We start from the raw sequence: 123556 nt of genomic DNA, 5'->3' as shown, positions 1-123556 counted from the left end.
GACTGCAGTGCAGAGGGGTATCGACTTAAATGTTGTTGGTTGGTGATCGAAGGGTAGGCAGCTACAGCTAATGGCTTTGATGATTTTACGGCCTCATCATCAGTCCTGACTATATCCCGTTTCTTGTTTGTTTTCCTGCTAATTCCTTTAATAAGTCATGGAGCTCCATCTACATGCTTGTTTTTAGGCATTAACTAAATGGTCCTAAGGTAAAGATAGCATCTATTAGTTCCACAATAAGATAATCACAGCAATATTTTTGTTTAAAAAAACGATTGTTAGAAGTTGGCTTTAGTTGAAGAATGCCTCAAATAAGTAACACTCTTATTGGGTCACTTTGTATTCTATTTCAATGATCCGAATTATTTATCTTTTAAGCATTCCTTTCAAGATTTTTCTGCAAAAAATCACTTTGAATCCAAAACCATTTGATCACTCAATTAATAATGTTTGTCGTTTAGTATTTTACCGTATTAGTTGATTTTATTGGTCCTAATTAGATGACTTAATTTGTCTAATCTTTTGCAAGAAAAACCTATAAATAAAAACTTAAAAAATAGGCGGTTCAGATCGTTAAATTCAAATACGTAATTTGTTTAACTTTCAATCAAATACTATCTTTGCTTTTTTCTTTTTCTTTTTCTTTTAAATGGCCTCCGTTTGAACAAGCCTAGTAATTTGTAATTAAGAATTATGTGTTACAATTTTGTTGGAAATTGTAAGAGGACCGTTTCATTATTAATCATACGTTATCGTCGAAATTAAACTAAAAATCTTGACCAATAAAGTTAAGTACGGCTATTGATCTAGTTGCTTTCTCCTTGTGTGAGTCTCAAAGAATAACTCCACAGAACAGGCAGAAGGAAGAAGCGTCATTGCCCCTCATCCCCTCCTCTCTCCTCACCTTTTTCTTTTGGGGTAGTGAATAAATCCACAAGGGTCTTCCCTTTAGGTCTACATCATCTTTAACGGAGATTGCGTTAAATCACCCAATTGTTCTTTTTCAAAGTAGTTGTTTTTTGCTTATTTGTTCAGTCGAGGCCACCCACCACCCTCTAGTAAATTTGACAAAGACAACTCACAATGCCTAGGGCCAATGGCGGAGCCAGAATTTTGCATTAGTGGGGGCCCTTCACAAAATTTTATAAAACCATTCGAATAGGAGAGCTCAAGCGCTAACCAGTTAATAAGTTAATACAATACTAACTACTCAGTTTAGCCAACTTCATAATATCATTTCATATTTATTAATAATTTATCCATTCATTACAATCAAAATTGTCCTTAATTTTATATTATAAAATGGTTGAATATTAATCTCATCATCTACACTATTAAAGACTCCAAAGTTGATAATTTATATTCCAACGGAGAGGAAACACACAAAAAATTCATAAATCCCTCGTTTGTAAACAAGGGACCAATTCATGCATCCAATGAATATTTATGTAAACCCCTCATTTATACTAAAAAAAACTAATAACCCTAAACATAATATATTGTAGACCTTTAAATGTATATGAGTGCTCTAATACCACATCATGTGGGACAAAAACTAAGGTTTATCATGTTCATGATTTGATTATGTTGTAGACCTTTAAATGTATATGAGTGCTCTACCACATGTAATAGACTAAAACAGAATGAAAAAAAGAAGGCTAAACTTGAATTGAAAATGTTTGGTGAGAATATTTAAAGCTTGGTCTGAGTTCAGGCTAACCATTAATAAACTGGTCCAAATAATCGTAAACACATCCTCTGTACCATAAATACATGTTCTCTGTACGTATCATAAACACGTGAACAGGGACGGATCATAGGCATGGCTAACCTGGGCTATAGCCCAGGTGGCTTTTTTTTTCCTAGCTCATAAAAAAATTATAGCCCAGTCAGTGGCGGATTTATTAAGGTGCTATCTTATTTCCATTTTCAGCATTTAAGTAAATGTCTTTCTCCTTTTACTTTCATTTATTTTTATATTACTCCATTTATTTAAGTTTACAATGTAAATAAGGAAGTACCCCCATTTGGATTCAAATAAAAATACTAGAAAATCAAATTATCACCGAATCAAAATATGAAAAATCGGTTTTAGTGCAAAATAAGATTTATGCTAAAAATGATGGCTCATTAAGTTAATATATACTTCATACTAAAATCCCATAAAATCAAGTTTTCTTATTTGATGTGTAAGGAATAAAAGCCGCCAAAAATTATCTTGAAAAAATGATTATTCAGAAAAATTATTTTTCATACTTAGCCAATATTTTTACATAAAACCATTTTTCATGTATAATATGAATGCATGAAGGGACCTAATGTCAATCTAGTTAAAAGCCGCCACAAAGAGTTTTACAAGAATAATCTAACTCTTATGTATTGAAGAAATAAAAGCCGTCACTGGAGCACGCTTGTTTTTTTTTTTTAAATAAATAAATCCTGGTCAAAATTGCACCTTCGCTAAAAAAATCATGGGTCTACCAGTGAGTCCAACCAATTGAATAAGCTACCATCCTAAGTAATTTCTTGCAGTGCACTGGAGAATAAAAAGGAGAAAAGGAAATATGCACATCTCTACACATAGGGAAAAAAAAAAGAGCACAGTGAGCGGAAAAAAAAGAAAGAAAAGTAGAAGAAATTGTTTATGTCCCCCTTTGATTAGTGGTATTATTATTTATTGTTATCAATGAAATTACATCATACGGTCGAATTTTCTATCTACTTAGTATGTTTATATGTAAGTTAAATTTAGCCTAGTCAAGTTTGAAATTCTGAGTCCGTCTCTGCACGTGAAGTTACATATACCTTGTGAAGTCATTAATGAACTCAGCAAAAACCAAAAGCAAAAGTTCTAAGATAGTGTTTACCCCCAATCTTCAAGCCTCAGAACCACCGGAATAGCCTTAAAAGGTCTGGAAGATGTGGTAACAATTGGAAAAGAGCGTCAGAACCTGCACTGCAAATGAGAACACCACCTTCAAAATGATAAGGATCAATTGGACATTGACACTAGTGTCGGAACTTGCAGAGCTGTTATCAAACCTCGAAGATTCAAGCCACGGAAGGCTCAGAGTCTAAGAAATCAAGCAAAGGATTCTAATGTACGCCTTGAATTCCTTGGAAAACCTATATGTCTTGAGAAAGGAATTAGGGTTTGTGTAAGGTTGTTTGTTGAAAAAGATTGTCGGCCCTTGCTCAAATGAACAATTTCCCTTTTATACTGTCTCTGTCCTTTGTCGGCCCAGGCCAACTGATTGACCCAATTCTTTTATTAATTGCCATGGATTAAAATCCTTATACTCTCAAGTCAACATAGTTATAGTTAATTGGATATTGTGATTGTTGCGTTGTGTAAACTCATCTTTGTCTTGTTGTTATGCCACCAGTCACAAATTTGCATGATTTAAGAGCATTATTCTAAAGCCTATTTCATGTCAGATGATATTAGAGCTTTTGTTCTGATCCACAACATGCTACAATCAAGGTCGGCTGGACTTTTGGGTGGCCTAGGGGCATAAATTAAAATGAGACCTCTTTTTCTTTGTATATAGTTTGACAAGAAAGAAAAAAAATTATATATTACAAAAAAGTCATCTAACTAGAAGAACTAAACATTTTCTTGAAGGGAGTAAACGATCTCCACATGATGTTGTGGTTTTTGCTCAACAATATGTGCATGAATTTATTACGGTAAATGACACTCTATTCAAAGTAACTAATCGCGTGCGGGATGCTATTAGATAGGCAACACCACCATCAAGCCACCTCGAACTCAACCTTGATGGAGCGTTTGATCCTACTTCGGGTAGAGGGGTTGTTGGGGTTGTTGCTAGAGACACAGATGGAGGTTTTGTGGCTGCAATGGCAAAATCAATTGGGGAAGTGATGTCGGCTGAACATGCATGCGGCTCATGAAGGGGTGGCGCTTGCTCTCTCACTTGGGATTGCATCTCCCATCTTTGAAGGAGACTTTGCTGTGGTGGTTGCAACCGTAAAGCGAGCAGGACAAGATTATTCAAATGTTGGTACCATTGTTGAAGATGTAAAGCATCTACATAAACATATTTCTGGCTCTCTTTTTCGATTTACTCATAGGGAAGCAGATGGTGTTGTATACCGACTTACTCGATTTGGTCTACATAATGTGGACAACTTTATTTGGTTTGAGGTGCCCCTTGATCTTATTCAGAACACCCTATTATGTGATTCTTTGAGTCAGGATCAGGCGTTTTGTCCACCAATTGTAATTCTTCGTTTTATCAATAAAGCTTCCCTGGTTCCGTTAAGGTTCTCTCTTAAAAAAAAAATTTCTTGAAAGAAGTGTTTGGATTAATTGGATGTTTGTTGTTTTAAAACAAAAATAATAATTTTATAATGTTTAAATTATAAATATGGGCCTTATATTGTTAAAGATTTAAAGTGATTGTCATTTGGGGCTTTAAACACTCAAATCCATTTAATATGAGCTTGCACTATATATATATATAATAGTATACAAAGAGCTTCCATTGAGGGATCCCTCAAATAAGCTTATTTAAGGGACACCTCTTGTAGGCCCCACTTCGGATTGTATTTCACTAATCCAAACCGTCTATTTTGTAGATACTCATTCAAAGATCATCCCTACAAAAAATCACTTGAATCCGATATCATTTGACCACTCAATTAAGTTATTGAAATTTTAGCATTTTCTTGAAGTACCGTGTTCATTGATTTTGTAAGACACAATTGGATGTCGAAAAGGTTTCCGATTTGTCTAATTTTTTGTTAGGATGATCTATGAATGAAGACCTAAAAAATAGATGGTTTGGATCATTGGGAAAAAAATTGTAGGGTACCCTAAAGGACGTCCCTCAATAGAAGGGGACTGGTATAGTATATATATTATTTACAATATATATAATATTATATATATTATTATGTTGCGGCCCAGGCCCAGGGCCGGCCCTTACAACAACAATATGTTAATAAAGTGATATTGTTTTGGATATAGCCAGAGAAATTTTGATCCTAAGACCTGCTTCAAGTTGGCTTTTTCCAATGGAAAAGAAATTAAAAAAACATAAGGGAAAAACAAGGACTTGTAACTGAAGTGATTAAAAACATTCACTCTTGCACTTAAGGTTCTAGGTTCGATTCCTCCCTCCTTAGTATCGCTTGTATAAAAAAAAAAGCCAGTATATAGCATTGAGTTGAGGCAAGGTATCATATGACAAAATAAGCAAGCCTTTTGGGCTGTCACTAGTTGGGGATTCACTCTCTTCCACACGTATTCTTTCCTTAGTTCACTTCAAATACACTTGTACTGTCAGTGTCAGTGAGCTAACCAAAGAGGAACTAAAAGATGGCTTACCATCCCAATGCCCTTCTTGGATCCTTGTTCGTCACCATTCTAATAGCATGCGGTAATGTATATATCCCTTCTCTTGCCTAGTTTAGTTTAGTTTTTTCTTTTGAGTTATTGGTCTTGCTGTATGTTTCAAAATTCACATTTAACTTTGCACTTGCATCATAATAGCATGCAGCATTCTTATGCTTACATTTCAAAAACAAAATTACAAAAAAGGAAAAATCTTGAGTTGTAATTTTTCAAATGGCAAATTATTGAACTTTTAGGCTTACAAAACTTGTTGCCCATTTTGTTGCATTGTGGGTTAGGGGCTAAGTTATATGCAAGTGCAAAGACCTTCACCATAGTAAATGAGTGCAAGGAGACAATATGGCCTGGCATAACACACAGTGAAAACTTCAGTGGCAGTGGTTTTACATTGAAGCAAGGCCAGTCTACAGTTTATACAGCTCCAGGTGACTGGAATGGTCGAATATGGGCTCGAACCGGCTGCAGTTTTGACAAGAATGGCAATGGCAAATGCCAAACAGGTAGCTGCGGCACCACCATCAACTGTACAGGCCCCGGCAGCCCACCTGCCTCAATTGCCGAATTTACACTCGGCCAGGAGATTGATTACTATGATGTTAGCCTGGTGGATGGATTTAATTTGCCCGTAATTGTTAAACCTACTAACAATGGTAAAGGCAATTGCAGCACTGCTGGTTGTGATAGGGACTTGAGGCAGAGCTGCCCGTCAGAGCTCGCAGCTAAGGCCGAAGGAAAAGTCATTGCTTGCCGGAGTGCATGCAACGTGTTCAACACCGATGAATACTGCTGTAGAGGGACATTTGGAAACCCTCAGACATGTCTACCTACTAATTATTCAAGGAGTTTTAAACAAGCTTGCCCTGCAGCATATAGTTTTGCATATGATGACCCTACCAGTATTATAACATGCTCTGGTGCAGACTTCATTGTCACCTTCTGCGCATCAAGGTATGATCACATTTAAACCAAATGAACTTTTGGGTTTTCTTTGACAGTGACCTTAATGCACTTACCGAATTCTAATCCGGATGAAAATCTAACGGTCAATAGGATATATCAGATGCATTAACAATTAACTTGTCAAAATTGGGCTTAGGAACCAAACGGTGTGCTCTTATCATGATAAGCAGCTTGTTTGCAATGGATCAAAGGAATTAAAAGCACTCTCTCAAAGATGGTGGCCATTGATGCTCGCATTCCCCTTGATTCTCAGTTTCCAGTCTATGTTTTAGCAGATTCTTCACAGCGCTACACACTTTTTCCACGTTCGTACTTTGTAGCTGTATTTATTTCGCATTATTTCCTCCTCCAGTATTTTCTATTGAGCTTACTTCACCAGTGCAAGGAGAATACAAAGTTTTCCAAGTGCATGTATTTTACCTTGTTATATTGCTACAACAAATTGGTATACATAACTTGTCAACACAATGAGCATAAACAAATAGACCAAAATCCGACTGGATTTCAGAGTTTCCATGGCAAACCCTAAACAACCAAAATGTTCCAAAATTGAAACTAGCAACAACTAACCATGATTGGGTCCTGATGCCTGAAAATAAATTATGCTCATGCAAATGCCCTTCCCACTAATTTACACACTATCCCACTAGTATGATTTTGTATTATCATGAACTTACCTTGCAGCCTGCATAAATCTAATTTACCAAAAGCTTTGCTTACTATGACATTTGCAACCACATTATGTGAATAAAAACAGTTGCAGCCATGCCAAACATTTTAAGCATTATCTACCCCGAAAAAAAAAAAAAGGTTTCCAATTTAAATGGCAAAACTATGCAAAATGCTTGTGATTTTAGTGGAACCATTCAATTATATGGAAAACCCAGATTCAGTCATGCTGGCAGGGTGCAAAGGTACACACATGTTGCTACATAGGTCGCTCTTTCTCCAACCATGAACGTGTGTTTGTACATACGCATATGCATGTATGCATGAGAAGGCAAATGCATGATGCACCTCTCTGAACATAACCACATTGCAACTTACCAAACTGGAAACGGAAACAGTGCAAAACAAAATACCTTATAGAGGTTTCACCTGGATGAGATCCAAACAAGCTAGAATCTGGCAGTTCTCTTAACCTGTATGTACTGGAGCAAACAACCTAAATCCTCCTCAGTGCATTAAGTGCACTCTCTTGTTTCTTTCTTGAATAGGTTCTGGATTGACTTAGTCAGAGCCATTAAGTAATCAAATCAAACAATCCAGTTGAATGAAGAAGGATTACATTGACACTTAATGTGTTTCCAATTTCTGTACAAATAATGGAATCAGAACATTCTGGTCATGTTTTCTTTCTCCATAACTGAGGTATTACTAAATTTCAACCTATGAAACTGCCACATATATGCCAATAAGAATCTATACAGCACTGCTGCTGCTTTGACTTCTTTCTGACTTTGATGCGTCCTTGTTTTCCTTTCTAACAGGTTCTGGTATGGGCGCACCACTTCCAAAAGGTAATACAACTACAGGGGCAGCAGGCACTGTGTCCCAGCGCTCCTTCAAGAAATTCATAAACCTTGTAACCATTTCCCTCCTGAACTCAAGCTCCCGTGTGAACAGATCGAAGATAAGAAACGCAAGAACATATTTGAATGGGAATATGAGGAGAATCGTTGCAGAAGATAACAACACCAGTGCAACCTCAGTGGTTATCTGATAAATGTTTAAATCAATATGATTGTTACCGATACGCCTGAAGTAAAACTGAAAACTGAACTAATTTCATTATTTTATGTCCCAAACACAATTTATACATGTATCAGTCCGACTCTGTGCAGGAGGGGTTGAGAAAACCTCACTTCTACTCTTTTTGCTTCAACTTTGATCACATTTATTGACATGGCGGATTATTTAGGCTGTAAAATCATCATTTACACTAGACTTGAGGTTTCTAGTCTCGGATTGGTTAATCGCTTCGAGTTTAGGTTTTAAGTATCAAGCACAAAATTTGATACTTAAAACCTAAAGTCGAAGCTCTTAACGACCATTCTATACCCTAAATACTGTGTCAATAAATGGGACCGAATTCGAAGAAATTTGAGTAGAAGACGGGAACTCCTGCACGGGGAACTTCTGATATGTTTATATATATATTGGGTGATAATATGCTTTGTTGAAAGGTCACACTAAACAACATCAAAGCAGCAGAGAGAGATTTAAGGAAACAGGTTATGAGTTTCATAATTGCATGAATGTAAATAATCAAAACATACCTGAGGCTGGCCAGAAAGGATAATTGTATGTATTTTCAAAAGAGTGACATTCAGATTCTGTAAATAACTTTCCACATCACGCATGCCATCTTTTACGGCTATAATTTTTTCAATGGTATTTGAAGGAGGCTGATCACGGATGGTAACTTTTCCAAATGATCGTCCAAGGCGGCCTTGCTCCTTTAGCCCCTTCAGTGTCAGCATTACAGCTGCCAAAATCATCAATGCTATTGGGAATGCATATGAGAGTAAATTCCTGGCAAAGCATCTCAAGAGATTAGCTCAAAGTAAAATCAGTGTAGAAATTCAGAGGTACCACTTAGAATGCATACAAAACAAGTTGATTTGAGTACTCTAATAGTTGGTTAGGGTGAAGGAAGAAAGATAAGAGGTAGACTTTAAAAAATACGTTTAGGGTTTTATCAAAGACTGCCCCTTCACCCATACAATGAATTTAAGAGATACTACACGATACCAAGTCAAAATTAGAGTAGCAAACTCAAAACTAATTGGCAATGGATGAAGGGATTCAAAACTTATATCTGAGAGGCAAGATTTAGAATGAGTGATGTGGAATTTTACATACTCGAGACGTCTCCTGAAGTGTGGCCACACTAAGCACAACACATGGATCAATTATATTAGGTGACATGGAGCAAGTGTAGCTAAATTGGGCAACACATTAATGAATTGCCCAGCTCAAAAGAGAGAGCTCTTAGATAGAGAAGACTGCCCTATACAAGAAAACTCTTAGCGAGAAACTCCACACGATATAGTAATATAAATTGTAATAACCATTACCCAAAAACATGCATAGTTGCATAAAGAAAAGGAAAGGGAGACAAAAACATTGCCTTCATATTTCCTAGTATGAGGAATATATGAACAAATTGGTAGTGATCACATCACCGCTAGAAACAGGTCCAGTTCTCAAACATATTTAGAAATAAGCAATTGATCAGTTATATCAATTGTCAGAGGGGATATATGAACTTGGGCCCCATTTAGAAGAAAACACTTAAAAAGTTCAAACTGCAATCAAAACCAAATGAAAAGCTCTGAATATCCAAGACACGAGGATATATTTAAGGAAAATTTTACAAAACCATAGTCATCAGACATCCCTTTGCCAAAGGTCATGTAAAGAATATATATCACTCTCTTTTAAAAGCAAGAAAACCATATCCATTTCTCAGCTTTTTAGGGGAAGCATATACCGTAGCTGAAGGAATTAGAACTTCCAACCAAAAACCAATTGGCAAAGACATTATATATTGCAATGCAAGACTTTACAATCCTGATGTGGGATATACTCTCAAGTTCTCAACACACCCCTAACGTGTGGCATGAGTTGAGCCATACACTTAAGACAACTTATATTGGGTATGTGGGAACACGTGTGTCTGATGGGCCTAAACGTGGATTGCATGCTCTGATAGAGCATCTAACACAAAACCCATTGGTAATGAGTTGAAAGGCCTAGGACATCATAAATTGCAACACAAGGATTTACATTCCCAGAGAGGGATCTCTTCTCAACAATAACTCTTCCAGAATTGGACCTACCTGAAAATGACTGTATACACAAATGCAAGAAAAGAAACAGTCAAGTGCGGCTCCTCCCAGCGCCTAAGTTTTTCAAAATTTGTTGCAGTTATTGTCAGAGGAAACAAAAGTTCCTGCACAAAAGAAAAGGCAGCACCAACATTGTTTATTTAGTTGTTCACTATGCTTCAAACATAAGAATAAGAAACCAAAGGAAATGTCAAGTGAAAGCAAAGCCATTGAACATAAAATATGTTACAGCTTCACAATGTCAATTATCTAATCATCAAGTGAACATAGTTTCCAGCATACTGTTTCCTGTAACTAATGAAACCATGTTAACGAGTTACAATGCAACAATCTTTTGTTAGAGAGGACGCCCTCAAAACAATTAGTTGAACGAAATCACATTATAATTCAGACTGTGACATATATGATGAGATAATTAGTAAACATGGTAGTCTTTGAGTAACAACAAAAGTTCTGTATTCATGTAAATACATGGGAGAGATATACGTCACAAATGCTTATTATTTTGGGTTTCATTTATGAACCCAATTCTTGGATTTCAATTAATATTGTATACAGGAGTTAATGTCAAGTTAGTCGTTTATCGTACTGAGTTACTAGTTTTACTGAAAATGATATTGAATAATATGAGCTCAAAAATGGAAAACTCTAGTTTTCCAAACAAAAAATGGAAAATGAAAGGCACGTTAACTGCGCTCATGAATGTTCTCAGATATCTTCATCTTCAAATTAATCCCATCAAGGTCCTTGCAATCAAGCTTATCTGATAGAGAGAATTACTACTCATTAATCCATAAAAAAGCAGCGAATGGCTAATTCAAGTGGAAACAAATAACTAGCACTAAGAGCGTTCATATCAACTTTAGTCATTGTGAATGGGGAGAACACTACTTCAATTCGTATTTGGTTACTCAAAGAAGATAAATCAGTTTACAATGGGTGGAGAAAAATGTTTGGAACAAACTAGAAGATATTTCAAAAGACAAGATCATTGCAAATTATATAAAAACTACAGTGTGACTACATTGAAACACCAGCACAAAAACAAAATGCTAAGGGGAAAAAGCGAACCCCGGAAGACTTCAGAACAAGAGGAGTCTGACGATTCAAAAGCAAAACAAAACTGCTTCGAGCAAGATGTCCAGAAAAAATGATGTTCATTATGCAGTGAATAAAGTAATGGCAAGTAAAGGGTGCAGCCATGGAGATGAATCTAAGAACCAACCTTGAATAGATCTATGTTACTGGGTATTCCCTTAAGGGTTGCAGCATCAATTGTGGCTTGAGTGGTTTCAGCTGCCTGCCATTTTTGTTTGCATGTTCTTGTTGCCCTTTCTACAAGAGCCGCATCAGCAACAACAAGATTTTTACTTAATACTAGCCCCTGTCTTGTTGAAGTACTCTTCCAAAAGCTAGCAGAAGCACTTGAAGCCCAACATGGAGATCTCTTCCACTTCTGCAAGTAAACACTGCCATCTATATCAAACACATGATTACTGCTCTCAATCATTTCATTAGATGCCCTTGCTCCTTGAGCTGGTGGGTTGTCCACCTCTAAAAACTTTGATATAAGTGGCCCACCCCAATAGTTCACTGCTAGAGTCTGAGAAACAATATCACCATAGGGTGCATACTGTAAATATGTAAACTGAACGAGTTTGGTGGGATCATCTAGTAACTTCCTCATAAATTGAAGAGCCTGTAGTCTAGCTATACTATTAATGGCACTGTTCATAGCTCTTTCCTTCCCTTTGTGAGCACCATAAACATGAGATAATGATTCATCAACTTCCTCCGGTCCATAGTCACGGATAAACTTGTGTAAAGCAATAATTTCACTAATAAAAGCATGCCACACATCTCGCCTCATTTCTCCACCCAAGTCAACAAACTCAAGCACCCATGCTTCTGATCTGTATTTAAATATTTAGCAAATAAAGAGATAGTTTTTTAAGAATACATTGGCTGAACAAAAAAGCATTTGTGGAGAAATTACAAAGAGCTTTTTCTGTAATTGCTTACACAATTACATAAAGTATGAAAGGATCTAACAGGAATTCAAACCTTAAAAGATTCAGAAGGAACCATATCAAATAGTTTATTTAGTAGATGACTTTTACGATGTCTGCTAATGAAACTAGACTTTTTTATATCATTCAGTATACATTTCCTTTCTTTCTAACAATAGCATGGTCTCACATTCCAACATAAAGTAGTTAATTTCTTGTGAGTACCAATGTGTATTTTCATTTTTATGTCGTTTATAGTTTAACTAATTTTGTTTATAAGCTTAAAAATATAAGTATCTATTCAAATTTTTTTTGCCACAAGTATACTTTCAATTAATTTTCAACTGAACGTTTAAAACAAATATTTATAAACAAAAGCATTCAGAAATGTTTTCATATTTTATACAAAACTGTTGACAAGATAGCTAAATGTAACTATAGGTAATTACGCACTTTGTAGAATAGAAAAACAAGAATGCTGAGTCCCACTCTAAAGAAGCTTACTCACTTGGGACCATATGATATAGAGACCGCAGAGTCGAATAGATCAGAACCAAAAGGTCCAACTTTTGCTTTCTCAACCCGTAATCCATGTTTAGTAAGATCCAATCTTATAGAATCCTTTTGCCCAGATATGCCAACTGCCTGCAACACAGGTGTGTGAAGACCTGTTGATATTTCTGTATCTTAAAAAATCTATAAGGCTTTTTAAGTTTTTATTTTTTGTAAATCAAAACTAATAATGAGAAATCAATACATAGTTTCAAACTTAAAGCATAGAAATTTAATTCCAAGTGTGTGCTGTAGTGTTGATTCCTAGAAAGCCCTTGCAAAATTTACAATAGCTGTTTACAGTGATGAATGTTGATTGATTATAGAGTTTAGATTTACCAATAACTTAATGGACTTATATGGAAGTGGACATAAAGTAGTCCCTCAATTTCCAATTCAAGAATTTCAGATTAATTGGAAATATAGAATATGGAACTCATAGAAAGATTAATTACCTCAAAATAAATTGCTTTATCAGTTAAAGTAACTTTTCCCGGCCATGCCATATTGTTCTCCCATTTTAGGACAGGCCGCTTCCTGCTAGATCCAATGCATAAGATTCTCTCCTCAGAAAGGTCGGGACTTTGTCGAGTCTGATACGATTTTCTACCTTCATGAACCCTGCATAAATAAAACTAGTTCAAGGTGAGCTTCCTAGAACCTATCGAGGAGAATTACTCTACATATTTAACAGGAAAGCACATAAACATATTATGAAAATGTAATACATGAGACATCCCTACACATGTATGGAAGTTACAAGTATAAAAAAGAAAAATTAGGAAATTAGGAAATTCATGAACAAATTTGTCTTGATTGAGCCATACCTGTGGCCATGGCCAAGAACACCAATTGTATTTCTGATTCCCTTGACCAAACAATTAGGCCACTCCCCAGGGCTTCTAGATTATGACTAAGAAGAGTACTAGGGAATCTTCACCACTGACAGGGCTAGAGTGATTGGAGGACACAAATTCTCATGGCAAACTAGGTTGTTCATTATATACATTGTTAGTGATGGGAGGCCACAATCATGGAGTCATGAGCTAGAACCTATTCTAAAGCCCAAGTTACAAATCGGTAAAGGAACCTACAACTACAAATCAGTAAAGAATCAACAACTTTCAACTCTTTCTATCGATTTCATTAAGGCATAGAAGAAAATTGATTCCAAAATCCTAATTGAGGTATAATTCATAGAAGCCAGGTGCTTTTGTTCAAGACCTGTTCTAATGAGAGAAAAGAGACCCCCTATGTTCTTTCAGCCAACTCTTATAGATTCAGGAAAAAACCTAAAGTCATTTTATAAATTAACTGAAAGATTTTACAATGGTTATACACATAAAATTATATTTATCTGCAGTTCATGATCGTGAATACGAACTGGTATCAATTGCTTAAGTTGTCATAGTTATCAGAAGACTTAATTTAAATAAATAAGGTTAGTAAAAAACAAAAAAATGAAACTTACTTGATAAGTTCATCAACATAAGTCAACCACAAGCTCAAAGAGATGCCCTGTTCATCACCAGCAAGAGCCTTAAATAGGTTATGTGCTGTTGACCTATCAGCCACACCAGAAATAGCAGGAGCCACACGAACAAAAGCCTCTTCTCTCACAAGCTTGCTCTGTAGTGCAGAAGGAAATAAATCTACTTCAACTGACCACTTTCAAAAATGCAATCTAAGAAAATAGAAAGGAAAAAAAATTGTTCAACAAAAAGTCATTATGTATACATGCGGTAGAGGAACAAGAAATCTGTCCTTGGAGGGGCCAAACAAAAGTCATTAGGTTCCTTATCGCCAATACATCCTACTTTCCTGAGTATAACTCAAGACCCACTAAATCCTTCATATTGTTACTCAAGATGTGGAAACAGTAAGAGGTAGTTATAAAAATTTGTAACGTTATGGCTATTTCACAACATGCAGTATGTACCTTCTCATTGCAACTCAATCTTGTAACATAAGTTTGATGAGTTTTAGTTCAATTGGAGCAGGGCTTTTTGGTATGTACCATTTGAAAATACATCTAGCAAAGGAAAAAGACAAACATGGAACTGAGCATCAGTTCCACAGAAACCACCTATAAATGAAAAGACAGGGCAGAGGGAAGGTGGTCCCTAGAATCATGATTTCAAAACAATTTGTAAGGCCCAAGAGAACACCGTTTAGTCTTTTTAGCCAAAGTGCTAACCATCTGTAGACTGCATGACTTAGTCCATGCCTACATACCGTAGTTACTGAACGTCACATAGGCCCAAAAATTATGACTCACCTTAAGAGTTGAGATTAAGATATATCAAAAGACAAAAGAAAAATAAATTGACTGAATTGTTATACAAGACTGATTACCATGCTCATATAGGTTGGGACAAAACAGACCTTAAAAGGCTTGCATAAATTTCTCAACAGAAGGGAATCTTGTTGTGGTTACGAGGAACAATGTGTAGTACAACCAAAGGAATTACAGTAAGAATTTTAAGGATAAAATAGATCATAGGGGACAGCTGTCAGTGTTATAGAGTTTGTATAGCAAGATGGAAATCAGAGAGAGAGAGAGAGAGAGAGAGAGAGAGAAGACAAAAATATGAAGCCTTCACAAAGAAACCTTGGCATTTAAAGCCCACCTAGAAGAAATTTAATGGACCTCATCATTGAAGTCTTCGACAGAAAATATCATCAGTTGCATTGTCTTTCTACGGTTTTGCTTATATAGAAGCAAGATGTAAAACAGTCGGGAAATACTAAAAACCTAATTATAACAGGGAAGACATGTAACATTGCCAGCAACATAATTAAACCCAAAAAGGAATACAGTAAGAAAAGAGTGATAATTGTAAATGTCTAGCTTCTAGTATAAAACAAGAGATTATGGAATCACCAAAACCCCCAATGCCGTACTATGCAGTGTTCTTATATACAAGATGAGGTAGAACCATATCGGGCCCCTGGAGTACATTCGGTACATGTCACATAGATTTTGAAACTATTGCACCATCAACTTCTACTTCATCAGATAAACTGCTCTCTAAGCCTCCAAGCAGGTTGATGAACTTTGAAAATGTCATATCCCTCTTGACCTATCCTATCTCATAGAGCATGATATCATTCACATTTTCCATAATCTAAACAAGGAATGCTAACAAAAGACATATGCAGAATTTTCTCCATACAGAAATTGGCCCAAGCCCACTATTGCCCCCTAACTCCTGACAGTAATACAAAACTCACTATGTTCCAAAGGTTGGTTTAAAAAATTTAAATAGATGATCCGAAGAATGAACCTGAAAGGAAGCTTTCTCTGAACCATTAGCAAGATCTTCTTGATATGGATTCTCCCAAGCAAGCATTGTTATAAATATCAGTCTTTGGAACGCAGGTTCCTATGGATGCACCAACATTGGCCAGAAAGAAGAACCAAATTACAAGTTAAGCTAGATACTAATCTTAGAACTGAAATTTTACTGAAGAGAAAAAGAAACTTTTTTGGCTCAACTCAAAATCACTGAACTGAAAAAGTTCAGAAGCACTAAGGACAACATCAGGTTTTAGGTTCAAGACAGATACAAAAAATAAAAACAAATACACAGATGTTTACTATTAGCACATTTCTTACAACCAAAGACCAAAGATTTGGCCAACATGGTACTCAATAGATAACTATCAGGAAATACTCTACACACAGAAAAATCCAGTTTACACATAACTATAGTACAATCCACGAATTTTGCTTACAGGAAGAAATATGTTCATGGACTGCTTAGACTGCAAGAGTGTTGCCTACAGATTTGCTAAAAAGTTGAAACAAGGGGGCAAAAAATAAAAACAAAGGAAAGCAAGTACAATGCACATAGATAATATTAGTCAAGACCACACTATTTCATAACAAAAATTGTAATTTTTTGAAAAGGTTAGAGAATCATAAGCAACTCTTCTGAGCAAGAACCCACTAACAAAGAACACAAATCATCCCGTTCACCCTCTACAGACTGAAAAGTGTCTCAAAGTTTGCAGCAATATAGGAAAATCCACATCTCATATGAGATATTCAAGAAACCACCTTATGGGTAAACCAATTCTTATTTAGTGCACAAATATATCATGAGATATGAGTTTCACTTGCACTAAGTACTACGCACCTTGAGGGAAGGATGAATATCAGAATTATCTCTTGACAAAAACCTAAAGCAGCAATACTCAACCAAATTGCGGGCATCATTATATGTAGACTCAGAAACTAGTGCTTTAAATATTCTCTGCATTTTCTGCCCAGTCAATCCATTCATCCTGCAGAGCTTAACTTCAAAGAGTCAAATGATAATTCTTATGTCAGTTGGATAAGTATATAAAACCAAGGAAGCTCTTGCATAGTAATGAAAATTCCAAACAAATGGAATGTTATCCAGCTGCGCGTTAAAAACCTACCTCATTCAGGGCAAGATGTGAATAAACCCTATTAGAGTAAATAGAGGCAGGAAAATTGAAAGTACAACTGTGGCTGGCACATATACAAAGTAGAGGCCAGTTAAATGAAGTTTTATGGCTTGATGATGCATTGCAACAGGATATTTCTTGTTCCTTTTTAATTATCTATTCCTTTTCTTGAATAAAAAAATTTCATAATGAGGACAGAAAAAGTTAGTGGTAATATCAAAATAGTTCATCTCAAAGGATAAAATTCATATTGCAACAAGTCACATGGGACAAGAGACAGACGCATAACTCTAAGCCAAAATAACTTAACTGACAAATGGACTCACCTGCTAAATTGCTCTATAGATACAATAGCAGCTAAAGAGAGAACTCCATTTGGTGTTCTGTTATTAATAGTCTGTTCAGCCATAAATATGTCCTCCATATCCTGCGTCTCAAAAGCATCTCTGGTGACAGGCTTTCTAGTCTGACTAGTTCTTACCAGTGGAGAAGTCACTTCATTTAAAAAGTTTTGAGTCTTCAGTAGCCATGAGTTCAACTTTTCTTGCACTGCATCTGTCAAAATGCAATAGTTATAGATAGCCAACACTAGAAACAATTTTAAAGAGACTATTTTTTGGCACGTGTTTCATAAAATCTAGAGACTGTTATGTAAGCATTAAAAAGTAGTGGTGCACCCAGCTTAGCCAACAAAGAAAGTAATGGTGCATCTCATTCTTATACTTTCATTTTTTCCATATTCTAGACATGTTCTTGTTCCTTTTTTCTTTTCTTTTTTCATACCCTAACATTGTCTAAATTAGCAGATTCTGAGATGATTCGGGAGTCTTATATATTCTGTATTGTATTTTCCAAAACAGAACAATGATAAAGAGTTACCACTCACTAGAATATACTTTTTGAAACCAGAAGGTTCACAAAGCCTTTGACTCCTGAGAGACATGCTCGATAGAGCGTCAAAAACACCAAGAACACAATTTTTTAATTCCAGTACATAAAAGGACTGGGAATGCATCAAGTTTTCTTCCAATGTCAGCAGGAAAGTGACAGGTTGACGTTAAGTAACAGCATAGGCATGCCACAGCTCCACCACAAAAATGAGGACAAATGTTGCATACTCCACTCGAAAAGGTGAGAAATCCTATGGCTAAGCTTCATGCGACATTAATCACTCTTCATAGAAAGTTAGAAATTAAGATACTGATGCAGGACAATGAGGATAAATGCGTGAAAAACGCTACTGTTCATTTAATTTGGAATTCACAGCAATTGATGATTGCAGTAAATTTTTGGTAAGGAAATAACAGAAGCAAAGTTAAAGGACAAGAAGAGAACAAGAAAATGGTACAAACTACTAGCATCACACCTGTGGGCTTCTAGGCATCACTCCTAGAGACCGAACGCATCATGCTTACACTTGGATTGCATCACAAAATCCTATGGAGAAGCAAATGTGCGGGAAAACTTTAAGTTCATTCATGTCCAGAAAGAAGTGTATCTATTAACTCCCAGACATACATTGAACTAATATTAATTACCATAGGATTATGCATTTTCTCAAGTTTGAACTAATGTTTATATACAACTATGTGTTTACCCAATACATGAAACCTGAACATAAAAGACTCTTGGCCACATAAGAGCAGTGTGTCATTGACTTAACTTAACTATGCCCAATTAAGCACGGTCCCTAGTTGGCCAAACATCATCCAACATATACCAAATTAAGGCTTGGAGCCCTCCTTTCCATGAATATCTGGTAAGAAGGCCAAAACCTCAAATATCTGTTTCATTCTTTCATTCATGGAAGTTGTAATTGCATAAATAAATAATAATAAAAAAGCTTAGCAAACTCATATCCTCAACAACTAGCAAAAGAATGATTTGAAAAAGAGGAAACGAGAAAGGCTTCAGTGAGATACTAACCAAACAAAGATAGATATTTCCAGTATGTGCCAATATAACTCTTATTTATTACTCTACTCTTCTTGTTCTAAGCTTGGGATCCTTCCGTCCCCAGGTACTCAAATAAGAATGGAAATTTTTCTGTAAATCCCCATTCAAATCATCATCCTCTACTTATTTTTCAAAATATAAACATATAGAACACCAAAATTCATTCTACTTATCTGGTTGGCTTAGACTCAGAAGATTCTGATTGAATCCAAGCTATAATTTATTGAAGATATCTAAATTCTTGTAAAAGATACATATTTTGGAATTTGCAAGAATAGGAGAACAAAAGATTAAGATGGAGCTTCGCCACAGTGTGATGCAATCCCAATAGAAACCAGGAAAGGAATTGCCCATCATTACGAACCACAAAAAATTAAGATAGCTACCTTTTGCAAGTTTAAGACTTTAGCTTGAAAATACAAACTATAAATTTGAGCATTCGAAGACACAGAAAACCCATAATATTGGAAAGGTTGTTCCAGAAAATAAAGAGAAATGTTACTTTTTTTAATGAAAAATGTATTGCACAACAAATAAATGCAAACAAAGTTAAACTTCGGCTATCCCCAAAACAAAGAAAATTCTTATATATAAAAGCAAATAAACCAAAAAGGCACTCACTTGCATCAATTTCGTTTAGCTTCCATCTATCTCCCAAAGACTTCCCCACAATCTTGAACCGAGGCTTATTAAACTGTGAAGAATTCCTTGCACAATATCCAAACCTACGCTGATTCCCATGCCATGAAAATCCAGAAGTGGATGCAGATGGGGATGCTTTCAAGTGGGTAACTGAGATTTTCGAGAGCATTTCTTCCTTTCTTCCTTTCTTCCTTTCTTCTTTTCTGAACTGGGTCTTGGTTTTCAAGATTGGAGCTTTGAGATCGTGGGTCTGTTAATCTTTGCAGAACTTGGAAAGTAGCAGAAACTTTTTCGGCCCAAAAAGGGACTTCGGTTTTTACACCAGTGAGACTGTATGAGAGCAAAACTTATTTGGCAAGTGGGATAGACAGAGAGAGATAGAAAGTGAGGACGCGCATACCCAGCCGACTTGGTTGCTGCGTTCATGGCCTCTTAAAAGCATAAACAATAAGCTCCACGTGCAAAAGATTTGTATGGCTGAATGTGACTGATTATACTAGCAGATAGCTCCAAGCTTCTCATAGCTCCAAGCTACAACTTCCAACACAGGACTGGCAATTACGTTAGGTAACTCCCAAAAACCAAACCCAATTGGTTATTTTTCTTGGATTTTTTATGGGTGGTTTTTGGAATAAGATTTGGCAATCTCTTAGCGTTCTTCGTTTTTCTTGTAGATGTCTTGCTTTGTGTGTGTGTGTATATATATATATATATATATCAATATATATAAAGTAAAAATAAGAGAATTGTGAAATATTCAAAATATTAAAAAATGTCATTGGTTAATTTAAACATTAAGAATTGAAATTATTAATTAAATGAGAATATTATAGTAAAATCATATTTTTTTATATTAAAAAAAATTAAAAGAAAAATCATATAATAAATCATATTTTTATAGAACACAACTATCCATTATCTTTTTTAATTCTAAAATAAATTTAAAATTTTCTAAAAAAAACCTCCTGCAGGCGTGGAAGCGCCTGCGGATAGGTTAGTCTATATATATAAAGCAAAATGTAGAGAATAGTGAAATATTCAAAATACCAAAAAATGCCCTTAGTTAATTCAAACATTAAGAATTGAAACTATTAATTAAATAAGAATAATATGGTAAATTCACATTTTTTTCATATTAAAAAAATTAAAAATAAAAATAAAATTAGATAATAGGTCCTACTTTTATGGAACATAATTACCTATGTTATCTATTCTTAATTCTAAAAAGAAAATAAAAATGAAAACCAATTGGCACATATTGTCTATATATATAAAGCAAAAGGCAGAGAATGGTGAAACATTCAAAATACCAGAAAATGCCCTTAGTAATTCAAAAATTATTAATTAAATGAGGATAATATGGTAAATTCATATTTTTTCATATTTAAAAAAATTAAAAGAAAAATCATATAATATATCCTATTTTTGTGGAATACAACTACCCATTATTTTTTTTAATTCCAAACCATCATAGTGCTTTGTTTATAAAATCATGTAATTACAATCTGGTGATTTGCCCATGTTCTCAAGATCATCGCGGCCTCCTTGTTCTTAATAAGAAACCATAAATTAATATCTACATATCTATATATATAAAGCAAAAGGCAGAGAATGGTGAAACATTCAAAATACCAAAAAATGCCATTGGTTAATTTAAAAACTAAGAATTGAAATTATTAATTAAATGAGGATAATATGGTAAATTCATATTTTTTTCATATTAAAAAAATTAAAATTAAAAACAAAATCAAATAATAAGTCCTACTTTTATGGAACACTAGACTCTCTGCACGCGCTTCCGCGCATGCGAGAGGTTTTTTTTAAAAAAAATGTAAATTTATTTTAAAATTAAAAAAGATAATGGATATTTGTGTTCCATAAAAATAGGATCCATTATCTGAATTTTCTTTTAATTTTAATTTTTTTAATACGAAAAATTGTGAATTTACCATATTATCCTCATTTAATTAATAATTTCAATTCTTAATGTTTGCATTAACCAAGGGCATTGTCTGGTATTTTAAATGTTTCACCATTCTCTGCCTTTTGCTTTATATATACTAGCCTCTCTGCACGCGCTTCCGCGCTTGCGAGAGGTTTTTTAAAAAAAATAAGTAAATTTATTTTAGAATTAGAAAAGATAATGGGTAATCGTGTTCCATAAAAATAGGATCCATTATCTGCTTTTTCTTTTTTTTTTAATTTTTTTAAATATGAAAAAGTGTGAATTTACCATATTATCCTCATTTAATTAATAATTTGAATTCTTAATATTTGCATTAACCAAGGGCATTTTCTGGTATTGTGAATGTTTCACCATTCTCTGCCTTTTGCTTTATATATACTAGCCTCTCTGCACGCGCTTCCGCGTTTGTGAGAGGTTTTTTAAAAAAAATAAGTAAATTTATTTTAGAATTAAAAAAGATAATGGGTAGTCGTGTTCCATAAAAATAGGATCCATTATCTGCTTTTTTTTTTTTAATTTTTTTTAAATATGAAAAAGTGTGAATTTACCATATTATCCTCATTTAATTAATAATTTGATTTCTTAATATTTGCATTAACCAAGGGCATTTTCTGGTATTGTGAATGTTTCACCATTCTCTGCCTTTTGCTTTATATGTACTAGCCTCTCTGCACGCGCTTCCGCGCTTGCGAGAGGTTTTTTTTAAAAAATAAGTAAATTTATTTTAGAATTAAAAAAGATAATAGGTAGTTATGTTCCATAAAAATAGGATCCATTATCTGCTTTTTCTTTTTCTTTTAATTTTTTTAAATATGAAAAATTGTGAATTTACCATATTATCCTCATTTAATTAATAATTTGAATTCTTAATGTTTGCATTAATCAAGGGCATTTTCTGGTATTTTGAATGTTTCACCATTCTCTGCCTTTTGCTTTATATATATAGATAGATAGATAACTACCCATGTTATATTTTTTTAATACTAAAAATAAAAGAAAATAAATAAATAAATTGGCAAGTATAGAAAAAGGAAACCATATGTTTGTTTCAATTACGCAAGATTAATAACTATTAATCACAAGGGATACCACCTATTCTGCAAGAAAAAGTACACGAATTTTGAAAATGGCTAATTTCTTTCTTCCTCAAAGTTGCTTTCAGTTTTTTTTTTTTTTTTTTGGGTACAGAAGTTGCTTTCAGTTTTTAATTATGCTCTTACCTTCTGTATTCGATGTCGACTATTCCAAGGGACAGCAGAGAAACAGCTGCATCAGTAGTTTGAACCATCCGGCCAAAGGCTCGTTTGCTAAGGATGAAGTCTGTGCGGTCACTAGAGCCTTGCCATGTTATAACTACAGTTACTCCTTTGTCTGAGCAATAGAGGCTGTTGGTGCACTTCACCTAGTGATTAATATTGAAGCGAAAAAATTAATCATCATCACAAGCACATATTTTCATGCTTTAGGTGTGGATGCTCACCTGGTAACAAGCACTGCATTCGACACCACCATTGAGGCAGCTCAGACATCCCCTCCATTGATGGTTGCTCCAAATGAACCAAACCCAAAAGCACCTACTGCAGTTCATCAAATATTTGTTAGTACTAACACTAAGCATGCACATGAATTCACTGGCACATGCACATAGCATGCCTGCAACGCAGAAATCTTCTGTTCCTTGTTTTTTCTTTAATTAAAAGTCTCTATCTGTTCCTCGCGCTTCAGAACTCGGATAACTGAGAATGAACAAAACAGTCACTGCATGTTGCACTTCAGAATTCGGATAATACGCTGCCCGGAAAGGGAAAGTTGCGACCACAGAGAGAAGCCATTTTAGGTCCTCACAAGCAAAATGACATGAGAGCTAGTTTGCTTGTTAGAATATTATTGCAAGTTGGTGGTACTGCATGAAGCTATAGCTAAATGGTTATTGTATTTGCAGTAAATTTTGAAGTCCAACTTCAATTTGGTAAACCTTACCAACTTTGACATTCTTCTGAATTTTTTTTTTTTCTGAATAAGTGGAGAATTCTGTTACTTGCGTTTGTCGGCTACCTTCCTAGCCAGATTTATGTACTTGATTTAGAATATTATTGTGGAAAGCTGGCTTCTTTCTCACATTTCAAATGTGATTGTGATTTTTGTTTCTTTGTCTTAAAAATTAGAGCATATGTCATTTACGTGATTCAAACTGACAGAAAATGTCACGATGTGATTAATTTGCCCCAAAATAGAGAGTTAGAGTATCATTTGAGCAAATAATTTAATTAGATGACTGAAATGTAACTCTGGGGACAAATTCAGAGACAATTCAATCAAAAACACTCAAAATAAATGTAATTCAGCCTTCTATTTACCTTCATACTTCCTTTTTCCATCTTATACACGACTTCTTTTTACCTCCTTGGCCAAAGTTAGAAAGGGAATAAGAGTTTTTTATGAGGGTTCGAACTTGAGACTACCGATCTACAAGTAAAGTCCCTTTTCACTAACCTAAATGGCTTTTCTATAGAAGTTTTGTCACGTGGTTCATTATTTACTAGAAAAAGCGAAAGAAAAAAGTTTTTAATTTAGTTTTTATTAAACAAATTAGATAAAATAAGGATGCATTAAGAAATGCAAATTTTGTCCAATGTGATAAGGCAGGGATGTGAATAGAACTACAAATTTGAGTGGAGTGACTGCCTGCTGCCGACTGATTGAACATAGAAAATCCCAGTCCATAAGCAGTTTTCCGGCTTTACCCTTTTGCAAACCTTTAAAATGTTTTTGAGCAGAGTGAGGAGTTGAAAAGACAAAGGAAGCTTATGACCCAAAAAAAGAGAGAAAAGACCAAGGAAGCATTAGCGGCATGGCCTTATCTTCTTCTCCTCTGTCACCTACGCTCCTCACAACCACCCAATCCTCCTCTTCACCTTCAACCCCAAAACTACTCCCTTCTCATTCTCCACTCACCTCCTTCAGCTTTCCAACCAAACCCACGACCACCCACACCATTCACTTTCACAGACTCTCGAGCACTTCAGCCTCTGACAAATGGAGAGCCAAAGTTTCATTCTTTCCTGCTTTTTCGAGCAAAGGCAAAGATGCTAAAACTCTCAAGGAGGAGCTTCTTGATGCCATTGCATCGCTTGATCGAGGCGCTGATGCCACTCCAGAGGACCAGCAAACAGTTGATCAGGTTGGTTTGCCGTTTTTGCATTCCCTTGTTTACTTTTTAGCTTTGATTTGTTTTCTGGGCTCTTGTTTTTCTTTGTCTTAAATGCAATCTGAAACTGAAATATCTGTTGGGAATTTATTAAAACATTGTTTGGGGTTTGAAAATTTAAAAAACCCAGGTTGTTAAGGAAGAAATGTAGCAAACAGTGTGAAATAATGCTCTAGTATCCTGCACTGGTTAAGGCTCTTACTATAAGATCCTATGCCCTATTTAGCAATTTTAGGAAAATTGTCATTGCAGATGAACAAATACATCAAACCAATCCAGAAAAAAGTTGAGCACCGGAAAAAAAGAAGATGATTGGGATTGGGTATATTTGCAACTTCATAACCTTGAAAGTTTGTAAGTCCATGACGCTTTTGGATGATCCTGTATTAGCACGTGCTTTTTGGCTGTGGTTATTTCTAATATGTCATTTTTGTCTCAGTAGAGGGTTGTGAGACATTAGTTTCTGATGTCTATGTGCATCTTTCCATTTTGTTTCTTGCAATTCATTTCTAAATAGATTGCACGCAAACTTGAAGCAGTTAATCCAACGAAGGAGCCACTCAAATCTGATTTACTGAATGGAAAATGGGAGCTTATATACACTACTTCAAAGTCTATTCTGCAAACTCAGGTATAGTGGTTTTTTATATTACTTTCGCCAATTAAAGTTTCCACTTCCGTTGATATTTGATTGTTTATGTCTTTCCAAGACTAGAAGTCTGTCCAAAAGACTAGAAACATATGACAGTGTAAAAAAAAAAATTAGAAAAAAAAAAAAATCATCCATTTCACAATGGGCTTTGTTAGAACCCTTGATATCACAATGAGAAATATTAATATAGTTTTGTACCTTAAACAAGTGCCTTCGTTTTGATTAGTACTCGTGCTTCTAAATGCGACTGAGACTGAGAGTTTCCTTTTATTAATAAGAAATGTCCAAACTAACTGGATTGGGTTCATTTTGTTTAGCACTGCAATATATGATGCGATGTTTCTTTCCTTGTTTTTCTAACTTTTTTTAGAAAAAATTTTAATTTTTAAAATCTTAGTAATGTCTTGTATGTATGCAAGATACTTTGCTTGCTCTTTTATCATGATATATCTCTATTTTCTCTTTCATTTTATAAGATGTGAAAAATGTATACTTGAGATTTTTTTACAGCTCCTAGAAATTGCACTCAGTTGACAAATGTATATCATGACAGAGACCCAAATTTTTGAGATCAAGGGTAAATTACCAAGCAATCAATGCTGACACACTTAGGGCCCAAAATATGGAATCATGGCCAACTTTCAATCAGGTAATATTCAATTCATTCCTTCATTGTTTGTTTAACTACGTCTGTAAATTTATCATTTACCAAATTTCTGATAGAGAGATTAACTTGTTATGAATATCACTTTGTTGCTTTATTATTATTATTTTTTTGGCAAAAGAAAAAGAAATTGTGGCTTTAACTAAAAAAATTGTTAGAATTATGAACCTCTGTACTCCTGCTACCCCTATCCATCCTTATGCCTTTCCAAAACAATACTAGAACCAAAATTCTTGAAAGGGATTCATGACAAAATATATCACATATAAAAGAAACATTAATCTACCACAATAGCTATTACATACCTTGTCAAGTAGGCTCTAATTAAACATAGGGTCAATTGGCCTTACCCTAATAGGGCTGAGACAAGAAGTATGATCCTTCGATTAGAACGCCATATTTTTTCCTTGATCTTTTAATGTGATCAAGTTTCAACCCTAACATTATACATTGTAGTAATGATAACCCTGCATTTACTTTCTACATTAATGCAGACGATTTAGTTACCACAGGGCTATCATTTGCACTAATTTCAAGGTAGAGAGAATGAAAAATGCATTTCCCTAAAACATACATAAATCAGCTAGAAACAGGGGATGCAGCAAATATGGGTAATATTCCTCCATGTTTGATCATGCAGCTACTGTGTGCTTTAGGCAGGAATACTTTTTGCATTCCTTTTTCTACCCGTAAGGTTAAATGGTTGCAATGTTGTCACCACCAATCCGTCTTTGTGTGGAAGTTATACTGAAGGTTCACATTGCTATAATGTGCAAATGTTACGGTATAAATTAATCAAATTGAAACTTCAGGACCGAAAGATTTTTACTCTCAAACTACAAGGGTGTAGAGTTTAATTGATCCTTCAAAATATGTTCTATGTACAATAAATTTGAATTTCAAGAGGAAACATGGTAATATGTACTAACAGCTTTGAAGGTTCATTTCTAATTGGATGGAAGCACTTGTGCTTATTTGTTTTATATCACTAAAATCCATTTAGATGTCAGATCAATAATTTATTCTTTTCACGTTAAGAAACAGTGAGTATGTTGTTAAAACCAGACCTGTTATTTTACTGACTTTTTATTATCAATGCTCTGTAGGTAACAGCTGATTTGACGCCTTTGAATGCAAGAAAAGTGGCTGTAAAATTTGATTATTTCAAAATTGCAGGTCTGGTAAGTATTCTTGATGTTAAAATTTGATCATTAAGCCGAAGGTTAAATTCTGATGTTTCTGATTGTGTTATATTAAACCTCTTTTGGATGATTTAAATTGTGCAGTTTTCCCCTTTTGTTGGAACCTTGGACCTTGTCTGTGTTATATAGAAACTGTTCTCATAATTGGTAGAATAATGAAAGTATCAAAGAAATATTTTTACCTGAAAAAATATTAGACTTGTAATTAACAAAACTACTAACAGTAAAGGGTAGATAAAGTAAGTCTCGGAGATTTTATGACTGTGGTCAGATATAGGGTTGGAGTTGTGTCGCATGTGTTCTTGGTTGGTGCAACCATGTAGGAGAAAATTGCCCTCTATATCTATTAGGTTAGAAGGATGAAAAGTATACCTCACTGCAACTCACACATTACGATCTAGGCTCCATGATGGAGTATTTAGGTTTTTCTTTATTCTGAAGGCTTGAATCTCTTATCTCAACCAAGGATGAAGAAATTTGTTATTGTGACATTGAATAAATAGACTCAGATTTACCATAACAGAAATATTAAAGATCAGCTAGTGATCAGATGGTGCACAAACCGTTGCTCTAATATAATAACCTAAAGAAATTTTGGATCACCTTTCAGCAACTAGTTATAGCAAATTTCAGCATAACAATACCTTTCTTTGTCTTGTAGCCCCCAGGAAAGATTTAAAAAGAGGGGAAAATGCATTGTTGTGAGCATTTCTGACAGTCTACGTTTTCAATTTTTTAAAATATTTTATAATCTAGTCTGATGCTATTCTATTAGAGGAGGAAAAGGTAGATATGCCACATATGCTTCACTGAATTATCCAAACTTCTTATGAAGCATAGTGATGATGCAGTCTCTTATAGAAAAATGAAAAATAAAATAATTATTTTCCCTTAATAAGTTTTATATTTCAGATACCTGTTAAGGCACCTGGAAGAGCACGCGGAGAACTGGAAATTACATATTTGGATGAAGAACTTCGGTGAGTGTTTGAGAACCTTATTTTTTGTCTGAATATTTAGGACTACAGACAGAGCTAAACTTGTTGATACGGTTCTCTCTCTCTACTGAAGGAAATAATGCATTTATGTTAAGTATATAAGAATGCATGCAATATTGGAGAAACATGTCCGACCCCCAACTGCCTTGGATCGTGGAAAAGGTTGATAAACTTTGGAGGTTGGATAAACCCACTTGTGATTTGTATTAGTCTCATGGAAGCTGTAATTTACATTTGTTATTGAGGGAGTTGATTCTTCATATCCCTTGAAACATAGAAAGCATAAAGCTAGTTGAAATTTTGAAAAAAGTGAATATGAGACCTGCCCCAGGATTTTTTCTTCAAAATTTAACTCACCACGAGTTGAATTTGTTACTAGGTTTTCTTTCTCCGTTTCTTAATTTTACCCTGTCCAAAGGCTAATACGTATATCAGATGCTGTGGTGGATATTATTTAAATTGCTACATTTTCTTGAGGGTTAATTTCATCTACATCTAATAACAACTGTTTCGGTCATTGAACGGGCAATTCATAACATTCATGTTTCGTTTCTATTGGCAGTGTCTCAAGGGGTGACAAAGGAAACTTGTTCATCTTGAAAATGGTTGATCCGTCTTATCGAGTTCCTGTCTGATGTGCAATCATATTGCAGAGCATGTAACTATCTGAGCATCACCTTATTTCTTCTGTTTCTTCATGACTATGGACATGCAAGTTTTGCCTGGACACGGCTTCCCCTCGTATTTCTCGTCATATAGGTGTTTTATGAAAGATTGTACATGTCACAGTTGCCTTGCCTGCCGTCCTGCATGCTAAAGGCGTTTCGTGACCTTTACTTTATAGTTTGTTTTTCTGGAAATATATTGTAAAATGCTTAGTTAACACCATGCGTTTGATAGGTGATTATATTGTGTTGTGTTGTGACGAATCATATCCGCAACAGAGGTTTCAACGAATCTTAGTACAGATTGTATTATACAGCATAGACATTTCTAAGTTACTTATTTTCAATTTATCCCTTACTCTGAATGTTACATTTCTCCCTTTTCTTTCAAGAACTCCTACGCTGAAGTGATTGCTGTTTGGAAATGGTTGGCCAAGCTAATGAAAATTAAAATGTTTGATTTCTTCTATTCCCACGTTGGAGGGAGCCATTTTCTATGAAAATGTCATTTATGGTTTTTTTTTCTTCCTTTTCATATAAGCAATAGTCTAAACTATTCTAAATTAATCTAATTTATGCAAAAAGGGATTCGAACTTGCTCCACGCACTTGGTGAATGTCAATAATATTTTTCATGGGGTGCTCTATTAGAGGTTTTGGTTCCTTCTCACTGCTTTGATGGAAATAATGTAGACTATTTGGTTAATTCGACGACCAAACAATTATGTATAGATGTGATCGCCTAATCTTCTCAGCTATTGTATATTTCTTTCTTTTTTTCACCCTCTTCTCAATAATTTTATCGCTAATTTAAAAATAAATAAAAACTATGAGAAAATTGAGTTTTTATTTCTTATTTCTTTATACAAGCTAGAGTCCAAAAATTACACTAAATTAAAGTGTAGAGAAAATCCAAGCACAACCGCACACCGTGTTGACTTAAGTGAGGTCTGAATACGGAAAATCGTGAACGACCGCACGATGTAACGAACGGTCCAGATGGCTTCGATGTTTTAAGTGGCAAGCGTTCTCAATTTACCCGCTAGAAAAGATATTATACCCGATTGTGATAACGAGACAACCCGTTAGAAATTTCTATTGGATTTTCAATTCCGAGTTTTTAGGGGTTTTTGAGACCCAACTGCGTTTTTGGCTTCGGCTGCAATCTCAGAAAAAGCTTCACTTTGGAATTCTTGGTCCTTCCTTCAAGCTCCTTAGGGTAAGGTTCTCAAGACTCTGCATTTCTGCTCTTTTGGCTTTGGTTTTTTGGGATTTTGATAACCTCTCTCTCTCTCTCTCTCTCTCTCTCTCTCTCATTGATTAAGGGCTGTAATTTTTGTGTAAATATTTGACTTAGTATTGGATGCAGAATTGCTCCAACTGCGTTTAATTTAGGCCTTTGGGTTTCAATTTTGATTACCCAGACTTTATCATTAGCTAAAGTTTACGTTTTTGGCAGAACTGAAGGGAGCGTAAGGACCAAAAGAAAAGGGTAAATGATGATGACAATGGAAGGAGTAGCTGTAAAACTTCCATCCTATTCCTTCCCAATCATACGAAGCCCTGCCCGCTGCGTTACTCGGAACTTCCGACCCTTTTCCATATCCGCTTCAACTCTTAAAGAAGGTCACCCGGCGGCCCCGTCTGCTCCACCTGCATCCCTTTCGCTCGGTCACTTGACCCGACCCGATTTCCCCATCCTCCATCAGGTCTGTTCATATATAACTGTATTTATTATAATAAAAAATTTGTGTCTGTAATTCTTAGATATTAATTTATTATTTGTTACTTACTAGTACTCATGGCCCCATGAACATGGCAGGAAGTAAATGGGTCTAGGCTTGTTTACTTGGACAATGCTGCAACTTCCCAAAAGCCTACTGCTGTGATAGGAGCTTTGCAGAATTACTATGAGTCTTACAATTCAAACGTGCATCGTGGGATTCATTACTTAAGGTACAGACTAGAGACTAGAGTAACAGTAAAATACCAAACATAACTAATTCTGTTTGAGTCAATATCACTCTGATTCACTTATTAATTAATTCCTTGACAAATTTGAAGTTAGAGTTAGTTATGCTTTTAGCCTGCCTATATCTTATTATTTCCTCTTGTTGTCAACTTAGTGCAAGGGCAACAGAAGAATATGAACTGGCGAGAAAGAAGGTTTCCAACTTTATCAATGCATCGGACTCCCGAGAAATTGTTTTTACTAGGAATGCTACTGAAGCCATCAATCTGGTTGCTTACACATGGGGACTCCAAAATATAAAACCAGATGATGAGGTAGATACAACTTCACTATATTTTTTTCCATTTTGTCTTTCATTTATTCATCAGAATTACTTCATGCCACAACCGTTCATAAAGGAATAAACAATTGCAGTGTTCTTGGTGATGGTGTCTCTTATTTCGTTATCTGAGTTTAGCATTTAATATCTCCACATACTTCCATGATTTGTTTCAAATAGCTGCACATGATTTTATGACAACATCTTTCTGTTCCGTAGATTGCTCTTGATTGAATCTTAAACGCAACTACCGTTCCTGCTCAATAATTTTTATTTTTATTTTTTTCCAGATCTTACTTACAGTTGCTGAACATCACAGTGCAATCGTTCCTTGGCAACTTGTAGCTCAAAAGACCGGCGCTGTTTTGAAATTTGTGGAATTAAATGGGGATGAAATTCCAGATGTGGACAATTTAAAAGATATGCTTTCAAGGAAAACAAAGCTTGTAGTTGTTCATCATGTCTCAAATGTGCTTGGTAAGTTTCTTTGTTTTAAGCCATTTGTATTGTTGAATTTCTTCCCTTATTTTTCCATCAGTGGGTTTTTCTTCCTCTTTACACATTATGTTCACAATTAGTTTGTATTGGTGATTAAAAACTTGTTGCCAATTATTGAGCATGCTGAACTGGAAATAAACCTGCAATGCCAAGTATTATTTAGTGGCATTACCGTTTACTGAAGCTATTGTGATCCAATTGATTACTGAAGCTATTCTGTTTCAATTGATAAAGAAAAGGTTTTCTGCTTGCCACTTTCAATAGTTCTCTATTTGGAAAAGTCCCATTCTGGTATTCTAGTGTTATCTATGTATACTGGCAGCTTCACTAGTAAGAATAAGAAGGATGTGGTTAAACATAGAGACGTCTGATTTGGGTTATACAATTCTGAACGCAGATAGGTAAGCTTGGTGTTTATTGATGCTGTGACCTAGCTCTCGTCATATTGATATGCTCCAATGTGTGTAAATGTAATAAAAGTATGTTGGTTTGGTTTTTACATGGGCACCTTATCTGTATATGCATTGAAAAGTAAAGTTTCTCTTGTGGTTAGCAAAATATTCTGTGATTGACTTTTGAATGTTGTCTGGGTTGTGCTTCTCTATTTATGTAATACAATAGGTGTCCCTTTATGGATTTTTCGAATTATACTAAAATAAACATGACAAAAAGTCCTTGATTCTGTGGTTTACATTTCAACCTGATTTTTTATAGAGCCTATAGCTTATGTTCCACAATCTTTCCCTGAGGAACATAAGCTATGAACTGTAGAAAAAGTATAGATTTGTAGTCCTTTCCTCCCCCTATTTGTATATTCGTTCTTTATCTAGATTTCATTGATGGGAAGTGCTGCAAGTCAATTCTAGGTTTGCCATACTAGATGATTCATGAAACTTTCATGTGCATGTGATTCATCCCTGTGCTGCTGTGGTATCAACTTTGCTCAGGCCACACTTATCTGGTGGAGACAAGTTCCATAGGTCCAGATATATATATATATATATATATATATTAATAATGTTTTCAAATGCATCAAACTGTTACTTGAGTAAATTTCTTTTGTTTTGCTGTTGATTGAATACCGTAGATTTTGTGTCAAAGAAACACATAATAAATAGCATGACCGTACTGATGCATTTATATTATTTTCATGCAGGTTCTGTTCTTCCTATCAAAGATATCGTGCTTTGTGCTCATGATGTTGGTGCAAAAGTTCTTGTAGATGCTTGTCAGAGTGTTCCACATATGGTGGTTGATGTACAGAATCTGAATGCTGACTTTCTTGTTGCTTCTTCTCACAAGGTTAGGATACTGCCTTATGTACTAAAATATCCTTATAGGCAAGTATATGAAGTAAAGAATAAACATGCCTCAGATGTGTGGGCCCACAGGCGTTGGATTCTTGTATGGAAAGAGTGATCTCTTGTCTGCCATGCCTCCATTTTTAGGTAATTTCTTATTTATAAGTTGTGTTTTGAAAGTTCATTTCGTTTTGTATATCTATATCTAAAAGGGCAATGACTTGCTGGTATAATGTTTTACCTCTTTTTTCTAGGTGGTGGAGAAATGATATCTGATGTATTCCTAGATCATTCCACCTATGCAGAACCTCCATCTAGGTTGGTGAATTCGCTTGTCTTTTGGTAGATATGTCCTTATCCTGTTTCACGTCCTTGATCGAATTTCAGCTTTTCCTTATCCTGTGTAATTTTTAGCTTTTCGTTGAAGCAGATCACCCTTTATGAGTGTGGTTGGACTTAGCCAGAGCATTTTATTTGTGCTCTTATTTTCTCAGGCTTGATTGGTTTTTCCACATTAATTATACACTACTTATCTGCTGATGTCTTTTTGTAATTGTCCTCCTTTAACTGAACTAGGTTTGAGGCTGGAACACCAGCAATTGGGGAAGCAATTGGGTTAGGAGCAGCTATTGATTATTTGTCAGGACTTGGTATGCAAAAGATACATGATTATGAGGTAAGTTGAACTCTTCTGCCTTTTGCATTTGTTATTCTTTAGAACTTTCTGTTGGATGAGCTTTTATTTTGGTTTATTGTAGCAAGTACATAGTTGAAGAGAAAAGCTATAAGAGAGTGGAAAAGATATTTGTATTGCATGACTGATCAGTAGAAGACTTGGCTATTTGTCTAGGACACCAATGCATAAATCTGATCTGTAGGTTAGCCTTGAATTAATCATACAAGAGTTAAGCTAATCATACAATAGGCCTGAAATTAAGCTAATTAAACAATTAGACCTTCGAATAACAGTCTTAATTTTGGCCAAATGGCTAATATCAGCCATTGAAATTAAGGTTTTTCATTTGAGGTCAATATATATTTTTAAAGGAATGTGGTTTGGAAATGAAGCTTTGCTTGGGAACTGGCTTTGGAGATTCCCGACAGAAAAATTCCCTTTGGTATGCTGTAATCAGAAGTAAAGCTTATCTTAGAATGGCTGGGATCTCAAGATTGTGGCTAGAGGTTTGACTCAATGCCCGTGGACAGATATTTTGAAAGGGATTGCTTGGTTTGCACCTTGTCGTTTTGGGGTGGGTAATGGAAATAGTGAGGTTTTGGGAAGAGAGTGGGGCAGGAGAGAAACAGATTTTCGTTCATTGTATTATCCAAATTTCACAACTATTCATTTGCACGAATGTGTGCATAAACACGTGATCTCTATTTTAAGCCACGATCACGTGTTTATGTAGTCCTTACACAGTAATCGTTCTTGTTTGCAATTTTTATTTTATTTTATTTTTGCAGATATTTCTTGCTAAATACCTATACGATAGCCTTAGTTCAGTCCCCAATATTCACATTTATGGTCCTGCCCCCTCAAATCATGTCACCCGTGCTGCTCTTTGTTCTTTCAACATCGACAATATTCACCCTACAGATCTAGCAACTTATCTTGACCAACAGGTATGAAAACAAACAAGGCTTTATTTCCTTTGTGATAGAAGTGATAATGAATAAAATAGCTGATGCATTGCCAACTTATGCAATTCCAGCACGGAGTGGCTATCCGATCTGGTCACCATTGTGCCCAACCTCTTCATCGACATTTAGGAGTCAGTGCAAGCGCCCGTGCGAGTCTTCACTTCTACAACACCGTAGAGGATATTGACGACTTTATCCAGGCCCTTAATGACACAGTCAGCTTCTTTAATTCTTTCAAGTAGTGAGCCTTGCTAGCCTCCTGTAAATTGTATAAACTATTCTACTGACTCCGTAAGCTTATATGAATTGAGCATCGTTTGTGCGATTCTTTGTTAAAGACTGGAGACGATTCTTATTGTCTGATTAGAAACATAACACGGTAGTTGCTAGACTAATAGCTTATCAAGGTTAAATAACACAGTACTTTACAAAGGCGGCAAGCACCTTGCAAAGATGACTTAAGCTTTTGAGGACCAATAATTCTGTCTCGTATTTGAACCTTCTGGAATCTGAAATGATATATGGGACAGGAGAGATGCTGTGTTGCATAAATACCGTCAGACATAACAAACTCAAGTGTATCTTGCAATTAGGTACTTATAATTTTAAAAGATAAACAAACATTATTTACCAAATAGGCTTAATTGTGCCTGTTCTCCAGTATGAGAAAACTTATAAAAACCTGTTTCCTGAAACGGGCGTCCCACATGTGGTCCATGTGCCACTCACGTGATATACCAGGTATGAGATTGTTTCATTAACGGGCATAGGCAAGCTTCTCTCTCTTGCAGGAGGTAATTCTTAAGTCCTTTAAATAGAACCGTTTTAACCCTTCTAGTATTATTTTTTGTATTAGTTTTGACCCTGGAGTTGTAACCAGAGGGGTGTTTTAACGGTTCAACATGAAAAGTACTACACGAAAACAGAAAATTACACCTTCCACTGCTCTTGTTGAAAAATACAAATAATTAGCATCTACTAATCTAAACCAGAGTTAATTAATCTGCGTACATGTGTGTATGACAAATGGGATTTTGGTATCAAAACAAAGTTGTAAGCAATCAAGAATTTCACAACAGGATTGCCAAAAAAGTACATTGACCAATGGAACCTTCCCACTTCTGAGAACTCTAACGCACAACTACTTTCCTCAACCTAAGAGCCAGGGCTGAAGAATGCAAAGCTTGGCATTGAGGGTACGGGCGAGGAGAATTACAAACCATTAGAATCACCATTGCCGCAGAATGAACTACATTGTCCTACTAAGAAAAATTGTCTTTCCAAAGAATACTACTTGAACTATATTTTTCTTCGGAGTGAAGGCAACTGAATGAATCTTTTTCTTCAGCGTCCTTTCCCGGGCACAACAAGAAGATATTTGATCAGTACATTATGTTTTCCATATTGAATTTCCCCTTCAAATCAACTATGTCCAAAATCCAAACCAGGCAACCCATATGAACCTGAACAACTTAGAAAGTCCTCGAGTATTTCCTAATTTCATACATGATTGAAGATATCGACACTAGATCCTTGTTAAGTGCAGACCCACCAACAATCCTCTTTATGGAATCTGAGAGCCTAGTATAATAAAGCAACAGCTGAGTCAATGCCGCCCTCAAGATCTCCATACCACACAAGAAGTTGCTGAAAGAAGTTATGACATCTTTGTGCATCAGTTCGATTGCAGCTTTCCATCTACTTCCAAAGTCCTTCACAAGCGGCTCAACCTCCGCAACAGTTATAGGCTTCTCAGAACTAGCACTTGGATCCTCCGCTGATAAGTAAATTGCAAATAATTACATTAATCTAAATAACTAGAAGAAAATAAGATGCCACAGCATTATTTATCAATATACTTACAGGCTCGGGTTTTAACAAACTTGATTAAATCACTGAAGTGCTCTAGTAGTAGTTCTTCCTGCAAGGAGAGAGGTAAAAACTTAAAACAAAAGAAGCAAATCAAAGCTAAATATACCGAAAGGGCAGAAAGGACAGAAGACCCTATACAACCCAGATTGCATTATTTGTCCCGTTCTCCTTATACTGAGTAGTGTGCTGGTAATAGATCGCAATTTTAGCACTTCTTATTTAGCAAGCTGCACTCCGAATTGAATATTTAACAATTCTTTGTGCACTCACAGGTAGGGGTCCAGGACAAGTGTTAAAATCACTAGCCTAAAACCAAAATCATTTGATTGTCTGCTTAATTTACTAAACCCTATAGACCACAACTAATTAACTTGTCCCCTTAAAGCATATAGTCAAGGAAAGACTGCTGCAAATCATCAACCCGCCCAGTCCAAGTTATGCCAAAATCAATGACAACTTCTCTGAAAATAATAATTTTCATTACTAAACAAGTCAAGCCAATGGTTGGAAGGAGATGGCGTCAGTCTTCCTATCATTGGAAAGAGGACAATCACTAAATAAGCACATTTGACTTTTTAATCAACCTAATTCTTTTAGTTCATATGATTCCATTTATGTTCTTTTTAAAAGCTTATAAAGAATATAAAAGCAGACTGAAAAAAAATATCAGAAATGAATTAGGAAAGCATAAAATGTTTAGCTGAAATCCGAACTTCATTTGCAGAATTCCAAGATTAACAAGCACTCTTCAGTTTTCACCAAAACATTTTCTGGAAGACAGGTAGCAGGACCAGGCACTTACAACAAATAATGCTGTGTTGCTTTTGAGAAGCTCCTCAAAGTGCATTTGAATTTTACCACCTTCTGGATCAGCCTCCTATATTCAAATGCCAAAAATTACAAAATATACGACTGAGCATGTCCAAGAAATTTAGCCATACCCTTAAATTTCACCTTAGTGCTGATAAAGATCATTAATGTTTTTTTTTTTCTTTCAATTTTTTAAAAAGAAACAAGAAACTGATTTTACCTTCAATACAGCAATCGTCATATCATAGTTGTTTATCAGAAACACGGTTTGTAGCTTTGGCCTTGGAAATGATTTAGCAAGCTTGATAAGCAAGTCGTCAATAGCCATTCTCAGTCGTTCCAAATTTAATTCAAGCTGCACATCATGGAAGGATATTTAAGTCCATGAAGTGATCAAGAATCTTAATGAGCAAAAAGTTTTTTTAAGTTTCTATATCTAACCTGCCCATCTCCATATTCCACATTCAGGTGGATAAGTGAAGCTGTGAATTCAGCATAACGCCTCATGACATAGTGAGGATGAACATCATCTTCCCACAATGTCTTTACATTTGCAGTACGCAAGCTGTTTAAATGCAGGTCAAACACCATCTTAAAACGAGGCCATAGAGCGATATTGACCTGTTAATATTTCAAAATCAGACTGCATTGTATTTTCATGTGTTTATGGTATAAAAGACCAAGACAAACTGCAACAAGCTTTGAATATGACCCATTTTGCTAAAACATAAACCAAAAGTACCCTAGATAAAAATCAAAAGTTCCATCAGAATTTATTTCCTTAGTTAAAATTCCAGTCAACAGTTACATATCATCAATTGTCTACGAATACAAGAAAATACATGCAGATAATAAGATAAGCAAACAGACAATCACCTTGTCCAAGTATGAATCCAAGCATGGAATACGCCGCCGAGACATAATAAGCTGCAAAGGATGTTAAAAATAAAATATCAGTAATAGATTATCTTCTAGCAAAGGCACCATATGACACAAGTTAACGGTATCATTAAAATGATAAACTGTCTAACGCTTGCCGTGCAATATCTACAGCCAAGTGACATATGCCACACAGTACATGCACAAGAGGACAATATCATGGGTCTATCTTAAGAACTAATAACAATCGCATCAGAAAGAAACCAAGAGAAATAGAAGAGAAACTGAAAATCCAAACTACTTATAAAAAATAATAGCAAATGTCAAACTATACAAGCAATAGGCAAGAAGTCCATTTCTATTGTACATATCAAAACAAAACAAAACAAAACAAAAACTGATCAGCCTCATAATTAGACGAGAGAACGATCTAATTGGTAGCTGCCTTCCAATCTAACAAAATGGAAAATAATTCACTGCTCTCAGAAAACTAATTAGATTCAAGTATTCAACTTGATATGAAAGTCATAGTAAATGTTTTCCCCAAAAACAATTGAGTTCTGTCTTTTAGATCTGGTGCAAGAATAAATACATAATCATATATTGTAAAGTCCCCTTCTTAAATGGGATCTCACCCTTGTTGTTTGAACAGCCAGCCTAAAGGTGTGGCAAATATGGCTAAAACGGTTCTGTTTAGGGCTTAGGATACATTTCCACTACTACCAGTGGTATAGAAATAACATTGCACTGACATGATATCGGCATGGTTGACATTAATTTTGGAACCCATGTGATTCTTTTGAATATGCTTCTAACTTAGAATCCTCATTAAAAATTGTCACTGCAGAGCAGGATATGCATGTCACACAATATGGAGGTCATGAAACTGTTGACTAGAACATGAGTAAATTGAATACATAAAATACAATCTTAGACGACTGGAATGCTACCTGGTGCTGGTGTATTATACGAATCATAAGCATCACACCAATAGCATCATAACAATTTGGAAGTATTGAGTTGAAGTGTTCATCAATTACAGAAAATGGGCCTGGCATCAAAAAGCATTCAGGAAGTCATCAAAATGAGCCATTTGTTTTTCTTCAAAACAAAGCACAATGAGAATCTTCAAAGGAGCAAAAGTGACCATCAGAATCTAACAGTCACCAGTAGAATGCCGTAAAAATTTGCTGCAGACCACAGAAATGAACTTTCTGCTCTTTGTATTTGCAATAAGTACGCAATTAGGAATAAGTTAACCATAAGCTAATGGATCATATAAAAAAAATGTCAGATTTACCCGCAAAAATGTCATAAAATATGGATTCTTCACCAAAGAAATCATCACAGAAATGATACCTGCAGGTAAGAGGGGGAAATTGTGAAAACAAGTTTCCGTATGGTCAATCTTTCACTAGAGTCTAGAAAACAATATCAAGGAGCAGAGCAAACTCTATTACTCAGAAGTAGCAGTATCCATAAGCAGCTTGTGCAAGCTCCTGAAGAGGACCTCATACGGATACTTCATGGAGCTTGCTTCAGCTATATGTGGAATCAATGCAGGTTCCTCAATTTCCTGATAAAAAGAAAATTTTCAAAAATGACATGTTACAAGATAAATAAACAAGATGCCATTATGAGAAAACCAACACTAGTTTCCCATTAGTAAAGCATTTTCTATTACATTTATACTAAATCAATGATCTAAAAGTGGTGTTTAAGACAAAGTATAACAATCCTTATCGAAATGTTTTAGACAGTTGATTTTAGAAAGGAAAACCTCCGAGATGATATAACAACCAGAACCAGAAAAACAATTAAAATCAAATTCCAAGCAGTCAAAAGCTATAAAAGATATGCTCATTCGAAGCTCCCAACAAATTAATATCAAAGACATTCAATATCAATAGTACCCCAAGGCCCAAACAATTTAAAGATGAAGATATCCTCAATTTCATTATGACAACAGATTTCAACATAGCAGAGCACCTCTTTTGCTTCCCTCCCACCTTGCACTTCTTTTTTTCAACATAGCAGGCTGTTCTAAAATCTAATGTTTCATCAAAAAGTGAGTAGTAGCAAAATTCATCCAAAACGTTCAGCATTATAAATTACAATGCCATCATGGTTGGAGATAGTTTTACCACGGGCACCAATAAAAATTTGATTAACAGATAAGTTGCAGAGACAACCTTTAAAATTTTTCTCCTCTCTCCAAGAGCAAAGACAGCAGACCGGTTCTTCAGTGGTTCCCTTCCTCTTGAAAAGAGACTAGTGTTTCTTGTCTCAACACCAATTAAATCACTAGACGTTGCAATATCCAACTGTAGTTTCTCAAGTGCCTGAATATAAGCGCGGAAATGTGCACTTAGGACCTGCAAAAACATATAACTTATCTTCAATATACTATATGGTTTATCCTTTATTTTTATTTTTTTGTTCTTTTTTATCAATGAGGGAAGGGGCATTCGAACCTTGGGACCTCTTCCTTTGGGAAGACAAGTTCCAATGGACTATATGAATTACGCTCATTTTAACAATAGTATGCCTAGATAAATTGTCCTACTCCTCTATGAAGGCTACAATAATTGTTAAAAATGAGGTACTTCCTTAGTGCAAGGAATTAAGGGTTTAGGCAACTTTCATGGTGTTTTCAACCGGCTTGTTTATCAACCTTAGAATGATACAGGAAGGGCCAATTCTGCATCTTAACTAACAGTGGGAAAAGACCTTAAACAGTTTATAAAAAGGTAATGTATAAGCATGCAGAAGCAGAACAAAACAAAATATCAGGTTTGAAGTCCGCAAAGGCACTAAGGAACTACTTTGAAGTATCTACAGTGCATTATCTCTATGTCAAAGCCAGATGTTCTAACATTATATCTATCAACTAAGAATGTAGTTTGTGTTCGCTATTTAGGAAAGATCTACATGAGAGTTTGTTCTCTAATAAGTTCTCTCACAATTATTTGGATGCAGATTCCATCAGTCAACATCCAAACAAACAAATCTGTCTTCTTGCTAGGATGTGCAAAAACAATAAGTTCACAATAAAAACAATAAGTATCTACAGTGCATTATCTCTATGTCAAAGCCAGATGTTCTAACATTATATCTATCAACTAAGGATGTAGTTTGTGTTCGTCATTTAGGAAAGATCTACATGAGAGTTTGTTCTCTAATAAGTTCTCTCACAATTATTTGGATGCAGATTCCATCAGTCAACATCCAAACAAACAAATCTGTCTTCTTGCTAGGATGTGCAAAAACAGTAAGTTCACAGTAAACGGATCTTTAGTTGGAGGCATGCATGATTCAGTTGCATATTCTTTCTAAATTTCACATATGGTGAATTTAATATAGCTAATATTATCATCTCATTTAGTGGGAGCCTAAATTCAACATTTAAGGTTACAAAGTTTTTATTTTATACTTGGTTAATTATATGCAAAACCAAAAAAGATGAGAAATCCTGAGAATATTTTGTTTTCTTATCATTCTTTAGTATTTTTCATATCCTTGCTGAGTGTACACTTTTTTGTAATTTCCAAGGGCCGTATTCTGCACATAGTTTTGCTTTTGAGTATTTTTCCCAGGTTACCTAGTTTCTGGTCCCTTAACCCTACTTTTACCTAACACATACTTCCCTTCATTCTCCCACACCTTCCTTTGGATCGCATATCATGGTACTGAGTTTCACAGGGCTGCTAAGTGTCAAGTGATATTATCTATCAAACTCTAACCAGAATGAGTTTCACATCCCATGTAAGTAGTTTATTGGAATTTTTGTCCAATGAATTAAAGAAAGAAAGGCAATGAGTAATTTAAATGTTGGATGAAGCAATGAGAAAGGTCTTTTAATATTTCTTGGCTTCCACTTATAAAAAGAAAATTTTAAGGTCTACAAAGCTTGTAACCAGTACCCAAACAAAAATAAATAAAAAGTGAATAAAGCTTTTTTGATGAAGCAAGATAGAACCTGCAAGTAAAAGGCTCTAAAGCTTGTAACCAGTGCCCACCCTAGCACTAGGGCTTTTCTATTAACAAAGTATTATAAATTAATAAAATAAAAAAGTAAAAATCACCTAATCCATAAATGAGTTAAATCAGAACAGAAGAAAACAGAGAGCATGTGACGCTGCCTATTTATATATGGTAATAGCAATATTCCAGTTCTTCTATATCATAATTCAAAGATAGGTCATCAGTTTTACAGTGTTGACCTTGTTCATTGTGTCAATGTATGCTCCACGAACCTCAATATATATCTCCTTGCCATGTTCCTTCAGGAAGGAAACAACATACCTACATTGCCACACTGGAATCAATTAAATAAATAAATAAAAGAACCAAACGCAAAAACACAAAACCACAGCAGTAAGCATGGGTGTAACTGCTAGAGTCCGAAAATAATATCTATACACATCTCGTGGAAGAAAAAAAAAAAAAATTATGAAGAGATGTCCATCTAATAGATGCACGTACCCCAAATTAATGGCACTGGCACCCCAAACTAACTTGATGTTTAGTTAGTGGCATAAATTACGATACATGACTGAATGCTATATTTATATAAGAAACAATGTGATCATTGAGCTTTTTCTCTTAACAGCTCAAGGATGGCTACAGTCTACAATCATTTAGCACTACACATGATCCAGGAAGACGGGTGCACATAAAAGTGACACTTCAAATGTATGATTCAGTTTCTCCTACTCTCAAACACATAAGACAATCAAACAGTTTCAGAGATCCATGGTCAATTTTCTCAAACCATAAAACTCATAAGTTAATCAGATTGTTTCCCAGAAACACCTTTTTCTTTCCAAATAACATTATTTTTTATACAAACAATAATCTACTTTAATCTAATCTAAACTACAGGAAGGGGGATTCCAACTTGGCTAAGCCCATGTCTGCGCCAAATAACATAGTTGTGGATAAAAGAAAATAATAAGCAACACAACTTTTTCCCAAGCAAATCCTCTAATAGCCTGTCTAAATAGACTTCAAATCCTGAATTGTTGCAGCTACCCTGAATTTCTGCAACAGGGCTGTATTGGCTCAGTGATCTGAATCCAACTTCAATTTGACTCATTTAAGTTTCAACTACCACACAAAGCAGATCCATCCCATTAATTGGATGGAAATCAAGATCAGCTATATTCCATCTGATTAAGATGGAGATCCAATTCTAAGTTCTAATCATCACAAACTTATATTTGTTTAGTAAACAAAAAATGAATACATTTCAAATTATGTATTTAGTTCTAAACCTGTGCTAGGTAAGACAGCAAGCAACTTCCTAGTCAGATGTGAAACATAAGACATACACACTCCAGTGGACCATTTTTAAATTAATCTCGCATACACTCCAATTATTGACGCACAGCTAAGGTAATGGATGAATTTGTATGGAAAAAACCCAACACAAATGATTGTCAATCATTTGCCTAAAATGTGGACTATGCATATTATGATATTAACGAAAACCATTTACAGAAAATTGAGAATGCTATTCAGACTACTCACTTGTACTTCAAAAGAACATTCTGTTGAAGGATCTGGATATTTGTTTTTGGTTTTCTCAACGCATAAAGCTTCTGAACAACGAAGTCAAACACCTGCAAAAAGATATATACAGACAGAAGTACTTTATTAAATATTCAATGGTTCAAAGCTAGTTCTAACCAAAAAAAGACGGAGTTTTAAGACTTCGCAACTTATTAAAATCACATAAGAAATCAACATTGTTCAAGACACTGTTACTTAAGACAATACCAACAAAGATGAGTATCTTCTCTTTTAAAAGCACAATAGTCAGTATCTGCTATATGTTATCAGTGTGTGTCTGGACTGGACAAACCAACGAACTAAGCACATACATTTTCAGCATACAGTCTGTCAGTATTATGACAGTAATTTTGTTATTTTCCTCTGTCCAGATGTTAACAGTTAATAACTAAGTGACAAGCAATGACTTGTATACATCCTATATTTCTATGAATATCCTGGAATGCAATATGGGTTAAACTTAAAAACCTTGAAACAAAACCTAGTGGCCCTGAGACTACGAAATCCCTCCATTAAAATAGTTACAAGTTAGTAAACAAACTACTTATTTACAGATTCCTATCCATATAGAAGTGGCAAACTCACATGTGCAAATGTTTAACTGGCTAGGATTACCTTTTTTTGTCCCAGTACCACCAGATTTTACTCCTATATAGCATATGTTAAAGGGCATTTACTGCACTGCTGGCATAGATCAGGTATGATGTACGATATGAAAACATGCAACAAGCAATTAGGTGATCAACATCATCAAGTTTAAGTGGCAACTTTAATAACAACCTTGGAAACTGCTTTCTGTCTAAGTTTTTCAAGCTCGGGCTGAACATCTTTTAGAGCTTTTGAAGTTTTAACCATAAGATCCACTTCTACGAACTTGAGCTTCTTACTAAGAATCTCTAAAGTTCTCATATATTCATCATTCACCTGCATAACAATTACACATTGAACATGTTAACAACAATGGGAGAAAGAGAAAACAAAAATAAAATATTAAATTCAATACGCCAACTAGAGAGCAACATATTACTGGCCATTAAGTTTCACTTAAGAACATATGATACAGCTGAGATTCTGATAAAACATTCTTATCTAAAAAATTATAACGGAACTTCTTATCAAATGCAAAAAGAAACAACCAAACTTAACCATGGACAAAAGAGGAAATACAACAAAAGAAATTATATGTAATTAACATTGTTACAACTTAAATACATTTTTTCTAGTCAAGCCAGTATAATGAATTAAAAAGTGAACTAGTGAGGCATCTTCTTCTTCTTTTTTCTGAAAACAAGGGTTTCAACTTCATCCAACAAGAAACAACTCACTTGCAAAATCAGAACATTATAAAAAATGAATTCAATTTGGGTTGATTCATGTAACTAGTACTGTGCGCTGGTTCTAAGTCCAAATTTATAGAACCAACATCAATAACATTGCTAAAGTGATGGTTAATGATGGAAGGAAAAAAAAATTGCAAATCACATTTACAAGGAGAAATGAAGTACTAAAAAGAAAAGGATAAAGATATACCTCGCCATCGACAATTATGTCTACCATCTTTGGAGGGACTATAATGTCTTCAACAAACTTTGCCAATTTTGACTCTGTCATCTGTTAAATTAACATAAACTGATCATTACAAGAAAAATGGATAAGAATTGTTTTCTATAAAAGAACCAAGAACTTTTATGCATAAGAATCAGAAGAAATATTTTTTAAATGCGTCTTCGTATGCATAATGTAATAGAAAGCCAAGGAGCCTAATGGACTTGGAAACTATATCACATTTCTGTCGTCAAAGTCATTGCAAATGTTGGAATCAGCAATGATTGACATTGAAACAGATTTCAAAAGCCCTTGGAAATCCTTAATGTTGTTCAATTCACTAAAACCCAAAATGAAATAGTTATAGTTAATTAAGCATGCTGTAATGGCACGCTACATTGTAATAGAAGTGTAAATAACAATAAGGACGAAGATAAGAAAGAGTGGAGTGTGGGATGAAGCAGTAAACCATAGGGAAAAAACAAAGAGTTATCAGGTCATCATACTACATAAGGATGAAGATACCAAATGATACCTTGCGATTCTTCAGCTTCAAACCCATATCCATAGACTTCTCCTGGAGAATTTTGATGTCTGAACTTATTGAACCAATCTCTGCCTGGACAACAATTCTTGAAGTATTAATGGCATTTATATTTTATAGATAGGCACAATCTGAAAATGGAACATTCCATTCGAAGTGGGCAAGAAATCCCCTCACAATTCTACGGTTTTGCTGTATCTATTTTAGATAGAGTGTGGTTGCAGGTTTTGTGTATCGTTTAGACATGTACCCCTTGTTCTCTATTCTTGTACTTTGTTTTAAAATAAATGAAAGTTCTTGTTTCATATAAAAAAATAAAAAAATAATTTAAAAAAAGAAAGAAAAGCCCGATGCAAGAAACTGGAATTAACAAACCAAAGTAAAAGAAACTAGGAAAGAGAATGAATATCATTCGGAAGCATCTATTTACTTCAAAATAAATACAAAATATATTGATCCAAAAAAAATTGGGAAAAATAAACAAGTACAAGTGGTTATGTAGGTATCTGAGGGAAACTAGTTTGTTATGGCATAAGGTGACTAGAAGTAAAAGCACGTAAATTGTGATGATGATGAAACAACGAAGCAGGGACTAATATACCTGAAATCCACTGAGAAGAGTTTCCATCTGTGACAAGATGCTGTCACAATCACGAATTTGATCATGAAGAGAAACTAGATTATCACTTTCTTTAATATAATCCTGCAGTAATGAAGAAGCAAGATCCCTAACCATCAAACTTATGATTCCCAGAACCCTTGCCATTATCTATATAAAATTAATGCTGGAAACGAGAAGTAATTATTAAACAAGACGTATTGAGAAAGTTATAGATCCTTTTTTCCAATCTCTATCATAAAACAATCAGCTTTACATAGACCACTACAGGTACAGCATCCAAGAAAATATTCCAGCGTAGAAAAAATAGTAACTTCGGAGACTCAAACCAGACATAGTAATTTTGTTGGAAACTAAAAAGGAGACTGTGGACAGACAATTGGTCGCAGGTGTTTGGGGGTCAAGATTCAAGGAGTGGGTCTTCTCGCCCTCTTTGGGAAGATCTGGCGGCATAGCAGTTTTGTGGAATTCCCAATCCGTTTCGGTAATCGATTCTATGGTTGGCGAATTTTCTGTGTCTATTAGAATTGTAGAGAATATTGGGACAGATTGGTGGCTGTCCGGGATTTATGGCCCATGCAGACAGAGGGAAAGAAATAGTTTCTGGGAAGAATTGGCTGATCTGTACGGGTATTGCGGTGATAAGTGGTGTCTTGGTGGGGACTTTAACGTTGTCCGCTTTTCAGCTGAAAAGTCGAACGAAGGAAGAGTGACTAAAAGCATGAGAGATTTTAATGATTTTATCCAAGAAACAAATTTACGGGATCCCAATCTCCTAAACGCTTCTTTCACTTGGTCTAATCTAAGAGAAAATGCTGTTTGTAGAAGACTGGACAGATTTCTGGTGTCGGGCAGCTGGGAAGATCACTTCCCTCATTATCGCCACAAAGCCTTGCCGCGAATCACCTCTGATCATTGCCCTATAGAGCTGGACACCTCTAGGGTAAAGTGGGGTCCTTCACCATTCCGGTTTGAAAATATGTGGCTGAATCACCCGGATTTTAAGAGGAAGATCAAGCTGTGGTGGGGTGAGGACCAGATTCTGGGATGGGAGGGATACAAATTCATGACGAGGTTAAAAATGCTAAATCGAAATTGAAAGTATGGAGCAAGGAGGTATTCGGGGATGTTGAGCGTGATTTACGGGAGGCAGAAGCTAGATTGCTGGTTTTGGATCAACGTGAAGGAACTGAAGGTTTGGATCACCTTTTGAGGTCTGAGAGAGATAATCTTCTTCTAAAGATTGGAGATTTGGCCCAGAAGGAGGAAGTCAAATGGCGCCAAAGAGGAAAGGTAAAATGGGCAAGAGAAGGAGATGGGAATACCAAGTTCTTTCACAGAGTGGCAAGCGGAGCTAGGAAAAGAAATTACATAGAAAAATTAGAAGTGGAGGATTTGGGAGTTATAGAAGTAGACGCTAACATTGAAAGGGAGGTGATTAGATTCTTTAAAGGGTTATATAGCAGCAATAAAAATGTAGGCTGGGGAGTTGAAGGGCTAAATTGGTGTCCCATTAGCCAAGTGGAGGCGGATTGGCTTGAACGTCCTTTTGATTTGGAGGAAGTTCAGAAAGCAGTTTTCGAGTGTGGCAAGGACAAATCCCCGGGACCAGATGGTTTCTCCATGAGTTTTTTCCAATCTTGCTGGGAGGTTGTCAAGGGAGATCTCATGAAGGTTATGCAAGATTTTTTTCAAAGTGGAATCGTTAATGGGGTTACAAATGAAACTTTCATTTGTCTCATTCCTAAAAAGGCGAATTCTGTGAAGGTTACTGATTACAGACCGATTAGTCTTGTTACGAGCCTTTATAAAGTGATATCCAAGGTCTTGGTTTCAAGATTGAGGGAGGTTCTTGGAAATACTATCTCCCAATCTCAGGGAGCCTTTGTCCAAAAGCGACAGATTCTAGATGCTGTGTTAGTTGCAAATGAAGTTGTTGAGGAAGTCAGAAAACAGAAAAGAAAAGGGCTGGTTTTCAAAATTGATTTCGAGAAAGCTTACGACCATGTGGAATGGAATTTCGTAGATGATGTGCTGGTAAGGAAAGGCTTTGGTGCCAAATGGAGAGGCTGGATTATTGGCTGCTTGGAATCTGTCAACTTTTCCATTATGATTAATGGAAAACCAAGAGGAAAGTTCAGAGCCTCTAGGGGATTGAGACAAGGGGACCCGTTATCCCCTTTCCTATTTACTTTGGTTAGCGACGTTTTAAGCAGAATAATAGAAAGGGCTCAAGATGTTAACCTAGTTCATGGAATTGTTTCTGGTCATGATCAAGTGGAAGTTTCTCACCTCCAATTTGCAGATGATACCATTTTCCTTTTGGATGGCAAGGAAGAGTATTGGTTAAATCTGTTGCAACTGTTGAAGTTGTTTTGTGAGGTGTCTGGAATGAAGATTAATAAGGCTAAAAGTTGCATTCTGGGGATCAATTTTAGTACTGATGCTCTGAATAACATGGCGGGCAGTTGGGGATGCGAGGTTGGTTGCTGGCCTATGGTTTACTTGGGTCTGCCTCTCGGGGGAAACCCAAGAGCTCTTAATTTCTGGAATCCAGTAATGGATAAGGTGGAGAAAAGACTTCAAAAATGGAAGAGGGCTTGCTTATCCAAAGGTGGAAGGTTAACGCTAATCCAAGCGGTTTTGAGCAGCATTCCTTCTTACTATATGTCACTGTTTAAGATGCCTATAGGAGTGGCCGCCAAAGTAGAACAACTTATGCGTAACTTTTTATGGGAAGGTCTAGAAGATGGCAAGAATTGTCACTTGGTCAGGTGGGAAAGGGTGACTAAATCGAAAGAGGAAGGTGGTCTTGGAATTGGCTCTTTAAGAGAAAGAAATGAAGCCCTCAGAGCTAAATGGTTGTGGAGATTTCCACTTGAACCCAATTCGCTATGGCATAGGATCATTAAGAGCAAGTACGGAATTGACTCAAATGGGTGGGATACTAAACAGATTGATAAGGTGTCTTGCAGGAATCCTTGGCGAGAAATTTCGAAAGGGTATAACTCGTTTCTTCAATGCTGCAGATTTTCTGTTGGAAATGGGGAGAAAATTAGATTTTGGGAGGATTTTTGGCTGAAAGAAGGGATTCTTAAAGATCTGTTTCCTAGACTCTCTTCCTTGTCTAGGAGAAAAAAATCAAAGTATAGCCTGTTTTGCTAACAATCATGTGATGCCTCTCAATTGGGATTTTGATTTCAGAAGGAATTTGTCCGAGGCCGAAATAGCAGAAGTGGTAATACTTTTGGATATATTGGGGAACGTGAGATTATACGGTTCTAGACCGGATCGGAGATCTTGGGAGGTCGAGGAGCAGGGTTCTTTTTCCTGCAAGTCTTTCAGGTCTTTTCTTCTCTCTACCACTAGGGATGTCTTTCCCCCTTTCAGCTCAATCTGGAAGGCAAAGACCCCGCCGAAAATTCAATTTTTCGTATGGCTGGCAGCAAATGGTAGGATTAATACTTGTGATTGCATTCAAAGGAGGCAACCAAAGATGTGCTTATCCCCCTCTTGGTGTGTTCTTTGCAAAGAGAATGCAGAAAACATTGATCACTTGTTCATTCATTGTTCGTATTCCCTAAGATTATGGTGGAGGATGTTGGGTGCTCTCGGAGTGGAGTGGGTGATTCCTAAAGGGTGTTTTGAGCTCCTTAGTATCAATCTGAGGATTTCAGGGAAGGGGAAGAGAGCTGGAATCCTTCGTGATTGTCTAGTTCATGCTATTTTCTGGAATATCTGGATGGAGCGAAATCAAAGAATTTTTCAGGGTTATATAGGAGTTAGGGTTGAGGAATTATGGGACAGAATTAAATTTTGGGCATCCCTTTGGGCTTCGGTTTCGGGGCAGTTCAAGGATTATCACTACTCTACCATCATGAGAGACATGATGGCAGTCTTAAGATGATTTTACTGAAGTTTTTTTGTGTTTTTTCGTGTTTTTTATACAGTTTGTTTTTCATTCTTAGTAGGTCAGACTCTTTTTTTGGTCTTCTTGTTTGATCGAGGATTTTTCCTCTTGATTATCAATACAATGTTTCTATTCAAAAAAAAAAAAAAAAATAGTACATCTTGAAAGCATAGAACTCGTAACAACCAAAGAGAACAGTTAAATACTGCAATCACAAAGCTCAAGGCAGTACATTTCCAACAGGAAGAATACAAACATATTTTAAGTTTCGCACAATAAGCACACAAAAACGGCTACTCAAGTAAAAAAAAAATCCTAATTATCACAAAATAAAAACTTCAAAGGATGTGCTTTTACAAGTATAGATCTTTGAGACACGAAACAAAGAACTAGAGCACAAGAAAGGTAAAGAGGCTCTCATTGATGAAGAATCTAACCTGAATCGAGTCCAATTCAACTTGCCGTATGTTGTTCTCAACCCCCTTTGTATACTCCCGAAGTTTCGTACCTTTAGACAATATGTTCGCAACTACCTAAAATAGATGATAGATAGTAGAAAGAATATTGTATTTCAGTGATGGCCTCTAGAAGATATATCCAAAACTACACAAATTAGATGATAGATGGGAAAATATTAATGTATTTGAGTAATTCTTTCACAAGTTGGTTAGCAAACTTATAGGCCTAGAATCATCCACACTTGCCTAATCATTTATTTTTAGAAAGAAAGAAAAAGAAAAAAGTAAACGTCTCATTGGTTATTGCAATTATCACCCATTTTAAGGTACTCCTGAAACCCAAATCTCACTTCATGACATCCCAGCATTGTCAAAACAAAGCCATGAGAAACCCATTGGGCCAAAGAGCCTTCTTACTAAGTAGAAAAACAGCCCTCTTCACCTCCTCATCAGAAGAGCGCTCTCCAATTTGCCTTTCCCTCCTCACTAATTGGACGTCATTCAATAAATAAATAAATCTTGAATAGAAATATTTTATTTCATGATTTACGGAGATCATGGAATAAAAGTATATCACATTGAATTTGGGTACTGTCATTTAAAAAGGTGACGAACTCTATATATCAATCTCTATTATGTTTCTCCTTTGTACCATGCAACCAATAATGAATTTTAGCACATTTGAAGAACAAACTTCTTTCAGGACTAGTATTTTCAAAACCTCAAAGCAAAGAGAAGAACCTTTCTTTCTTAGCACAACAAACAAAAAACCAAATAAAAAGAAAAACGACATGACCAAGAATTGAAGTATTAAAGAGCATAGAACTTAAACATACTACTTACATCATCATTTTTACATTCTTCCAGTTCTTGTTGTAGTCCTTCTAACGATACATCATCACTGGGATGAAGAAAAAGTTACACTGGAATCACTTGCCAAGATGATAATTCAGACTAATGCAATGCTAGAAAACTTATTCTATTTTCCATCAACATACTCAGCATACCATGTTGAGTTGCACAAGAATTTGAAGTATGCAATTTAATTCGCATCTGCATACCTCTCCTCCTAATATCCACACACAAGTTATAGAAATACACAATTGCTGTGCAGGCTTCTTTATCACAGAAAATGAAAACACAGCTCTGCCTACATGCATATTGTGCAGAGAGTACACCACCACATGATTGTCTATGTCATGGTGCATATTTTTCTTCTTCTTTTTTTTTTTTTTCTTTTTTTATATATTATAAAATGTAGAAATGAGAAAGAAACATACCTGCTTGCATCCTCCTCAACAGTCAAGTCCCCAACAAACGCACCCAAATCAAAAACCATTTTCTGAACATCATTATTCTCATCATAAGAGTGACCCTGAAAGCAGCCACCAGAGTATTGAATGATTTAACAAGTACACAACCTGCCAAGTTGTACTTAACACAATACTTAAATTCGGAAGCAGATCCTAGGCTCTTGTTTCATTATATTGACCAAGGTTACCTCTTTATTGGTTGCAACATGAGCCATGTTGATCAACAGTTCCAAGTGGTTGGCAGATCCAGATCCACCACCTACACCGAAAATTCAATGTGATCTTTGGAATCAGTGGAGATACCAAGATTTCAAATTGAACCTGCATAATCTTTTTTTTTTTCCCCAAATTCAACAATATCATCGAAATTTTGGCAGAGTCATGTTTGTTTATTTAGGATTTCACAGTTCATAGGCCCATTGGGCACCGAATAAAGATGAAGATTGAAAAATTATCAACGCATTTCACAACCCATACCCAATGTCAACGATCCCCAAATATGACAGCTCTAATTTCAACAAAATCGCCAAATCACAGCCCTAATTTCAACTTTAAGCAAACCCTCAATCATCAGAACCAAGCCTTCTTTATTAGTTGAATAAAAGACTGGAGCTAGAGGAAAGAGCACCTGGGAGATTGTGCTAATTGAAAAGGTCCATGGACATTCGCAGGTCGACTCGTAAGCAGCAGGAGGGGAGAGAAAAGAAGGGAAGAGAAAAGTGGTTTTCTAACGTGGGAGAGAAGTGTTTTTGATCCGCAGTTTTTTTTTTTTTTGACCTTTGTTATTGAGAGGGATATGCTAAACTCATACTTACTATACAGATATTATGACTCGAATCCAAAACTTTACGTAAATGCGTAAATATTCAACCACAACCGTAGTGGTCTTTTACTATCCGCAGTTCTGTATACACGGAAGATGTAAAAAAAAATTGCATAAAATTTTCATGTCTTTTTTTTAAAAAAATTTATTTTTTGTTTTTCTTTTTGTAGATGTATACGCAAATTAATACCATTAAAGTGGTAAATGAAAAAAAAAAAAACTATATAATATTGTCCTCCTTTTGGAGATCTCATTGAGATTTTTTTTATTTTCACAATTATAAAATTATACATTTGAAACCATATCAAATTAACTTTGACAACAATAAAAACTATATCAAATTAACTAGTATTAGATAAAAGAAAATATTTTTACCCACCATTTTAACTAAAGGTGTATCCTCACTCCCTACATATGTCCATGTCCATAATCATAGTTACCTATTTGCTTTGTATTTGTAAAACCATAGTTATGTTTATGGACACGCGTATTTCCTTTCATGTTGTTTTTTCATTTTATGTTTAAAGTGGTGGGCAAAAATGTTCCCTTACATAAAATGAAAAAACAACACGAAAGGAAATACGTGTTTGATTTTTGACAAACAATAGGATATATATAAGATACTTTTGTAACACGCTAAATTGTCAATGCACCCACAACAAAGCTACACCACACCCAAATACATGTTCTTTTTGTGTCCTTAAACTGGGCCTTTCTCACAAGGAGTTTGTAGTTCAAGTAGTTAAAAGTATTCACCCCTACATCCGAGTACCTAAGTTCGATTCCCGCGCTCTCTCAATATTGCTTTATATAAAAATAAAAACAAAAACATGGGCCTTTTTCCTTTCCACTTTTGCTTTGTTGTGGCAGTTGTCTCATTTGTATTCCTTTTGTCAACTGGAGCCTACTAAAGTAAATGCATATGTAAAGTTAGATTGTTATAAAATGAACGGAATATGTGTGAATATTGAGCTGCACGTAAAGTAGATGAGACACAGTATTTAACGAGGTTCGGCTATGCCTACGTCCTCGGAGAGCAGCAACAGTAACTTTTCACTATGTAAAATAATAGGACTACAACTTTAGTGTTTACAATATGTATGGCTCACTCAATTTTCTCTCTTGGAGAATTTCTCTCTTGCTCTCTTTCCTCTCAACTCTCTCACCCTCTTTCTTCCTTCTCTTTCTCTTCTCTATGTGTGTACTTCTCTTGATGGAAGTATCTATTTATAGGCCTAAGACATTGGTTGTTCACCTCACAATATAAGTGGTAGACAACATCATTAATATTCTTCAATCAACAACATCATTAATATTCTTCAATCAACAACATCATTAATATTCTTCAATCAATTGGGTAGTGGTTTGGTTTGGTGGGTGTGTGGTTAGGTTTAGTGGATGTTAGTTGGCTATGTGGGCTTCACCTATTCTTCTTTACTTATTCTTCTTTTACAACATAGATGTATATGTACAACTTTTTAGCATTTTTCACCCAAATGGAGATTTTCCATATCCAAATGGATAGCCATTGGAACTTGTGGTATAAACACTCTACATCTCTGGTGGGTTTACTTCTCCTCCCACTGGAGACACTCTTACCCCCAACTAGCTCTTGGTATTTCTCTTTCAATGGTGGCAGAAAATCTTAAGCTCTTGATTGAACTTTTTGTCATTTTTGAACTGTCATTATATAGAAGAGGAATAATACTAGTCTTACCATATTTTTTATACCACAATTTTATACCATATGATGTGGCAACTGATGTGTACATACCACATCATGTAAAATACTAGTTTATATTTTTCTTATTTTATTTATTCAAACACACTTTATTATTTAATTGATGTGGCATATGATATGGATATGTTACATCATGTGTTATAAAAATATGGGATAATAATGTAATAAGTGTAGCATTACTCGTAGAAGAGTAGCTTAAAATACAGAAACATTGATTGGTGGAGTTGTTTTAGGACTTCGCCTCTCCTCCTCTGCCTCTCTCCTGGCGGCAAATCCACATATCAAACAAGACGATGGTTCCAAAGAAACAGAGTGAAAATAAATTTTATCTTTTTTAATTTTGCAATAATTGATTAAAAAAAGAAAGAAAAAATTTAAAAAAACAATTTGTTACCAGACAAAACGAAACGTGAAAATGATGATGCTTTTCAACAGGAAGCCAAGAGGAGCCTCTCCTTCATCTTCTCCAGTCATGGCTTCTTTCTCGGCTCTCTTCCAACCCCAACTCCACCCCTTCCCTAACCCTAATCTCATCCACAGGTACACCATTCCTCTGCGCACCCAAACCCTAACCACCTCCTCCGTCCCTCACTCAACCCCCAACTCCGAGACCAACCAAACTTCCTCCCCCTCCTCGGCCCCGCCTCCTCAATCTCCAGAACCTCCTTCTCCTAAGAAGTCCTTCGCTGTGGCCACGGGCGAGCTCTTCTTGGGTTTGGCGTCTAGGATTATCAAGCGGCCCAATGGAGGCCCAGACGGCAAGGCGGCCTCGTCGGTCGCCATGTTTGAGAGCTCTGGGAAGAATTACTTGGACGAGAGAATTGGCAAGGTGATGGAGGATGAGATTGAGCCAGATGTTGTTTGGGAGCAGCGCGTTAAGGATGTGGAGGCTGAGAAAGAACGGCGTGTGGTTACTAGTCCCGGCTTTAGTTTTTCTGCTGCGGGGCTTCTTTTCCCTTATCATCTAGGCGCTGCTCAGTTCCTTATTCAAAATGGTTATATCAAGGTCAGCTGTTTCTCTATTGTTCTTCTTTCCAATTTAATGTTCCCTTTTCAGTTATACCTATTTGTATGTTACTCACTTTAATAAAAGGAAGATTTCAATTTGTATATGTGTTGATGTGTATGTTTATGTATTGCATGCACGTAGTTTTGAGTGAACATGTTTAAGACTCTAAATTGATACTTACAGTTCAAATTTTGGGTTATGATTGGTGTTCTCAAGCTGTGTGCTTTATTGCCCAAGACTGAATTTGGTATCTAATTGGAATTAGGGTGTCTGAGTTTTATTGAGAATTTGGTAGGAAGATATAGATATTTACATGACACATATACAGTTGCCAATGTTCATTGATGCGAGAAGGATACATTTGTTACTTGTTCAATGAGGGGTCGAAGAAGCATATTTGATTTACTACAAATAAAGGACCCTTGTTTGTGCTTGCTAAATTTAAAGGTAACTTTGATTCTTTTGTAATATTCTTGGATTGAGGTAAGTTTTATTGGGTTTGGAGTGGTTGCTTTGGTTGCATATGCACTAATTGTGGTAATGAATCGTAAAAGTTTGCTTCTTTTATGGTTGTTTTTATTTTGCAAATATTCCGTTTGTCTTTTGCTTGCCTTTAAGTTGCCTGTTATTCCCTTATGAAGGTGTACAGTCATTATCTTTGGTTCTAGGTCTGTATTCAGAAGTAGAATGTGTGTGATTTGTGCAGGAAACCACACCATTAGCCGGTTCCTCTGCAGGTGCCATTGTCTGTGCTGTGATTGCCTCTGGAGCCAGCATGGAAGAGGCCTTACAAGCTACCAAAATACTGGCTGAAGATTGCCGGAACAGAGGGACTGCATTTCGACTTGGGGTATTTCTTTACTCTTGTATCTCAACTCAGTAGTAGTGCATTTTCTTCAGTTGCAGACTTGTGATGCTTCTCGATCAAGTAAATTTAATTTCTTTATTTTTGTGGGTATCAGTGAACTTAAAGAAAAGATTATCCCTAATTGCAACCATATGTCAGGAGCTCATCCTGATAATCTTGATTATGAAGTTCATTGATTTCATTTTTCTGAAGTCATATTGAGATTAAGCATCCAGTTCATACTTTCATTGCCATTTGAAGGATGAGCCATTGCACTTACATATGTTGTGTCTTACTAAGTTACTATGGATGGGCCCCCTAGCACATATATACACCAAGACTTAAAATAATTAACGAATCATGCCCGATTAATAGTTTCATAACCACGTCATGAGTTTTAAGATTTAAAGAAAAACCCTTAATCATCAACATAGTTAAAGTGTATACTGGCTGGAGTTGTAGTTTTACATTGATGCCATTCATTTGTATATTAACCTTAACCATGTGAAATTAATTTAAGAAATCTTGGAATAGAGGAAAGGGGGAAGGGGGAAATTGAAATTTGAATCAATGTTGACTTATAAACGGTTTTGGGTTATATTTTATTTTTTTCATTATTCTGGTAGAACATTATTGTTATATTGCCTATGTACATATATGTCTGGTAATCGGATCTTATTTTGGAATATAGATCTTTCCCTCTTGTTCTATTTATCCTCCTCTCTCTTTCTATTTCTTCCATCTCCTTTCTCTCATTTTCTCCATTTTTCTTTGTTGAAATATTTATGTTTACAGTCTCAGACTGACTCTGATTGAGGATTTGACTTCCTTATTTGTCTTATTGTTGATTGATTTACTCAATTCCTTAAAACTTAGGATAATTTGTACTGCAGAATTTGTGTCTTGGAGTTCTATATGAACACCTATGAACTCTAGTCACTAGTAATGCAATGTATGTTTTATTTCAACATTCTTCTATTTCTTTCTGTTTATCATCTTCTTTAATTTTCCCTGTCATGCATTTAGATTATCCAATTTTTATTTGTACAGGCTGTTCTCCGAGATGTTCTTCAAAAGTTTTTGCCCGATGATGCTCATATTAGGTCTAATGGGAGGGTTCGAGGTAAGTGGTTTTTTTGTTCCCTACTCAAAAAGAATGTTTTCTAATTGAGAAATGTATGGATTATTTATTTATTTTTCTTCTTTAGAGTTTGGTTTAATTTTTCAAGTCCATATGCAATAAATATTGTTTGTGTAGATGAATAGACAATTTGTAAGTACATGTATTTAGATGTGTATCAATGGGGATCTTTCAAATGTGTGACTATTTGGTGCTGCTTATGATTGGGTAGGATCGGTTCCTGTGATGTTTGGGTAGCATCAGTCCTGTGATCTTTTGCTTGTGGAAAAAGTAGGTATGTTTTTTTTTTTTAATTGTTGGAATTTGAACTACCACTTTTGAGGTGTTCGAACCGTGGATGTCCTGCCCTATTGAGTTACCACAAATACAAGTGGCTGCCATCTCTCTTCACCCGCTAAATCCGAACAAGAACATAAAGTGATCCAAAAAACAGCAATGAATCAAGATATTTTCTTGCACTCCCACCACCCACCCTTCTCTTCCCAAACTGTAAAATCTTACTTTACCGCCTAACATGAACATTTTGCCCCAAAGTTTGTGTAATGACTGACAGATGTAAGGAGTTTGAAAAAGGTATCTGGAGTATAGAAACCCCCCAAAGTTTGAGTTCAGTATTCTCTCACAATGAATATATCTAACTCCTCACATGTGAGCCTCTATCCTCAGCTTATGTTGAAAGGTTGCAGTCTTAGGAATTTAAACCCAGGATCTCCAGCTTAGTTAGCATGATAATATTAGTTGGTTTGCTGCCATTCGCAGTAGTTGTAATAAGATGCGGGTCAATAATTATTTTATACTCTCGATTCATTCGTGTTTATATTTTTTTGAATCTCATGGAATACCTTTCTTTTATAACATATCGCAATGATCCATTTCACCACTTGGTTATTTCTGTATCTTCTGAAAGAGATTCTTTTGTGTCTGCCAAAAAAAAGAAATTATTCCAAGCTTATAGACTTCTGGATATTTTAGCTATTGAAATTAATATTTTTTAATAAAAAAGAAAAACAGGAATTTTATGCATGTCCGTTGTATTATCAACTGGGTTTTCATTTGAATTCTGCATGCAGCTTCTTTTTTATTTCCCTTTTTTTCCCCCACAGTTGCAGTAACACAGCTTCTATGGAGACCGAGGGGTTTATTGGTGGATCAGTTTGACTCTAAGGAGGATCTCATTGATGCAGTTTTTACTTCTTCCTTTATTCCAGGGTGATTATTGTATATTCCATTTTGTCTTGCAGTTGCTTCTGTGTTGATTAATGTATGAAGTTTGAACTAAAAGTAGACTGCAGTACAGATATCTTGCACCAAGACCAGCAACGATGTTCCGGAATCGGCTTTGCATTGATGGGGGCTTGACATTATTTATGCCACCAACATCTGCAGCACAGACGGTATTAACTGTTTCTCTTTCCTATGTCTTATTAGCTAGATAACAGGAATGTAATTCAAAACCTAAGTTATTTTAGTATTTTTCCTACCAATGGTTTTTTACCAAATATGTTGCAATTTGTTTGAGGTTTCTGCTAATCCGGGTCCTAGTTACTCTCATGACTATGTGAAGTAAACATGCATTTTAATGGGGCTTCAAACTTTTCCTACATATTCCTGTGAAACCTCTCCCACATTTATGAGGTCATGTTGTCTATTATGCCCTCCAATTCCCGTTTCTTTACCATTTTTGATTCTTGAATCGACTCTACTAATGTAGAAGTAAGAATATCTTTTGTTTCCACTTCCCTTCCCCAACCCAAAAAAAAAAAAAAAAAAACCATGATGATCTAGCCTCATTTACTTTGTTATCAATATATGGCAGCCTCCTATTGGTACTTTTGTGGTATGGTTCTGCCTTCCTTAAATATTCTAAATTCTCAGATGAGATACTTTTGTATACCCCTAATATTGTTGCTTTGCAGGTACGTGTTTGTGCTTTCCCTGCCAGTCGATTAGGATTGCAAGGAATTGGGATCAGTCCAGACTGTAATCCTGATGATAGGGCTACCCCTCGACAGGTAAATTGGTACCTCCACATTTGAAAGATAACCTTTCCCTTGAGGATAAGATGACGAACTATTTGTTTCCTTCTATTTCAGCTTTTCAATTGGGCACTTGAGCCAGGAGAAGATGATGTTCTTGATCGGCTCTTTGAGCTCGGATATCAAGATGCAGCTGTATGGGCTAAGGACAACCCGGTTGGTGAAATAGTTGAAGACGACACTTCCTTGGTTGGTAGTGGCATAGATCAGTAGGCTGTCATTAGAGTCTCTCTTTGACCTTGAAGATGCATAAGGTTCTTGGTTACTGTCAATTACTGAGAATCCTGTTATGTCATTTTCACATACAAGTCAGATAGACTAGCTTTCCTATAGCATATACAGCCCTTGATTATAAAAGGGTGGAACCACATTCTCTTGCAATTGTATAGCAAGCTGTAAAATTTGTTGTAAGACCGTATGTGGAATAGGGAAAAGAAAAAAAAATAAATAAGGTCATTGAAAATGCATTTACCAATAATGAGATTAGGTCCAGTGTTAGAAACCTTCTATCTCCAGACTTATTCCTTTTGGTTTTAGTTTCAATTTCATTAGGCGGTACTTGGTACTTTTTAAAATTCTGTGGCTGGTATTGGATTTCTTGATGGTGTCGTAGATTTGGGTGTTGTTTATGATTGTAATCTTTCCAATAGAGATGAATATAATCTTTGAGGTTAGGTATATAACTCACAAGAAAGAAGCTGGATCTGAGAACATTTGATTTGATGGATATTTCTTAGTTACCCAAATCAGTTCCTGGGATACAAGGCCCATTGCCTTATCCGTATTCTTAAATATAGTTGGAACAAGGAAAAGCATGGGGTTATTACATGCTTGTAAATGAACTTTTCTTTTAAATTACATTGATACGAACATGACAAACATGACTCGTTTGCCAGGAGCTCTAACGTTACCTAAGGTCACTAAAAATTACAGTATTCAATATTATCATGTAACTTTTTCCCCTTCAACTAGTGACAGCTAGTATTTCCCTAACTTTTGATGATGATCCGTTAATGATCAAACCTCAGAATATGGGAAATTTGTTTAACTTTCAATTAATCAGTACGGTCCAAAACGAAATGGAACATTTGAACTTGTCTTGGTCCCACAAACATGCATGCCCTTAAAGAAGTATTATTAGTGATCTTGATGAAACTATTTGACCCTGTTTTCAGCCATCTCTCAATCCCAAATTTCCTACCAAACTCTACTTTACCAGTACCTAATTATAAAGTTGTATAAACATGATTCTTAATAAACACAAGTTTGAACCCATGAGTTGGTTGACCAAAGTAACTAGAACCAAAGTGGGAGACAAGGACAGCCCATTTTGCATCCTTTTTTTACTGCAAAAGTCAAAAAAAGCATACGAGAAGCAAGCGCATGAGACCTCCATAGTAAAAATAAAGTCATACAGATACAGATACTACTTTTTCACAGTGTAAGATTAAACAGAAAACACATACTTAAGCTTTGCATGGTTGCACCACAACATAGCCTGTACAGTAAAATGAAAGGTAGTCTTGTCATAAAGGTACAACCATAAACATCAGAGAGATCATAAAGCAAGCACTTGTTGCATTCAATTCCAATTGAAAAATAGATCCAAGGAAGAAGAAAAGAAAAGAAACGCCTACATTATGTATGTGTCCACACAGGTCATACAACACCATGCACGCTCATGCACCCCCTTTCTAGAAAAAGCCAATCGCATTTCAAAAAAAGTCCTGACCAAAATATATATATACAAAAAGAGTCATTATGTAAATTCCACAACTGATCACCCTCTGATACCTATTTCTTCTTCTCTCTCTCTCTCTCTCTCTCTCTCTCTCTCTCTCTCTAGGGTTTCTCAGGGGCCTTGTTGCAGAGGCAATTTGGCATTCTGTCCACCTCCATATTCACTAGTACACATAGAAGAAGTTTCTTTCTTTTATTTTACAAGCTCTGGAGGTGGTCAGCATGTCAAACTGGCTCTGTAAATTTCTCTCTGAGAAACTCACATAGAACACGGGAAAACCTTGGTAATATTCATGTTCAAAAACCCTTGACTTGTGTTGCTCTTGGTGTTTTTATTTTTTACTCTTCTCATGGATTTCTCCTCCCATATTTTGCATGGCACAGGTGAGTTTTGAATAGATCATAACCATTCAGCAAGTCTTCCTCTACATATACATTATTTGTGGTTGGAAAATTAGTAATCATAATGAACTCTTGAATCATATTCCTGATTCACAGCTCTTGGCAGGTTGATCAGACTCGACCTCCTCATCGTATACATTGTTCTGCCAAGCTCATTGATTTTTCTTATTATCAGTGTTTGTTAATTTTTTGCTTTTATAAATTAAGGCTTAATTTAAAGTAATTAAGGTTTAGTTAGCTTACCATGTACACAAGTTTTTGGTTTTGTTCTGTTGGTTTTGACAAACTTCTTTTCTTTTTTTTCACTTATTCGAAATATATTTTGGTAAACAACATATATTACGTGTTCTACTAGAGAATATACTAACATAATGATCTTCTTCTACCAGATTTTAAAAAAATGGTTCCAATTGAGAGCTATGGAGTCAAGTGTATGTCGATGGGACTTCTTGTGGCCAAGGATGCCTCACTTGTTTGGAGAGGCCCTATGGTATAATCTTTAAGTCTTTTCTTGCTTAAAGTAGTTTTTTTAATTTTATACAAAGCAATATTAAGGGTAAGGGAAGGGTAGGAGAATCGAACTAGAGAGCTCAATATATGGATAAATGCTTTCAACCACTTGAAATACAAATAGGTTGCGTATTGTTTTTGTTTGGACATACACCTGTTGTATTAATTTTCTTGTGATTTATATCCTTTGTGCAAGTCAACCATTGACATGAAATTGGAAAAGCATAGAAATATCATTAAGTTATTTGTAGTGCATGTATTTGTGTCTTTTTGGTAACCCTTTTTTTAACTTTTCTCTGGAAGCAATGATGATGGGATGGTGGGCTTTTCATGTCCAAAGAAACATATTGATGATGTGTTAGACAGGTGGTCGATTTTTATTGGCTCAGAGTAGTAGGTTTGTGGTTTCACATAGGATTCCAAGAAGCATATTAATGCTCTGAAAAGATATGCCTATGTAAATGTTCTTTTGGCTTTGGGCCGGAGCTCTGAAAAGATATGCATATGTTACTACTGGAGGCTACCATTTTTGGATAGGAACGTTTGCGATGGAGAGGTTAGGAGTTTAATTCTTTTTCTCATCCATGCCGCATTCAAACCCACACAGTACCACCCCACTACCACCTCCTACTTACCACAAACAAAAGCTCCAATAATCGGTTGTGTATAATCATGTGCTTATCTTTGTTTTTATTAGTTGCGTGATAAAAGAGATAGACAAAGAAGTCATATATAACCAAGTTACCCATCATAAGTTCTCAACCACTACTTAAAACAACATTCCTAAGACATGTTAGTCCCTACCTTGTTAAGGGTGTAACCAAATTCATACACGAACCAATACACAATTGCATTTGTAAGCTTGTTTTGTACTAGTGAAAATTATAGTCCTTATTTCATTCAAGGCAGAGAAAAGAATAAATATTGAGCTAGTTCGAAGCTGCAAGCACAGGGATAGCGAGGCAATGCAGAAGAAGAAGCCATGGGAAGTGCCAGCTACTGTAACAGAATTGGCAATGGAGCTCAGAAACAAGAATGATGCAGGGCAAGGAGAAATTGAGTACTTCTTTTCAATTTCCTTTTCAGCAAAAGGAAATACAAATCCCACACCAAAAGTTTAATTTCTACAGCTTTTATGAGAAAGAAAAATGTACGTAAGGTACACAAATTCTGGGAGGAGTTGATCAAGAAAATGATATTGCATGAAAAATATTTGTTAAATATTGAAGACCTTGTAGCATGGCTTATGGTTCTATTTCCATGTCGCAGTCTCCTGGTATATCAACTGTAATCTTGAAACAAAAAACCGTAGAAAAGAATACCACCAGCATGTTTTGTTGAAGAACTAAATTATGAAGAAAAAAAAATTTAACTTGGAGAAACAGATTTCCTCTGTCTCAGCATTGCATCGCATACCTTCACAGCATCTGCATTATCTCTTACATTATGTACTCTTACAATATTTGCTCCGCCCAGAACTGCAGCAGTGACAGAAGCAACAGTAGCAGGATCTCTCTCAGTTCCAGCGGTGCGACTACAAATTTCACCTAAAAATTTCTTTCTGGAAGGTCCAATCAGTATAGGTGCATGAGACATGGCCAAACTTTCGCTCCCAATCTCTGCTCGAATATTTGGTAATCCCATCAAGACATCCAAATTGTGATCACAGTTCTTTGAAAATCCAATTCCAGGGTCAATTATCATCCTCCAAGCTGGGATGCCTATTAATTCTGCTTCTCTCACCCTCGAGTATAACTCAGAGGCAACCTGCTTACAAACATTATCATATTTCAGGTTCTCACTATTCTGCATCGTAGATGGATCCCCCCTCATGTGCATTGCTATGTAGGGAACCTTAAGGCCTGCAACAACCCTAAACATGTTTGAGTCCAACAGCCCAGCAGATACATCATTCACAATATGTGCCCCTTTGCTTACTGCTTCTGCAGCAACTTCTGAATAAAATGTATCCACAGATATAATCTTTCCCTCTGCTTCAGGCATCCCAACAACTGCCTCTAAAACAGGGATTAGTCTATCCAATTCTTGTTGAACTGAAATCCTAGAAGCCATTGGCCTCGTAGACTGTGCACCAATATCAATCATATCTGCCCCTTCTGAAATCATTGAGCGAACTTGAGAAATTGCTGCCTCCACAGACTGAAACTTTCCTCCATCGCTAAAACTATCTGGGGTCAGATTAAGGATACCCATGACTGAAGTTTTAGTTGACCAGTCCCAAAAGCCTTCTCCAATGGGCAAAACCCTCTTCAGGCCTTCCTTTCCAGTGAGTGTTTCACCACCCAATTTCTCCCAGGCATCAAAAAGCCCACCAGAATGCATTGAGAAAGAATGCCAACAAGCAACTGTATCACTGTCAATAGTTGACCCCAGTAAATCCATTAGTGGGGCTATTACAAACGGTCTTTCCCAAATTCTTTCATGGGGGACTGTAAGAATCTCAGAACTGACTCTTAACTTTCCATAGAACAATATATCCAAGTCAATTGGCCTGGGACCATACCTTATACCGTCAGTACGACCCATTTCTTTTTCAATTTTCTTCAGTGCTCCTAATAACTCATGAGGCCCAAGTTGTGTAACAGCTCTAACAGCAGAGTTGAGAAAATTAGGCTGATCAGTCACATAGGCTGGTGCTGTCTCATATAAACAACCATGTCTTGTGATGTGTATGCCTGATTTTCTCATTAACTGCAAAGCTTCATTGAAATTATGCAGTCTGTCACCCACATTGCTTCCTAAAGCAATCACTACTTCCTGATCTGGAGCATGAACTTCTACTGAGAAGTTTGGGGACGAATGTATGAAGGCAAAATATGATGCTGCATTGAACATGAAAACAAGTATAAGGAACCTAGCTTAGGTTAGTAACGTCCTCTATACTTGGAAAAGTAGTGATAAAAATTCTTACATTTTGCCCCATGGACTGCTTTTGTTGCTATTATACATGATCTCTTCACCATTGAAAAAACTATAGAACTCTCAATTTACACAACTATCACCAAACCTCTGCATGTATTTTATGACTATAGCTCACAATTTATATGTATTCGATGGGAGACTAACAAAATTTAGGGTAGAATATCAAGTCCCTTCACCCTCACATCTGACCAACATAATTTAGGGTAGCATAGATGAAGTCCAAGTGACACTTGAATGGTGCTAATCCAAACAAGATAAACAAATTAAACAAATAAATACATATGAACTATAACAAGGTTTTGAGCCCGCAAAGATTTGCAGGCAATTCAGATTTTAATCCAGATGACACAGCACAAATTCAATCAATGGTTCATTCAAATTTGCAATTTTTCCTTAGCAGGCATCATATTTAACGTTTTTTAATACCATGTATTAATATTATTATAGAATATCAAAACCGAGTGAATAGAAGGATTTACCTCGACAATACTTTGTGAAACCATCCAATTGCCTCATGGTGGGCATGAGGTTCTTGCATATATTCATGGTTGGACTTATGAGTCGCAGATCTTCAAAGCGCAGTTCAAATTATTATTTTGGGAAAATTATACCAATGCAGCTTGAACTGTTTCAATCTGCTACCTGATAAAAAAAAAATTGTTCAAATAATATTGAAGCAATTTCCATCTCAACTAAAAATTTGTTGCAATGTGGCACGTACATATAACTCTGTCAAAAATTCTGTTGAAAATAGTCAATGTGCAAGCACATGCCTCATTTCAAAATTCAAAATACTACAAGATCAATTAAAAACAAAGCAAAGAGGAAAAGTATGCACTAATTTACCAAAATTGTAAATTCATGTTGCAAGCCACACAAGACAACAAAATAACACTTACAAGACCAAAATTCCAAAACTACGTAGGAATATTCAACACTGAACTCTAACCAACTCTGTAATTCTTACCTCATAAACAAGAAGAAAGCCAAAAAAGATCCATATGAAGCCTAATCATAAACTAACAAATATATAACAAACTGGGAATCATCAAACAACTATCTCAAGCCAGTGTAAGTCGCATAAAGGAGAACAATGGCGGTACCTGCTCTGCATCAGTAGTGGAGAATTTTCTTAGCTTTTGGATTGAGTATGGAGTTGCCCATTTGCACATTTGGGTTCCCATGGGTTCCTTAAATCCATAAACCCCTTTATTTCTACATCACGAAATTAGAAAGAAATAGAGTAAAAATAAATAAATAAATAAAAGGAGATAAAAATACAAACACAAACTTTTTCTCTATGAACTTGATAAAACAACAGAATTTAAAGAACTAAGAGGAAATCGAAGAACTTGAGCAAATAAGACCCAAATGTGAGCTGCCTGGGGGAGGGGGATACTTTAGCTGAAAAACAGTCAATATAACTCCACACACCAATAAGACTTTTGGGTTGAAAGAAAGAAGATGAGAAGCCAGAGAGAGAGAACAGAAACGGCTTTTTGTGTCGCGGCCGTTTGTTTGTATGGCTGGCTGATACGATATAGCAAGAGAAAGCTGAGCTTTTATTATTTAGTTTTATTTGAGTTAATTACCTTTTAGTACTTCGTGATTACACCCTTAAGACATACTAATTCATATCTTATCAATTTTTATAATAACATACCTCATTCTTTTAAATTTGTTACAATATAGTTTCACCATTAGAGCAGTTTCATCGATCAGCCCCAAAACGCGCTTCCAGCAGGCCAAAGCTGCCCGGGCAGCTTGTGAGTCTCACGAAACTGGGCTGGCCCGAAGACAGAACGAGCCCATGCTCCAGCCCGAAGAAGAACTAACGTCATGGCTGACGCCAGCCTGACGTCAGCGCTGACGCCAGCTTGACGTCAGCGCATGGGTTTAAATTTTTTTACCTTTGGAGCGTGAAAGGTAAAAAAAATTTAAATTGGAAAAATATTTAAAAATTACCAGAAAAATTTATGGAATCTTTTTTCTATAAATACCTACCAATATTCTTCACTTTCAACACCAAATCCTCATACATTTGCTTCTCCTTCTACTATTATTCATTTTCTACACAACATTTTATTCACTTTCAAATTTCATTTTTATTCATCATCTTATAGCATCTTCCATCGAAACCGGAGGGGCATGGAGCATCATGGAAGATGTTCTGTTGTGTGAGTGTTGGGTCCAAGTTGATCATTGTCCGGTCACGGGCAATGAGATGAAATTATCTCATATGTGGAGAAAATTTCATGCCGAATTTTGTGAAAGATCGAGTTCAGCTCGTACGTAAAATGACCTCGTTTAGTAGGTGATTTTTTTTAAATAAATAGTTGGGAAAATGGAGAGATGCGTTGGCAAAAGCTATGAACAACCATCAAAGAGGGGAAAATAATGAGGTAAATTATTTTTAATTTCCGTTTTATTAATTTTAATGTCCTAATTTTTTTTTAATGTTTCTTGCATTTTCAATATTTTGTTAATGTTTCTTGCTTTTCCAATATATTTCCTTTTTTTTTTCCTTATAGATTATGCAAGCACAAATGTGGTTCGGTGCCATTGGGCAAGGCAAAAAATCTTTCAACCATGACCAATGTTGTGAGGTGGTGAAAAATTGTGCGAGATTTAGAATTATTCCCATGGGTCCGACCGTTGTGTTGAACAAGACATCACTCCATGATTCAACGGCATCAGATTCGTCTTTGGATTCCCTGATGAGTCAAGACTCACTAATCCAAAAAAAGTTGAGGCGTATTGGTCGAAAGGCGACAAAGGCGAAGAGAGGGAGTACTTCCATCAATGATACTGCAAAATTTTTGGAGCAAATTGCAAGAAACGGCACCATGAGAATTGAATTAGACAGGGAAAAAGATGTGGACAAGAAGGCAATGAATGAAGACTATGCAAGAGAAATGGAGTATATAAGCAAACAAGACATTGAGAAGAAGGATCGGGAAACCATGGTGATGGATACAAACTATATGTCCCCCGAAACAAAACAATTTTGAAAGATAGAACGAAGGAATGTTATGAGAAGAAGACTTTTCCGTGACGATGGACCTAGCAACACCGATTGGTTAAATGATCAAAACCATTAAGTTAGTTTGCTTGACTTTTATTTAATTGTATTGCTTGTTTTGTATTAAAGTAGTTGTAATTCTTGTCTTTTATCTTGTCTTTTATTTCATTAGTAGTAATTCTTAATTAGTTGTATTGTTTTTGTTTGAGTGAATAAAGAAATCATTCAATAAAATACCTCTTTATTCAACAAATTTCATACATCAAACAAAACATAATTAAAAAACAACCACAACCAAAGCATAATTATAAATAAATAAATATAAAAAAAACCACAACCAAAGCATAATTAAAAATAAAACATCAACACAAAGCAAAATTAAAAACAAAGCATCTCCACTTCACTTCATTCACCGTTATTGCCTCTCACCGCCTATAATTGCTCCATCAAGTCAACTTGACGTCGTTCATGAATATTAGATGATTGCATCTCCATATATCGATCAATCATACAGTTCATGAAACGACCGTCCTTGACCAACGGTTCATGCTCCAATGGTTGTCCATTTGGGCCCATGGGCTTTTCATAAATTCTTGTCAAGGCTGTGTTCATGGAATCCTATTCGAACACGTTTGGAGCATCATAATCATACTCATCCTTCACAATCATGTTATGGAGGATTATGCAAGTCATCATAATGCTCCTCAGCTCATTATAATGCTCCTCAGCACCTCCTCATCAAACATAAGTGCAACACCCTTAATAATAGTCCACCGAGCTTGGAGGATGCCAAAACACCTTTCAACGTCTTTCCTGTAACCTTCTTGATAGGCAGCAAATGACTTTTGCTTCTCGGATCAGGGATCCGGAATTGATTTCACAAATGTGGTCCACCTCAGGTAGATGCCGTCTGCTAGATAATACCTATTCCAGATATGGTATTGTTGATTTCATATGTGATATTTGGGGCTTCACCTCTCAAGACATCATTGGAAACTGGGGATTTATCTAGCATGTTTAAGTCATTTTGAGATCCGGCAACTCTGAAGAAGGCATGTCAAACCCATGTATCGAATCCAGCAATGGCTTTGAGGATGATACTTTTTTGCCCTACCCTATTGCCATAATCTTCTTGTCAGGCAGTTGGGCAATTCTTCCATTGCCAGTACATACAGTCGATACTTCCAATCATGTCTGAAAACCTCGAGCTTCGGCTTTCTGTAGAAGTCTTTGGAGGTCCCTAAGCGTAGGTTTGCAGAGGTAGTCTCTGGTGTAGAGAGTTTCGATTGCATCACAGAATCTGGCCAAGCTCTCTAGAGTGATGGACTTCCTCATCCTAGCAATCTCATCCACCTGATCAGCAGATGAACCATACGCCAGCATTCGTATCACAGTTGTAAGCTTTTGCTTCGAAAAAAGCCCCAAAACCCCAGCAGCATCACACTTCTGAATTAAGTATGCATCGTAATTGCAAACATTATGCATGACTTTATTGAACAAATGGGGTTGCATTCTATATCGCCCATGAAAATCAACATTAGAGTACACATAATTTGGAATAAAGTAATCTTCCAAAAAATTCTTACCCCGAGAATGCCTATATTTGTCCACGTTAGGGCCACGATCGACTTGTGAACCACGGCGGCGGCCTTGGCTTAGTAGATCAAGCAAACCCACTGCCATGTTAACTTGTTCATCTTCTTCTTGCTGCACTCTTTTTTCTTTAGCTCATCTACGTCTTCTTTCTTTAATTTCTTACTCTTGCCTCTCCAGGCATCTCCTCATGTCTGACATTGAGAGTGGAGTATGAAATCTAAAATATGAAAAGATAGAGAAGATCTGGTGTGAGAGGTATAAGCTGAGCCTCTGGTTTTATAGAGAGATTTAGAAGAGAGATGACACGTGGCTCGATTTTAGAGGGTGAAAATCTTATCTGAAATATGAGATTTGTATTTTATAATAAATATCGACACGTGGCCCCTGAGAATCTGATCACAAAATCTTATCTGAAATTTGAAATTTGAAATTTATAATAAATATCGGCATGTGACAACCGAAAATCTTATCTGAAAATTTTATACGAAAAATTCATTCGAATTATGATATATGAATTTTATAATAAATATTGACAGTAGGAACCCAAAATCTTATCCAAAAATATTTTTCAAATTAATTGTTGAGGTAATAAAATAAAATAAAAAAACGAAAAGTGAATAGTATTTGCCCTTTGCCATGGCAATGGATGAAAACACACATTGCTTTTTGCAAGGGCTACCACTATTCACATGAATAGTATCTGCCTTTCCCTCCCCTTGCCCATGACAAATGGGTGGAATTGCTCTTAGGTTTCTGTCAGATCTCTCCTTTAGTTGCCTACGTGGCACTATAGGCCCACATTTTTTCACTCACTCACTCACTCACTCACTCACTCTCTCTCTCTCTCTCTCTCTCTCTCTCTCTCTCTCTCTCTCCCTTCATGCGCTCTTCCTCTATCCGATTTCTTCTCCCCTCATTTCCCCATGACCACCACCCACAAGCTCCAAGTCCAGCCCCCAAACAACAACAAACAAAACCCAGTTAAGATCTAACCCTAACAAAAACCACGGAAGAATTTAAAGGATTATCAAAAAGGTGAAGGACTTGAAGAGAGGGGGAAACTCTATAAGTGTTGGAGCTTGATATTTTTCCAATTTTTTGGTTTTTGAACTTGGAGAGAGATATATATATATATATATACACTGAGAGCTTCCCTTGAGGAATCCCTCAAATAAGCTTATTTGAGAGACACTCCTTGTAGGGCCCACTCCGGATTGTATTTCACATCGTCTATTTTGTAGATACTCATTCAAAGATCATCTCTACAAAAAATCACTTGAATCCGATATCATTTGACTATTCAATTGAGTTATTAAAATTTTAGTACTTTCTTTAAGCACCTTGTTCATTGATTTTGTAGGACACAATTAGATGTCGAAACGGTTTCCGATTTGTCTAATTTTTTGTAAGGATGATCTATAAATGAAGACCTAAAAAAATATATGGTTTGGATCATTAGAAAAAAAAAAATTGTAAAATACCCTAAAGGGCGTCCCTCAAATAAAATTATTTGAAAAATCCCTCAATAGAAGGGGACTGTATATATATATATATATTAAATTTTTTAATATTTTAATCAATTTTAAAATGTGAAACCTACAGTGCCACGTAGACAACTAACAGAGAGATCTGACGAAAACTCTAATAATGGAATCAGATTGTAACAAATTTAAAAGACCAGGGTATGTGATTGTTAAAATTGAGAATATATGGACTAATGATTGTTAAAATTGAGAAGATAGGAACTAATATATCTTAAAGGTGTAACCACAAGGTACTAAATTGTAATTAATCCTTGTAACAAATTTAAAAGACCGGGGTATGTTATTGTAAAAATTGAAAAGGTAGGAACTAACATATCTTAAGGGTGTAACTACATAGTACTAAACTGTAATTAACCCAATAAAAAGGATAAGACATATAAAGGGTTAATTATAGTTTAGTACCTTGTGATTACACCCTTAAGACATGTTAATTTCTACCTTATTAATTTTTACAATAACATACCCCGATCTTTTAAATTTGTTACAATGTGATTCAATCATTAGGTTTCCGTCATCTCTCCGTTAATTGTCTACGTGACACTATAGGTCCCACATTTATCTTTTTTAATTTTAAATTTATTAAAATAAGAAGAAAATATTTTTAAAAAAACAAATATATACATATATACAGAGAGCTTCCCTCAAATAAACTTATTTGAGGGACACCCTTGTAGGACCCACTCCGTATTATATTTCACTAATCCAAACTGTCTATTTTGTAGATACTCATTCAAAAATCATCTCTTAAAAACATCACTTGAATCCGATATTATTTGACCATTCAATAAAATTTTTTAAATTTTAGTACTTTCTTAAAGCACTGTGTTCATTGATTTTGTAAGACACAATTAGATATTGAAACGGTTCCGATTTGTCTAATTTTTTGCAAGGATGATCTATTTTTTAAGTCTACATTCATAGATCATCTTTGCAAAAATTCATGCAAATTGAAAATCATTAAGGCATCTAATTGTGACTAACAAAATCAATGAATATGATGCTTTCAGAAAGTATTTAAATTTCAATAATTTAATTGAGTAGTCAAATGATATCGGATTCATTTATTAAATAGACCGACTCTAAATGGAACTTAATGTGAACTTAATGTTGTTGCTAGTTTCAATTGATATACAAGAATTGTGAGTTGGGGTCTATGCATCTTAACAGCTGACGGTAGTGAAAACTACACAAGAAGCTTCCCAAAATCATCGACGTCCCACACTCCAAAGTCATATTACAATTCAGTCATCGCCGCCGTCACCCATGTCTGCCTCCCCGTCTCCATCTCCATAGTCATTGTCATCTCCCTGTGCTTGGTCAGCATCCCCAAAATTGTAGGAACCTGGATCGTTATCCAGCTCATCATTCTGAACTTCCTCCATGGAGGATTCTTTCTTGATTGCCATGGATTCCAGATTCTCATCACTGAAAAATGAAGCATACGGCTTTGAAACCTGCATTAGAAATATACAAGTCACCACAAGATGTCATATGATTGAATCACAAATTTATGAATAACATATGTCAAGTATCGGCTGGAAAGCAATTGTCCTAAAAGACATCTTTGACATATCAAGATAAAAACAAAGTTGAAACAATTAATTTTGTGCAGTAGACAAATTGGGAGAGATATGTAGACTTGCGGTTAAATTCTTGACAGACCCATGTTGTGGTCGATAGTATACGATTATAGCCCCAATTTACTTCTCTTGCTTGCTTGAGAGTATAAAAGAAATCTGAAGATTGTAATGACTCAAGCTTAATATAAGTTGCCAACTCAAAAGAATTAGCAATAGGTCAAGAGAAACTAAAAAGAAAGTGGGGAGACCCAAAAGCTCATAAAAAATTGCATGGTTTAGAATGCTTGACCAACGATGAACCCTCCTATGCAGTTGGCCTAAATCAAACATATCGTCCCTTTGAATTCCATATTCGAAGTTGCGATCGAATCTATTATTAAAAAGAATTCATTCAATACATTGGTGGAACAATGGCAGATTTCGGAAGTGAGAGTAACTTAAGAAAATGAATGCCGATTTTAGGAGCAGAGCCTACCCAAAGGTTCAGGCCGGATTGTAGGAAGTGGGCGATACGTTTTGGTATTAAAATGTGCATGAATTGTCTCTCTTGGAATCAAGTTAAAGTTCTAATGTTGAGGCATTGTTTTGTACTTTTCTTCTCTTATCATGTTAGAGTATCTGACTCAAAACTGTAATTAATAATATTGAAGATGCCCAGGATTTTTCATATTGAGATGCGAAATTTAGAATGTTTGATGTGGGATTTTGTACTCTTAACAAGAATATTCACCTTAAATAGAGAGTTTCTCTTTTCAGCACTTTCCACTAGGTTATTCCAATGCTCGTCACCTTTCCTTAATGTTGATGCAGATCCCACTACCTGATACAAAAAAAGCCAATGCGTAAAATGCATATTAGATGAAGTCAGTCAGTATATAAAACTTCATTCTTAACTTGAAATTATGACGAACCAAGATGGAAGATTTTGCTCTTGTGATCCCAACATTCATTCGCCGGAAATCAGCCAAAAACCCAATGGCTCCTTTCTCGCTTGCCCTGACACAAGAAAATATTGCAACATCCTTTTCACGTCCCTGAAAGAAACATTAAATATCTTCATATGCAAACTGCCAGAAGCTCAATAGTAGAGAGAGTTGTCAAAATGCTAAAATTCTTTATGTTTCACACCAGCTCCCACTGATGGTTTTTACTCCTCCTAATGAGAAAAACTTCATATCACTAGTTTAATATAATGATGAGAATCATGCAATATCCTGCATGTCAACAACTCTATACAACAAACACCAAATGAGATATTCTTTATTCCATTAAAGAAATGGATCTTGAAAACTTTGGAATCACAAGAAACCTTTGACAAGAAAAAGTTAAATCACCTTATAAACAGAAAACAAATGTCTAGTATTTCAACAATTAGAAGGCCGTGTCCCAAAAAAACTATGAGAAGAAAAAGCCATCCTACCTGGCAACCATCAACAGTAGTAATATCCACTACTTTCTCAGACTGCACTCCGAAAGTACTTTTGAAACGTTCTTTCAAGAGGTTTACTTGTGCAGCATAGGGTGATATAATCGCGAACTGATGACTTGATTTAAGCTCTGGATATTTACTGACCAACTTATTGTACAAGAGCATGACAAATTCTACCTCAGCATCATTAGATTTACTTCCTGAGTCCTCCGATTCTTTCGCTTCATGTAAGTCAAAAAAGCAAAAGGGTCCAAAGCAGCGATAGTCATGCCAGGAACGCTTTGTCTGCTCTTTAATATTAGGACCATCCTCCAATGACTCTGAATAAAACTCTCGAGAAGGAAAGCTCCTAATCTGCTCAGGATTTTTTTTTCCATACGTTAGGTTTTGAAATCTCAGTAGCAGAACCATATTTTACTTTTAAAATGTGAATTTAAGAAAAAAATTGTAACAAAATAAAACAGAGATAGAAAGAGTCCAAACTCAAACAATACTACAGATAATATAATTAATATGGTTATTGCTTGGGGCCCAGGGGAAGCTCACTTACATATTTCTGTCATATTTATTCAAGACTAGATTATTACTTACTGTCACATTCAGTTTCATATGTTGTAAGAATTTTAACATCAATTCGGATATGACTGATGACTGCAACCATACAAGAGTAAAGAGTAATTTATCTTTCTGCCTATAACGTGAGGTCGTGCCATTTAATGAAATAAGGCATTAGTTAAAATGTTTTCTTCTTGGTCAGAGCATAGGTGAAAAAATGATATGCTCTTCTCAAGGAGTCTTTTGACTCAAACTGTTCACCTTCTTACCCACACCAAACCCCGTTCAACCAAAACGGTATCAGCACACAGAGTATAGTCTGATAAAAGAAACAGGCATGTCGTCCCATTCCTGCCAACTAAGAACTCACTGTCACCCAAAACCTCCAATCCAGTTAAAGTTTCGTCTACATCAACATTTGGGTGACTTTGGAAGCACTGATAGATACTTCCAAGTTACAGATGTTCTGAACTAATTAATTAAGTCAATTTTCCAAAGACATCATCAGAAAAAGTGTAGTTTTGTGAAACAACTGTGTGACCCAGATCGGGGTTGCAACTCTGGTTGAGATTTAGGGATTTTCTTTTCCTCCCTCTTTCTTCAGACAAATTTTCTCCTTTCGCTTTTTGTTTTCGAGTTATTTCTACGATTTATCTGGGAATCAGCAATAACAAGCCGATATTCGCTGATATCGGCAATACAGGGGCAGGGGGAAAAAGCATTCCTCCTTTCCAATATGTCCACTGATGAATTGCCGATATCAGCGACATTTTCCTCCATGATGTACCATAGCTTCTTCTCTCTATAGTTCCCCAAATAATCAATTTTTCTCATTACCTGCTGCATCACCTGGCCCAATATCTTTGGCGTGTTTGGTAATGTTTATTGAGAGATGTTTGTGTTTATGCTATGGAAATCAGCCCAAGGGCATTTTCTGATGTATACTTGTGAAAATTAAAGCCAGGAAGAGAAACCAGATCAGGGTGCTTTTCAAAAGAAGCAGCAGCTGCAGTATCTATTTTAGACACTAAGCACAACTTATACAAATACTTTAGCACAAACTAAACAAAATAATATCAAGTAATTTTCAAGCTACAGATTGGCCACTTATGAACAGTAACTATGGAAATAGCAACAGAATCACCCAAACTGGTTCTTTGTTTGGGACTGGTTTTCCTAATTACTTGTACATATGTCAGTACCAGATAGTTGTTTGATATTTTTGTAATCTTCTAAACATTCCAACATCAGTGAAAAAATATAATGAACTTTAATTATTTACAGTAGCTTTGGCAATAACAACAAAAATCCCAAACTGTATCATTGTTCAAGACTTGTTTTCCTAATTTTACATGTGTCAATAGCAGAGTTGTTAAATAATTTTCAGCCTTCTCCCAAAACATTTCAATATGAATGAAAAATAAAATGAATCTTAATTCTAGTTTGTAAATCTAGTTATATATCAAATTTAGAAGTATATTATTCCATATCCGCTTCCTCGTAGTAACCATATCCTACTTTTTACGATTGGCTTGCTTGTTCATGCAGTGTCATGCAGGATATTGTTCCACATTCCAAAGTACCATTAACTTAATTTATATTTCTAGATTTTGTTGGTTTAAAACCATTTTTAAAAGCATAAGAAATTAAGACATGGGCCCAACAACTATTTTATATGACAGTGATATGATTATGAACTGATCAATTTGTTCTGGTACCATAATGAATTCTGTTGGTGTACCACGGACCAAAACCTTAAGTTATAAGAGAATATGGGGCATCAATTATTTTGTATTCTAACAATTTTCAGAAAAAGACAAAAAAAAAAAACGGAAGTTTCTGATCTAACCTCTGGATGCATTCGGTACTGCATCTTCAGCATGGTCACTGGATAACCAGCCCTTTGAAATCTCTCAAACAAACTCATTCCATACCTTCAACCAGAAAACACAGAGAGTGAGTGAGAGAGAGAGAGAGAGAGAGAGAGAGAGAGAGAGAGAGAGAGAGAGAGAGAGAGAGAGAGAGTCAGATGTTTTGACCTACAAATCAATCAAATGACAGAAAAAAATCATAATCATCGTGGTGTACCCAAATTTAGCAGCAATTGGAGAAATTACAGTAGCTGGCAGTTGAACCGGGTCACCAATCTAAATGTTAAAAGATTCAAAATTAATCATGACTTGAAGCAAAAATATTTTTTAAAATGCAAGACCTGGTGCACAGTAGAAATAGTGGTAACACAAACTACTTGCATCAGAAATTTACCAGAAATACTTGTTTGCATCCATTTGTCAATGGAACAAGAATAGCTGGTTCCACCTATATAAAGAATACATAACATGAAGTAAACACATTTTTATTCCAAATGACGAAACTCAACTACCTTCTATGCAAAACCAAACATAGATATGTGGAGAAATTAATTTATAGTTTATATTTAGTATTGGAAAGGCACTTCATGAAAAAATAATAATAATAAGAAAACCAGCTATTCAACTATGGTAGTTAAATTTTTATCTTATTTTATTTTATGAGATACCAGAGTAGTTATATAATCGGTTAAAATTGAAAGATATACATAAAATTTACGCACAAAATATTTCACTCACCATCCAAACAGTTTAAAGAAACACTTGCTGATTGAACTCTATGATTGTCAACCTATTCTCCCATCAAGCACAGGTAACCTAATTCTGAACTAGAACACCATCCAGCACAGGCAACCTAACTTTCAACTACGGATGACCTCTATATTTTAATGGCTCAATTAGAACCTCATCCCCAATACAAATACATATATAAGTCCTGTTCTATTGAGAGATCCTCAAAGAACACAAATTTGGAGACACCTTCTGGGCCCACTCGTCGTTGCATATGATCCGAAACCATCTACTTCTCATTTCTTCATTCATACATAATCCTAAAAAATATTAGACAAATTGTAAACCATAAAGACAACTAATTGTGGTAAAACAAATAGATGAATACGGGTTCCCAGAAGACAAAAAAGGCTGAAATGAATTCATTTGATTAGATAGTTTATGGTTTGAGCTTTGAGCGAAGACCTAAAAACTTGACAGTTCGGATCATTACACTACAATACAGAGCGAGTCCTACAAAGGTGTCCCTCAAATAAGGTTATTTGAGGGATCTCTCAATTGAAGCTCCCTAGAAATATGGGGTCCTCCAAATTTAAGACTTGAAAATTCCAATGTCAAATCAACTAAAAATTAAACAGACAGCTAATTACTAAAATGCCACCCCGCTAGACTTTCAGAACAAAAAAGAAAAAGGAGGCTAGCTCTATGGCCACCATCACTAGCCACCAAAGAGCAGCCATCCATAGGGTCTCCAATCCACGGGGAAGCAACTTTTTTAAATAAAAAAAACAAAAAGATGTAATTGCCAGCTCCATTACTTTTAAAAAACAGCTCACCTTCATTTTTCTTCTTTATTTTATCTTTTTAATTTGAAATTTTTTTATTTGTCGGCACGACCATGTAAACACATTATAAATAATAAATTTAAAGACTTTCAAGTTCTAAGGTATGCTTCAGCATATACAAGTTTTTTTCTTGGGTCAACAATATATACAAAGTTAGGAATTAAAGATTCCTAAAATACATTTCAAAAAACCATAATCCAGACACCAACATATTTACAAATGGACGCAATGCTGCTAATGAGTCTTAACAAAAAAAATCCCTAAAATTCTAATGCTCTCCATTATTGTTAACATGCTCTACATGGTCATGGACAGAAAGTCTAAATATAAGTAAGGAAATTGTTACAAACTAAAAATTGTGAAAAAGCACCAAAAATAAATAAAGGAAAAAAGGATTGCACAACTTACAGCTTGTGCAGCTTCATCTATTATAACTACATCAAAACCACGATTGTATTTACTGAAAAGAGGTGAACCACTAAAGCTAAGGGTAGAGAAGACCTGCCAATCATACATCCATTAAAAATTAAACTTAATGTGCAAGCCTTCAGTTAAAACAAAATGCAAATGCAACATACAATAACTGCCTCCTCCAAAATTTCTGCTCGAAACCTATCAGCACCTCCATCTCTGTCTTTACTACCCCCCATGCTTCCTTTCTTTCGTTCTACCTGCAACAGGTTCCTTTTGATCAACTTCAAGTAACACATTTAAAAAAACTTTCTGGTCATGTTCCAGTAACACAGATTTTACCACTAGGTGCATCATTTTTATAATCTGGCATCCATAACAGATAAGAGATAGAGATTCATCATTATTACCATATGGTAGATATCTAATAACTATCAAAACAGTATGATTTTCTACATGAAAAGTGAACATTCAGATGCAACAAACATTAAAGCCGTTCTCCGACTTTTAAATACGACAGAAAAGGCTTTATTCAGACCTTCCAGTCTGAATGTTTTCCTCAGACTGAATCTTCAAGCACCCTTCTCTTTTGCATGTGTACAGGTCAATTTTTGGCAGTGCTATTAGAAGAGCTAAAAGGGCTTTCAGATAACAAAAATTGCTTCTGGAAGCACTTAGTAGAAAAAAGGTAAAAGTGTTTTTGGGTTATAAATAACTTTTTAATGAATCACCCAATGGGGACTTGATTCTACACTTTCAATGAATGGAAACCGTTATGGCACTGGATCTCATTCATATGGGTTGTGATTCTTTCAAGGTCATGTAGAGAATAATGTCAAACTAGCAAGTTGTTCGGAATAGAAGTTTTCAAATTGCCAATGCTATAATACGACACTAGCTTGCATTCAAATCCATAAATTAGGCCATGGAAAACGCCAATTAGGAAGAATAGGGGAAAAAATATTGGAAAAGATAGCAGTGACAAGAATCGAGCAGTTTATTGGTCTTGACAGATCAGTCATCGCCAATTGCGTTCCGAAGAAGCAACAATAAAACCTTCTTGTAAAAGGATTTTAACAATATTTTCAGTGGTGTTAGTAGATGGTATTCGAACTGTTCTTTTTTTATTCATAGTCTCTTGAGATTTCAGCACTAGTTAGAGAGAGAGGTCTCTTGTCGAGTAGATTCTAGAATTATCTTCTAACAAAATTCAGTGGATAAACATTGGCAAGGCCTGTTCATGATCTAACTAACATTTTATCAACTTTTGATTTTGTTTAATTTGTACACATTCTATGGCACGTTTATGTGTACTCTCAGTTAAAGGGTGATAATAACTATAAAGTGAAATTCAATGTTGTGTCATTTATGCCAGATACACACCATGTCATCCATGGAGACTGCTTGGACTGAATGATGAGCCTTAAGACCAATCCGCACAATTTTGGGATTATATGAACGGTCACTTTCATCACGCACACCTGAGAATAACCAGAACAGATTTAGAAAGAAAAAGAACTATTATATTTGGATGGAATCAATAGAACTAGGTCCAATAGAAAAGATCATATACAAATGCGAGAGGAATCAAACACCAAGTACCTATAATCAGACATTCAAGTTCTCGAATATGCAGGCCATGCTTCAAAAAATATCTGCTATGGTTTATGCGTCATGCCCTTAATATTTCCCATAATATTTTAACGGGTTTGGTCAGCCTCCATTTTGCACATTAGTGATGGTAACTAAAATCTTAAACAGCCTAAATTTTTTTATCTATAAATCCTTTTCTTATGACAATAAATCAATATGTTTACTATGTTTTGTTTGGTATATATAATATACAGAAATTCTCCTAAGCGGACGTCCGGAAGTTATTATCGTTCGGCCGCCATGTATTTTTTATTGCCCATCCCTGCTTTCCTCACTGTTTATAACGGCATCTACACAATAATAACATGCAGACATCCGGATGAGAGAATAACTGTATGTACGTATATATATCAGAGAGCTTTCATTGAGGGATCCCTCAAATATTTGAGGGACACCTTTGTAGGGCCCAATCCATATTGTATTTTACTAATCCAAACCGTCTATTTTGTAGATATTCAAAGATCATCTCTACAAAAAATCACTTGAATCCAATATCATTTGACCACTCAATTGAATTATTGAAATTTTAGTACTTTCTTGAATCATTGTGTCCACTGATTTTGTAGGACAATTGGATATTGAAACGGTTTCCGATTTGTCTAATTTTTTGCAAGGGTGATCTATGAATGTAGACTTAAAAAATAAATGGTTTTGATCGTTGAAAAAATATTTGTACGGGACCCTAAAGGGTGCCCCTCAAATAATATTATTTGAGGGATCCCTCAATAGAAGGGGACTGATTGAATCAGTTTGGATTTATGTACTTGGACACGATAAGTTAACAAGTCCTGTTAGGTTTAGAATATTTTCACATCTAAGCGCACGTGCACACACACACACTATTGCATTATACTGTCTGGACAGAATAAAAATTATGTAACTTGGAATATTCAATAGGATTTGCCCATTACTTACATCAGGATAATTTCTATGAGTGCTGCTTTTCCTACACAGTAATCAAGCTAACAAGAGAATTTTTTATCAACATAGAACGTTACAAAGAAACTGAAAGTATACCCAGCAGTGTACCAAAGATCAGGAGCATGAATAATTTAGTGGAAAGAGCCTGGGAAGTGTAAGAGAGAAGAGAATTTTACCACTGTTCAGAACACGCAACACAATCTCATCCAGGGCAGAGTTTGAAGGAGCACACACAAGGACACGTACGCGGTATTTACGACTAGAATTGACTACTTCTGGTTTCTGCAAATTGCATATGGTTAGCAGACAGGGCCATCTCAGATTACAATAATTTAATGCAAAGACTTGCACTTACTAACTCATTTCCAGTGGTCGGAAAAAAACCATCATCACCATTAACAGGCATTATTTCCTCTCTAGGATTGCTACCACTAAGCCATGGAGATGCTAATTGCCAATGATGGAACCTGAAAAAGTACAAAATATTACTATAACCCATGGAACATTACATATTAATATAGGGCTGTGCCTGCTATGATGTTGAATCAAAGTCCAAACACCTGAACATTTCTTCAGAAAAGATTGCAAGCACCTACGATTTGGATGTACGATTGTTACATAGGATATTTAAATCTCAAATAATGAGGACTAGCCTTCCCATTTTCAATGCCTCTGCTTACTATTTCAAAGTCAGTGAAGGTAACACCTCGATACGCAGCATGTAAATTTTTTATTTGGAGGCAATGAACAATATTTCGAGATTATCCATTTCTTCTGAGTAATTCACAATTCTAAGGTTTGAGGCCTTATTTTTTTCAATAAGGAGCGATTCTTGTTCCTGCCACAATGATTCTAGAAATCTAATTCATCTATATTTTCCTTTATCTTCGACCATTTCAGTTGTTTCAGTATCTATCTGTCTTGACTGCTTTCACTTACACATATCCCTCTTAATCTTCCCCTTACTGTTCTACATCATTGTACTTCTCTCTCAATCTCAATAAATTATTAATCGAACTTTTCTCACCAAAAAAGCAGCACGAAAAATATATATAAAGATAGCCATTCAAGATAATATATTATAAACGGACAATTCCAAATATCATCATCAAATATGCAAAGAAGAATTCAGTAAATACATACTTCTCCTGAACAGTTAACTTTTGCCGAAGCTTTATGTTTTGTGACCCACTGCTGCAAAAGAAGGAAGCCACATATAAGCTAAAGAAACTTGAGATTTAAAAAGTACAGATGGATGATACTCAATTCTGCATGTCTCACAACCACAAAAAGAGTCTATTCCTAGGCATAATTTCTTTTCTCCAAGTTCCTAGGATTTTCTTACATGGTTGACAAGAATTATTACAAGCGTTGGAAAGAGGGATAGTTTTAACCTGGAGTGCACTCTTGCTGGTGTTGCATGCAAAATGGCACTAAGAAGCCCAAGGATAGTTTGTGTCTTCCCTGTCCCTGGAGGACCCTAAATGGGAGCTTGAAATCAGCATCCACATACTATAAGTACATGAGAACACAATCTTACACTTATTGAAAGAAAATGAAGTAGATAACTTATCCTCATAATAGCTCTATTCCTTATTCCTTTAGATACAATTAAATAATAAACAAAAACATCAAGGAAGCCATGAAATTATGTAGATAAGCAACATGCAAGCTAATTTAAGAGAAAAAAAATGTTAAAAAAACAGACTAGTATGAATTAAAGAAACATTTTTGTCATCAACGTATACATCCAGCACAAGAAATTAACTTTAACTCAATAACAACATGCATAAAACCTTTAGAGGACAGGCTATACGCTACATCCAGAGACACAATGAAATACACAAAGGGGATACTTGGTCATACTACCAGATATTTCCTTCTTACAAACTGACCACGCTATTTTAGGACAGAACGGCAATCTGAATTTCATAATAGCCATAAACTTCAGATAATTAAATATGACTAACAGGACTATAACAGACAAATTCATACAATTTCTACAATTTCAGTCCTATGAACAGGAAGGAATTTAGACTTCGTTTGTTTAATTTTTCAGAATGATTTACTTTTATTGTTTGAACTGTAATTGGAGACTTTTTATTATTTTGGACTTGCTACATAAATATGCCTTCCTTTTTTCTGAAAACGAAAAATTGCCTTATTGTGGTTGGACATTAGTTTTGGCAGGTATATTGAGATTATAGGAATAAAATTGACCCTACTTTTCCCCCTCCCTTCCTCCCCATCCTTTTGCTTCACTCTTCTTCCACTTCTTCTACATCTTTTTCTTTACCTCTCAAAATTCTTCTACACTCTACATCAATGCACTTGCAGATCTAACTACAAGAAGGAACGTGTAGTGTCCACAATATGTTTTGCTAGTTTTTACCTCTATTTTCTGTTGCAGGATTTGACAAGAGTTGTCAACTAAATCTTTATTTTAATTGATGCCTTCTTTGACTCTTTTTCTTTCTTTATCCAGGAGACAACGCAAATAGACAGATATAGAAGTTATAATTGTACACCATGATCTAATCTATGGAAGCATTGGTTTATACATTCCATTTAGTGTCAACTCTAGCAATAAAAATTACGCTATATTTTATTGAGTACCGCCTAAAATTTCAACTCAATCATGCCCTTAGGCCCTAGGCAATGCACATGCTACGATGGTTGGGAAAGGGTCACAAGCCTGCACGGAATGATGTAACTCCAAAAACCCATCCTCAGTTCAGATTGTAAGCTGCAATTTGCCTTTATGAAGCCCAAATTGCTAGCAATCTTCTGTCAGCCATACAGCAAATTAGTCCTCACACCTTGGCAAAGGAGAGAAAGACTAAATAAAGCAATCTCACTAATATAGCTATCACACTAATGTAGTATATAGTGCAAACTTCTCTTGAGTTGTTTTAGGATATTTGGGAATACTAGAACAAAATGCATAGGCGAACCATAAGTACTAATTTCGCCAACTAATGTATGTTACTCAAACAGTCACATACTCAAGGAAACCGCACCATACAGTCAAGTTGTTATTAATAAGTTCCCTCAGGCTTTGCTCTTACCTTGCCATTAGCTTCAATTATAATCTTTATTAATTCCTTGGTTTGGGCAGAAGAGCAAGTCACTCGATCATTATCAAACTCACTGCATTATTCACTAAACTAGCAAACTGATACTCTATTTGATCTAAACATGATTTCAAAATAGCTGTAAAATAATCAACCACAACTATGCCTAGGACAAGGTTAGAGATATTGAATTGGAAAGCTGGAATCTTCATCAAGAAACAGTGAGATCGAAAGAAGTAACAAGCTTGTATTATTATATGCATCTAAAGTAATTGTCAAAAAGACATAAAGAGAACCTGTATCAGGATAAATGGTTTACGCGATAGACCGGCCTGCAGCAAACATTAATACTCTTTCATTAATATAAGAAGCAAAATCCTTTTACAGAAATTCAACAGAGATAAAGCTCCAAACACAAACACACACGCAGAGTTGAAACATCTCAAGGGTTTTTACGAGACTACACAAGCAACATCTTTAACAAGGTCAAAATAACCAAATTCCATACACAATGCCCAAAACATGCCAGGATCATATATGAGAAGTTAGCAACAAAGAAAATGCAAAACAACGAATACATGGAAAACTTTAGTAGCAACTCACTTGTATGGCGTTTTGTTGTGATTCATTAAGATTGTCTTTTATAAATTCCTCCAGAGGCCTAGAAATTTTCCAGGCTTGGCCTTCTGAATCAATATTTTTCTCAGCAGCTCCAAGAATTATATCCTTAAAGGGCAGAGAGCCAATTGACCATAGAGCTACATATTCACGAGCAATAGTTGATAAACTGCAAATCTGAAATATATATTACATTCACCAAAACCAAGTGAGGACTAAATGAGAGAAATTTATGTCTTTAAATAAAAGAGAACATCAATACCTGAAACAAATACCCAGAACAAGAAAGCGGACAGTTTCAATAGTTCCAAATAAAGTCCGTCTGTTTACCACTATTCCCAGGAACTTAAGCTGCTCGGATATGGACCAACAATTATTTGATGCTGTAACACTACCCTTACATGTCGGTTTCTCTCCACTAGAGCTTGACATGTAAAATTCAACTTATAATGGAAGATTGCAATTGCATAGATTCAGTTTCAGGATTTATTAACTCTTATTGATAGAGCTTGACCTAATTTAAAATTGTTCATCGACAAAATAGTGCAAGAATCGCAAATCCAATAACCAAAGAAATGAAGGCTTCTTTGTTTAATAAGGAAAATGTGAATGTAGGAAAACTGAAAGGCATGAAATTTTCTGAACTTGTAAGATTCTTATTTAAATCCAACAGCTTAACTACTTACAAAAATAAGGATATCCTAAAAGAACATTCAGGCACAGGATCACCTACATATATTCAAGTGATTTTTTGCAGATATGATCTTTGAGGGAATAGCTAAAAATTAAAAGGTTCGGATCATTGAAAAACAATGTGTGGTGGGCCCTACAAGGGTGTCCCTCGATAGAAGCTCACTATATATATAGTGAGTTTCTATTGAGCTGCCATCCATACAATATATATATATATATATATATATATCAATTTAAAAAACCATGTCATCCACATTAGAAGAGCTGTACTCATACATTTTTCAATCTGTATAAGCAGAAAGAGATATGCACAAAAAGAAAAAACATCATGCAGCAAAAGATAAGTACATAATTACTAAAAGCATTACCTTTCGAGTGACAAAAAACCTCTCTCCTTCAATACTAGAAGTAACCAATGACTTTATGTTTAACAACCTTGGACAAGTTTCAACTGCATCTGTCTTCAAGTTTTTGGCTTCTCCGGCCAAATACATTCTAATCCTAAAAGAACTCGCCTGACGACTTTCTACCAATGCAAAAGCATAGACTGTTGGGAGTTCTTCCTTGTCTTGATGCTGTAATAACAAATTCCACAAAAAGAGTAAGGAACCCTAATATAAATTTATTAATTGTCTTACATGAAGAGTCTTTTTCTGGTAAATGGAACCTACAGTGCAAAACTGAAACCTATCATTCCCACCATAAACCATGTCTTGTTATATAACCAAGCCCAACCACTCAATATTCCACCAACAATAAAAACAGTGTCCCAAGATTCATTTTCCAGAAATCAAATTTGAAAAACCGTACATAATCAAAATTATTCCAAATTTGTTATGCTAATAGATTACTGAGCCCATAACTATTTTCCTAGTAATGGAACAAAAGAGTATGGTACAGCTTTGGGAACACTATGTGACAAAATGCAAGAGAGACAACAGACAATTAAACACAATCAGATGAATTTGATTACATTTGGTTTCAAAAGAAGCAAAAGATCATTCTGTGATATTGCTTCCTTGTCATCCATGTCACTCTTCTCATAGGTAAGAGTTGCTAAGTGAAACCCATCAACTTCAGTGCACGCCACAACCAAATTTCTCTTGGGGTTTAGTACTGCAATGTTCCATACAGAAACAAATTAAGAGTGAGAGTAAATTCACACAAAATAGACCTAATCCCAGGATAAATGTTTAAGATTGTTGAAACTCAAAACCAGCATAAATTGAGTGATAAACAGAATTCTCTCAGAAACCACACAGAAAAGGGAAAGACGAAAAGAAAATGAATACATTGATTCTCGTCTTTGCTCTGAATAATCTGAGCTTTGACTTCTTCAAAAAGAAGGGGTTCATAAGTAGAGATATAGTCATCCACATCTTTGTAGGTGTCTTTCACTTTTCCCATTCCTAAACCGTCATCTATCTCTCCCTTATTCTTCTTCTTATTCTTCTTCTCATTCTTCTTCTCGTTCCCAAAAAAAAATTTCAAAAGCATCAATTTAATATAAAAAATCAATAATATATATATATATGACAAAGAGAGAAAGAGAATTTACAGTTAACTCTGTGAGGAGGCCGTAGTAGTCCCAACCGAGAACAATCTTGTGGAAACGAGCAATGGGAGCGGCTTCCTGAAGCTTGTCTTTGTCCACCGCCATTGACAGAGAGAGAGGTTTTAGTAAAGGTAACGGCGAGAAGGGTGATACGCTGAGAGCAGACAGATCATAATTATTATCACAATATCAGTACATAAATTTTAAACAAAATATCGATAATTTCGCCGATATTTCAGTAACGATATTTTCGTTCAAGTTGCAGCTTTAAATGGACAATATATCGCGATATTATCGATAATATCGCGATATGAACTTACAAAATTAAACTCAGCCTTTCTCTGTCTCTCAACTCAATCTTAACTCAACTCAGAAAAAAAAAAAAAAACAGAAAGAGGAGAGCGAGAGAGAAGGGAAGAAGAGGAAATTGACGGTGGGAAATGGGTTTGAGATGAGGGAGATAGGAGGAGGAAATGGAAATGGGTTTTAGGCCTCATATACGGTGTTGGACACATGAGGGTTAGATGTTATGGCTAGCTGACTCAATAGGTTCTTATGGGATTTGATTGGATGACTATGAGGTTGAATTTTTTACTGTTTTGCGCATGTAATGGAGTGTTGAATTTCAAAATTGTCTATCGGGTTGGGGAGTGCTGAAATAGGGTAGAGCTGTTGAAATTTATGGGGAAAATTTTCAATTTCTGGGTGTGTGCTGTAGGTTGGGTGATTGGGTGGGGGTTTGGATCGGATTCGTTGCAGGTGGTTGTGGCCGGGCATATGTCGTAGATGGGACTAGTAGGCGGCTGTTTGGAGTTTTTGTTTTTGAGAAGATGGTCGGAGGATGGGGCGTGTCTAGAGGCAGAGAGAGAGGGAGGGAGGGAGAGAGTTGGGGTTTTTTTTTCTCTATATTTTAAAGAATTTTAATTTTAATTTTTAAAAGAATTGTTTAATATAGTTTTTTATGTTTTTATTTTTCATTATTAGAATATTTAATTATGTGGAGGTGGGTTCCACTATTATGTCACCAATTTAATTAGTGAATAATGATTCATGTGTACAAAATTATATAAATAACCTATCTGAGAAGGCAATAGTGTAAATAAGTCTTTAAAATAATCAGAACATTTTACTTTTATCAAATACCTTAAATTCCCAAACCAAATCTTATGAACTGGGCATTTCAACCCAAAAATTGGTCAAAATCGATTTGCTTGATTTGGTCTGGTATTTTATTTTTATTTTTTGAAAATCGGCGGATAACCAAACCAAACCGGTTTCTCTGAACCATGGTGTAAAAATGTTAATAATTGAGAAAAGTTGAAGGTGAAGGATTTTCGAACACCATCTACCTCCCAATTGCAGCGCCAGCTCCAAACCAATGCACCAAGCGACACAGGTGTGGTAGTTTTGTATAACCATTTATATTTAACGGGGTACAGTTCCTTCCACTCTCGTAATAAGATGGCAAACTGTAACCAACCTAACGGCTCCACTCTCCACTGTGCGAGAAATATGAAAATGACAATTCTATCCTCCTAGTAAAAGTTGAACGGACAATCAAGTGAGGGCTATGATCGTCATTGAAGAAGATGGCAAATTCGTAATATAAAAGTCTACCAGCAGGTACCACCAAGTTGTTACAACAAGAAATCAAAAGCCCGCCAAAACCATTTCGTCTTCCATCATTCTCTGTTTCTAGAATAACAGCAGCTCTCAGTTTCTTGATTTTGCTTCAATGGCGCTCAAATTCCGTACACTCTCACTCACCGTCCTCCTCCTTGTGCTCATCGCCTTGATCATGCTCCCCGACGGCGTTGTTTCCCTCACACCCCGAGAGTACGATTCGATGCAGCGAGTGCTCCGAGGCCACGGCTACAACCTGATGTGCAACGCCATGGCGACGTCAGATCTCCAGTGGATGCTCCTCACGTTCCCGGCGAACGCGTCCTTCACGATCTTCGCTCCCACCGACGCCTCCCTCTTCGCGCTCGACATGATCCAAACCGCCTCGTCCTACACCGACACCCTCCGCTTCCACGTCGTCCCTCTCCGCCTCTCGCTCTCCAACCTCCGCTCGCTCGCCGCTGGCTCCTTCCTCCCCACGCTCCTCCCCTCCAGCGCTCTCCGCCTTGTCTCCCCCCGCCCCCTCTCCGTCTCCGGAGTCGACGTCGTTTTGCCAGGCCTCTTCTACTCCCGCCACCTGGCGGTTCACGGCCTCGGCGGCATTCTCAGCCTCGCCTCTCTAGTTCCCTACGGTTCCTCCCACTCGCCGGTTCCAAAGGTCGAGCCCATGTCCACGTCTGACTTCAACGGTACGGATCTCTCTCCCGTGATCGCACCTTCTTCGGTGAATACTGGATCTCCGTCTATATCGCCGGCATTTGTCACGGTAGACGAAATTTCGCCAGCGCCGGCTGCACCTTCGCCGTTGTCGGCCAATTCGGTGGCGGAGAGAGCTAGGGTTTTGTTGATGGAGATTAATGCAGATACAGATCATGAGAAATCGAAGTCGATCTCCGACGCCGGTAAGATCTTTGGCAGCGAATCTCCACCGTTGGTGATGGAAGCGCGACCTGAGGGAGTTAATAAGCTGGAGAAATGTGGAGCGTTGGATGAGATGACCATCGACTGCTTTGTGCCAGAAGGAGCTGCTGGATTGGACCACATCAGCGTTCATCATGTGGTTCGTGTTTCGACTTGATCGCCACGTGGTCAAATCTTGACGGTCCCTGGCCATGTCGTGCAGACTTTACGTACGTAGGTTCGGAATTGTAATAAAATGTTTTAGTGTCGATTTTTGCTTTTGAAGAAAATGGATCAATTGTTTGCTATGCATTTGCGTTTTAATTGATCAATATTGTTGAGTATGTTTTGATTCATCAGGGTATTAATTCTTTACAATAATTAGAGAAATTGCAATGGTACTTAAAGTTTAGTTGGCATTTTTGTATAAAAAGTTTTACAAATAAATAAAAAGTTTAATTAGAATGGCCATGGATAGAGTAGAAATAGAGCACAGAAGCAATGCAATGGGAATATTGGACAAATGGTTTCTCTGCAAGAATGCAAATATTGACGGTTAATTTGATAATTTAGTTTTATTAATTGTAATGCATTGTGTTTTTTTTTTTTTTCCATCATTCGCTATTATCGATAGGAAAGAAAAGAGGGGAGTATTACATTAGATTGCCTCAACATTCTGTTTTGCCATGTCTCCAAAATGAGCCTGCAATCTCGTGCGAATTATCTTCATGTCCCCTTTTAATGTTCTTTTATTTTTAAAATATTTTTAATTAATAAAAGACATGTTGTACTATTATTTTCCTAATAACCAGCAGTTTTATTTTATTTAGGATTTTATCGCATATTGCTTTTTCTTCAAATTGGTTAAAACAATTCATCTTAAGGATAATATAGCAACTAGAAAAGTTTTGTCATAAATTATCTTTTTGAAGAAACTGAAATGAAAGTACAACTTTTTTTGGGGTCGTCAATGAATAATTATTTTATTGAAAATCTCAACTGTTAACATTCGTTAAACAATAACAATAGGCAATAATGGACATCCTTCCAGTAAAAAATGAAAGTGGCTCGAAAAAAAAAACCCAATAAATGGAAATGATTCAAAGTAGTAAAAACTTGAAAGAGTTGACAATGTATATCAAGTTTACACCTTGTAAATCAACGAATAAGTAGAGAACGAGAGTCGAATTTAGGACAATTTGCAAAGAAAACTCTAATACCATGTTAGACAACTACTAGCGCTAAAAACGTATACCCTTTCAATAGCAAAATCAGTATTTATCTTTTTAAATTAGTTTAATTAGTTGTTATGTTTTAATTATTATTTACTGTGAATAATTAGTATTTAAATATTTTATTAAAGAAAAAAAATTAATTACTATTTATTAAGTAATATAATTTATGGAGTTAATTAAAATATTTAATACTAATTATTCAATAAATAATTACAAATAAGTCTATATTCATATTGAAAAAAAACCTATCCCAAAGAACATTCGTCGGCATAGGTATATCCCGGCGACATTTGCACAATTAGACATCTCCCGATGAAAGTTCGTCGGAAGAGGTGTTTTTATATTTTTTTAAATTTTAAAAATATAAAATTAATTTATTTACATAGAATATTTTCACAGTAACAGCCGCGCGGCTATACTCTTTAAATATTTACATATAGAATATTTTCACAGTACAGTTACAAATAGAATATTTTTAAAGAGCGGCTATACGCTTTGAATTGAATATTTTCACAGTACAGCCGCTCGGCTATACCCTTTACATAGCAAAATCTGTATTTCTCTTTTTTAAATTACTTTAATTAGTTGTAATATTTTAATTATTATTTACTTAGTGAATAATTGGTATTTAAATATTTTATTAAAGAAAAAAATTAAATACTATTTATTAAGTAATATAATTATGGAGTTAATTAAAATATTAATTATTCACTAAATAAACAATAATTAAAACATAATTACTAATGAAATTAATTAAATAAGGCAAATATATTATTTAATTACTGAAAAGAAAATTTCAAACAAAAATTTATTGATCTAAAGATACTAAATTTATATTTATTTTGAAAAATATCATATTAAAAAAAACGATAACAACTTCTCCCGACGAAAATTCGTCGGTATAGGTCTATGCCTGCAAATTTGCCTTATTAGACCTCTCTCGACGAAATTTCGTCAGTGGAGGTCTTAACAGGCAAGGTTTTGCCGGGATAAAAATGTGCTAATGAAGTTTCGTTGGGGGAAATTTTTTGAAAATAAATATAAACTTAGTATATTTAGGTCAATAAATTTTAAAAAATAAATTATTTTTAGTAATTAAATAATATCTTAGCTTTATTTAATCACTGTCATTAATAATTATCTTTTAATTATTATTTATGTAATTAATAATTAGTATTAAATATTTTAACTAACTTCATAAATTATCTTACTTAATAAACTATTACATATACTATTTATGGTGCCTAGCCGCGCGGCTACACACTTAAAACTTTTTATTTATGGAGTCTAGCCGAACGGCTATACCAGTGATTATATCGTGTATGGAGAATAGCCGCGCGGCTATACTATTAAATATACTATTTATGGATTATAGCCGCTCGGCTAGACCTTTAAAATATACTATTTATCTGTCGTTAATATTCGGCGCTGGGTCATTTTGAAAATATCTAGGAATATTTGTGGTCTTTTTGAAAAGTTTATAAAAAATGGGGTAAAAAACGTAAATTTAAACCTTAAACCTGTGTTTCCCTTCTTCTTCTCGAGAGAGCTAGGTTTTTACATTTTGGTTTCGGCGGCAGAAGGAAAAGAAGGAGAAAAAGAAAAGAAAAAGAAGAAGAAGAACTCAAGCTAACCTTCTCGACTGCATCTGCTCCAAGGAACGTCGCACGCAGCACCAGGTCCAGGTCCAGCGTTTCTTCTTCTTCTCTGCTGCTGCACGAGGTATTTTTATTTTTATTTTTTTTAAAAATTTGATCTGACTTGGTTGCCCCACGAGGTATATTGGATATAAATTCAATACTTAAGAAATATCCTAATAGAAGAAGAATTATTTTAGTGTTGTCATGTATTTTGTTTCCTTTTAGACTCTGAATCTCTCTCTCTCTCTCTCTCTCTCTCTCTCTCTCTCTCTCTCTCTCTCTCTCTCTCCCACTCTGTGTTGCAGAAAAGAGAGAAGTTTGTTGATTAACAGTATTGCTTGCAGAGAAGAGAAGATTGTTCAGAATTGAAATATGTCCAGTGGCCCTGGTCTTGAGTCACTTGTTGACCGTATGGAAATTCTACTCGACTATCCATTGTTATTACTTACTTGTATCAAATATCAAAGTTGTTGTTGATTACTGTACTGTGCATGAATATAGTTTTTATATCAATCCTATGCCCAAATTTTATACCCCATTTAAGGCAGGGCATGAGCCAGCCTAGGCATTATATATGCTGTGAGCATTTCAAATTTCTCTCTCTCTCTCTCTCTAACTGTTTAAAGCATTTCTATGTTATGTGCAGAAACAATTTCAGTTATCACAAATGATGGACGGAATATTGTGGTATATTATGCACTGACACTCTAATGCGCCTTTTACTTGTTATTAACCGAATTAGTTTAGTTTTATTAACAAAATTTTGTTTCCAATTAATTCAGGGAGTCTTGAAAGGCTTCGACCAGGCTACTAATATCATTCTCGATGAATCTCATGAACGTGTTTTCTCTACAAAGGTTTGCGTCGTCTTCACTGTAACAAGCATCATTGCACCTTTGTTTGTTTGCTCTTTATGGCTTAAGTAATTGGACAAATAGAAAGGGATTTAGCTAGGAAACTACCTTAAGGTAGTTAAGTCAATATTATTCTCAGTTTTCCAATTTTGGCTAATCCAATGCAATGCTAAATGGCCGCGGCAGGCATTTGTTATTTTCCTCAGGACATTACCCTGCTCATGGGGTTTATAATACATATGGTTGCCAAAGTAGTATATACAAAACATATATATATCTATACACATATGGCGCTAGCTGTGGTAACTTCTTGTTATTTCTGGCTGACTGGCAGGAGGGTGTTCAGCAACTCGTGTTGGGGTTGTATATAATCAGAGGTGACAACATGTAAGTGTCAACAACACTTACTCTATTTACATTAGTTTAGTTTCCCATTGGAACCGTTGTGGGAAGAAGCGAATTGGACTGATATAATTAGACTTTTTACAAATTTCTTTCTACTTCCCATATATAAAGTTCTCTGTATGTATCCTCCAATTCCAATTGTTGCAGAAGCATCGTTGGGGAATTAGATGCAGATCTTGATTCTACTGTTGACTGGTCAAATATGAGAGCTTATCCCCTCAAGCCTGTCATCCACTGACTCAGCATGAAAGCAAAGCCATAGAGCGGTTGGTTGTGGACTCGAGAGGATATAAGTGAGATTCAATGAAGCAGAATAGGTATAGAATCTATGAAAATTCGAGTTTGCTTGCTATATTCATGAAGAATAGGTGCTTTCAAAAGTGTTTCCTAATATCATTTTCTTAAACACTGATTCAATGAAGCAGAATTATCAGCACCAATCTAGTTATTTGCAACTTTTGAATTCCTTTGATAGCCAATATATATTTACAAGTAAATGATGTTTTTCCATTTTCTTATCAAGGAGCATATAAGTGAATGGGTTTAGAAAGTGAATGAATGAATAACGTGCAATATTCATTTATTTTTCCGACAAAATCACTTTTTTTCTATTTAAAATGAATGAATGAATATTTTTGTACTAAAGTCTTGATTATCTCTTGAAAGTTGACCGGGTTCGAATGGTATGTACTAAAAATCTTCATTCATTGTTTTGGGCTTTTCATATATAGGTCCATTATAATGAAATTTTATATATACAAAAAAATAAAACCTTTTAAGTCTAATACTTTCATAAAACTCCATGCTGTATTTCAAGTGAATTATTTTTAGCACATTACGAATCAGTTAGAAAACGATAAGTGGCTAGTTGAGGGCTTTTTTCTTCAAATAGTCTCTCTAGAGATTTTTGTATAAATTAGGAAGTTATGGTGTCTTTTCTAATTTCTTTTTCCCCTTGAAGAAACCGTATACGTTCATTATCAACTCTGAAATTGAATTCTAAAATTTAACTGGACAGGAATCGGTCCATGCTAAGCCAATGCACAAATTAATGGACTTGCAAAACAGAAGCAAAAGGCCATAATATTTAGGAGAATTTCCACCGTATATAATTATTTGACTATATAGGATGTATTATATATATGCGAGGGTCTAAATGTAGAGACTCGAGATGCTAGGAAGGACATGTTCGCATGCACATGGTGGTTGTAAATTATAGGACTCCATTGGTCCACCACTAAACAGAGTTAAACAAAAGGTAGCTAACAAAAAAGAGCACAAAGATAGTGAACGAGCTAAACTTGAGGAGAAGTGAAACTGCAGAACCTTCATATTTTCCCTTCCGTCCATAGCGATTTCGTGATAGCTACTAGCTAACCATTACGACTGATCCCCAACAACGTTCCAAACAAACTTAGGAGCATTACGAATATTAAATCCGGCTATAAATATCTCTCTCCATTCTCGTTCTTTCATATCTGTAAAGAGTTGAAGAGAAAAACATTGCTGTAGCTATTTCTGTGCATGAGCGAGTTGGAAAGTATATACAATATATAATGGCTTGTCATGGATGCCCCAATGGCAATGCCAATATCTGGTGCTTTGTTCTGGCCCTTTTGATCACCATTGCCAGCTTCGCTCCAAACCCAAGTTTTGCTAAGAAAACAAAAGTTGATGGCTTGAAATTGAACGTGATCGATGGTTGCTGGAGATGGAACTCGGATTGGAGAAGGAACCGGCAGGAACTTGCATTATGCTCAGTGGGATTTTCTGGGAAGATGAGCAACAACATAGGAAGAGATGTCATATACTATCAAGTCACGGAGCCAAGTGACAGTGCGTTGGACCCCAAACCGGGAACTTTGAGATATGCGGTTACCATGATCAAAGGGAAAAAGTGGATCACCTTCCGGAGGGACATGCACATTAGGCTTGACAAACCACTTCTCATTAGTAGCTTCACTGCCATTGATGGAAGAGGTGCTAGTGTTCACATTGCTGGTAATGCATGCTTGCTGGTCTTTCAGGTACGTATACTAATTACACATATATACACACATACATACATATTTAATTGGCTAGTTAGTGTTTGAACCTAAGACCATTGGTATGTAAGTCAAGACCATTGGACTAGATGTCGTTGACATTCATAAGTATATTTAAGATAATGTAGTAAGTACCAAATTTATATACTTATAATATATTAATAAGTATATTCAAATTGCAATCGTCTGACTCATCTCCCGGGGGAGAAGGGAAAGCAGGAGCGGTAGAAGAATAAGTAAAGGGAGTTTTTGCTCCCGTTAAAGGAAGTGATCTGACTCTTTCAGAAAGACGGAACTCCGAGTGAACATCTAACACTCGCTAGCTTATTGCAAAAGTAATCTTCTGTTCTCCTTATTTAAGGCTGAAAATCTAAATAGCCTATATTGTAACCAAGAATAATCTAAATGAGAAATGAGGGATCATATAGTTGAGACAGTTTTGAGTGATATGATCACACCGCCACGTGCTATTACTAATCTACTGTTATAATATGGGTGAAGACATGTATTATATATATATATCTATCTCATGGAATGGAACTAGCTAGGGAATAGTTTTAACAGATAAATACATACAATATAAGTAAAGTTGTAACACCGCATAACAGTCTCACTATGATTTTTTAACAATTGAATATAATAAAGATATCTTGTGTACATTTTCATGCATGTAAACTAATTATATTATTGTTTTAAACGTTATCAGGCAAGCAATATAATCATCCATGGCCTTCGAATCCATCATTGCCGACCCCAACCACCAAGCTCAGTTATGGGTCCCGAAGGAAAGATAATGCCAATAGGGCAGGTTGATGGAGATGCAATCAGGTTGGTAACTGCATCAAAGGTTTGGATAGACCACAATACACTCTACGAGTGCCAGGACGGTCTTCTCGATGTTACTCGCGGATCTACCCATATCACCATCTCCAACAATTGGTTCAGAGACCAGGACAAGGTTATGCTTCTCGGCCATGATGATGGCTACTTTCGGGACAAGAACATGAGGGTGACTGTTGTGTACAACCATTTTGGACCCAACTGCAACCAAAGAATGCCAAGGTAAAGGCCTCTAGCTATTACTATTAGCAAAGTATGTACGTAATATATGTATAGGAAATTGAGGTTCCACTCCAAAACCAATTGGCAATGGGCGAAGCAATGGAACTCCTTATAAGTGCGGGACATTTTCACTTTCACATTCTCACATACAAAACGCATGAGTATTATATTACTAAATGTTGTATGCACATGCAGGATTCGCTATGGATATGCACATGTCGTGAACAACCTTTACAGAGAATGGTCGCAGTATGCTATTGGGGGAAGCATGAACCCTAGTGTTAAGAGTGAAGCCAACCTCTTCATTGCACCAAAATCGGGAAACAAGAAAGAGGTAATTATTAACTCAAATGTATATATATTCAAGTTCAAATGCAATGCCCTTAATTAATTAATGAATGATTTTCCATGTACTCACAGATCACTTGGAGGAAGGACAGCATTGGAGACAAAGAATCCTGGAAGTTTTACTCTGTAGGAGATATCTTTGAAAATGGGGCTTCTTTCGTGGAAACAGGTGCCGGCAGAGCAAAGCCAAACTATAACAGAGAACAAACTTTCCCAGTTGTTAATGCCAAATCTGTCCGCTCATTGACAAGGTCATCTGGTGCTTTGATATGCATCAAAAGATCCAGATGCTAATTAATTAAGGCATAGGCTCATGCGATGCAATGTGGAGATGATATAATTGCATGTCATATATATACATGCATAGGAAAATAAATTGTATGTCAGCTGAAAAAAGTGAACAATTGTATAGTGGATATATAAATCTCATCTCCCTCCTATAGTAATGCAAGATATATATAGCAGTTTGTGACCAAACAAAATACAATTAATGCCATCGCCCAAGACTATACTTATTTTACGATTGATTTTTATTAGTGATCAGGACTGGCAAACACAGATGAAATCTACCCCTGCAGAGATCAAAATTATGTCATTTATATCTATAGACTTCAAATCCAAATCCAAATCCAAATCCTCTCTCCCAAATGGGGCATTTGCATCATTTCACCATCCGAGACCGACAACGAAAAAGTAGACATGAACAAACTTTTTGTATAACACTAAGGCATGACCACCTAACAAGATTCCTGCATATATACAATGGTACCCTTGCTCAGAATCTCCAAAAAGCTTAAGACTTATAGTTCCTACATATATTCATGTGATGTTTCTGTCAATCCTGCGGTATGTGAATGAAAATTGTAAAAAATTAACTTGAAGTGAGAATCCAATGATGAGGTTGCATTGCTTGTTGGTTTCCCATGAATCAAAACTTCCGGGGATGTCTTTTGCACGCATAGTAGCAAGTGATGCCGCATTGCCTTCCTTCTGTTGATCTAGCCCATGGAACCTTTCGTACAGTCTCATAGCCGACACACAATCTTCATATGGATCATGAAAACCTGACTGGATATCATACCTGTAAAACCAAAGCCTCATGACACTAAATATTCACTGGAGCACTTAAAACTAGAGCCTGCTTCTACAAGCAAATAATAGACACTAAAAAAGTTAAAATATGAGATGAAGAATAACTTGCATCTGAGATGAAGAATAACTTGCCCTGGATATGTTCTGGTCAGGTGCTTGAGCGGGTGGCTAACCAGATCTGTTTTCATCACTGGATGGTAGCTTGCAGTATCCCTGCATATAGAATAGATAACTGTCAAGCATCTAGAGGCTACAGAGAACAGACTTCTTTGCTCCAAGCTAAGCTTCTAGGAATCTATGTCAAATAGATGCCATATTAAAGCTGGTCCTTTATGCAAAATTTCATCATGACTAAGGCCATAATCTTGACTCGCCTGAATGAAAAGAAGTACAGCCATAAATGCAATTGTCCAAGAAACATTGACACCATATACAAAGCAGCCCAAACACTATGGCCTATATATTAAGAAGGGAGTGAAGAGAAGAATAAAGAGTGCATATGAGAACCAAAGCATAACATGACACGATAATCCAATCAGATCTAGAAAAATTAAAGAAACACTGTGCTCATAATTCACATATCTCAAAAAGAGGATTCCAGAAGGGAAAAAAACAATAAAAAAAACTCTTATACCTAAGCAGGTAATCAGGACAGTTTATTCTCAAGCAATCCAAATCATTCTCTAAACTATGCCCCAAAAGAATCTTGGTCTTTCCATTATACAAAATTTGCAAACTTTATCTTGCACTTTTTGGAGTGGCATGCCATCTCTGAGATGCTTCTGTTAACCCAGTACCTTCATATCTGGAATGGAAACATTGTCAACATGTGGGAATGATCAGAGGCCTATTCACAAAATTCTTGAAAGAAATCAAAGATGAGAAACATCACACACTAGTACCTGTAATGAATGACAGGATCTTGGGGCTGCACATAAGCGTGGAAGAGGATAGTCTCATCTTCATCAATCAGGCATACCCTTGCACGCAGGTAGTGATCCATCACTTCCACCAGCAACCATTTCACAATCCAGAGCAATTGCTTCCGTACCATCTCCAATGTGATTTTCCTTGCTGGAGTTTATATCATATTTAAATTCTTCACATGGCTCCATCGTTGTTCCCTACAACCCTTCAACTTAAAATATAAGTAATGTATGTGCATATCTATATAATGTTGCAGCTAAGAGTATCTTTAATGGGTAAAAAGGGTAAGAGATTCAGAATACTGGAAGATGACAAGTTTCTCAATTCCATACGGTATGTGCATATCTATATACTGTTGCAGCTAAGAGTGTCTTTAATGGGGAAAAAGGGTAAAAGATTCAGAATACTGGAAGATGACAAGTTTCTCAATTCCATACAGGATGCTTGATGTTCAACTAATCAACTTACCAGAGAAACAGGCGCAGATAGGCGACGCATATATTTATGCGAGCTCAGAGAAGTAGGGCTATCAAAAAGCTTCAAACATAGATCACAACCTTGTTCAGAGAAAACCCTCTTGCAATCTTCTTTTGCCAGTGGTCCTAAATCATAGCAACCAGGGAAAGGAAATTAAACAACAAGCAATCTTATAGATGAATCAAAATGACTATGCAATGATCGGATCAATTACAATGCAACACGGAATATTACATCTCACTAGTGATATGCTCCCTCTGTGATTCAAAAGATTTGAAGTGCCTTTACACACTCCACATCTAGGCTGATGAACTGAATGGAAAGAGACATTAATGTGCTCGACAAGATGTTCCTTTTTCTTATAAAAACCATCACATATCACACTGGAATTTGGGTACATACCTAGTAGTACAATTTGGCAACTAGTTTTGCATTTGTTCTTAAATATTCAAGTTCAGATACACTACTATAGCAAGACAATTGGGATTAATTAAGTAAACTGATCGCAAGGAAGATTTGTTTCCAAAATCAAAGGAAATTTATTTCCAAATCAAGAAAAATACTTCAATAAAACTAGCATAAAACAATGCGTAATAAACCATGTCAAATTTTGCAAGGCACCTAATTAACTTAGCAGAAAAGTTCATAAATAAGCCACCCAAACAAAATCTATATTCAATTTCTCAGCAAACATGCAAGTCATTGTCGAAATGTGGAAATAAAAGCCATAAACCTCACAAATTGCGGAAGATGTGAGAGACAGAGAGAGATGGTTGTGTTTGTGGTTTTTGGAAATTCTGGTTCCAAGTCCATGGAGCCCAGAGGCTTCAAAATTGGCGGGAAAACAGCAGTACTAGAAACGTGCACAAAATGTAGGCGAGCCCAAATGGGGGATGCTTTTTCTGACTTCTCACAGAGAGTCGGACAGAGACGGAGGGTTTATGGGGGGTTTTCAATTTTTTTATTTTTTTTATTTTTATTTTTTTGGTGAAAGAGTTTTTCAAGTAATTGTAACATTAATTTCTCTATGCGACCGTCACACCACGATAACATATTTTCCATGTCAAGCGTTATATGTTTGATGTGTCGCTTGTTACGTGTTATAATTTAGATTGATTAATGAATGACATACAAAATTTGTCATAATACAACCTTTTTTTATTTTAATGATGATAAGTTGCAACAACGGTCCCCTCACAATTATATACTGTGTTTGATTTCAATTTCACTCGCTTGTAAAAAGAAAAACGGCACGAAGATGTATGGTCTTCGAGATCACTTACCTTCAATATCAACTATATGAATATAAAGTACATTTAAATGAAGCACTCGGTTATAGGACTCCATTGCTCCACCACTAAAGACAGTTGAACAAAGCTAGCCAACCAAAAAAAGCACAAAGATAGCGAACGAGCTAAACTTGAGGAGGAGGAGAAGCAAAACTGCAGAACCTTCATATTTTCACTTCCGTCCGTCCATAGCGATTTCGCGATAGCTAGCTAACCATTACGACTGATCCCCAACAACGTTCTAAACAAACTTAGGAGCATTACGAATATTAAATCCGGCTATAAATATCTCTCTCCATTCTCGTTCTTTCATATCTGTAAAGAGTTGAAGAGAAAAACCTTGCTGTAGCTATTTCTGTGCATGAGCGAGTTGGAAAGTACATATATATAATATTGTCAAATAAAACTCGCCAACAAATATATAATGGCTTGTCACGGATGCCCCAATGGCAATGCCAATATCTGGCGCTTTGTTCTGTGCCTTTTGATCGCCATTGCCGGCTTCGCTCCAAACCCGAGTTTAGCTAAGAAAACAAAAGTTGATGGCTTGAAATTGAACGTGATCGATGGTTGCTGGAGATGGAACTCGGATTGGAGAAGTAACCGGCAGGAACTTGCATTATGCTCAGTGGGATTTTCTGGGAAGATGAGCAACAACATAGGAAGAGATGTCATATACTATCAAGTCACGGACCCAAGTGACAATGCGTTGGACCCCAAACCGGGAACTTTGAGATATGGGGTTACCATGATCAAAGGGAAAAAGTGGATCACCTTCCAGAGGGACATGCGCATTAGGCTTGACAAACCACTTCTCATTAGTAGCTTCACTGCCATTGATGGAAGAGGTGCTAATGTTCACATTGCTGGTAATGCATGCTTGCTGGTCTTTCAGGTACGTATATTAATTACATTTATATACACACGCATACGTATTTAATTGGCTAGTTAGTGTTCAAACCTAAGACCACTAGTATGTATGTCAAAACTCTTTTTCATTGGACTAGATGCCATTGACATTCATAAGTATATTTAAGATAATGTAGTAAGTACCAAATTTATATACTTATAATATATTCCTAAGTATATTCAAATTGCAATCTAACACTCGGAGTTTATTGAAAAAGTAATCTTCTGTTCTTATTTAAGGCTGAAAATCTAACTGGCCTATATTGTAAGCAAAGAAGAATCTAATTAGCATGTATGGGGTAGTTAGATAACCTAAACCCTTGATTTTCTTTTTCTAAGTGAGGGATAGTTGAGACAGTTTTGAGTGGTATGGTGAACGACATGTATTTTATATATATATATATATATATATCTCATGGAACTAGCTAGGGAATAGTTTTATAGATAAATACATGCATTATAAGTAAATTTGCAACACCACATGACAGTCTTGCTATGATTTTTTTGAGATTGAATATAGTAAAGATATCTTGTGTACATTTTCATGCATGTAAACTAATTATATTATTATTTTAAACGTTATCAGGCAAGCAATATAATCATCCATGGCCTTCGAATCCATCATTGCCGACCCCAACCACCAAGCTCAGTTATGGGTCCAGAAGGAAAGATAATGCCAATAGGGCAGGTTGATGGAGATGCAATCAGGTTGGTAACTGCATCAAAGGTTTGGATAGACCACAATACACTCTACGAGTGCCAGGACGGTCTTCTCGATGTTACTCGCGGATCTACCCATATCACCATCTCCAACAATTGGTTCAGAGACCAGGACAAGGTTATGCTTCTCGGCCATGATGATGGCTACTTTCGGGACAAGAACATGAGGGTGACTGTTGTGTACAACCATTTTGGACCCAACTGCAACCAAAGAATGCCAAGGTAAAGGGCTCTAGCTATTACTATTAGCAAAGTATGTACGAAATATATGTATCGGAAGTTGAGGTTCTACCCCAAAACCAATTGGGCAATGGGCGAAGCAATGGAACTCCTTATAAGTGCGGGACATTTTCACTTTCACATTCTCACATACAAAACGCATGAGTATTATATTACTAAATGTTGTATGCACATGCAGGATTCGCTATGGATATGCACATGTCGTGAACAACCTTTACAGAGAATGGTCGCAGTATGCTATTGGGGGAAGCATGAACCCTAGTGTTAAGAGTGAAGCCAACCTCTTCATTGCACCAAAATCGGGAAACAAGAAAGAGGTAATTATTAACTCAAATGTATATATATTCAAGTTCAAATGCAATGCCCTTAATTAATTAATGAATGATTTTCCATGTACTCACAGATCACTTGGAGGAAGGACAGCATTGGAGACAAAGAATCCTGGAAGTTTTACTCTGTAGGAGATATCTTTGAAAATGGGGCTTCTTTCGTGGAAACAGGTGCCGGCAGAGCAAAGCCAAACTATAACAGAGAACAAACTTTCCCAGTTGTTAATGCCAAATCTGTCCGCTCATTGACAAGGTCATCTGGTGCTTTGATATGCATCAAAAGATCCAGATGCTAATTAATTAAGGCATAGGCTCATGCGATGCAATGTGGAGATGATATAATTGCATGTCATATATATACATGCATAGGAAAATAAATTGTATGTCAGCTGAAAAAAGTGAACAATTGTATAGTGGATATATAAATCTCATCTCCCTCCTATAGTAATGCAAGATATATATAGCAGTTTGTGACCAAACAAAATACAATTAATGCCATCGCCCAAGACTATACTTATTTTACGATTGATTTTTATTAGTGATCAGGACTGGCAAACACAGATGAAATCTACCCCTGCAGAGATCAAAATTATGTCATTTATATCTATAGACTTCAAATCCAAATCCAAATCCAAATCCTCTCTCCCAAATGGGGCATTTGCATCATTTCACCATCCGAGACCGACAACGAAAAAGTAGACATGAACAAACTTTTTGTATAACACTAAGGCATGACCACCTAACAAGATTCCTGCATATATACAATGGTACCCTTGCTCAGAATCTCCAAAAAGCTTAAGACTTATAGTTCCTACATATATTCATGTGATGTTTCTGTCAATCCTGCGGTATGTGAATGAAAATTGTAAAAAATTAACTTGAAGTGAGAATCCAATGATGAGGTTGCATTGCTTGTTGGTTTCCCATGAATCAAAACTTCCGGGGATGTCTTTTGCACGCATAGTAGCAAGTGATGCCGCATTGCCTTCCTTCTGTTGATCTAGCCCATGGAACCTTTCGTACAGTCTCATAGCCGACACACAATCTTCATATGGATCATGAAAACCTGACTGGATATCATACCTGTAAAACCAAAGCCTCATGACACTAAATATTCACTGGAGCACTTAAAACTAGAGCCTGCTTCTACAAGCAAATAATAGACACTAAAAAAGTTAAAATATGAGATGAAGAATAACTTGCATCTGAGATGAAGAATAACTTGCCCTGGATATGTTCTGGTCAGGTGCTTGAGCGGGTGGCTAACCAGATCTGTTTTCATCACTGGATGGTAGCTTGCAGTATCCCTGCATATAGAATAGATAACTGTCAAGCATCTAGAGGCTACAGAGAACAGACTTCTTTGCTCCAAGCTAAGCTTCTAGGAATCTATGTCAAATAGATGCCATATTAAAGCTGGTCCTTTATGCAAAATTTCATCATGACTAAGGCCATAATCTTGACTCGCCTGAATGAAAAGAAGTACAGCCATAAATGCAATTGTCCAAGAAACAGTGACACCATCTATCTTACAGATATACAAAGCAGCCTAAACACTAAGGCCTATATAATAAGAAGGAAGTGAAGAGAAGAATAAAGAGTGCATATGAGAACCAAAGCATAACATGACATGATAATCCAATCAGATCTAGAAAAATTATAGAAACACTGTGCTCATAATTCACATATCTCAAGAAGAGGATTACAGAAGGAAAAAAAAAAAAAAAAAAAAAAACCTCTTATACCTAAGCAGGTAATCAGGACAGTTTATTCTCAAGCAATCCAAATCATTCTCTAAACTATGTCCCAAAAGAATCTTGGTCTTTCCATTATACAAAATTTGCAAACTTTATCTTGCACTTTTTGGAGTGGCATGCCATCTCTGAGATGCTCCTGTTAACCCAGTACCTTCATATCTGGAATGGAAACATTGTCAACATGTGTGAATGATCAGAGGCCTATTCACAAAATTCTTGAAAGAAATCAAAGATGAGAAACATCACACACTAGTACCTGTAATGAATGACATGATCTTGGGGCTGCACATAAGTGTGGAAGAGGATAGTCTCATCTTCATCAATCAGGCACACCCTTGCACACAGGTAGTGATCCATCACTTCCACCAGCAACCATTTCACAATCCAGAGCAATTGCTTCCGTACCATCTCCAATGTGATTTTCCTTGCTGGAGTTTATATCATATTTAAATTCTTCACATGGCTCCATCGTTGTTCCCTGCAACCCTTCGACTTAAAATATAAGTAATGTATGTGCATATCTATATAATGTTGCAGCTAAGAGTATCTTAAAGGGTAAGAGATTCAGAATACTGGAAGATGACAAGTTTCTCAATTCCATACGGTATGTGCATATCTATATACTGTTGCAGCTAAGATTGTCTTTAATGGGTAAAAAGGGTAAAAGATTCAGAATACTGGAAGAAGACAAGTTTCTCAATTCCATACAGGATGCTTGATGTTCAACTAATCAACTTACCAGAGAAACAGGCGCAGATAGGCGACGCATATATTTATGCGAGCTCAGAGAACTAGGACTATCAAAAAGCTTCAAACATAGATCACAACCTTGTTCAGAGAAAACCCTCTTGCAATCTTCTTTTGCCAGTGGTCCTAAATCATAGCAACCAGGGAAAGGAAATTAAACAAGAAGCAATCTTATAGATGAATCAAAATGACTATGCAATGATCGGATCAATTACAATGCAACACGGAATTACATCTCACTAGTGATATGCTCCCTCCGTATTCAAAAAGATTTGAAGTGCCTTTACACACTCCACATCTAGGCTGATGAACTGAATGGAAAGAGACATTAATGTGCTCGAAAAGATGTTCTTTTTTCTTATACAGCTTGTAGCATGCAGCACATTTCTTATAAGGAGTTGTGCTACTCCACTCATTGCCAATTAGTTTTGGGGTGGAACCTCAACTTCCTTCTTGGTATCAGAGCGGGTTAGCCCACGTGTGAAAGCCCAACGGCCAAACGTGCTCTACGTCACCTAATATGTGTTGTCCACGTGTTAGGCTTGAAAATTTGCCACACATGCGAGGCGTGTGAGAATGTGAAGATAAAGAGTCCCACATTGCCAATTGGTTTTGGGGTGGAACCTCAACTTCCACAGAGAGTTGGACAGAGAGAGGGTTTATTGGGGGTTTTCAAGTTTTTTTCTTTCTTTTTTGTTGAAATGGTTTTTCAAGTAATTGTAACATTAATTTCTCTATCCGACCGTCAAACCACGCTAACATATTTTCCATGTCACTCGTTACATGTTTGACGTGTCGCTTGTTACATGTTATAATTTGAATGGATTAATGAATGACGTACAACATTTGTCATAATACAACCTTTTTTATTTTAATGAGGATAAGTTGCAACAACGGTCACCTCACAATTATATACTGTGTTCGATTTCAATTTCGCTCGTTTGTAAAAAGAAAAACGGCACGAAGATGTATGGTCTTCGAGATCACTTACCTTCAATATCAACTATATGAATATAAAATACACTTAAATGAAGCACTCGGTTATAGGACTCCATTGCTCCACCACTAAAGACAGTTAAACAAAGCTAGCCAACCAAAAAAAGCACAAAGATAACGAACGAGCTAAACTTGAGGAGGAGGAGAAGCGAAACTGCAGAACCTTCATATTTTCCCTTCCGTCCGTCCATAGCGATTTCGTGATAGCTAGCTAACCATTACGACTGATCCCCAACAACGTTCTAAACAAACTTAGGAGCATTACGAATATTAAACCCGGCTATAAATATCTCTCTCCATTCTCGTTCTTTCATATCTGTAAAGTGTTGAAGAGAAAAACCTTGCTGTAGCTATTTCTGTGCATGAGCGAGTTGGAAAGTACATATAATATTGTCAAATAAAATTCGCCAACATATATATAATGGCTTGTCATGGATGCCCCAATGGCAATGCCAATATCTGGCGCTTTGTTCTGTGCCTTTTGATCGCCATTGCCGGCTTCGCTCCAAACCCGAGTTTAGCTAAGAAAACAAAAGTTGATGGCTTGAAATTGAACGTGATCGATGGTTGCTGGAGATGGAACTCGGATTGGAGAAGTAACCGGCAGGAACTTGCATTATGCTCAGTGGGATTTTCTGGGAAGATGAGCAACAACATAGGAAGAGATGTCATATACTATCAAGTCACGGACCCAAGTGACAATGCGTTGGACCCCAAACCGGGAACTTTGAGATATGGGGTTACCATGATCAAAGGGAAAAAGTGGATCACCTTCCAGAGGGACATGCACATTAGGCTTGACAAACCACTTCTCATTAGTAGCTTCACTGCCATTGATGGAAGAGGTGCTAATGTTCACATTGCTGGTAATGCATGCTTGCTGGTCTTTCAGGTACGTATATTAATTACATTTATTTACACACGCATACGTATTTAATTGGCTAGTTAGTGTTCAAACCTAAGACCACTAGTATGTATGTCAAAACTCTTTTTCATTGGACTAGATGCCATTGACATTCATAAGTATATTTAAGATAATGTAGTAAGTACCAAATTTATATACTTATAATATATTCCTAAGTATATTCAAATTGCAATCTAACACTCGGAGTTTATTGAAAAAGTAATCTTCTGTTCTTATTTAAGGCTGAAAATCTAACTGGCCTATATTGTAACCAAAGAAGAATCTAATTAGCATGTATGGGGTAGTTAGATAACCTAAACCCTTGGTTTTCTTTTTCTAAGTGCGGGATAGTTGAGACAGTTTTGAGTGGTATGGTGGCCACGTGCTATTATCTACTGTTATAATATGGGTGAACGACATGTATTTTATATATATATCTCATGGAACTAGCTAGGGAATAGTTTTTATAGATAAATACATGCATTATAAGTAAATTTGTAACACCACATGACAGTCTTGCTATGATTTTTGGGAGATTGAATATAGTAAAGATATCTTGTGTACATTTTCATGCATGTAAACTAATTATATTATTATTTTAAACGTTATCAGGCAAGCAATATAATCATCCATGGCCTTCGAATCCATCATTGCCGACCCCAACCACCAAGCTCAGTTATGGGTCCAGAAGGAAAGATAATACCAATAGGGCAGGTTGATGGAGATGCAATAAGGTTGGTAACAGCATCAAAGGTTTGGATAGACCACAATACACTCTACGAGTGCCAGGACGGTCTTCTCGATGTTACTCGCGGATCTACCCATATCACCATCTCCAACAATTGGTTCAGAGACCAGGACAAGGTTATGCTTCTCGGCCATGATGATGGCTACTTTCGGGACAAGAACATGAGGGTGACCGTTGTGTACAACCATTTTGGACCCAACTGCAACCAAAGAATGCCAAGGTAATGGCCCCTAGGCTAGCTATATCCATATATTAATTGAGATCGCTGGCTACCTTTACTTCTCAACTCCTCTAGTTACTAATTTTAGCAAAGTATGTAGGTAATATATGTAGTATATGTAGGAAGTGTGGGACATTTTCACCTTCGTATTCTCAACAGAGAGTGAGTATTATATTACTTACTATTACATGCATGCAGGATTCGCTATGGATATGCACATGTCGTGAATAACCTTTACAGAGAATGGTCGCAGTATGCCATTGGCGGAAGCATGAACCCTAGTGTTAAGAGTGAAGCCAACCTCTTCATTGCACCAAAATCGGGAAACAAGAAAGAGGTAATTATTAACTCAAATGTATATATATTCAAGTTCAAATGCAATGCCCTTAATTAATTAATTAATGATTGTCCATGTACTCACAGATCACTTGGAGGAAGGACAGCATTGGAGACAAAGAATCCTGGAAGTTTTACTCTGTAGGAGATATCTTCGAAAATGGGGCTTCTTTCGTGGAAACAGGTGCCGGCAGAGCAAAGCCAAACTATAACAGAGAACAAACTTTCCCAGTTGTTAATGCCAAATCTGTCCGCTCATTGACAAGGTCATCTGGTGCTTTGATATGCATCAAAAGATCCAGATGCTAATTAATTAAGGCATAGGCTCATGCGATGCAATGTGGAGATGCTAATTAATGAAGGCATAGGAAAATAAATTGTATGTCAGCTAAAAAAAGGTGAACAATTGTATAGTGGATATATAAATCTCATCTCCCTCCTATAGTAATGCAAGATATATATATATATATATATATAGCAGTTTGTGACCAAACAAAATACAATTAAGGCCATTACCCAAGACTATACTTATTTTACGATTGATTTTTATTAGTGATCAGGACTGGCACACAGATGAAATCTACCCCTACAGAGATCAAAATTATGTCATTTATATCTATAGACTTCAAATCTAAATCCAAATCCAAATCCTCTCTTCCAAATGGACAACTTGTCCCTTGTATTGTTCTGTCCTCTTCTTAATGAAATTATGTTTCTTATTACAAACAAAAACAAAAACAAAACAAAAAAAAAAAAAGACAATGAAATAACTGAGAGAGAATTAGGGGCCGTTCGGTGGTGTTTTCGGAGGCCGTTTTCCGTTTTCATTCTCAGAAAACATTGAGATTTCTGAAATTATTTTCAAACTTTTAGTTATAATTCACTGAAAACGCAGAAAACATCAAAAGGATGTTTTCATTTTTAGAGAATATGAATTAACTGGGAAAAAAACAGTGCAGAAGCCACCATCATAACCACCCAACAGCCACTAAAGGCCAATCGAACCACAATCACGACAACAGACCAACCAGTTGCTAATCGCATCACCACCCAGTCGAACCCAATAGACCTAACCATCAATACCACTTGTACCAAATCGAAGTACCACCACCTACTCAGCAAACTGCCAAGAGGGGGAGAGAGAGAGAGAGAGAGAGAGAGAGAGAGAGAGAGAGAGAGAAATGGGGCCTGGGATGGGAAGGAACAAGAAAAGAGAAAGGAGAAAAAAGAAAAAGGGAGGGTGTCGGCTGAAAGACTGCTTTCAAGAAAAAAAAAATTTTGGTTGTATTTGTTCAAAAATATTTTTATTTTTTTAATGATAATTTCAGTCTTTAAACAATATCAGAATTTATTTTATTTGTTAAATTATACAATTTTCATTGTTTATGTTACCAGACACGTTTTCACCATTTTTATTTTCTGAATATGTTTATCAATTAAACTACTAAACGCATTTCGAACCGTAAAAATGCAAATTTGTTTTCTCGTTTTCATTCTTTGAAAACATTCTCTAAAAACGTTACCAAACGGGCCTTTCGTGATCTAACCACTTCTTTTGTTTTTCTACCGTCTAGCAAAGCCTTTAGCCATTATTTGCATTTTTGATATTGGTGTATATGACTGTCTCCATCTTTTTCTTGTTTTCCAAGTGCCATAGATCAAGATAATTAAGGTGGCGGGTACACTTTTCTGCACTAGTAGTTCTCCTATCTTCACTTTCTGGAAATGATTATTAAAGGTTTTCTCTTTCTTGGGAGGCCGGGCACTAATCATAAATGTATTTAACCCTGAGGCTTTGGCCTCTGTTATCACTTTACCACCAGGATATGCTTTTTGTGTATCATGGCAATCTTCTTTTCTTCCCCTATTTTCACAAGCAACCAAGGGTTCTGCAGGTGATTAAATACATAATGATACTTCAGTGATGAATCCTGTTACTAGTGAAAGAAAATGGTCATAAGAACAGTTGATGTAAAAGATTTCAGTTTTATAATGATACAGAAGACCAAATCCCAGATGCAATTCCACAAGGGTAAATGACCTAGGCCATTTTTTCTCATAAATAAAATCCGTTTTTTATTCTTGCGCAATGGACTAATAGCCGGAAATCATTAGAATGGGAGGTATCGGAAAGAATTTAAATTCTCATTCTCCAATATCGGTTGTATAAATAAAATAATCGAAGAAATAACTCTAGCCCAATTAGCTGAAGTGGTATTTTAGCCCTAAACCCTAAAATAATATGACAAAATTGTATATTTAAAGAGTATAGCCGGTCGGCTATACTATCAAATGTCATTCAACTATTGAAATCTCCACTACGATAACAACTCTGATGCTATAAAATCTTAAAATCCTTAGAAGAAACTCTGTGATAATCTTTTTTCCATTTAAACGAACAAAAAAAATTGCAAAATCAGAAACATACGTAAATTGCACGCCATGGTAGCCACGGATAGAGACTCGACCTCGTAGTTAGGCGGTCTGGGCGGATCTAGGCGGCCCCTAGGCGGTTTGGGCGGATCTAGAAGGCGCCTAAGCGGTTGGGCGGATCTAGGCGGCGCCTAGGCGGTCTGGGCGGATCTAGGCGGCGCCTAGGCGGTCTGGGCGGGTCTAGGCGGGTCTGGGCGGGTCTAGGCGGGTCTGCGTTGGTGTCGAGGTCTGCTGCTCTCATAAACCAGAAGTGCCATGTGAAGAACAAGGATATTAGTGGTTCTCTTGTTTTCGGCATTGGTGGTCAAGCTAAGGTGGCTGGCACACTTTTCGGCATTGGTGGTTCTCTTGTTTTCACTTTCTGGAAAGGAGGATGCTTATTTAAAGGTTTTGTAAAGAGGCCTCTGATAAATATAACTGTTTGGTGAGATGGGGCATGTTAAGGAAAACTGGATCAAGGGGGCCCTTCTTATTCTGACGAGTCATATTGCGTGGAGTGCATGGCTAATCCTCCAGGTGATTTTATAATTGAATTAAGATGACACCCTTTTATGTCATCTAATGTCCAAGTTTAGTTCTTTGTCCAACTTCGGCTCTCTGGTCTCACAGGCTGTGGTCTCCAAAATCTACACTGCTCGATTATCGCTAACCACAATGATATGCTTTTTCGCATCGTTGCAATCTTCTTTTCTTGATCTGTTTTTCGCAAGAAATCCAATCTCGTGGATGTTAGTGTTGTTTTCAGAATATTGAGTGAGGAAGAGAGAGCAGAAAAACAAGAGAAAAGGGAGAGAGAATCAATGTAACAGTGTATTGCTATATTGCATTTCTGTGTGTTACATAAGCATGCTCAGTGTGAGCTATAACAGAAAGGACAGCTGGATTCTCTGACATCACAGAGAATCACAGCCCTATATCCAAAACTGCTATCTAGAATTCTTACATGTGGCAACTGCCACGTAGCATTACTAACGCCTAACATCAGTCATTATCAAGACTAAATGAATACTCAATTAAGAACAAGGCTTATTTACTTAGCTCACAGCTTATACACTAATACTCCCCTTTAAGCTTTGAGCTGATACAACTCCAAGCTTATCCCTGAGATAGTTGAATCTATCTTTTGGTAAGGCCTTTGTAAAAATGTCTGCTACTTGTTCTTTGGTTGGGCAGTATACCAAATCAACAATTCCTTGCTGCAAGGCATCTTTTATGAAATGATATCTTCTGTCAATGTGTTTAGTCCTCTGGTGAAACACAGGATTTTTAGATATTGAGATTACAGATGTATTGTCACACTGCAAAGGGGTTGCTTCAGCTGGTAACTCTCCAAAATATTCAAGAACAAACCTGAGCCATATTGCTTGAGTTGTTGCTTCAGCGGCACTTATATACTCAGCCTCTGCAGTGGAAAGTGCAACACAATTCTGTTTCACAGAAGCCCATGAGAACACTCCACTCCCAAAAGAAAACGCATAGCCTGAGGTACTCTTGCTGTCATCTACTGATCCCCCCTAGTCACTATCACAAAAGCCAACTAAAACTGCCTTCTTGCCTTTCATATAATGCAAACCATAGTCCAATGTTCCTTTGACATATCTGAGCACTCTCTTAGCTGCTCCATAGTGCTTGTTTGACGGTCCATGCATATATCTAGCTAACAGACTAGCTGCATACATCACATCTGGCCTTGTAGCAGTAAGATACAGTAAACTGCCTACAAGTTTTCTGTACTGCTCTTCATCTGCAGCACCACTTCCATCTTCTTTACTTAACTTTTCAGTAGCCACAAGAGGAATAGAAACAGATTTGCATTCTTTCAATCCAAACTTATCCAACAAAGCAGAAGCATACTTCTTTTGATGAATGAAAATGCTAGATTCTGTTTGAATCACCCCCATTCCCAGAAAATGATGAAGAAGACCCAAGTCTGACATCTCATACTTCTCCTTCATATCTTCTTTGAACTCCTCTAGCATCTCTTGATTGTTTCCAGTATACATAATGTCATCCACATAAATGGAGACAATTAGTATATCATGTTCTCCCCTTGTTTTAGTGTAGAGAGTTGCTTCACTTAAGCTTTTCTCAAACCCACACTTAGCAAAATAGCTATCAATCTCTCCATACCAGGCCCTAGGTGCCTGTTTCAAGCCATAAAGAGCCTTGTACAGGTTGTACACCTTATCTTCCTTGCCATTAATCGCAAACCCTTCAGGTTGATCAACATACACTTCTTCCTGCAATATTCCATTTAAGAAAGCAGACTTAACATCTAATTGAAATAGCTTCCAGCTTCTTTGTGCAGCAAGAGCAATCAGTGTTCTGATTGTATCAAGTCTAGCAACTGGAGCAAATGTTTCATTATAATCAATGCCTGGTTTCTGTACATACCCTTTAGCAACCAGCCTTGCCTTGTTCTTCTGTATAGAACCATCTAAGTTCAACTTGGTTTTGAACACCCATTTCACACCAATAACCTGCTTATCACTTGGTCTGTCTACAAGCTCCCAAGTCTTATTTTTTTTCAATCATGGACAGCTCTTCTTCCATTGCTTTTATCCAAGCCTTATCCTGTGCAGCCTCCTCATATTTTTCAGGTTCCACAATGCAGAGATTGCATTGTGCAAGAATGTCATTTATGCTTCTCCATTTTAAAGGAGTATGATCATAGGGTTGAGAGGTATCTGCATGCTCATGAATGACATTATCTTGTTCTTCAGCTTGAGAGAAAATGCAAGGACTAGAAGGACTTCTCTCGACTTCAGTCAACTCATGTGGAGTCACTTCAAATTCATTTTCAGCTTGCTTTGGAACATAGGTCATAGCAACAGAATTTTCTGAAGTTTCCTTCCAGTTCCAGGACTTGGTTTCATCAAAAACTACATCCCTTGACAGAATCAGCTTCTTAGTGCTTGGATCAAATACTCTGTACCCTTTCTCACAGGTTGCATATCCCACAAACACACCTTGGACAGACTTTGCATCAAGCTTTTGTCTTCTTTCAGCTGGTACATGCACATAACAGAGTGATCCAAACACCTTTAAGTGACCAATTCCTGGTTTTCTCCCACTATAAGCTTCAAAAGGAGTCATGCTATCAAGAGCTTCTGTAGGTGTTCTGTTTAAAATATAGACAGCTGTAAGTACAGCTTCTGCCCAGAGAAAGTATGGCATGCCTTTATCATGAAGCATTGCCTTTGCCATCTCTACAAATGTTCTATTCTTTCTCTCCACTACTCCATTTTGCTGTGGAGTATAAGCGATAGATAACTGTCTCTGTATGCCTTCAGATTCCAGCAATTTGCTGAATTCAGTTGAGAGAAATTCTCCCCCTCTGTCACTCCTTAGGCATTTCACTTTGAAATCACATTGTAACTCCACCATTGCCTTGAACTTCCTGAAACAATTTAGTGCTTCAGACTTGTGTCTTAGGAGATAAACCCATGACATTCTTGTGTGATCATCAATAAGCAACATGAAGTATTTATTCCCAGCAATTGATTCATTTTGCATGGGACCACACAAATCTGTGTGTATCAATTCTAGGGGATTCTTAGCTCTCCAAGCTTGTTCTTTTGGAAACCAATCTCTGTGTTGTTTTCCCATTTGACATCCTGCACATACACCATTTACATCTTCAAGATGTGGAAGACCATGCACCATTTCCTTTTCTCTAAGCTGCTTGAGACTTCTAAGGTTTAGATGTCCTAGTCTCTTATGCCAAATCCAGGTACATTCAGTCACACTAGCCTTCAATGCAATGTGATCAGCTTGCATTAGAGACAGAGGATAGCATCTGTTATTTTTCATCTTAACCTTGATAACTAGACAGTCAAGTGAAGGACCATCAAAGATACAACACTCTCTTCCACCAAATAGCAAGTAATATCCATGTTCATCCATCTGTCCCACACTCAGCAAGTTTTCCTTCAAACCAGGTAGAAACATGACTTCCTTGATGCACTTTCTGCCAGAATTTGTATCAATCATGAGTGATCCTATTCCAGCAACATCTACCAGATTTCCAGTGGGCATTTGTACTTTTCCAGTGACATTTGTCCTGACATCCACAAGAAGCTCAGCATTTCCAGTCATGTGATTGCTGCAGCCACTATCAATGTACCAATTCCCACTCACTTTGATCTCAGTAATTGCACTGTTAGCATAGAACAGATTTCCTGTTACTTCTGCCTGATTAGCACAGTTTGCCTTCTGAACAACCTTGTCTGCTGTGCATTCTCTAGCCCAATGTCCAAACCTATCACAGTTGTGACATTTGGATTGTCCCTTGTATCGACATTCTCCAAAATGAAACTTAGAACACACCTTGCATTGTGGCTTAACTGTATCTTGTTTCATGAATCCTGCAGAGGTTGAATTCTGTGCAGGATTAGCAAATGACTTTTGCTGAGACTGAGGCTTTGAATCCCACTTCTTGCCCTTTCCATTCCAGTTTTTCTTAGTTCCACTTGACTGAGAATTACTCTTCTGTTGCTGACTTTTTGGATTCACAGAAAAAGAACCAAAAGCTTTATCAGTGGCATCAACAGTGTGCATTAGGGGTGGGCGCGGTCCGGTTCGGTCCGGTTCTCACCTCAAACCGGAACCGAAACCGGTATTATTTAACCGGTCCGGTTCGGTCCGGTTTAGACAAAAAAAATTTCAAAAACCGGCCGGTTCGGTTCTAACCGGTTCCGGTCCGGTTCTGACCGGTTCCGGTTTTGAACCGGATTATTAATTTATTATTTTTTTAAATTTTTTTTTAATAAAAAAATTATAATAAATAACTTATTTTTTTAGCTTAAAAATGAACAAATAATCCAATTCATACATTTAGAAATTTTTTGAAGTTGAACTTGGAAAATTAGTGATTATAAAAGTTAAAAAATGGCATTAGATTTTAAAATTTTGTAAAAATATAAATATAAAATATATGACCGGTCTGGTCCGGTGCGGAGAGATGTAAAACCAGAACCGGAACCGGTTGGAACCGGTTCGGTCCGGTTCCGGTCCGGTTTGTTGACTTTTTTGGTCAACCGGTTTTTTTTCCGGTTTTTTTTCACCGGTTCGGTTCGGTGTTCCGGTTTTCCGGTCCCGATGCCCACCCCTAGTGTGCATATCAAACCGTTGTTCCTGGCTCTTAAGAATTGCCAGAACCTCCTGTAATTCAACTTTGCCTATACATTTCGTATTCTCAATCACAAGACAGATAGAATCATAAGGTTTGCTAAGACTTATTAAGACCTTTTGCACAAGTCTTTCATTAGGCAATGCCTCACCAAACGTCTTCATTTGGTTAATAAGTTCATTCAACCTTGTAAGATACTCAGATAACGTTTCATCATCACGCATCCTAGTATACTCAAATTCACGTCGAAGATTTTGGAGTTTAACTGATCGTACCTGATCACCACCGTGATACTCACCATATAGCAGATCCCATGCCATCTTTGCTGTATCAGCATTGGCAATTCGAGGGAATATCTGATCCGAGACTGCATTCTGGATGATACCCAGAGCTTTAGCATCTCGCATGTGTTCTGCTACAGATTTCTCATCATCTTCCTCTGTTGCGCTTCCTTCAGCCATCTTCTCCTTTGAATCAGAGGTTGTAACCCCTTTTTCAACTAACTTCCATAAACCATGAGATTTAAAGATTGTCACCATCTTGATTCTCCAGAACTCGTAGTTCTCACCGGAGAAGATTGGAGTTCTCACTTCAGAACCTCTAGATCCAGCCATTTCTAAGCTTAGATGATACAAATCTGAAAATCAAAAACAATGTGGTTCAGCAAGTTCACCTGAACCAGAACGAGCTTGAGTGCAGCTCGATTACAGCAGCATCACACAATCTACGCCCAGATTTCAGATCCAACCTGGCTCTGAGGCCATGTTAGTGTTGTTTTCAGAATATTGAGTGAGGAAGAGAGAGCAGAAAAACAAGAGAAAAGGGAGAGAGAATCAATGTAACAGTGTATTGCTATATTGCATTTCTGTGTGTTACATAAGCATGCTCAGTGTGAGCTATAACAGAAAGGACAGCTGGATTCTCTGACATCACAGAGAATCACAGCCCTATATCCAAAACTGCTATCTAGAATTCTTACATGTGGCAACTGCCACGTAGCATTACTAACGCCTAACATCAGTCATTATCAAGACTAAATGAATACTCAATTAAGAACAAGGCTTATTTACTTAGCTCACAGCTTATACACTAATAGTGGAGACTGGAGTGGAACCTGCAACTTTCAACCATCGCCTACTGCGTGAGTGTTCTCTTTCTCATATCTTATTATTAGGTTCACAACGTTGATTTCAACAATTGATCATGCAAATTCTTATCCGAATCTGTAGTTCGCTTTAAAAACCTCACAGCAGAACATGTAGAAGAGAACATTGTCTTGTGTGTGTGTGTATAAAGTAAATCAATTGGACATCCTATTTTGTTGTGTCTTATTGGGTGTTTTTCTCCTTGTTGGTATAAGATATATTTGAATCTGTCACAAGTTCTGGTCTTCATCCACTCCTTACTTTTGCAATAGGGAGTTGTAATCTCAGCATTAGCCTACTACCTGCAAACATGGTGCATCAGTTACAAGGGACCAGTCTTTGCAGCTATGTTTATTCCACTTCAAGTCATTATAGTGGCATTGTTCTTGGCAATTGCTTTCGCAGAGCGACTTCAGTTTGGCAGGTAACCTGAAGAACACAAACACCTTCTTCCTGTTCCATCTTACTACTTCCACATTCGATGGTTTCACTTATCCATTCTATCACGGTAGTTTGTTTGTCATGAAAATTAGTTACAAATTTAATGTGGATTTTGTGTAAGTGGTGGTGTGCAGCTTGATCGGAGCGTTTCTCATTATCGTGGGCCTTTACTGTGTGCTGTGGGGAAAGAAGGAAAGACAATCTTGTTGCTGAACAGACAAAGAATGGAAAAGGGGTACTTGAAGACATTAAAGTGCTGGAGAATGATATTTCAGTCATAAATCCAGTCGCTAGAGAAAGGAGATGATCATAAGAGTTCAGTTTCTTTTTACACATTTCACAGAGGTAAATGCACACCACCTAACTATAAATGATTGCGAAATTGATAATGGTTTGAGCCCTACAATCCAATCCATATGAATATATTACTGCAAATCAGCAAGAGAAATTCTTGTTCTCTTTCATCGTGTCATTTCAGGGAGTTTTCAATATCAATCGCAAACCGGTATATCACAACACTTTTTAGTAGCCCCTCAATAGCTTCATTTGCAGATTGAACTGGAATTATTTCAATCATTGGATGAATTCCATAAGAGTTTAGTTTCTTTTTACACATTATACAGAAGATCAATCCCAGATAAAATTTCAGAGAGGTAAATGCACACCACCTAACTATAAATGATTGCGAAATTGATAATGGTTTGAGCCCTACTATCCAATCCATATGAACTTATTAATACAAATCAACAAGAGAAATCCTTTTTTGACTAAAAAGTGTTAATAAGTTCTCTTGTTCCTAATATACAATTTTGTCATATTATTTTAGGGTTTAGGGCTAAAATACCACTTCATCTAATTGGGCTAGAGTTATTTCTTCAATTATTTTATTTATACAACCGATATTGGAGAATGAGAATTTAAATTCTTTCCGATACCTCCCATTCTAATGATTTTCGGCTATTAGCCCATTGCACAAGAATAAAAAATGGATTTTATTTATGAGAAATAATACCGGTTAAACCTATAAATACAACAACAAAAATAGGGATCCACCAACATCTTGTGGATCAAAGAATGTTAAATTTCACAGTATAAAATTGTTTGTATAAGAATTTACTTTCTAAAATGTATCCATTGTAATTATGAACTAAACTCAATTACAACCTTTTTCTCATTGCACTTGACAACCCTGCTCCTGCTTTGAGATACATCAGTATATTTTCTGCATATGAAAAATTGGATACAAAACATTCTAATGAGACAACAAAGAGAAGAGTTTTGAAATAAATTGAAGTTATCAAAGGTCATATGGCATTGATATATATATATACGAACTATTTTAAATGAGATTTCAAACAACGTGTTAGACGAGAAGAAGCATCTCATTCTTACATAGATAATACCCACGTGCACATGAAATGTAACACCCGACTCCAAATTTAACCCTTATTTAAATTATTTAATTATTTAAGGGAAATTACAAATTTACCCTTGAGATAAGGGCATTTTGGTCATATTCTTAACCGGAGAGAGTTTGGGGCAGTGACTAGTATTTTTGGATAGGTCGTACTGAGACGAGTTCATAGACACGTAGTGGGCTCAAATCGGAGTTGTAACGAGAGAGATATGGTCAAAAGAAACCCAGTGGCACAATCGTAATTATTTTGAAATGGGATTTTTATAAAAATCAGATTTTTTTCTCTCTCTCTCTCTCTCTCTCTCCCTCCCGCGAGCTCTCTCTCTCTCTCTCCTCGTATCTCTGGCCACCGGCCGCGGCTGCCGACTGGACCGGTGCCAAAAGGACCGGTGCCAAAAGGACCGGCTCGGCCTGGGCGTCACGACCCAGCCCTCCCCCGACATCGGCTGCCACTCCAGCTACTGGAAAAAGACGATTTTCGCCCGAAGTTCGCCGGCTCCGATCTCCCTCCTCCGGCCGCCATTTCTGGCGATCAAGGTATAGAAATTCATCCATTCTTCATGCTCTAGCTGCCTGTTGGGTAGGATTGGATCGATTCTTAGCGTAGCCAATTCGATTTACGAATTGAAATTCGGCCAGTTTTGCGATCGCGATTTCGACCTCTTCCGGTCAGTTTTTGGGGTAGGTCCAAGAACAAAAGTGGCTCCAAATAGGGTGTTACACCTAGGGTAGGAGTTTGGAGCTGTGGTTTTGAGATTTTCCGGTGATGCGTAATCGCTTTGAACACCCAACGCTGCCGGCCCGTGTGGCGGCGCCTGGGCGAGGGTAGTGGAGTTGCACTGTGTCTCAGAGATCCTTAGGTTGTCACGAGTGCGTAGAATTTCGCGGATCTCAATTCGGACGTCGTTTGACTATCGAACGGACGATCGCATATTGTGCGTTATCCGGGTTCGACAGGTTGGGACCGTTGGATGGTCCCAAATTTAATATATGTTAATCTAGGTATTTCTAGGATCGTGTAGGAATTCACGGATTGTGAATCGGAGCCCCGGATGTTCCGAATAAATAATTTAAAGTTTATATTTTATATTAACCGTCAGATCGTGCGATTGTGAGCGATCCAACCGTCCGATCTGAACCAAACTTGTAGGACGAGTGTCCTATACCTTGTAGAACCCATAGGAACTTTAGGATCGGAATTTGGAGGTCGTGGTCCCCGTGGGCCAATTTGACCAGAGTTAGGGTAGTTTGACCTTTAGTTAACCGTGAGTCTCCCGGAGTAATCCCACCTTCCCAGGGGGATTATCGGGTGCTAGACCATTGTTGAGGTTTACACAATATTAGTATTATATATATAATTATATATGTTTGTACAAGGGTACAAAAGAGTCTAGAATGTCAGTTTGAAGTGTTATACACACTACCTTAGGTACCTCCCCAGATTTTGGTTACACTACAAGTACCATCCTGTGAAAGTTAGGTCCCACGTGGCGTAGGTTATCCTGCGTGCGGACAGGCCCCATATGTGGGATTGGTTGTACCGGCGTATGGGGAGATTATGTGATATTGTGTTGAGGTCGCACGTGGCGTAGGTTATCCGGCTTGTCGACAGACCCCATACGTGGCGTTGGTTGTACTGGCGCATGGGGAGATATGTGATATGATGTGCAGGTCTCGCGCGGCGTAGGTTATCTGGCGTTGAGACAGACTCCATACGTGACGTTGGTTGTACCGGCGTATGGGGAGATGATGTGATATTGTGTTGAGGTCGCACGTGACGTAGGTTATCCGGCATGTCGACAGACCACATACGTGGCGTTGGTTGTACCGGCGTATGGAGAGATATGTGATATGATGTGCAGGTCTCGCGTGGCGTAAGTTATCCGGCGTTGAGACAGGCCCAATACGTAGCGTTGGTTGTACCGGCGTATGGGGAGATATTGTGATAGTATGGCATGGTCGCACGTGACGTAGGTTATCCGGCATGTTGACAGGCCCCATACGTGGCGTTGGTTGTACCGGCGTATGAGGAGATATTGTGATAGTATGGCATGGTCGCACGTGACGTAGGTTATCCGGCATGTTGACAGGCCCCATACGTGGCGTTGGTTGTACCGGCGTATGGGGAGATATTGTGATAGTATGGCATGGTCGCACGTGACGTAGGTTATCCAGCATGTTGACAGGCCCCATACGTGGCGTTGGTTGTACCGGCGTATGGGGAGATTATGTGAAATACAGAGAAAAGAAATAAGGTATTGCCTATGAGTGGAATTGGGTTTTATGGAAGAACTACGTGTGGCTTGATCCCTCAAGGAGGGTACGTAGGCAGCCTAAAGTTATTAGGTGCAGCCGCAGACTAAATGTTAGTCATAATTTATTGTTTGCCTTGTTTAAGGCATGAATTGATTTGTTAGCGTGTTTGGTAGTTTGTTGAGAATTATTGGAAGGCCGAAGGCCGTTTATGTGAATTGCATGAAATTATATTGTGCATGCTGCCAGTTGTGGATATTAAATGCATTTTTATGCAGGTTTTAATTTTGGAAAATGTCCAATTTATAGGGAAGACTCTGCCGAAATTTCGGCAGGAAGTCTCGGTCTTTAGTAAGTGGGCCTGGCATTGGAGTGATGTCGGGAATTTCAAAAGGTTTGCCTCGGGTTTTGAGAAATTCGGGGCGGATCCTTTCATGAAATTCCCAATGTTAAGAGGGAAAATAAAATAAAATAAACAAGATAAACAATACAGGAAAGAGGCATGGACTAACAACATTCAAGGGTGCTCAGCATCCCCGATTAACATCTCTAACTAATCAACTAATATGCTAGCTGTCGAATGTAATAATATAAACAAGGCAGAATGCCCAATTCGCACTAGCACTCGTCTTTTATTCTAGGCAAGTACTACTACTAAGAAGTCAGAATTGTAACTACTAAGAAGAATACTTGCACGACCCTTTGCAGAAGATGCATGCAAGTAATTGAGCTTCAAATCCACCCACTATTAGCACATATATCTATCATGGCCTGGATGATTCCCATACTTTGATCCAATACTGACTTCAAGTCTGTGACGTAATCACTGATTGGGCGAAAAATGTGCTTGAATGCAGAATTCATGCATGGTTAGAGAATAAAACGATGAGAGAACTAAGAAGCAAAACGACATGAAGTTTTTATGCGAAAAACATATAGTTGAAGACAACTCTGACCCGAAATAGAAGATTGGATTTGACATGTGGATCATCTAAGCGGTCCTTATCCACTTTATATCAAACTCAGGTTCAGTGTTGTCCAAGCCATAGTAAGCTGGATTAAACATCCGTAGAAAACTACGCTCATGTAAGATTTTGTACAGGCTCAATAAATCAAATACAAAGGGCACATTTAAAGGCTTTTAACTTGTGTCTTCACCACATTTAAGTACAAGAGGATCATTGTCACAGCAGCAACGCAAATGATGGGCGTTCTGAACTTTAACATAATAAAAAAAAAAAGATAG

The 123556-nt window shown here is 36.4% G+C and overlaps 15 protein-coding genes and 3 pseudogenes across 29 annotated transcripts; 11 read left to right on the top strand and 7 right to left on the bottom strand.

Annotated features, from left to right (window-relative positions):
• Nucleotides 5333-6741, top strand: LOC18789371 (thaumatin-like protein). 3 transcript variants are annotated; one of them, XM_020554003.1, is made up of 3 exons: nt 5333-5405; nt 5659-6328; nt 6511-6741. In XM_020554003.1, the coding sequence occupies exons 1-3, from the start codon at nt 5345-5347 to the stop codon at nt 6536-6538; spliced, it is 759 nt and encodes a 252-aa protein (XP_020409592.1). In that variant the 5' UTR covers nt 5333-5344; the 3' UTR covers nt 6539-6741. The 3 variants fall into 3 exon arrangements, with proteins under 3 accessions (XP_020409592.1, XP_007226798.1, XP_020409593.1); XM_007226736.2 differs by having other exon boundaries at nt 6477-6741; XM_020554004.1 differs by having other exon boundaries at nt 6441-6567.
• Nucleotides 7550-20427, bottom strand: LOC18793145. 3 transcript variants are annotated; one of them, XM_020554001.1, is made up of 12 exons: nt 19770-19837; nt 18559-18629; nt 17519-17747; nt 16898-17045; nt 16043-16141; nt 14227-14384; nt 13211-13376; nt 12712-12848; nt 11420-12107; nt 10186-10298; nt 8620-8875; nt 7550-8059 (listed from the first exon to the last, which is right to left on the bottom strand). In XM_020554001.1, the coding sequence occupies exons 3-12, from the start codon at nt 17614-17616 to the stop codon at nt 7763-7765; spliced, it is 2160 nt and encodes a 719-aa protein (XP_020409590.1). In that variant the 5' UTR covers nt 17617-17747; nt 18559-18629; nt 19770-19837; the 3' UTR covers nt 7550-7762. The 3 variants fall into 3 exon arrangements, with proteins under 3 accessions (XP_020409590.1, XP_007225198.2, XP_020409591.1); XM_007225136.2 differs by lacking the exon at nt 18559-18629 and having other exon boundaries at nt 19770-20427; XM_020554002.1 differs by lacking the exons at nt 18559-18629; nt 19770-19837 and having other exon boundaries at nt 16898-17058; nt 17519-17605.
• Nucleotides 24480-29512, top strand: LOC18791600 (probable plastid-lipid-associated protein 4, chloroplastic). Of its 2 annotated transcripts, XM_020555812.1 has the most exons (6): nt 24483-24937; nt 25482-25595; nt 26170-26265; nt 27387-27461; nt 28395-28462; nt 29043-29512. In XM_020555812.1, exons 1-6 carry the CDS (start codon nt 24608-24610, stop codon nt 29113-29115), a joined length of 756 nt encoding a protein of 251 aa, XP_020411401.1. In that variant the 5' UTR covers nt 24483-24607; the 3' UTR covers nt 29116-29512. The 2 variants fall into 2 exon arrangements, with proteins under 2 accessions (XP_020411402.1, XP_020411401.1); XM_020555813.1 differs by lacking the exon at nt 29043-29512 and having other exon boundaries at nt 24480-24937; nt 27387-27456; nt 28395-28461.
• LOC18789903 (cysteine desulfurase 1, chloroplastic) lies at nt 30216-35270 on the top strand. The gene is made up of 11 exons (XM_007227422.2): nt 30216-30363; nt 30604-30853; nt 30967-31100; nt 31271-31430; nt 31726-31912; nt 33090-33235; nt 33309-33381; nt 33489-33552; nt 33811-33910; nt 34699-34857; nt 34947-35270. The coding sequence occupies exons 2-11, from the start codon at nt 30641-30643 to the stop codon at nt 35115-35117; spliced, it is 1407 nt and encodes a 468-aa protein (XP_007227484.1). The 5' UTR covers nt 30216-30363; nt 30604-30640; the 3' UTR covers nt 35118-35270.
• LOC18793825 (vacuolar protein sorting-associated protein 52 A) lies at nt 35791-53380 on the bottom strand. Its single transcript, XM_007225609.2, has 21 exons — nt 53028-53380; nt 52588-52658; nt 52367-52461; nt 51930-51987; nt 51066-51161; nt 46701-46802; nt 46091-46174; nt 45541-45621; nt 44791-44934; nt 43969-44060; nt 42660-42741; nt 40629-40811; nt 39897-40012; nt 39737-39795; nt 39387-39487; nt 38434-38484; nt 37999-38178; nt 37778-37912; nt 37550-37624; nt 36739-36796; nt 35791-36652 (listed from the first exon to the last, which is right to left on the bottom strand). The coding sequence occupies exons 2-21, from the start codon at nt 52612-52614 to the stop codon at nt 36348-36350; spliced, it is 2124 nt and encodes a 707-aa protein (XP_007225671.1). The 5' UTR covers nt 52615-52658; nt 53028-53380; the 3' UTR covers nt 35791-36347.
• On the top strand, nt 55276-60676 carry LOC18790699 (patatin-like phospholipase domain-containing protein 2). Of its 3 annotated transcripts, none has more exons than XM_020554987.1 (7): nt 55283-55969; nt 56679-56822; nt 57870-57942; nt 59031-59169; nt 59258-59354; nt 59877-59972; nt 60054-60676. In XM_020554987.1, exons 1-7 carry the CDS (start codon nt 55379-55381, stop codon nt 60207-60209), a joined length of 1296 nt encoding a protein of 431 aa, XP_020410576.1. In that variant the 5' UTR covers nt 55283-55378; the 3' UTR covers nt 60210-60676. The 3 variants fall into 3 exon arrangements, with proteins under 3 accessions (XP_020410577.1, XP_020410576.1, XP_007222791.2); XM_007222729.2 differs by having other exon boundaries at nt 55285-55969; nt 59064-59169; XM_020554988.1 differs by lacking the exon at nt 60054-60676 and having other exon boundaries at nt 55276-55969; nt 59253-59354.
• Nucleotides 61541-63792, top strand: LOC109946732. Its single transcript, XM_020555400.1, has 3 exons — nt 61541-62120; nt 62528-62628; nt 63554-63792. The coding sequence occupies exons 1-3, from the start codon at nt 62087-62089 to the stop codon at nt 63767-63769; spliced, it is 351 nt and encodes a 116-aa protein (XP_020410989.1). The 5' UTR covers nt 61541-62086; the 3' UTR covers nt 63770-63792.
• On the bottom strand, nt 63761-67135 carry LOC18789267 (folate synthesis bifunctional protein, mitochondrial). 4 transcript variants are annotated; one of them, XM_020555397.1, is made up of 4 exons: nt 66944-67135; nt 66695-66806; nt 66071-66233; nt 63761-65491 (listed from the first exon to the last, which is right to left on the bottom strand). In XM_020555397.1, the coding sequence occupies exons 3-4, from the start codon at nt 66135-66137 to the stop codon at nt 64017-64019; spliced, it is 1542 nt and encodes a 513-aa protein (XP_020410986.1). In that variant the 5' UTR covers nt 66138-66233; nt 66695-66806; nt 66944-67135; the 3' UTR covers nt 63761-64016. The 4 variants fall into 4 exon arrangements, with proteins under 4 accessions (XP_020410986.1, XP_020410987.1, XP_020410988.1 ...); XM_020555398.1 differs by having other exon boundaries at nt 66991-67135; XM_020555399.1 differs by having other exon boundaries at nt 67026-67134.
• Nucleotides 69802-70296, bottom strand: LOC109947696. The gene has a single exon (XM_020558503.1). The coding sequence runs from the start codon at nt 70294-70296 to the stop codon at nt 69802-69804; it is 495 nt and encodes a 164-aa protein (XP_020414092.1).
• LOC18789604 (probable helicase MAGATAMA 3) lies at nt 72760-88619 on the bottom strand. Of its 5 annotated transcripts, none has more exons than XM_020554008.1 (21): nt 88008-88619; nt 87691-87841; nt 87425-87596; nt 87106-87248; nt 86501-86707; nt 85425-85616; nt 85118-85153; nt 83142-83227; nt 82891-82941; nt 82103-82214; nt 81924-82029; nt 80557-80654; nt 79341-79433; nt 79171-79263; nt 77583-77636; nt 77406-77464; nt 77167-77251; nt 74754-75116; nt 74245-74367; nt 74064-74153; nt 72760-73207 (listed from the first exon to the last, which is right to left on the bottom strand). In XM_020554008.1, exons 2-21 carry the CDS (start codon nt 87790-87792, stop codon nt 72995-72997), a joined length of 2478 nt encoding a protein of 825 aa, XP_020409597.1. In that variant the 5' UTR covers nt 87793-87841; nt 88008-88619; the 3' UTR covers nt 72760-72994. The 5 variants fall into 5 exon arrangements, with proteins under 5 accessions (XP_020409597.1, XP_020409599.1, XP_020409598.1 ...); XM_020554010.1 differs by having other exon boundaries at nt 82891-82938; XM_020554009.1 differs by having other exon boundaries at nt 87691-88619.
• Nucleotides 89327-90575, top strand: LOC18792582 (fasciclin-like arabinogalactan protein 19). Its single transcript, XM_020555163.1, has one exon. The coding sequence runs from the start codon at nt 89423-89425 to the stop codon at nt 90386-90388; it is 966 nt and encodes a 321-aa protein (XP_020410752.1). The 5' UTR covers nt 89327-89422; the 3' UTR covers nt 90389-90575.
• Nucleotides 92963-94859, top strand: LOC18793031 (sm-like protein LSM8). Its single transcript, XM_007223702.2, has 6 exons — nt 92963-93167; nt 93391-93494; nt 93732-93772; nt 93868-93942; nt 94274-94326; nt 94492-94859. Exons 2-6 carry the CDS (start codon nt 93458-93460, stop codon nt 94580-94582), a joined length of 297 nt encoding a protein of 98 aa, XP_007223764.1. The 5' UTR covers nt 92963-93167; nt 93391-93457; the 3' UTR covers nt 94583-94859.
• LOC18790182 (putative pectate lyase 2) lies at nt 96108-98324 on the top strand. The gene is made up of 4 exons (XM_007224113.2): nt 96108-96371; nt 97096-97451; nt 97647-97785; nt 97872-98324. The coding sequence occupies exons 1-4, from the start codon at nt 96123-96125 to the stop codon at nt 98091-98093; spliced, it is 966 nt and encodes a 321-aa protein (XP_007224175.2). The 5' UTR covers nt 96108-96122; the 3' UTR covers nt 98094-98324.
• LOC18790584 lies at nt 98366-100695 on the bottom strand (annotated as a pseudogene).
• On the top strand, nt 102181-104309 carry LOC18790805 (putative pectate lyase 2). Its single transcript, XM_007226589.2, has 4 exons — nt 102181-102479; nt 103080-103435; nt 103632-103770; nt 103857-104309. The coding sequence occupies exons 1-4, from the start codon at nt 102231-102233 to the stop codon at nt 104076-104078; spliced, it is 966 nt and encodes a 321-aa protein (XP_007226651.2). The 5' UTR covers nt 102181-102230; the 3' UTR covers nt 104079-104309.
• LOC18792998 lies at nt 104351-107473 on the bottom strand (annotated as a pseudogene).
• Nucleotides 107871-110659, top strand: LOC18790490 (putative pectate lyase 2). The gene is made up of 4 exons (XM_007221766.2): nt 107871-108174; nt 108799-109154; nt 109353-109491; nt 109578-110659. Exons 1-4 carry the CDS (start codon nt 107926-107928, stop codon nt 109797-109799), a joined length of 966 nt encoding a protein of 321 aa, XP_007221828.2. The 5' UTR covers nt 107871-107925; the 3' UTR covers nt 109800-110659.
• LOC18788354 lies at nt 111933-118947 on the top strand (annotated as a pseudogene).

Source organism: Prunus persica, chromosome G1 (assembly GCF_000346465.2).
Source record: "Prunus persica cultivar Lovell chromosome G1, Prunus_persica_NCBIv2, whole genome shotgun sequence".
NCBI lineage: Eukaryota > Viridiplantae > Streptophyta > Magnoliopsida > Rosales > Rosaceae > Prunus > Prunus persica.
The sequence above is the reverse complement of the archived record's forward strand: the minus strand, read 5'-3'. Positions and strand labels throughout refer to the sequence as shown.

Coding starts and splice junctions, on each gene's coding strand:
- LOC18789371 (XM_007226736.2), top strand. CDS start 5,345: ATGGCTTACCATCCCAATGCCCTTCTTGGATCCTTGTTCGTCACCATT. Junction 5,406..5,658: donor CACCATTCTAATAGCATGCG/GTAATGTATATA, acceptor ATTGTGGGTTAG/GGGCTAAGTTATATGCAAGT. Junction 6,329..6,476: donor GTCACCTTCTGCGCATCAAG/GTATGATCACAT, acceptor AATTGGGCTTAG/GAACCAAACGGTGTGCTCTT.
- LOC18793145 (XM_007225136.2), bottom strand. CDS start 19,959: ATGCTCTCGAAAATCTCAGTTACCCACTTGAAAGCATCCCCATCTGCA. Junction 8,876..10,185: donor GTGTATACAGTCATTTTCAG/GTAGGTCCAATT, acceptor ATGCTTTGCCAG/GAATTTACTCTCATATGCAT. Junction 8,060..8,619: donor TCCTTTCTGGCCAGCCTCAG/GTATGTTTTGAT, acceptor AACATTTATCAG/ATAACCACTGAGGTTGCACT.
- LOC18791600 (XM_020555812.1), top strand. CDS start 24,608: ATGGCCTTATCTTCTTCTCCTCTGTCACCTACGCTCCTCACAACCACC. Junction 25,596..26,169: donor AGTCTATTCTGCAAACTCAG/GTATAGTGGTTT, acceptor ATATCATGACAG/AGACCCAAATTTTTGAGATC. Junction 27,462..28,394: donor ATTTCAAAATTGCAGGTCTG/GTAAGTATTCTT, acceptor TTTATATTTCAG/ATACCTGTTAAGGCACCTGG.
- LOC18789903 (XM_007227422.2), top strand. CDS start 30,641: ATGATGATGACAATGGAAGGAGTAGCTGTAAAACTTCCATCCTATTCC. Junction 30,854..30,966: donor ATTTCCCCATCCTCCATCAG/GTCTGTTCATAT, acceptor TGAACATGGCAG/GAAGTAAATGGGTCTAGGCT. Junction 33,236..33,308: donor TTGTTGCTTCTTCTCACAAG/GTTAGGATACTG, acceptor AACATGCCTCAG/ATGTGTGGGCCCACAGGCGT.
- LOC18793825 (XM_007225609.2), bottom strand. CDS start 52,614: ATGGCTCATGTTGCAACCAATAAAGAG. Junction 40,013..40,628: donor AGAGGAGAAAAATTTTAAAG/GTTGTCTCTGCA, acceptor TCTTTTTATCAG/GAAATTGAGGAACCTGCATT. Junction 37,913..37,998: donor TGGAATATGGAGATGGGCAG/GTTAGATATAGA, acceptor CATGATGTGCAG/CTTGAATTAAATTTGGAACG.
- LOC18790699 (XM_020554987.1), top strand. CDS start 55,379: ATGATGATGCTTTTCAACAGGAAGCCAAGAGGAGCCTCTCCTTCATCT. Junction 59,170..59,257: donor ACTTCTTCCTTTATTCCAGG/GTGATTATTGTA, acceptor ACTGCAGTACAG/ATATCTTGCACCAAGACCAG. Junction 59,355..59,876: donor CAACATCTGCAGCACAGACG/GTATTAACTGTT, acceptor GTTGCTTTGCAG/GTACGTGTTTGTGCTTTCCC.
- LOC109946732 (XM_020555400.1), top strand. CDS start 62,087: ATGGATTTCTCCTCCCATATTTTGCATGGCACAG. Junction 62,121..62,527: donor CCATATTTTGCATGGCACAG/GTGAGTTTTGAA, acceptor TTCTTCTACCAG/ATTTTAAAAAAATGGTTCCA. Junction 62,629..63,553: donor TTGTTTGGAGAGGCCCTATG/GTATAATCTTTA, acceptor ATTTCATTCAAG/GCAGAGAAAAGAATAAATAT.
- LOC18789267 (XM_007223093.2), bottom strand. CDS start 66,137: ATGAATATATGCAAGAACCTCATGCCCACCATGAGGCAATTGGATGGT. Junction 65,492..66,070: donor TTTCACAAAGTATTGTCGAG/GTAAATCCTTCT, acceptor TGTTCAATGCAG/CATCATATTTTGCCTTCATA.
- LOC109947696 (XM_020558503.1), bottom strand. CDS start 70,296: ATGGCAGTGGGTTTGCTTGATCTACTAAGCCAAGGCCGCCGCCGTGGT.
- LOC18789604 (XM_020554009.1), bottom strand. CDS start 87,792: ATGGCGGTGGACAAAGACAAGCTTCAGGAAGCCGCTCCCATTGCTCGT. Junction 77,252..77,405: donor CCAATTGCTGCTAAATTTGG/GTACACCACGAT, acceptor TTCTGGTTGAAG/GTATGGAATGAGTTTGTTTG. Junction 74,154..74,244: donor GAGCAAAATCTTCCATCTTG/GTTCGTCATAAT, acceptor TTTTTGTATCAG/GTAGTGGGATCTGCATCAAC.
- LOC18792582 (XM_020555163.1), top strand. CDS start 89,423: ATGGCGCTCAAATTCCGTACACTCTCACTCACCGTCCTCCTCCTTGTG.
- LOC18793031 (XM_007223702.2), top strand. CDS start 93,458: ATGTCCAGTGGCCCTGGTCTTGAGTCACTTGTTGACC. Junction 93,495..93,731: donor TCTTGAGTCACTTGTTGACC/GTATGGAAATTC, acceptor TGTTATGTGCAG/AAACAATTTCAGTTATCACA. Junction 93,943..94,273: donor AACGTGTTTTCTCTACAAAG/GTTTGCGTCGTC, acceptor GCTGACTGGCAG/GAGGGTGTTCAGCAACTCGT.
- LOC18790182 (XM_007224113.2), top strand. CDS start 96,123: ATGAGCAACAACATAGGAAGAGATGTCATATACTATCAAGTCACGGAG. Junction 96,372..97,095: donor CATGCTTGCTGGTCTTTCAG/GTACGTATACTA, acceptor AAACGTTATCAG/GCAAGCAATATAATCATCCA. Junction 97,786..97,871: donor AATCGGGAAACAAGAAAGAG/GTAATTATTAAC, acceptor ATGTACTCACAG/ATCACTTGGAGGAAGGACAG.
- LOC18790805 (XM_007226589.2), top strand. CDS start 102,231: ATGAGCAACAACATAGGAAGAGATGTCATATACTATCAAGTCACGGAC. Junction 102,480..103,079: donor CATGCTTGCTGGTCTTTCAG/GTACGTATATTA, acceptor AAACGTTATCAG/GCAAGCAATATAATCATCCA. Junction 103,436..103,631: donor TGCAACCAAAGAATGCCAAG/GTAAAGGGCTCT, acceptor ATGCACATGCAG/GATTCGCTATGGATATGCAC.
- LOC18790490 (XM_007221766.2), top strand. CDS start 107,926: ATGAGCAACAACATAGGAAGAGATGTCATATACTATCAAGTCACGGAC. Junction 108,175..108,798: donor CATGCTTGCTGGTCTTTCAG/GTACGTATATTA, acceptor AAACGTTATCAG/GCAAGCAATATAATCATCCA. Junction 109,492..109,577: donor AATCGGGAAACAAGAAAGAG/GTAATTATTAAC, acceptor ATGTACTCACAG/ATCACTTGGAGGAAGGACAG.